The 111473-nt window shown below is 39.5% G+C and overlaps 1 protein-coding gene across 1 annotated transcript; it reads left to right on the forward strand.

The window, feature by feature from the left end:
- Positions 1-49001: 49001 nt before the first annotated feature.
- On the forward strand, positions 49002-108876 carry LOC124880499 (astrocytic phosphoprotein PEA-15). Its single transcript, XM_047385645.1, has 4 exons — positions 49002-49363; positions 103018-103192; positions 103290-103445; positions 104751-108876. The coding sequence occupies exons 2-4, from the start codon at positions 103021-103023 to the stop codon at positions 104813-104815; spliced, it is 393 nt and encodes a 130-aa protein (XP_047241601.1). The 5' UTR covers positions 49002-49363; positions 103018-103020; the 3' UTR covers positions 104816-108876.
- Positions 108877-111473: the final 2597 nt, after the last annotated feature.

A 111473-nucleotide genomic window follows, 5' to 3' on the forward strand; every position in this document is an offset into this window, starting at 1 on the left:
GACTCTATTAGTTTTGTGAAATATGATCCTACATGCTTAAAAGAGCCCAGCTGAGCTATTTTGCCTACCCGAATTGGGTCAAACATGGACTGATCCTGAATAACTACACTAGTTAGGTTTTCTTACCCAAAAGTGGGTTAAAGTGCCCAATGTCTAATGTTAAGACAGAGCTAAAGGCTTGGATTTCCAAACAAGTAATATCTAGGTTAAATTAAATGATCCTGTATCAGTAAAATCCTTGCAACAAAGGGGGCCTTATCTTGAACTGACAAGAGAAAAGGAAACCCTGGACACGGCACTACTGCATCAAACAGATACACAGGACAGACAGCAATACACCTAAGGGCCATTTAGTGTAGTCATTTAACCCAACAGGATGCCAGAGTTATTGTAGAGAACCCACACATGGAAAGCACCACACAGGTGGCACAGGTCCTTCCTGTGAGTGAACAACTGTGTGACTGTCTGGTCCAGAATGAACAGTGAAAAGAAGAAGACAATTCAATTCAATTCAGTTTTATATACATAGCGCTAATTCACAACTCATGTCGTTTCAAGGCACTTCACAACAGTCAGATACATTCATTCCAATTAATCCTAACCATTTAACAGTGCAGTCAGAGTTAGTTATTTATTCAAATTGTATAAAATGTTTTTCTGTCTAGGGAAACCCAGCAGATTGCATCCAGTCAGTGACTTGCAGCATTCACTCCTCCCGGTTGAGACAGTGGACAGTCACGGGCGTTGACTTGCATGGAAGAAAATTTAAATGTTAATGGATGTAACTCCTTTAGTCGTTTCACCTAGAAAGAAAGAACAAATAAACTCTGAAAGAGTCTGAAAGAGAACACATACAGTTAGTTACAGTTAAGCTCAGTCAATCGCCATGTCTAGGAGAGAGAAAGGGTTAAACACTAACAGACAGGGCTATGTGAATCATCGGTAGAGGGTGAGCATTAAGTTGTTGCCAGCAGAAGCTCGGACGATTCCCCTCTCCAGAAAGGTGTCACAGGTAGACACAGAGCCAGGCCGGGTGTAGCTTCTAGGAAGAGAAAAGAGAGAACAAAGTTAAAAGCTGAAATAACAGCAAACAATGCAAAATTGGAGAGTAGTGTGAGAATGTAGCGAAGAGGGTGAAAGTGGTCATTATGTCCTCCAGCAGCATAAGCCTATTGCAGCATAACTACACAGATAGTTTCAGTTCATATTATTTAGTTAAACGGCGCTTATTTACAACAATGTCGTCTCAAGGCACCCCACAAAGGTATTCCATTCACTGATCCTAGACCAGCACAGGTTCTGGATGGAGAGAAGGTCAGTCCTGATGATCCTGTCTGTAGACCTCATTGTTTGTCACATTTATCATATTTAGAGCTTCACACATGATGTTTGAGAAACCCTATTCTCTAAATTAGCTTTTTTATTTTTATTTATTTATTTACTTAACATTTTTTAAATTCTCTCAAGTTTTAATGAAAATGGTATACTAAGTTTTTGTATCTCACTCAATAAATGTGTACATTATACATTTTTTCTCCAGTAGTGAGAGCTAGGAAAAGCCTAAAAGCCTAAAAAATGGTCAAAACAGATTGATAAATATAGAGACAAACATTAAAACTTTCTATCAGATAAAGGCTGTGTTTTAAAAGTTTTAGCTAATCCATCAAATTATTGTTTCTCCTTGTATTTATGAGATGCAGAGCCATTATACTGACAGGCTGACTGAAAGCCTTTGAGCTGTCCTATCAACGCTGTTTTAAACATTTTGAAAAGTGAAGAAAGAGGACAGACGAAGACAGCTGCAGGATTTGTCTCATCAGTGAACATTTTGACAGATTTGACAAGCAGAGCTTTGCCAGTCAGCCTCCATCTGTAGCATATCATTAGTGAGGATGGTTTTATTAGACCTCCGCTCTCATTCCCAGCTTCTTTTTTCTCTGTCTCGAGAAATGTAACAGGTAGCAAGTAACAAGATGCCTTTAGTACCACTCAGCAGTTACCCCACTGAGGTTAACTGCTCCCCCTTCTGGCAGAAGCTCCAACTAACCCCCATGTAGTTCAATTGCATTTCCTTCTTCTGCTCCTTACCTTGCTTTTTAAACTATCAAAAGCAAGTTGAGCAATAATAACATCTTTATGGTTTTCTGGTGTTTACACTGTGTGCTGTTGCTGTGGGAACTGGATGTCGTAGTTTTGTGAGGTTAAAAAAAAGCCCCAAAACACACCCTGACTTGGCCAAAGTTAGCCACCTGAACAAATCTGGATTAATCTACATGCTGCAATGTCTGTGAATGCTTTGGTCACCAGTTTTCTGATTATAATGCCCATGTGATAGCTTGTTTTTACTATTCTCTCCATTTACTTTTGATCAAACAGGGTTTGAAAGAGGATAGGAGATCTACTCCCTGTCCTCCACACCTCATCCCTCATTGCAGAGGGTGAAAGTGCGACATGCAGCGTCTAGACACTAATGAGATCTAAAGGCTCTGTCACAGGGACAAAGAGCTGTGGAAGGTGTTGTGGGAAAGAAAGAAAAATGGTGAAAGAGCCAGGGATTGAATTAAGAAATGATGCTAAAAATGACAGTGAATGAAAAAAAGGCAGACTGAAAAAACTTTCCTTTTCTTCTCTTTTTTTATTTCAATTGTCCTTTTTTACACAATATCCAAGCATTGATGAGTTAAAACATAAGAGAATTAAACATAAACAAAATAAATGATATGTTACACAGAAAGGTGCAGTGTGGAAAAGAGGGGACATCACTCTGACTTGACTGAACAGCAAAACACATCAGTTGTATTGCTTTTGAGTCATCGCTTTAGAAATTTGAAAAATCTAACTGATAATTTTACTAAAAACCCTTTCCTGTAAGTCTCTTGAGGAATGTCTCTATCAGTGTTGCGCACATAAAGACAGAAATCTTTGCTCAATGAATCATTCAGATTGGATGGAAAGCATCTGTGAACAACAGTTTTCAAGTTTTGCCAAAGTTTTTTAATGGGAAATACAGGGGTTGGACAATGAAACTGAAACACCTGTCATTTTAGTGTGGGAGGTTTCATGGCTAAATTGGACCAGCCTGGCAGCCGGTCTTCATTGATTGTACATTGCACCAGTAAGAGCAGAGTGTGAAGGTTCAATTAGCAGGGTAAGAGCACAGTTTTGCTCAAAATATTGAAATGCACACAACATTATGGGTGACATACCAGAGTTCAAAAGAGGACAAATTGTTGGTGCACGTCTTGCTGGCGCATCTGTGACCAAGACAGCAAGTCTTTGTCCAACCCCTGTAGGTCTAGACATCAGTGATGAACATATGCAGGCCACATTGATGTCATAGTAACCTGTGTTTGTATGAACTTCAATTGCTAGAGTAAAGGAAGGCCGCAGCAGTCCCAGGCAGCTAGACACAAAGCCCCCACCCTCTGTGGTGTTTGCGTGTGTGTGGTAATGTGAGGTGTTGTGATGAATGCAGATGTGTATGTCTAAAGTGATTCAAAATTGGGGTTGTGGGCGGGGTGTCCAATGCCCCACTGCTTGTTGACAGTAGTTTCCCCCAACTCAACCTCAAAGCCCTATCTGTCTCCAGTGCATTAAAATTTGAGGGGCCTGATATTGCGTGGGGGTTCACTGCATGTTGCTCCCCCTTGCCCACAAGTCCCACAACCTCCACCATCTCACACCAGTCCAGCAACGGCCAAGGCCAGAGACCCCCCACCCAGAGATCCCCAAAAATATCACTTCCCTCCCCGCAGTGGGACCAGTCTTGGAGGACCAGGAGCTCCCCCACCATATTGCACTTTCAGTGTGGTAGCTTCAAGTTCATAAGCAGTGTTAGTTTTTCTCTGCTAATAGTGTGTTTGCTGTGTGCTGTTGGGAGTATGATTATTGATTGAATAATCTTGATCAATAATTATAATTACCAATCATAATCTGACAAAATCAATTTCTTAACCATAAATCCTCATTTACGAATCGAGACCAGAGATGTTTCTGGTGTTGTAATTGTGGCTCAACGCCTCTGACAATTACAACCGTTAAATACTCCGTAATAGTTAATAACTATTGCTGGAGATGTCACTGTTTAATTGACCGTTTCTTCCGAAACGTGTGGAACTTGAACCTTATTTTGACTGACACATCACTTTTTGCACACAATGAAACACCAAACGCTCTCTCCTTATCTATGTGAATATTTATTAATTTTCACCTACTCAACATGCAAAATTCTACAAACACAGAGGTAACACATCTAAATAAGCAAAATCAACAAACGGTAGTGGGTATGTATTGAGTCAACCAGCAGTTTATGGCACAACAGATGAAGGGAGAGGATATGAAAGGGGGGTGTGGTGATGACTGGTGGGGGTTGGAGTGCAGCTTAGAGTGTCTTTTATGATCTTCTGATCATAAAACTTCCCCCCTAACTCCTGACCACAAAGGATTGATAACTTTTGGCGGCAAGCTAGCACAGTGAGATTGAAGACAAAGGTAAAATGGAGAATTTTACCATGAGGTCGTTTTAACAGTCCAGTCTTGCAACGCACCCGCGTTCAGATAGTAAACACAAACAGCTCTGGGGAACACGGCGGATCCCGATATTACATAACACATCAAAGTTTCAACAAGCAAGGTAACATGCACATATTATTCAGAACACATGAGATCCTAACCAGCGATTCTGATCGCTTCTACAACCTCTGACCCTGCCCAGGCCTTCTAATAAAGAAATTTAAAAAAAGAAATGGGTTTTACTTTTGTCGTCTTCTTCCGAGCGAGGGAATTCGAGCGAGGAAACGTGGGGTTAAGTTAATTGTGCGTCCACAATTAACTTCAGGGGGACGGTCAGTCTTTGTCCTTTGGTCTTCTTGACAAAAAGGAAAAATATGATCTGACCATCAAAGTCGACTTGAAAATGAAACACAGTAGCGGTTCGTCTCTCCGAAGCTCCGTGTCTCCAGTTACGTGTTAACTCACGTCTTCGATCGGCAAAAGTGAAACCTCTGGCCTTCTTATTCCAAAGGCTTCAGTTATGAATGGTTCGTTGTCCAACGAGAGAGAATGAATGAACTCTGCAAAGAGCTCTTCTCTTAAAGTGGTGCGCTTCAATCACCAGATCGGTTTCCAGCAGAAGGCGTGTTTTCAAACATGAGCGCCTCCTATATAGCATCCTGTGACGTCAGACTGGGGACGCCCAGTCACACCAGCCGCAATGCTCAATGGGATATGTAGGAGCGGGCTGTCCCGGGCACAAAATGGCTGATGCCACTGGAGGGGCACAGCGACGTCCAACAACTCGCAGATAATCCAATACTCAGCAAACAAGTGGTCCAACATTCCCCCCTAGGTTCAAAGGGTGAGATGAATTGCAGTCTTTGAAGCTACTGGGACCATTCTGTCCTTTGCTGAGCAATCAGTGATCCGTGGCGAAGCAGAACAAAACAAAATTGTCTCTGTGTTACTCAAAACCTACGACTGGGCAGGATAGAGGTTAGCCTGGGCAGGACTAAACTCTGACTAAACTCATCCCTTTCAACATTGTTCAATGAGACAAATACAGGACAATACATTCATATCATCATTACATTCTTTGGTCATCAGCTTTGGTAATCCTGAGACAAAATGAAACAATAACAGATATTGTACATATATATGTATATATAAGAATAAAAGGAACAAAACAAAATCATGGTTCATAGCTTATTCATCCAACTTCTATTAGGCACTGGACCCTGGCTGTGTCGTTGGCAAAGGCGGTGCTATGAACCGTGGGGGAATGAATGTGAGGGAATCAATCCTGACCTGTAAACGCTTAACTGCCTGTATGCGGTGTGTAATCTAAAACGAATGGTTAAAACAGGTTTAGGCTTAAACCATTGGCTCTTCCGGATGATGATGGGTTTTAATAGGACTCCTGTCTCTAAACTATCTAGATGTGGAAAGAGGGAGAAAAGAATAAACGAATTGCAGTATTTAGGCTATAAGCCAGGTGTGTTTGTGGAGGTTGCAAGGTGTCTGTCGTGGTGGACTTAGGATTTCTCTACTAAGTTCAGCAGAACTAAGTCAATGGGTATCTGTGCCTCGGTGGGACTGTCTACAGATGAACCAACCTCCTTTAACACGATTTTGCATAAAATCTCGGGCAGCATGGGTGTGTCCATTACATCATTCTTAAACACTTTTGTGAGGTCTGCTGTGCATGCAGTGTTATGGAAAATTATCGTGTCAACTTACAGTCTAAGACTGTGTCCTAGAAGGTAGTTATATGTTTAACTGTTTCTGTTGAAGAAAGTTGTTAGTGATTAGTGCATGTTAATGTGAGTTAATGAAACATGCACCTATTTAACTAGTCCTACGCACTGGCCTCTCCTTTCCCGGACATTGAGACAAGCTCTGTTCTAGGGGAGGAGAGTTCGATGTAGGACTTCATCTGGTTCAGCCAAAGAGCAGCAGCTGGGATGATGGTGTCAACCTTTTCTGACAAGCATCCAACCCACTTGATGAAGCTGCATGTCGCAGTTAGGAGAAATTTGTTACCTCCTGTTAATTTTGGAGCTGGTTCGACCCAGTTGGTCTGAAGGTGGAACCAAAGTAAGGTAACCCCCCTTCGCTGAAGCGGAGGTTGACTGGTTGGCTGGGATGGCTGAAACTGGTGGCAGGTTAAACATCCTTTGATGTAGACCTGGGTGTCGTGAGACCTTGGAGGCCAGTGCGCTATCTGCTGGAGGGTGTGTAGTGTGGCTTTATAGCTCCTATGGCACCCTACAGGAGAATAATGGGCGTCGGATAACGTGACCCCCCTTTGGTCTGTTGGAACAATGTCCACAGCATGGGAGAGCTGTTTGATGCCAATCTGCACACTGGCTGTCTTGAGGAGAGGGCGGAGCCCGTCTACTAAAAGGAGTGTGTGGCTGTGTTGTGCCTCAGTTACAAAGGGGTCTTTTTGGCACAAACGGTCATACAGCTCTCTAATGGTTGATGGATGTCCCAGCCAGAATGCTAGTAGCACTTCTGGTATGAACATGGTTTCCAGGTGTACACCTTCCACCACTTTGGGGTTGTAAGTGTCCACACCTGGGTTCTTTAAAGAGCCAAGCAATGCATGACCGCCTCTGGCAGGAGTTTTCTGGATGGCTGGGTGCAGCTGTGTCTCGGAGGTGCACATGACCGGCTCTGATGAGGGCCTGAGAGGTCCTTCGGGCTCCTCTAAGCTGGTGACCTGATTGGTCACAACGAATTGTTCGCTGTGTGCACCCCGTGGGTTTTGCACCTCCGCCTGGACCCAGAGTTGGTCCTGGTGGCAGTCAATGAGTGGGGCCAGCCTGTCCAGCAGGTCCTGGCCACCAAGAAAAAGGTATTTGTTTAATGTGCACCTATAGATGGGGTGCACCAGAGCCATGTCTTCGGGTGTAATGTCCAGCTCCACCCAATTAGTGATGCATGATCGGTTTTGGGTGCAGCTGGTGATACTTACATCACGAAATTCAGCCTGAAGTGGTTTACTGAGGGAGAGCATGGCTCTACTCGCCTCCTCAAACAAGACCGAGAACAACAGGCTGATCTCTGATCCTGTTTTAAAATGGAACCTCAGTTTACCTAAGAACCTTGGAGCAATGATTTGTGGTGTTTCTCCTGGAGAAGTCCCAAGGGGTTCTTGGAGTTTCAAAGGTTTGTCTCCCCGTCCGATCAGGTAGACTCTGATGGCTGTGGAGACTGGGTCCACGCCTAGTCATGCTGACGGGAAGTTTGGGTCTGGTTTAACTAGGTCAGCTTCCTGTTTCAAGGGTTGTGGGGGCATGGTGGCCTGACGCACCGCTTCCGTCACCATCTTACGCAAGGCGTCCTCCATCTCTTTCCCCATAATCCCTTCTGCGTGTCGGTTCCACCCTCTTCCATCAGGTTTACCTTTAGGCTTCACGTGATGGTCAGGTCGTCTGTTCAACCGGAAGTGGTCCGGCAACTTTGACTGTGGTTGGTATTCAGTACCACCCCCCCAGTCCAGCTGACCAAACCTATGTTGTTCCCTGAACCTGTTCTTCGCATAGGTTCTGGTTGAAGGCCTTTCCTGACCTTCTAATGCATGGCTGGTTCTTTCAGTCTGGACCTGTAAAACCCTAGCCTCGCTCTCCGATCCCTTGGTCGGGTGAGCATGTGTTTCCCACGCCATCTGAGCATATTTGCGGATCTCTTGCATGCTCATGGCCTTGGTTCTGCAATACATAGTCACATCGTATCGCACACTTTCATGAAGGTTGTGGAGGAACAGGGATTTAAAAGCATGTTCCACCTCAATGCCTGGCGCATTGCGTCCTTGGAAGTAAACGGCTCTCAAGCGCCGGTAATACTCCCTGGGTGCTTCGCTTTTCTTTTGCTGGATCGTGAAAGCACCAAGTGTGGCTGAGGCCCGGTCCGTGTACACAGAATATTCCTCCCTTAAAGCTTCGCAAAGGGTTGAATAACGGTCTCGGACTGCGGGTGTCAGGCTCTCCATGAAAACATGGACGCTCCTGGACGTTGTCTTCCAGATGAGCTTCAGTTTCTCCCGTGCTGATGGGCAGTACAAATCTAGAAGACAGCGTTCCACTTCCCTAAGGTAATTATCAATGTTTGATTCTGCCTTATTAGGGTCGAAACGCTCTATGTCTTTAGCAAGGGACTCAAGCTGGCGGGTGCGCAATCCCCTCTCAGGGATTGGTCCCGGCCCATCTGAGTCATCATCGGAGAGTTCACTCCGGCTGCACTCAGAGGGTATCGGTGCATCACGCCTCATCCTCGGAGGAGGCAGTGGAGGCTGCTCCCGGTATAACTGTGGGCCCTGTGCTTACCAGACTCGGGTCCTGGGCAGCGGTTGAGGGCGGTAGGAGCTACCTGAATCCCAGGGGCGGCACTCCTGCCGCCATGGCGGAGGTGAGGGATTGTAGAGGACCGTACTGCGAGTCACGTTTGACGGCTGCTCGCATCTGAACCGTGAACTATTTACACCTGCTGGGTCCCCAGCTAGGTACCGTTCACGGCTGCTGATTGCAGTGGGTTGGGGCACCGCACCACTGAACCTATTGTGACTACTTACCCCTGTTCTTACCTCGGTGGACGTCTGGGGAACCCTATGAGCCTGGAAAGGTAATCTCTGGAGAGCAGCTTCTACATCCTCCAGATCTGACCTGCAGGTTCTCTCAGGGTTTCGCAGGTGTGGCCAAAGGTTTCAACCTGTGGGGTGGGTTTCGGTTCGTCCCCCCATTCTTCCAGGGGGGACGGGGTGGCATGGCTACCCTCTATTGTTTCCAATCTATTTCCCACTTCTGTTATTTCCCCTCGAAGGACATCCACCGTCTGCAAAGTATCATTTAGCTCGAACTGCTGTTTAACGTGCTGGTCAACTTCCAACATTAACCTTCGCTGATACAACAGAGTGAGCTGTCCTTACACATCTGAGACCCGTCTGTCCTTCGGTGGGTTTTTAATGACTTGGAGCAACTCCTGAATCCTGGCTTCACATTGCTCAATGCCATAATCATTGAGGCCTTTACGCTCCTCGGGGGACAACAGAATCAATGACCCAATCACCTCTTGTGCCTGCATTCCTATGGGGTCCTCCACCATACACACATCTCCAGCTGCAGTCTGGGATGTTCCCTCCATCTTTGGCCCAAAAAGCACAATGCACGCACACAAACTGTTTATTTATGAACCACCACTAAAGAAATTAGCAGCAATTCAACAGGCTAAGCTATTCAGTGATTAACGATTGCTAAATTAATTAGCTGCACACAAACAGGCTAAGCTATTCAGTGATTAACGATTGCTAAATTAATTAGCTGCACACAAACAGGCTAAGCTGTTCAGTGATTAAGGATTGCTAAACTTAATTAGCTGCACACAACAGGCTAAGCTGTTCAGTGATTAAGGATTGCTAAACTTAATTAGCTGCACCCAACAGGCTAAGCTGTTCAGTGATTAGGGATTGCTAAACTTAATTAGCTGCACACAACAGGCTAAGCTGTTCAGTGATTAAGGATTGCTAAACTTAATTAGCTGCACAAAACAGGCTAAGCTGTTCAGTGATTAAGGATTGCTAAACTTAATTAGCTGCACACAACAGGCTAAGCTGTTCAGTGATTAAGGATTGCTAAACTTAATTAGCTGCACACAACAGGCTAAGCTGTTCAGTGATTAAGGATTGCTAAACTTAATTAACTGCACACAAACAGGCTAAGCTATTCAGCTAGCTGTCTGATTCATACCTGTCTCTTCCAGGTGTATGGGTTTGCTTAAAATGGGCACACAGGTTTGACCGTTCAAACTGTGGCTTACCCAAGTCTATGCTTTAATGGGGTTAATCAAGCAAACATGCAAAAAAAGGGGAAAAAGGGAAATATTTTTTTTTGAAATAACCCAGAAACCAAGTTCAAAATAAAATTTTAAAAATGGGAAAACGAAACTAAACATTCAATGCTGTTCTTAGCTTCAAATAAATGTTAGTGTTCTCTAATATGAATCACCTACCTTCCTGTTAGACAACTAAGTTAGTTTTATGAGTCAGATCAAAACATGCTTCACACACTAAAACCCAGCAAAAATGCTTAAATTTTTTCAAAAGTGGTAATGAATGATCTGTAACTTCAACTTTCAACTTTAAGTTATGCCCTTTTGATCATAGGTGATGGAATAATCTGCCCTAATTGGCTTGTGAAACACTTTAAACATGACTTCTTTTGGCTTGCTTTCATTTGTATCTTTACTTGCTTCTCTTCCATAAAGGCCAGATTTGTAGAGGACATGACTTATAGTCATCCTGTCACTAGATTTCGCCACCTGGGCTGTAGATCTCTGCAGCTCCTCCTAAACTACCATAGGCCTCTTGGCTGGTTCTCTGATGAATGCTCTTGTTGCCCAGCTTGTCAGTTTAGGTGGACGGCTATTGTGAAAAGGATTGTAGCCATGTAATACTTTTTTCCAATTTAAAAAAAAAAAGAACTGAACTGAGCTCCATGAGATGTTGAAAGCTCTAGATGTTGATTTATACCCTACCCTTGTTTTAGCTTTTTCTACAACATTCTCTCTGACCTCTGTCTCCTGTGTTGCTTGGGAAACCGCTGAGGTCTTCAAAGAAGGGCTGTGTTTATACTGAGATTGAATTATACACAGGTATATTATATTTAATAATCAGCTAACTACATTTATTTTAGGGTATTTGAGTAAAGGGCTGAACAGCATGCAGGCCACAATTAAAATTGAAAACCATGTGTTATTTTTCTTGCACTTCTCGGTTATGCACTACATTCCACTGATGTGCCCCATTGTGGCTGTTATGTAAGAAAATGTGAAAAATATTCAAATGACATGAGTACCTTTGTAAAGGACTGTAACAGAAGAGAATATAAAGTTAAACGATATGTTGCAGCTTCTTGTCTATGGTCGGTGTAGAAAAAAATTGGAAATTTTCTTTAATTAGACTATAGGAAGGAGAACATACATTTCAACTAGTAAACATAGCTAAAGTACAGTATTAATCAATTTTGATGCATCATTGTTGGGACCACAAACATGATTAGAACGTGAAAGGCCAGTACAGACTTTCCTGGAACTTTCAAAATACATTGCATTAACCTACTTACAGCACAGCCAGGAAACGGGGTAACTGCGGACTTCCTGTAACGTCGCTGTCCAAATAAAAGCACCGCTCTTGCTACATCCAATCTCTTCCACACCGGTGATCATTGGGACAGGGGAGACACAGCGCGCTAATGTCTCTTTGCTGGCAAACAGACATAAACTCTTCAAACTGGATCCAAGGGTGTCATACGATCATCAATCATATGCATTGAGTTAAGTACGAATGAATCACTGTTTGTGTACACGGTATTCATTCATAAAAAGGGGTAATGAAGGTATAAGCATTTCTTTACTTTCTCTCTCTGAGGCCTGCAGAAGCAAACTCTGTTCCAGAGAATTCCCTGCAGAGACGCTTTCTCTATGAAGCCGAGTGGAGCGGTTTTCCCGGTCTGGAAGGAGGACAACCGAGACCGCATCACCGTGGTTACAGTAACTGTGCAGTTGGTTGGCAGACAGAACGAGCCATCTTTCATCCACAGCTACGGAGGTTAGCCGAAGCTAACCGTTTGTTCACAGTGGATATTTCTTCAAACCTCATCGCCCCGGACAACTCCTCAGCATGGTTCATACGAGGTTAGGGTTTGGGCAGAGTAATAGCGATATTTAGGAAGAAATGATCTGAAGGTTTTCATTTTATGAAGTTTGGTTTTGTTTGTGTTGAACTCAGCTATCTTGGTGCTAGCAGGCTATCTGCAGCACACGTGCTCAGCTTTGTGTTCGGTGTTTGTGTGTTTTTTTAAAGTTAAGACAAACTTTACTTGAAGGGTGATTTTAAACAGAGGATTGATCATAATGTATGTATTTAAACCCTTTTTATTAACGGTATTTTAAAGGAGTGTGTTTGATTCTGGTGCTAAGCTATCAGCTTCTTTTGTTAGCTTTAGCTGCTAACAGCTAATGAAACACCATTAAGCCCCATTTCTCCAGAAAGATTTTGCTCTTTTCCAAAATATTCCCTTAATAATATTTCTTTAAATATTATTTTAATAAATAAAGGCAGCTAATGAGACTGTTGAGAATTAGTCATCCAGAAGGTTGGTTTTATTCAGCAGATCATTCTTAAAACATTATTTTATTAAAATAATATTTTATCTGATCTTGCATTGTGAATGGTTGTCTAAAGGTATGCTGATTATTGCCTAAGTTAGTTCCAAGACTAACTTAACTTAACTTCCAGATTCTTCAAGATAATCCTTAGTTCTCAAACATAAACATTGCATGGTAATGTTTCATCACTCTTTTGGTCATGGTTTTCAATCATCTTTAATCAACTTGTTTATATTGTACATAGCTCATTAGTCTTCCTTATTCTTTAATTCTGCTTGGTAGTTTAGTTGGATTGTTTTAGCATAGTAAAGAGTTTGTTGATTGAAATATGTTTGACTTTGAGTTGACTTACTTTTGTTAATAAATTCTTGCATTTTAAGAAATTGTGTGAATTCATTCCATGTGTGTGCAGAGTTTTGCTGTTCAATAATGTCAGAGCTTGGCTCATCCCTTTTGGTTTTGTCCTATTACCTCTGCCTTACTGGGCTGGTATTCACAGGACAACCCTTAACAGACCGAAATATTATTTGATAAAATATTAAATTATTAATATTAAATATTAAATAATATTTTCAGATTCATAGTCACAACATCATTGATGCATCATTGCATTCATTGTTTTTGCTACCAAGCCACAAACAGAAGTGGATCCGAAAATGTAACATGTTTGGTAAATTGTTTATTTGACTCATTCTTTTTTCAGGTCAGGAGAAGTCAAAACCCTCCCCACACACTCCCACCTCCCACTGGGACCAGTCTGGCCCTGGTTCTCACACCTTCGCTGTCTTACGCCCACGGTCCGTATGCTGTCATAAATGTTGCAAAGTGTCTCAATTCACACAAAGATAACACTGTCACCAGCTCTGACACATGTAAACACACTAGCATGGCAAAAGTTTAAGAAATTCAAAAACAAAACATACAAATACACATATATTCAAATACACAACCAATAAAAACGGACACCTAGAGATTCTGAAAATCTGTTAGTAAAATGGTGGGTTGGCCGCAGGAGAGAAATAATAGCCATTAATTTAGTACTCATGTGCAAGCAAACAAACAAAGAGGGACAAAAAACAAAATTATTAGTTTATTTAACATGCAATTTTATTCTCTTGGCAGTTTGGGCCTTGGTATTTTTAGTAAAGTCTTTGCAGTGGTTCTTTGTGTCAAATCCGCAGGGCTGTGTGCAGGTGAGTACTTGTATTGCTGCTGAGTAAAAACAAGTCTTCATATTTTATCAGCAAAGTGAGGACATTTTCCGGGTCCTCACTTTGTTAATGCTGTTTTTGCTGGTTAGGGGTTAGTTTTAGGACTGACGTGTGAATTGAATTTAGGTTAGGGTAACTGGTAATGTAATGTGGTAGTGTGTGTGTGTGTGTGTGTGTGTGTGTGTGTGTGTGTGTGTGTGTGTGTGTGTTTGTGTGTATGTGCCATACCTCCTCTAATCGCAGGGTGTGACTGACAGATATGTCCTTGTAGCCGGAGCTCGTCAAGGTCTGATCAGGAGTAGCTTAAGGAGGAGCATATTCCCTGAGGCAGATGCCAGATTGTTTAACTGAGTAGTCTGCAGGCCTCCTGCAGTTTGTTGCTCTTGCATTCTTTTATTTTTCAAGCTTACCCCTTGTGGTTCTCTCTTAATGAAAACCTGTTTCCAGGCCACGGTCCATTCCTGGATTGTAGTCTTGATACCTCCTTTTTCTCAGAGTTCGTTGGAGAACTCACCTCAAGATCCCCTCCCTAATCTCCTAACCACTCCCCTGGTTGGTCCCCTGGTGGCTCCCCTGGATTTACCATCTGGACTCATCCACATTCCACCATCAATACGTACCTGCCTGTCCACCCTCCAATGCTCCATAGTCATCTCCACCTCTCCCTGGAAGAAAGAACAAGAATCAATTACCAACCAACAAAGCGCACAATGACCTGCCAATCTCTGCCTCTTTGGGTATTCTCACCTCCTCCGTGGAAACTCCACCATCTCAACAACAGTAAGAGAACCACCTTATCATCTTAATCAAATTTCTAATATTATTTCATTTAATCAACATTTCATTACCTATCCTTGTCCGTACCATCATGAAGTTTCTCTCTGAACCAGGAAGAACCATTCATTTATTCATTCTGTTAATAAACTATGGAAACTTTTCATTGTTGCCCATAGTTGTTGCCTGCAAGAGCATCTAACACAAAAAACAACCTGACACTGACTAAGTCAAACGTCCCAACTTTAGGTAAGAATCTATTCAGACAACGAAAATGAGGACAAGCATGAGAAGAAGTGGAGAACATCCGATGAGAACAACAGCGAAACCACATTAAATAGCCAAGTCACAGGTGAACCTGCCAACTGGCAGTGCAGAAAATAGAAGAATCTGACAATGAGTTTGGGCAACTAACCGGCTTGTAACTTCCGAGGAGGTGATCTGTGAACCAGGTGAGTCTAATCAACAGAATGAGCTGCAGCTGTGAGGGGACATGAACTGAGGAGCTGAGGCAAAATATTTAATGAATACATTAGTTAATACACAGGGAACTAAACAGAAAAGGGTCTGATGAGTCAAAGACTAAAGACTAACCCCCCCCACATGTCCACTTCTAGACCCCCAAAAGTTGTAAAATAAAAAAAGAAACCAGGGCAGGTGGAGGGAGCCTCTTGAGTAAGACAGGAAAAACAAAAAAGGTTCTGATAGTGACCATGAGTAACTGAATTCTGGCAAGTGACCTGGAGGTATCCAGATCCCACAAAAGGAGGTCTGGAGGCAGGGGCTGAAGCATTTGGCAGTGCGTGCGATGCCTTCCAGAAAGAAGGTCTTGGGCTTGAATTCCTGCCTGGGATCTTTCTGCACAGAGTTTGCATGTTCTCCATGTGCATCTATCTATCATTAGCATTAAGCCACTGGTGAAGGTGCACTGCAATGTGCACCAAGCTAAAACAGATCATAGGCTTCAGCCAAGGGAATAGTTTCTTTAGTTGTGATTAATACCAATAAAGCACTAAACTTTTTAAGACAATTTGATGCAAAACAAAACACCATATATTAACTGTTTGGAAAAATATTGCACATCTTACATATTGTTGGTTTCTTTCGCATATCAGATCTTATTTTTTGCTGTAAACAATCGTTTACTGAGGAACCGCCGCTGTGTGTTGCCAAGACATCCGGCTGCAGACATTTTTTTAAAAAAAAAGCACATTATGTTTCACAAAAGCAGTGGTAAAAATCTGAAGTGTCACATCACCCACACTGGCCCACAGCATTTGTATTCACTGGGACTTAGAGAATGCATGCACAAAATGAGAACCACTGATATTTCTGCTCATTTTATGGATGTTTGATGGCAGATGTCCCTGGGCAGAAGAAGTTAATTTTCAGTTGTAGAGTTTCTGTTCAATTCAGTACTCTGAGATCATTTACCCTCTGCAAAGAAATGTCAATATCAAGAGACTCTTTAACAGTTGGTTGGTGACTGGAATATGAGATGTTGCTAGGTAACCAAAACCCTGACAGACCGAGGGATCAAGCTCAGCAGGACCGAACAGTTGGTGTGTGTAGGAAGGGTATACATGCTCTAGTAAGTGTGCATGTTGTGTGAGTGAGTAAGTGTGAGTTTTGTAAATGCTTGAACCAGGAAAGAAATGCTAAAGTTTAAGTCACAGCCTTATGACTTTTGGAATCAGGGTGTTTAAAGTGACATAAAACATAACTTGAGACAAAAAAGCATGAGAAACACACTTATGCAGCACACAACAGTTTTTAATATGCTCAGTTATGTACACAATCATGAAAGAATACATTTTGGAATATTTTTTTTTCAGTTTAAAACCTTTACACAAAAAATATTAAATAACATTTAAAGCCAGTGGTTTAGCATCTTGTAGAACCTTTACTAAGAAGTTCTTACTTTGTTAATCTTGGTGAATATCAGCCTACAGTTGTAAGTTGACATTGTGAGGTTTTAAAACACACTTGAAATTTCTATACCAACAAAACTTTAGCTTTAATAAAGGTGGCATCTCCTCTGTTTATCAGGTATTTTGTGCATTTGGTTAGAAGTGCCTAGGTGCTATTTTCACTCTTAATTAAGATTTGTCCAAATTTGAATAAACCTTACTCCAAAACCTCCCTGAAGTCCAACTTACAACCTGTCATTTTAGTGTGGGAGGTTTCATGGCTAAATTGGACCAGCCTGGTAGCCAGTCTTCACTGACTGCACATTGCACCAGTAAGAGCCGAGTGTGAACGTTCAATTAGCAGGGTAAGAGCACAGTTTTGCTCAAAATATTGAAATGCACACAACATTATGGGTGACATACCAGAGTTCAAAAGAGGACAAATTGTTGGTGCACGTCTTGCTGGCGCATCTGTGACCAAGACAGCAAGTCTTTGTTATGTATGAAGAGCCACGGTATCCCGGGTAATGTCAGCATACCACCAAGAAGGACGAACCACATCCAACAGGATTAACTGTGGACGCAAGAGGAAGCTGTTTGAAAGGGATGTTCGGGTGCTAACCCGGATTGTATCCAAAAAACATAAAACCACGGCGTCCCAAATCACAGCAGAATTACATGTGCACCTCAACTCTCCTGTTTCCACCAGAACTGTCCGTCGGGAGCTCCACAGGATCAATATACACGGCCGGGCTGCTATAGCCAATTCTTTGGTCACTCATACCAATGCCAAACGAGCGCAAATCTTGGGCTGTGGACATTGTGAAACATGTATTGTTCTCTGATGAGTCCACCTTTACTGTTTTCTCCACATCCGGGAGAGTTATGGTGTGGAGAAGCCCCAAAGAAGCGTACCACCCAGACTGTTGCATGCAGTGAAACATGGGAGAGTGAAACATGGGAGTGGATCAGTGATGGTTTGGGCTGCCATATCATGGCATTCCCTTGGCCCAATACTTGGGCTAGATGGGCGCGTCACTGCCAAGGACTACTGAACCATTCTTGAGGACCATGTGCATCCAATGGTTCAAACAGTGTATCCTAAAGGCGTTGCCATGTATCAGGATGACAATGCATCAATACACACAGCAAGACTGGTGAAAGATTGGTTTGATGAACATGAAAGTGATGTTGAACATCTCCCATGGCCTGCACAGTCACCAGATCTAAATATTATTGAGCCACTTTGGGGTGTTTTGGAGGAGCAAGTCAGGAAACATTTTCCTCCTCATTCCCAAGACGAATTGACGCTGTATTGGCTGTAAAAGGAGGCCCTACACCATACTAATAAATTATTGTGGTCTAAAACCAAGTGTTTTAGTTTCATTGTCCAACCCCTGTAGCTGCCACACCAAACCTACCAAAACTGTGAAAATATATATATACCCTTGAAACCTTTGTCTTTCTGAGGCAATGATAGGCTGAGCAGTTTTTTTTCTCACTGGGGTGGATCACCATTTTCAAACATAGACATAATGGACAGTAATCAATAAGTCTGCCGATTTCAAAAACACATCTAAAAGCAAGCCTTCGGCAGTCATTGAAAACTGGAATTGTGCCTCAGGCTTGTCAGGTTAGGATAATTAGGAAATTACTTGTAATTGAGGGTGGCAATATCCTAACCTAGACCTAATCTAATGGACTCTACCCGTGTCTGACAGCAAAGCTGGGAGCACACACACATACACACAGACACAAAAACACAAGTTTGTGAGTCAGTCTTTATTAGGTCATTAGACTGACTTCCATTAATTTGTGTAAACTCAATTGTGCCTAATCTAAACGCAAATCCTTACCCAAACCTAAAGTCAATTCAAGTCATGTAGGTTTCCAGTATTAAAAGATTAGTTCCGATTTCTTTAATTTAGTATTAGCTCCTTTTCCACCGACACCCCCAAGATTTGTTTAACCCGGGTAAACGGAATCCCAGGGAATTTTACAAGTTATATTTCCATCGCAAAGAAAGGCCACGGACCATTTAATTAAATCAGTCTAGTGACGAATGGGGAGGTTATGAAAAACAAACTGCCCCTTCAGTCCAGCAGATGGCATTACTCCTTTAATCTTCAAAAGACTCTTAGCTAATATTGTTTTTAATTGTTTCAACTAATAAAAAATAGATGATGAGCAACTTTAGTGTTATACAGTTGATTAATCCCTTCCATTGTTCCAGTTGTACTGGATCCATAAGCAGGAGCAGTTTAAATCATTCTTTTACATTAATTTTTTACCAACCTGCATCTGGCCAGTGTTGTTGCTTTACAACTGCATGATTCATTTACAGTAACTACTAAACACCCATTAACATACTGATTTTTCTTTTTTATCATCAGGCAAACTCATTTCAGATATCTACTGCATAAACAATGCTTTTAGCAAGAAATGTATTTATTAGAATAAAAAAACAACAGATAATTGGTCCAGAAGCACAGGGAATTGATGGCTTCACTGTCTAATCATAAGCAAATATTTATATAAAGTAGAAGATGTGTGGAGATTGGAATAGAGAATGACACAAGGGTGAAGATGATCACTGAGCTTCTGGGAACCTGCAACCAAACCTGGAACTGTGGTCTCTCCTCTTGCAGATCTGTCTGCATAAAACTGTGAAAAATAAGTAAGGGTTCATACTCCACTAAGTTAGTTTTACATAAAAAGCCAATCGTAGGGACATTTTTATGTACAAGGAAAAGGGAAGGAGCTCATTGAAGGACAATCCATTTAAAAATTTTCTTGCAGAACTGTGGCGAAACAGTTTAAAATTAATGCCTACATTCACTTAAAATGTCTAAAATGTCCAGCGGAAAATATTACATTTTATATTCTGGTACTTGCAGTTTTTCCACCATGTTTCCGCTGTCACAAAAGACAACAGGTAGCAAGAAATCCCAGAGTGCCGGGCCGAGAGTAGTAGGTACATATATTAGAAATTAATCCTAACCATTTGAACAGTGTAGTCAGATTCAGTTATTTATTCAAATTGGATAAAAAGTTTTTCTATCTAAGAAAACTCAGAAGATTGCATCGAGTCAGAGACTTGTAGCAGTCACTCCTCCTGGATGAGCATGTAGCGACAGTGGACAGTCACTGGCGTTGAATTTGAAGCAATTCCTCATACTGAGCATGCATGTAGCAACAGTGGAGAGGAAAACTCCCTTTTAACAGGAAGAAACCTCCAGCAGAACCAGGCTCAGTGTGAGCGGCCATCTGCCACGACTGACTGGGAGTTTGAGAGAACAGAGCAGAGACACAAAAAAACACAGAAGCACTGATCCAGGAGTATCTTCTATGGGAAGGAAATTTAAATGTTGATAGATGTAGCTCCTTTAGTCATTTCATCAAGAAAGAAAGAACAGATAAACTCTGAGCCAGTTTTCAAGGTTAGAGTCTGAAAGAAAGCACCTATAATTAGTTCCAGTAAAAGCTCAGTCAGTAGCTATGTCTAGGAGAGAGACAGGGTTAAACACTGAAAGGCAGGGCCAAGTGGATCATTGGTAGAGGGTGAGCATTAAGTTGTTGCCAGCAGAAGCTTAGACGATGCCCACCTCCAGAAAGGTGTCACAGGTAGACACAGACTCAGGACAGGTGTAGCTTCTAGGAAGAGAAAAGAGAGAGAACATAAAGTTTAAAGCTGAAATAACAGCAAATAATGCTAAATTGGAGAGTAGTGTGAGAATGTAGCGAAGAGAGTGAAAGTGGTCATTATGTCCTCCAGCAGACTAAGCCTATACCAGCATAACTACAGAGATAACTCAGGATAACCTAAGCCACTCTAACTATAAGCTTTATCAAAAAGGAAAGTTTTAAGCCTAGCCTTACAAGTAGACAGGGTGTCTGCCTCACGCACTAAAACTGGGAGCTAGTTCAACAGGAGAGGAGCCTGATAAGAAAAGGACCTGCATCCCATTATACTTCTAGGGTGTATTCACACCTGCCACTTTTGGTCCACTTTAAACGGACCAGAGTTTGTTTCCCCCTTTGGTCCGGACCTTTTGTGCAGGTGTGAATACACTCGGGCGAACCCTGGTCCGGACCAAACAACCGGACTGAGACCCACTGTTTGAGGTGGTCTCGTTTCGCTTCCAAATGGACTCTGGTGCGGTTCGCTTATGGTCTGAATACAAACCGGCCCCGATCCGAACCAACTACAAAAAGCATACGACTCTTTGGACATAAAAAGCCACCGTAGCCGGTAGCAAAAGTGTGTGTTGTAAGGTAATCATACCTAATAAGCTGTGTGTTGCTTAGAAAGGCTACTGGCTTGTTGTGGGACAAGGCACGTAGAGAACGTCGGCGTTCAGCACGCATTCTCCAACGGGGTTCCACAATTATAAATGGAACATCTCAAAATCTGTGTTGAATTAGCTGCTCTTCGCCTTCACAATAATATTGCAGCTGTAATATTCGACACAAAATGCAGAATAGAGGTGCTGCACGTCCACAGCTGTTTTCCTAAATTTCGGGGTCTGTGCTCTGTCCTGCCCCGTCATTTCTGTCCAATGTGTTCCAATGATGGGTGACGATCCCACGTGGCTTTGTTTACAAGTAATAGTTCACTTGCATGAGTACAATGTGGAAACAGACCGCACCAAATGAAAAAAATAAAGTTCGCTATTGACCAAACAAGCGGACCAAAGAACTTTCCTGGTGTGAATACACCCCTAGAGACTCTAGGAACCACCAGTAAACCTTCAGTCTGAGAACCAAGTGCTCTGTTAGGAATATATGGACCAATCAGATCTCTGATGTATGATGGAGCCAGATCATTAAGGGCTTTATATGGGAGGAGGAGAATTTTAAATTCTATTCTGGATTTAACAGGGAGCCAATGAAGGGAAGCTAAAATAGGAGAAATATGACCTCTCTTTTTAATTTTCATCAGAACTCTTGCGGCAGCATTTTGAATCCGCTGAAGGCTTTTAACTGCACTTTGTGGACATCCTAATAGTAACAAATTATAATAGTCCAGCCTTGAAGTAACAAATGCATGGACTAGTTTTTCAGCGTCACTCCTGGACAGGATATTTCTAATTTTAGCAATGTTCCGGAGATGAAAGAAGAAAATCCTAGAAACCTGTTTAATATGGGATTTAAATGACATGTCCTGGTCAAAAATAACACCAAGGTTTTTTACTTTATTATCGGAGGTCAATTTAATGCCATCCAGGTTAAGTGATTGATTAAGCAGTTTCTTTTTTAAAGACTCCGGTCCAAAGATGAAAACTTCTGTCTTGTCTGAATTTAGAAGCAGAAAATTTAAAGTCATCCAAGTTTTTATGTCTTTAAGACATGCTTGTAAACTATCTAACTGGTTGGGCTCATCAGGATTTATGGTTAAGTAAAGCTGAGTATTATCAGCATAACAGTGAAAATTTATTTTATGCTGCCTGATAATTTGACCGATTGGAAGCATATATATATTAAAGAGAATTGGCCCAAGTACTGAATCCTGTGGTACTCCACAATTAACCCTGGAGTTTGAAGATGATTTATCATTTACATGAACAAACTGGAATCTGTCAGACAAATGAGATTTAAACCAGCCTAGCGCTGTTCCCCTGATCCCTACAGCATATTCCAACCTTTCTTAGAGAATATTGTGATCAAATGCAGCACTGAGATCTAACAGGACAAGTACAGACGCAAGTCCATTATCTGTGGCCATAAGAATATCATTAGTGACTTTCAGCAGAGCTGTTTCAGTGCTGTGATGAGCTCTGAAACCTGACTGAAACTCCTCGAACAGGTCATTGTTGTGTAAATTCTCACACATTTGATTAGCAACTATTTTCTCAAGGTCTGTAATTTTTCAAGTTATCTTGATCTAGCGAAAGTTTCTTAAGGAAAAGTTTAATTACAGCTACTTTAAAAGCGTGTGGTACATATCCATTTACTAATGATAGATTAATCATATCTAAAATGGGGCTGGTAATCAGAGGGAACATTTCCTTAAATAATAACATACAAGTTGAAGGTTTAGATGAAGCTAGTATTTTTGATAACTCAGGAAGCTCCACAGGATCAAAACAGTCCAAACACAAATCAGGTTCTACAGTTATTTCCAATGTTGTCTCACTTGCTGAGGATGAAGTAATCATCTTCGGGAGTATGTCAAAGATTTTATTTTTAATAGAATCAATTTTATTTAAGAAGAATCCCATAAAGTCATGACTGCTGAGAGCTAAGGGAATGGATGGCTCAACAGAGGTATGACTCTGCGTAAATTTAGCAACTGTACTAAAGAGAAACCTACAATTATTCTTGTTCTCTTCTATTAATGATGAGAAATAAGCCTTTCAGGCTTGGCAAAGTGTCTTTTTATACAACAGTAGGCTATTTTCCAGATTAAGTAGGAATCCAGGGCTCTACGGTGGCGCAGTTGGTAGCACTGTTGCCTTGCAGCAAGAAGGTCCTGGGTTCAATTCCTGGCCTGGGGTCTTTCTGCATGGAGTTTGCATGTTCTCCCTGTGCATGTGTGGGTTCTCACCGGGTACTCTGGCTTCCTCCCACAGTCCAAAGACATGCCTGTTAGGTTAATTGGTCACTCTAAATTTCCCTTAGGTGTATGAATGAGTTTGTGTGTTGCCCTGCGATGGACTGGCGACCGGTCCAGGGTGTACCCTGCCTCTTGCCCATTGACTGCTGGAGATAGGCACCAGCTCCCTGTGACCCACTATGGAATAAGCGGTAGAAAATGACTGACTGAAGTAGGAATCCTCTAGGTGTGTAGGGCACCATTTTCTCTCCAATTTTCTAACATTGTGCTTTAAAGTATGCAGATCTAAATTAAACCAAGGAGCCAGCCTCCTATGAATAATTACCTTCTTTTTCAAGGGGGCTGCATTGTCTAATGCACCACGCAATGATGAAGTAACACTATGAACAAGAGAATCAATTTGTGAAGGGGAACAAACAAAATTATTGTCCTCCACTGTGTTTTTCTGTGATAATGAGTAAATCAAAAGTGGAACAGATTCTTTAAAGGTTGTTACAGCATTGTCTGATAATGATCTACTATAATGAAATTTTCTTTCAGGTGTGGAGTACTTGGTTAAATTAAACTCAAAGGTTATTAAAAAATGGTCAGACAGGACAGGGTTATGAGGAAATATTGTTATTTCTTTACACTCAATGCCATATGTCAGCAAAAGGTCCAAAGAATGAAGACAAATGTAGGTAGGTACACTAATGTATTGAGCAAAGCCATTTGAGTCTAAGATAGCATTAAAGGCTATATTTATGCTATCATTTTCAGTGTCAACATGAATGTTAAAATTCCCCACTATAATAACCTTATCTGTATTTAACACTAAATCAGATAAAAGGTCTGAAAACTGATCTAAAAATTGAGAGTAAGGGTCTGGTGGATGGTACAAAAGAACAAACAGAAGTGGTTTTAGTGCTTTGCAATTTGGATGAGGAAAACTAATGATTAAATATTCAAAAGAGTTGTAGCTATTGATTGGTCTGGGACTAATCAATAAATCGGACTGAAAGATGGTTACTACTCCTCCTCCTCGCCCAGTATTTCGAATTATGTGAAAATTTTAATAATTAAAGAACTGACTGCACAGATGCCGCTTTGAGGTTTACTTTATTGCTTAAAAACATCTTTAAACTACTTTTTGTGAGAAATGAATTATATAAAAACGATAAATTTGCATACTAATCTCTACTATTGTGCCAGAACCTTTTACCTGAAAAGTTAAATTGCTGGGAGAAATTTATATTAAAACGCACCCTGGCCTTTTAAAAGCCCTGGGCACCACTTTTTCATGGCTTGTAGAAAGCCATGAACAAGGCCTGTATCCCAAGGCTTGTATACCACTGATTAGAACATTTTAATTATGAATTATTCAAAATGGCTAAAGTCTGCAAAACCAAAATAGAGATCAGCACCTGTTGATGGTGAATTTCTAGAAGAATTTAATAGATTTTTACTTTGTTTTGTAATGAGTTAGCATCTGCTATTTTCTGTGTTCATATTGTATATGACCATAAATTGCATTATATATGGTTTGGTGGGAGCTCTTGTCCTCACCCCGCATTAAGCAATTTTTTCAATATTTTTAGGATTTATTTTTCTAAATATGAAAATAAAACCTTGGTAGGCAAGTCGAAATAGTAAGCATGTTCCAAGGTACACTAAATTACAAGATGATGAGAGTCTAGAGAGAACTTCAATTTTTATTTGATTGCATGAGATAAAGGTTGCTAGTGAGACTCAAGTCCCAGACTCCAAGTCTAAGGCCCTGTTAACCTGACAACAATGTATTGAATAAAGTTTTTTTTTGTTATTTCTGTGATTTACCAGGGCTTCCCTTATAAGAAAGATTCAATTTTCCCCCATCTACACAACAACGGAGACTTGGACGTTTTCAAACCATTACACTCTGGAACTTGTTCTCAAATGGTGCCATTTTCTGAGAAAACAGAACTCTTGCTGCGAACATTAGAAACGCATCTAAACTTTTCCATTTTCACCAGAAAACATTGTTGTGTAAACATGACCTAAGTCAAGTCTTCAGTCGTTAGGTCATGAGTGCAACTCCTGTCTGAAATCTTCGCATTGCCCTCCCCTTCTATAACTGTGCAAATAGCTTTCGAGAGCACTCACTTTTCCTTAAGACATAGCCACTAATTGTATCTAATGAAAGAAAACCCACAGAGCATTCCTTATTTTCAAATTATTGTGTGTCTCGCAAAGCTTCTGGTATATTACTTTCTCTGTGTGTAACAATTATAAAAAGCTATTGGTTCATTCAGTCATTACTCATCATGGTGCTACGTGAAATGCAATAAACAGACCATATGAGCAGTCACGACCATCTGCATTGGGACACATTTAGACATCAAGAAGAGGCTAAAGTGTTCTGTCTGGGGGAGCAAACAAAGCCATGAATGAATCACATAACCCAGAGAAAAGCTGGAGCCTGACTCATTAGTTCAAAATCTAAAAAGCTTTAATTATCAGAATAAAGTTCCTGCTTACAGAGAAAACAGGAAGTAACATGAAAGAGGCTTAAAATTTGAATAACATGTGAGGCCAAAATGACAGGCCTTTTTTTGAGCAAAGAGAAGTGCTAATCAGTCTGGTTTTCACTGAGGATTTCAGGGAATTTTGCACTGTTTTAAATAACCTGTTCAATAAATGCTTAATTTCCAGTTTTAGACAGTCAAAAGGTAGATGATCTATATGAAAGTATCTGAACTGACTGGTAAGATTAATAGAGAATAGGGGGCTTATTTTGTTGATGTTCAGGACCTCGATCACCATGTGAAAATATACAGACAATGCCAACAGACAATTCTTTTTGCAGTTTAAACTTTTGTGGGGGTTTGGCTTTGAAAGGTGGTCTAGCTTTGACAAAAAGATTATCATTGCACTGGATGGGATTAGATTCAGCATCCCAGACATTTTTCTTGATCTTTCAAGAATTTAATCTGTTTATCTTTTTGAATTAAACACATAACTCAGCTCCAGTGAAACTGGTGGACACTTATTATTATTATTGATACAGGTGCCAGTCATGCAACTGTCGTGTTTTTTAAGGCCGACTTGACCCACACTCAGAGAAGCGTTTTCTTGATGCTGTTTATTTACCAAATAGGGGTGGGAGAAGACCTCAAACACTGTAAGGGAAACGGGTACCGGTGAGTAACGTGAGAAACTTGATAATCAAATTAATTTTGCAAGGCTTACAACGAGAAGTGGGCGTGATCCGCCAGGGAGAGAGGCTGACGAGTCTGGAAGGCACGGCTGGCTGGGCCCGCTGGAGCTCGGACGGTCTGGAGACGTGGGCCGTAGGAGGGTGGACAGGTGCCGCCTGATTGGGACTGAAAACGCCTGGGGCTGACTGCCAGCTGGGGGCAAGGCTCAAGTCCAAGTTATGATCCTATGGAAAGTCAGTGAAGATCTCCAGTGGGAGCGTGACGTGATCCAAGTAACACCTGGATCAGGGAGAACGAGAGGTTAGTCAAGGCTTTACAAACTTTAGAAGGTTCAAACGTTCTTGGCTTGAGGCTGGCCAGGTAGTTGATACCGTGAAGGCAAAAACACTCAGGCACAGAAGTGCTGGCAGTCTGCCCTCTTATAGTTCCCAGCAGATGAAGTGATGCAGTACACGTGTCACACCCTCGGCCTTCTAGCTCCAGCGGCACCTAGGGGTGGTAACAGGTTAGTAGTAGGCAACGAAAACAACCAGACTCTGACAGCAACATTTAATGCCGAGCATGTGTCAGACTATATTTACCTTTACGAGAATTAGAGAAGATGAGATTTTAGCAAAAACCTTTTTATCAATGTTTTATTTGAATAAAAAAATTGAATTTCTATAATTAATTCTCCCCTTCTCAATCACTAAATAGATGGTTTAATTATCTTAAGTGGGATTACAGCAGTCAAGCCTTTCTTATACTTATTTGCTGACCAGCTTTCTGCATGCTACCACTGGCATTTTGACATCTGTGGTGATGAGCTCTTTGAGGTTGTAAGTCCTCATTGTAACATCTCTAATCATTTGCTATTTGCATATTTTCTATCAGATTTACTTCAACATGTTTATATTATGTCCAGTCAGAAGTAACATGTTGGTAAAATTAAATTATTACTTCAGACCTAAATCTGCCAGGGGTATATTAATTTTGAGCTTAACTGTAAGTGAAGCTATTATTTTGATGTAAAATCTGCATCTTAAATTAAGAAACAACATGAGTTCCTTCAGTGTCAAAAAAGCTTTTCAGTTGCCCTTTTTTGTGTTTTCACAAGCAGAATAAAGTAAAGTTGTTCAATGTACATTTATCCAGTTTAGATTTCATCTAAACGGGGGTCGTTGTCGATCCTTATGTAACCGGGTATTTCCAGCCAGCTCAACATCTTAATTAACTGACTCCTTTAACACAACTAACACAAGAACACCTTCCTTCTATACTTAAACATAACAGTCTCAAACGCCGATCCAGCATGTCTGTCAAGTTTAAAATACTTACATTTTACATCTTATACTAATAGGTAACATTTATTTCGATAGATGAAGATGCAAAAAGTCAGCAACTGAATAACATTTGACAAAACAGGATTCATTTTGGTGAGAAAGATCATAGTGTTTTCATCTTGTGCTACAAGACGTGCTTACACCCCTATGAATGAAGAATGCAATGGGCTCCCCATTATGTGTGATTAAGCATGAGAGTTTGAGAATGCACACAACATCCACAGACAGATTGTTGTGGTATGTTATAGGGATGGGGGTCTATAGGGATCCTGGATGGAGCATGGGGGATGGTGGTGGCAGCAATGAATGTGAGGCACATAATGATAATTTTCATGATATATGATCATCTCAAAAATGCCTAGTCCTCACAACTTTCTGAATAATATAGGTTGAGTTAATAACCCTGTAACGTAATTGCACATAATTTTTTTCTTGTGTTGTAAATTTCCCCTTACTGTACCTTCTCCAATGATCCGTTTGTGTTTTTATATTTTACATCTTTGTACACTCACTGTCCACTTTAGAAATTTGCATTAATGAGCCGTTGGACTGGTGTACCTAATAATGAGCCAATCACATGGCAGCAACTCAATGCATTTAGCCATGTAGACATGGTCAAGACGATCTGCTGCAGTTCAAACCGAGCATCCAAATGGGGAAGTTAGGTGATTTAAGTAACTTTGAACATGCCATGATTGTTGGTGCGAGACGGGCTGGTCTGAGTATTTCAGAAACTGCTGATCTACTGGGATTTTTACGCACTGCCATCTCTAGGGTTTAAAGACAATGGTCTGAAAAAGAGAAAATATCCAGTGAGCGGCAGTTCTGTGGGCACAAATACCTTGTTGATGCCAGAGGTCAGAGGAGAATGGCCAGACTGGTTTGAGCTGATAAAAAGGCAACAGTAACAGTAACAGTAACGGATGGTAGGGTCAGAATTTGGCGCCAACAACATGAAAGCATGGATCCATCCTGCCTTGTATCAACGATTCAGGCTGGTGGTGGTGGTGTAATGGTGTGGGGGATATTATCTTGGCACACTTTGGGCCCCTTAGTAACAATTGAGCATTGTTTCAACGCCACAGCCTACCTGAGTATTGTTGCTGACCATGTCCATCCCTTTATGACCACAGTGTACCCATCTTCTGGTGGTTACTTCCAGCAGGATAACGCATCATGTCATAAAGCACGAATCATCTCAGACTGGTTTCTTGAACATAACAATGAGTTTACTGTACTCAAATAGCCTCCACAGTCACCAGATCTCAATCCAATAGAGCACCTTTGGGATGTGGTGGAACAGGAGATTCGCATCATGGATGAGCAGCCGACAAATCTGCAGCATCTGTATGATGCTATCATGTTAATATGGACCAAACTCTCTGAGGAATGTTTCCAGTACCTTGTTACATCTGAAGGCAAAATGGGATCCAACCCGATACTAGCAAGGTGTACCGAATAAAGTGGCCGGTACACCTGAATTTCAGGATAAATGTAAAAGTAGTTACACTGAGCTGAATACAATTTTTTTATTTTGCATTAAAAACAGAAGGTGTAATCTACAGCAACATTTGCAACAAAGACCTCTCAACACCTCCATTAGTGCTCTTTTCGGACTAAGGTGAGCAATTTAATCACACCATATGCTGTTTATTTCATTATTTCTTAAAAGACTCATTAGAACTTGAATAGAGACTTTGAAAATTGATGAGCTAGGTGTTCCTTTTCAAAAGACATAGCACATCTCAAATGAGGGTAGTGTAACATTTTCTGTACAAACTAAATAGTGGAAAATATTAGGTGTAAAGCGCATTGACAATGTGGCTAGCAATGCATGCCATCTCTCCTAAGTTATCTGTCTCTAAATATGGTTTTACAGACTCCTAGCTGTGATATAAAGGTACCATATGTTAATAATTTTTGTATTCTGCATACTAATGGACATGGTGTTTATAATGTTACTATTTAGCTGCAAATACAAGCACATGACATTAAATAGTCGTTGAGATGGCTGGGTCTGCCATCAGCGGGCAGCATTGAACCGTTTATCATTTATCACTGAGCTGGCTGCGTCTGGGTTTAAAATTATGTCTGATGCCCCAGTCTGCTGTAATGACAGTGATTAAAGCTCTGCTTTTCTTTTCTGTTGCAGAGTCAGGAGGTCATTCAAAGGCACCAGGTAAAAGTCCGGACAGCAGTAAATTATCTGACACAACAAGTGCACATCTAACCAAGCACAACATGTTTACCTGTTACTGCACCATAAAAGTCTCCTTCTAGGGTCCAATAGAATATATTGGTAATATACTTATGGGCATACTGTTTAATAATTCAATTCAGTTTCAATTCAGTTTATTTATATAGCGCCAATTCACAACACATGTCGTCTCAAGGCACTTCACAAAAGTCAGGTACATACATTCCAATTAATCGTAACCATTGAACAGTGCAGTCAGATTCAGTTATTTATTCAAATTGGATAAAAGGTTTTTCAGTCTAAGGAAACCCAGCAGATTGCATCCAATCAGTGACTTGCAGCATTCCCTCCTCCTGGATGAGCATGTAGAGACAGTGGACAGTCACTGGCATTGACTTTGCAGCAATCCCTCATACTGAGCATGCATGTAGTGACAGTGGAGAGGAAAAATTCCCTTTTAACAGAACAGAGCAGAGACACAAAGAGAACAAAGAAGCACTAATCCAGGAGTCCTTTCTATGGGAAGGAAAAGTAAATGTTAATGGATGTAGCTCCTTTAGTCGTTTCATTTAGAAAGAAAGAACAGATAAACTCTGAGCCAATTTTCAAGGTTAGAGTCTGAAAGAGAGCACATAGAGTTTGTTACAGTAAAAGCTCAGTCAATCGCCATGTCTAGGAGAGAGAAAGTGTTAAACACTAAAAGACAGGGCTATGTGGATCATCGGTAGAGAGTGAGGATTAAGTTGTTGCCAGAAGAGGTTTGGACGATTCCCCTCTCCAGAAAGGTGTCACAGGTAGACACAGAGTCAGGCCAGTTGTAGCTTCTAGGAAGAGAAAAGAGAGAGAACAATGTTAACAGCTGAAATAACAACAAATAATGCAAAATTGGAGAATAGTGTGAGAATGTAGCAAAGAATGTGAAAGTGGTCATTATGTCCTCCAGCAGCCTAAGCCTATAGCAGCATAACTACAGAGATAGCATGGGGATAACCTAAGCCACTCTAACTATAAGATTTATCAAAAAGGAAAGTTTTAAGCCTAGCCTTAAAAGTAGACAGGGTGTCTGCCTCACATACTAAAACTGGCAGCTGGTTCCACAGGAGAGGAGCCTGATAAGAAAAGGATCTGCCTCCCATTCTACTTCTAGAGACTCTAGGAACCACCAGTAAACCTGCAGTCTGAGAACAAAGTGCTCTGTTAGGAACATATGGAACAATCAGATCTCTGATGTATGATGGAGCTAGATCATTAAGGGCTTTATATGTGAGGAGGAGAATTTTAAATTCTATTCTGGATTTAACAGGGAGCCAATGAAGGGAACCAAAAATAGGAGAAATATGATCTCTCTTTTTAATTTTCATCAGAAGCAGAATTTTGAATCCGCTGAAGGCTTTTAACTGGATTTTGTGGACATCCTGATAGTAATGAATTACAATACTCCAGCCTTGAACTAACAAATGCATGGACTAGTTTTTCAGCATCACTCCTGGACAGGATATTTCTAATTTTGGCAATGTTCCGGAGATGAAAAAAGGAAATCCTATAAACCTGTTTAATATGGGATTTAAATGACATGTCCTGGTCAAAAATAACACCAAGGTTTTTTACTTTATTATCAGAGGTCAATTTAATGCCATCCAGGTTAAGTGATTGACTAAGCAGTTTCTTTTTTAAAGACTCCGGTCCAAAGATGACAACTTCTGTCTTGTCTGAATTTAGAAGCAGAAAATTTAAAGTCATCCAAGTTTTTGTGTCTACAAGACATGTTTATAGTCTATCTAACTTGTTGGGCTCATCAGGATTTATGGATAAGTAAAGCTGAGTATCATCAGCGTAACATTGAAAATGTATTCTATGCTGCCTGATCATTTGACCGTTTGGAAGCATATATATAGTAAAGAGAATTGGCCCAAGTACTGAATCCTGTGGTACTCCACAATTAACCCTGGAATTTAAAGATGATTTATCGTTTACATGAACAAACTGGAATCTGTCAGACAAATAAGATTTAAACCAGCCTAGCGCGGTTCCCCTGATCCCTACTGCATATTCCAGCCTTTCTAAGAGAATATTGTGATCGACTGTATCAAATGCTGCATTGAGATCTAACAGGACAAGTACAGACACAAGTCCATTATCTGTGGCCATAAGAATATCATTAGTGACTTTCAGCAGAGCTGTTTCAGTGCTATGATGAGCTCTGAAACCTGACTGAAACTCTTCAAACAGGTCATTGCTGTGTAAATGCTCACACATTTGATTAGCAACTATTTTCTCAAGAATTTTAGATAAGAATGGAAGATTGGATATAGGTCTGTAATTTATTAAAGCATCTCAATCAAGCGAAGGTTTCTTAAGCAAAGGTTTAATTACAGCTACCTTAAAACCTTGTGATACATATCCATTTACTAAGGATAAATTAATCATTTCTAAAATGGGGCCGGTAATATAAATGGATTCTTTCACTTTTAACATTTGAAAATTTCAAGTTTAATTTCTGCGAACAATACACTAGCATACAAGGCAAACAGTAAAATATTCACAGATTTGATCATTTTGTAAGTTGATTTGATATTATAAATATATCACAGTAATACAATGTGTTTGTCAGTTTACTATGAGGTCATTAGATTTCTTTAAATTAGTCAAAAAGACTTCTGATACAACATTTTGCCTGTTTTCGATGTTTAGGATAGTGCTAGCCGCTTGGAAATGAGAAAAAGGAGATGTTTGCGGTTTTTTTTCCCTCCCACTCAAAGAGTTTGTAAAAAACTAAATTCAGATTGAATATGGTTTAATTCTTCTACCGAAAATAATTCTTAAATGTTGCGATATCACACCTTATATATATAAGCATTATCTGTGATATCCTATGAGATTTGCATTCAGCCTAAGGTTTCTGGATTTCTGAATTAAATCTGGGGACATTTCCAGCTCAGACAAAAGAAATAATTAAATGTTATCAAGATGAAATGGCAGGTGCATTGTACCGGTACCTACTTTTTCGTCCATGGGGCTTTTATGACGGTGCTGCGGTTGAGTAGCAACTTTTTATTATTGTTTTTTATTATTATCGCCCAGTCATTTACATTTGAAGCGCATGACACTTGCACTCAAGTGCATTGGGTCATTTGACTGAAAGGATTAGGTTAAAGTACAAACTTATGCTACCTAACCAACATATAATTCAAAGAAGACACATGTTTTAACACCAATTTCACTCAACTCTGAGTGAAACAAAAGAAGTGATAATAACAACAACAGTAATAATCATATCATTTCCTTTTCTTCCCCCTCCTTTTCTTTTGTTTCTAGATACCATTAATCAAGTTTTCTGTAACTTACTATAATGTTGGATTTGTAAATTTGTCAAATATATTAATCGTTTTAGAACACTTAAGTTGATCATCCAGGCAATTCCATAAATTAAAAACCTCTGATGGATATACAAGGCTTTTTAACCTTGTTTTGTGGAAAATACCAGTACCTCTGAGATTGTAACTGGATTGTCGAGTCTGGAATATCTCTTGGATACAATAGGGAAGCTTTTGGTTGTGTGCTTTGTACATCACAACTGTTGTGTTTAGGTCAACAAGACAATGTAATTTAAAGGTATTTAATTTAATAAAGAGTTGATTTCAACCCTGTAAGACTCACAAGGAAAAACACATAGGTGGCAATTAGAGAAGTTTTTTACAAATATTTATTTCTTTGGCGCTCGGACCCCGGAGGAAGACACGAATGCTGAGAATGACGTGATCTTGAATTAACAACTTATGAATAGAATTGGAGATGTCTTCCCCTGAGATCTGCACCCACTTCGAATATTATCATTGTATTAAATGGCTGTTATTAGCAGTTATCACTCCCATAATATGGCTCCAGACTGTACCTCCTGTACCTCCTAGTAGGTTAGAAGGTACTTATCTAAAATTCTTATCCTTGATAACAAGCGTTTATAGCCTTACTCGCATCCAAAATCGGAAGCCTTTTTTTGTTTTAACTTTATTTAAAATCTTTATTTACAATCTAGCTACTAAGTGCTGTTCCAATCCACACACTCCTTACCAGATGGTAGTGGTGTTGTGCACTAAATTGCTGTTTGCAAACTGTCCAAAAAAACGTAAGAAGAAGGCGATGAAGAATCAAAATCTAGCTACAACTCACACATTTCCAATCATTAAGGGTGAGTTATTTTGATAAGATTTTTATGTTAGATGTGCTACGTTCAATCGGCTTGTTAGCTTAGTTTGGCTTTTTTCAGTTCATTCCACTATTTAGTCTATAGTCCATTTGTATGATTAGCCTATATAATTCAAACTAAAGACAGCTAACCACATGTTAATATGATCTTTTTGTGTCCATTTAATGTGCAACACATTTAAAAATGTACAAACATTTTTGTTTACCTGCACTGTCGTGTTAAAGTGACTGCTATGCAGGTTGAAGCTAGTGACTTGTGTATTGTATTGCATCAAATCCCACTGGTGGTGGAGTGAAGGCCTGAGGAGGTAGGGAAATCAGGAGGAGCCAGGAAGATGGTGGAGATGGGGAGGAGGAGGGTCGCAGCTCAGCTTGAAAAGCGAGGAAGTCCGTGAGTGAAGATCTTTTAAAGAGGAGACTTGAACGGTGATTAGCTGAAGAGGAAATGCAGACTCGATGCTGATTGGCTGGAGTGGGGACGCATAGTGGAGTCATTAGATGGAGCAGAGGAGGGGAGTCTTCCAGATTGAATTTTCGTCAAAACTCCATTTGTTGGGGCAAGGTATTGTGCATGATTGACCACTCTGATAGCTTTCTTTTGTAATAGGAAAATAAATTGAATGTTTGTTTAATATTTATTCCCCCATATTTCCACACAATAATTAGGGTATGGAAAGATGAAAGAATTATATAAAATATAGGGTGCATTTAGTATTTAAATTATTTATATACAATTTCTAATTGAGCTTATCAATTAGAAATTCCTAAATATTTAGTAGCAAACACCCTTTCAATTACCACCTCACCAATTTTGAGTCGACATTGTTTTACTTTTCTATTACCAAAGACAAAGTATTGTGTTTTTTCAAAATTTTGTAATAATTTATTGACATCAAACAATTTTTTTAGCATTTCAAGTTTAGTTCCCACTGTGAACCAAAAGCGACTCAAGATCTAGCCCAGAGAAATACAGACTGGTGTCATCAGCAAACAGAATACAATGTAAATTTTTTACAGCAACACATATATCAGTAATATACATAATGAACAATTTTGGTCCCAGAACAGAACCCTGTAGAACTAAATCTTACAGATGTGAACAGACTGATGTTCACTGATTGGCCATGGTATGAGGAGAAATCAGAAGGTTCTCGAAGAGGTAGTGCAGGGAAAGTTAGTAAAACTGAAGAGCAACTACAATAATATTAAGCCACAATGACCGGAGCAAGTCAAATCAAAAAATAATTTTACTACAATCGAAAACCATGCGTGAAGGTTGAAAGATAAAAAAGGACAAATCAGCTTTCTGAATTACATACAAATAGGGCGCTGTATTTAAAACCCTACTAAATCAGCTGATCACACATAAAATCAGATGTTCAGATGCACATACATTTCCTCCAAAAACACACAAAACAATATCACAATGAACCACACACCAGATATCATGAGATTTTCATTGATTTCCTATTTTATATTAAGATTGTTATGGAAAATTATAGGGTTTTTATTTAATAGTTTTCAGGTCATGTGAGCAAAAGACTTCAAATCACTGCTTAATCTTGCTACTATACTACACATCTATTTCTATCAATTTATTATTTTCTTTTTTTAAATGAATATATTTATGGGGAAAAAAATCATATATTCCTAACAGGTTTCAATGTGGCTAAATTAAAATAATTAAAGAGAGCTTCCCTCTTTGTCACACTGACCGTTTTTCTGAATCCTTTCATTCCTTTGCAGTTTTACTCATGGAGCGGTCTACTGTGGGATATTTTCATGTGCCAGTTTGTTGCCACCCTAGAAATGTTTTGTAACAGTTTGTAACAACTGATAATTTAAAGTACTGTTCTATATTGTTCTGATTGTCGAGAGGTGGAATGAAAATCTCATAATATCTGGTGTGTCTCATTAGTCTAGGGACATTTTAGCAGTGGTTCTGAGTGTTTGGGTCACCTGAAAGTTAGTAATTTTGCTTTTGTTTTGTTCACCTGTTTTGTCAGTCAGTCATTTTCTACCGCTTATTCCATAGTGGGTCGCGGGGGAGCTGGTGCCTATCTCCAGCAGTCTATGGGCGAGAGGCAGGGTACACCCTGGACAGGTCACCTGTTTTGATTAATTTGTTGATGATCCCACAGCGAACCACTGCGTTCAGCAGCTAGAACACGTAGTCTCGCTATCCGCACTCTCTGCGAAACCACACAGCATGATAGGCCATCCCTGCCTGCAGTGAACCACCAAGAGAAAATGTCTTGCCAAATATCCAATTTAAAACTAACATCTAATTAACTTCACTGAAGGAGTAAAAGTGGACATTTGGAGGGAAGAAGAAGGACTATCCAATCAAGATGGTTTGAGGGTAGAGTTGGACGTCTGACCCCGCCCAATATCCGACCCCTCCCCATCCTGCAGCAGGGACCTTCTCCAATGGAAACCCAACCGATATGTGCCAAGTACAGAGACACAGAGTGGAGGGGAGCCGCACCGCCTAAAAGGGCCAGTGGAAAAGAGGCAAAAGGTAATTACAAGATAATATAAAATTAAAGGTTACCAATCATTTCTAAAACATTTTTTAATCACCTTGTTACGATTTCTCCCACTCTCTAACTCAGGCTGCGGCTAGTCTCTGTGCTCTCGACTTGCATTTTGTTGTTGTGTTTGTTGATGAAAGCCTGCTTTTTTTTTTTGCATTTGGGTCCTCAGCGATAGTATAACAAAACACTTTACAACCCCATTTTTTTCTTTGGAAATCGGGGACGTCTGGTCACCATAACTCCGCTACATGCTAGTTCTTTACATTTATTTGCTTCTTTCCACTTTTACATAGTCAAAACTTTAATACAGTCAAATTTTTTAGAGGTTATTATTCACATATTTTTCCTGCTGGGTTGTTAATGCCGTTTGAAAGGTAAGCCTTGTCACCGTTCCAGTTTAACCCATAATATCTCTATCACAGGACAACCACTCAAGAACTACTTTCTTTCATACTTCAAAGTAAGAGTCTAAAATAGAGATACAGAGTGTCAAGTTTACATACCTGTCTATCCAGGGCTCACAGTAAGAGGCCGAAATTCCTTTGACAAGAAATATTCCTGCATTTTTGGATTTCATGGCATCAAATCGAGTTACACACTCACTAATCTAAATAATGACTCAATGTCCCCTCTCACTGGAGGGCCTTACAGTGTGGAACTCAGAATGTTCCATAGGGCTAGGTAAATTATGCTGGATGTGAGAAATACTTGCAATGCAGACGTCTCTCATTAATGCAGAAATTAGGTTTGCTTTTAGGCATTTAGGCACCCTTGAACAGGTTTCGTCCTAGTTGTTTACATACGGTTTTATAAGTTCTCTGAGCCCATATAATGTAACTATATATGGGTTCTGCTTCGATTTTAAGCAAATTTGTATGTGGTAGAATTATTCTTAGTTCATAAGATACGACTGGATTCAGTTATTTCATATTTCTTCTTGAAGTTGAAAATGTTTTCAGGTCAATCTAAGTGGGAGTGAAAACTTAAGAGACTCCACAAACTATATAAGTTTCAAGACAATAAAAGCATCAGAACACTGAATGTGAGCAAAATGTCTTCAGTGATTCTGTATTTTCATTGTTTTCTTTCCCCTGATTCATCCCTCTCAATAAGCACATTCACTCACACTGACACAGCAATCCTTGTCTGTCGCCCAGCCGGCTGATCATTCTCTTCCTTCACAACATTTTCTGATCTATTTTTCTTCCCATTTCCTCCACCTTTCTCTTACTTGCCTGCTACTTTTTATTTTCTTCCGTCCCTCCTTTCTTTCTCAGCAGTTGAATCCTCGAGTTGTTTTTGCTTGGAGGGACTTCCTATCTGCAGTCCTTTTCATCTCCCCACCAATAAACACTCTAGTCTTGTGACAGAAAACAAGAACTCGCCTATTTTACTCTGCTCTTGGGAAATCAGGAAAGAACAAGGGCAATACTGCATGCACACAAATCTTACACAAAAACACACTTTATAGTATTAAAGTTAGGTGTTTACTAAGTTGTGTTTTTTTTTTTTTTTTTACATTTCTTAGACGTACACAAGTGTTTGTGTGCATGTGAGTGAAAGAGAAAGTCCAGTTTTGAGTTTTCTTGTTTATTCATAAAGGAATAATTTAAAAGGAAACATGTTAAAAGCAACATGAGGTATGTACTTTTTGCTGTACTCCAAAGGATTTAAAATGCTTTATTCTACTCAGTCCAGCACTAAATATTAACAGCCGCTGTTTTTATATTACTGCTGAATGTTCAATCAGAGAGACATTCCGCAGGTTTTATATGAGAAATATGATTTTTTTTTGTTTGGTGAAGTATTTCTGTGTAGATTTCTGTGCAGATCTCTAACTTTGCTCATTGTGCATGGTGTCAAGATTTCTGCGTTAATTTGGCCATACCATTTTACGCCATTCTGATGAAAGACCCATTGATGACCCATTTTCCGGTTTTACACAGAGGCTATCAGATCTTTCTTTTTCTTTAAAATCTTCTGGTATTTTCAAAGTTTATGATGCTACTCATTTAGAAAAAATGTTTGCAGGGCCGCTAGAAGAGAAACAAGCCCACAGCATCACTAATCCTTCATCATATCGGGGTGTGAGGTGCTTTTGTGTGTTGCCAAAAAGCTCAATCTAATTCTCATCTGATCAAAGCACACAGCTTTGGTAGAGTTTAGCGAAATCCATGTTTTTACATTTGTGATGGTAGGGCAGAATTTTCTGACATCGCTACCAACTAGATGTAGACAATGGTTGTTTTGGTAACTTGGTGACCCGAAAATGTCATGCTTTAAGATTTGTATTTATTTATGTCAGATATTTTGGATTATTATCACTTGTATTATTTTTATTTAATATTCTGGTATTTCAAAGAGTTTATGTTTCCAAAACTGTTGAAGAACAAGACCAGATGATACATATTTATTTAGTTTATATGTATAAAAATCCCAAAGTATCACTGCATTAATGTAACCTTATTGCTGTTGTTGGTCTTTTCTGCATTTTCTTGCCCATTTAGCGCATCTCTGAAACATAGATGAAACATTTAAAAGAATCTGAACATTTGAACCTTTTCCTAAGAGCGGCGTGTGTAGTGCCTGTGTGTGTTTGTGGTAAAAGGGGGATTTCACTGTTGCCTCGGGTCAAATGGGTTACAACAAAAGGTTTATTCATGGTCAGAGATTAGATGATCTTCTTTATCACGAGTCAATAAGAGTCACAACTGTTTCACTGATTATGAATAAAACCATTTAAAATACTGATGGTCAGGAGACTTAGCGCTGTGGAAATATCTTGCACTTAAAATTGAAGAAAACAGTGGCTCATTCATCTGACATTGCAGATCTGCAGTCAAAGCTACTGGAGACTTTCATCAGAAGGGTCAAAAAGATACATCTGCTTTGATATACTTGTCCAGCTCTTTTTTATGAATATTCTCTGATAGTTGATGAATCCTTGTTATTCAGTAGCTTTTTGTTGCTTATATATTTCATTAATATTTCCTGGCTTTGACCAGTACTCCTGTTGAATAATTTAACGTGATTGGGTTCTTCAGTGGTTTACCAATATAGACTTTAAACACATATTTTTTTCTCTTCACATGCTCATAATGCAGCTCATAATTCAGTCACAATGTTAACCCCACCAGTAGAGAGCATGTTCTCTGGAATCATTTGAATATAGACATTTCCGTTAAGTATTAGTATGTATATAACAGAGCTTTCACACCAAAGGTTTTGGAAAGCCTTTTATTGTGCCAGAGTCTGGTTTCTGGAGCAGATCAGGCCAGTGTGAACCCAACCCAGACACTGAAAAGGACCAGAGAACCATACCACGGCAGGGTTACAACTACTGATTTCTGCATGATTTATCCGAACCCTGGAGCGGCCTGCTTGTAATGTAAATGTGGGCCGATGTGACGTAAAAGCAGCACATTTGAGTTGAAGAAGAAGAAGAAAAACATAGTAAGAATACAAACCCGAAGACAAACGAGTTTGAAAAATCTTGCGGGGCTACATTGAGTAGTGAAGAGGTGCACTGCTACATTTGAACACCAAAGTAGAAACAGAAACCCTAATGAGACGGAGTTTCTTTTTCTTCCTTTTTTTCTTCTCGATCAGTGCAGTACTGGTTCAATACCGCAACCAAAACAATCCATTGCATGGTGCAACTGAATGATGTTGTTTGGTCTGGTCTAAAATCTCTGTGTGAAAGCAAACCATGCCAACTAAAGGTGTGAACTTTCTCACTATTACCAATACCCGAATGGATTCCTGGACTGGAACAACAGTGTGTGAATGCACAGACAGACCTTCATACTGCAGGTTTCAAGTTTTCAGTCATACCTCACACAAGGCGGCTGGCTCAGTGGGAAGAGTAATCGTCCTCCAATCTGAAAGTTGTATGAACGTGTGCACATTTGTGAGTGCGATTGGGTCAATGTGGCTCTAGCTCTACTGTGAAGAGCATTGAGTGGTCAGTATGACTAGAAAAGTGCTATATACAGGGGTTGGACAATGAAACTGAAACACCTGTCATTTTAGTGTAGGAGGTTTCATGGCTAAATTGGACCAGCCTGGTAGCCAGTCTTCATTGATTGTACATTGCACCAGTAAGAGCCGAGTGTGAACGTTCAATTAGCAGGGTAAGAGCACAGTTTTGCTCAAAATATTGAAATGCACACAACATTATGGGTGACATACCAGAGTTCAAAAGAGGACAAAGTGTTGGTGCACGTCTTGCTGGCGCATCTGTGACCAAGACAGCAAGTCTTTGTGATGTATCAAGAGCCACGGTATCCAGGGTAATGTCAGCATACCACCAAGAAGGACGAACCACATCCAACAGGATTAACTGTGGACACAAGAGGAAGCTGTCTGAAAGGGATGTTCAGGTGCTAACCTGGATTGTATCCAAAAAACATAAAACCCCGGCTGCCCAAATCACGGCAGAATTAAATGTGCACCTCAACTCCTGTTTCCACCAGAACTGTCCATCAGGAGCTCCATAGGGTCAATATACACGGCCAGGCTGCTATAGCCAAACCTTTGGTCACTCATGCCAATGCCAAACGTCGGTTTCAATGGTGCAAGGAGCGCAAATCTTGGGCTGTGGACAATGTGAAACATGTATTGTTCTCTGATGAGTCCACCTTTACTGTTTTCCCCACATCTGGGAGAGTTACGGAGTGGAGAAGCCCCAAAGAAGTGTACCACCCAGACTTGCATGCCCAGAGTGAAACATGGGAGTGGATCAGTGATGGTTTGGGCTGCCATATCATTGCATTCCCTTGGCCCAATACTTGTGCACTGCCAAGGACTACTGAACCATTCTTGAGGACCATGTGCATCCAATGGTTCAAACATTGTATTCTGAAGGCGGTGCCGTGTATCAGGATGACAATGCACCAATACACACAGCAAGACTGGTGAAAGATTGGTTTGATGAACATGAAAGTGAAGTTGAACATCTCCCATGGCCTGCACAGTCACCAGATCTAAATATTATTGAGCCACTTTGGGGTGTTTTGGAGGAGCAAGTCATGAAACGTTTTCCTCCACCAGTATCACGTAGTGACCTGGCCACTATCCTGCAAGAAGAATGGCTTAAAATCCCTCTGACCACTGTGCAGGACTTGTATATGTCATCCCAAGACGAATTGATGCTGTATTGGCCGCAAAAGGAGGCCCTACACCATACTAATAAATTATTGTGGTCTAAAACCAGGTGTTTCAGTTTCATTGTCCAACCCCTGTAGATTCAGTTCATTTTCCTCTGAATTACAGCCTAAATCTCTTTTTGTAAATAAGTATAATCTTGTTTACCCACAAGTGTCTATATTAATGGTTCCATGTGGTGATCTTTATTTCTGAGGGCCAGGAGAAAGAATTAATGATTTAACCACGATTTCAGGGATCAAGACCTAGCCGCATAAATCAGGATGTCTGGTTTTATCAAAGAATGGAGTTTGTGTTGAATGATGTAGAAAAAGAAACAGGAGGAGGGATTTGCCAGGTCGTAGTGCAGTGACATCAGCTTTCAAAAATGTGCAAGTGAGTATGTGTGAAATCCAGCAGATACAAACTGAGGGAGTGCTCACTCTGCTTCTTTTACTGAGAGCCAGAGGAACTGGACAGACATAAAAAAATAGCATATTTGAATAAATAATTTTTAAAATGTCTGGAAGAGAAAATGCAGAGCTTTTGGTTGGCTTAAAAGGCAAATGTTTAACATTTTGTCTTTTCATGATCTTTGCACATAATACAAGCTAATGTTGTAGTGTGCTCCTTAATTCCTCCAGCTTTATTCCGGGGAACAAATATATCCAAATAAGATAATTATATCATATACATCATATATGTCTTTAAGCTACACTCAGCCAACAATGTACCACAGACTATCTGAAAGCAAAGATTCACATAAACAATTTAATAAACATAATAAGAACTACAATGGTTTTTAAACCCAAAAACAGATCATTTGCTATTCTTTAACATAGCTAAAAACAAGGCACATAGAGTACTTCACCATAGTTGAAGTTAAGAACACACTGCAGTCTTGGTCCAACCAAGACTAGGATTACTCCAGCTTCTTCCCACAGTACAAAAACATGACTGTAAGGTTACCTGGTTACTCTAAATAGCCCTTATGTATGACAGCATGTGTGCATTGTTGTTATGTCCTTTGTGTCTCTGTGTTGCCTCGTAATGGTTTGGTGACCTGTCCAGAGTGTACCCCACGTCTCACCGCTGGAGATAGGCACCAGTCCCTCAGCAAGGTTAAGCGGTTATGGACAATAGATGGATAAAGATTATAGGGTAGTGACAAGGTAACGTTTTAATTTTGTTTTTTACCCCTGTTGCCAGATTGCCCTGCTCACTGGTATCATATAAGTTGATGCTGAAGGGAGTCATGGTGGCAGTTAACTTTTAAATGTAGCGCAACACCAAATAACCCAGTTTCAGCATGTATTATCTGGTTATGGTACCTCAGAGAAAACAAAATGTTTGCCTTACACTAGCTTGTAGATGAAACAGGATGTTAAAAACTTGGCTTCAGCTGTGTTTTTCTGTCTTCCTCAGAAACAGTTACTCATGACACTTTTAGAGGATGCTGTGCTACCGCCTTTAGTTTTAAAGAGTTAAGCTGCTTAAACACCAGCAGTTCCTTTTTTACTGGCTAACGGATAATGCCAGCTTAACTAGAATTTATTTCTATAGCTCATAAAACTGAATATGTCTAATGTACAGTTTTGCCTTCCTTGTCCTCTTTCATGGTTTAAAAACTTTCAGATTTATATTCACATATATTCCTCCCACAAAAAAAAAATTACACCCTGCATTTGTGGTAAAAAATGTGACCTCTTGTGAATATGTAAACCCTTTCTAAAATTCTTCATTGGACACACAGAAATTGGAATACTATAAAGTTGTACATTGACTCCAGCTTCCACCACTATAATCGTCTACACTTACTCACTTTACTCAAAAACTAAATTTGACCTCCTAAACTTACCAAGTATTTTTACTGCCAAAACATAACAATGGAATAAGCAAACCTTAAAGCTAAAATGGGAAGTCATAAATTTTAAATAGTTGATGAATAAGTCAATGTGCACAGGCAGTATTTAATACAGTGTTTTTACAGGTTTAACTTAGTAAGTTAGAATATCACTGGAGTTAATTAATTTATTTAAGTAATTCAACTAAAGAAGTATATAGATTCATCACACATAGTGAAAAGAACATACATTGGGTTGTTTAAACCCAGCAGTTTTTAGATTGCCAATATCTTTTTTGAAGGACCAAACTTATTGTTTCAGACACATTGAAGAAATGTTACTATGTTTCTAAACTCCAAACATGCTGTGTCCTGGAATCTGAGTAAATAATTAAGTAAGTCAGTCCGTAAATGAATGAGTAGAGTGATAGGATATACATATACAACCTTTTACATGTCAAAAACCACAAAGCATTTACAGTGAAAATATCATTAACACATTAACATAAAAATACTGTTAGGACCCAGCCATGGAAGAGGACTCCCTGTGATGTAATTCATGGGGAGTTGAAATCACGTCAACTCAGACATGATGGCACATCTGAGTTGCCACTGTTGCCACATCTGAGTTGTCACCGTTGCCATGGTCACCATGGTGGTGATTTGTTACAGCTGGGAGCAGCTGATTAATATCTCAAAAGCTAAAATAATAATAATAATAATAATAAAATATATATAATATAAGAAAAAAAGGTTAAAATAATACTTCAACTACAACCTAAATACTGTATCTGTTGAAAAGGAGGTGCAGTGGATGCAGAGCAGGAGCAAAGAGAAGAGAGAGAAGGAGGAAGTTCAAACCATCTCTTCCATCGATTATGATGGGCAATGTGAGATCGTTGGGAAACAAGTTGGATGAACTCCAAGCCCTACAATGGACCTAGCCAGAGTATCAGGAATGCGGTATTATGTGTTTTACTGAGACATGGCTGCAGGGTCATATCCCCGACTCGAGCATCTCTCTGCCAGGCTTTCTGACCATACAAGCAGACAGAGATTTAAAGAGGAGTGGCAATCGCAAAGGAGGTGGACTGGCAGTGCTTGTGAACAACAGTAGGTGTAATCCAGGACATGTTACTGTGAAGTGTCATCTCTGCAGTCCAGATATTGTTAGCAGTAAGTTTCCATCCATATTATTTACCCAGAGAGTTCACCAGTGTTATTTTGGCAACAGAATACGTTCCACCTTTAGCTGTTGCCCACACTGCATGTGATGCCATCATTTATGTTGTTGCTAAGCTACAGACACAACAACCCAAAGCATTTGTAGCTTTCAACATTTCAACAGTTTGTCAGCTGCTCTACCAGAGAAAATAAAAAGTTAGATTTGTTTAATGCAAATGTCAAGGACTCGTACATCCCTAAAGCAAGACCTCCTCTAGATAAATCCGATCACAATCTTGTTTTTCGTCTGCCCTAGAGTCCTGAAGGCCTGTGCAGAGCAGCTCTGTGGGATTCTGCAGCACCTCTTCAACCTTCAGCATGGGCCAGAAAAAGATTCCAGTGTTGTGGAAGACTTCCTGTCTTGTTCCGGTAACAAAGAAAACTCACCCATCAGTCCTCAATGACTATAGACCTGTTGCCCTGACATCCCACATCATGAAGGTCCTATAGAAATTCCTGTTGCCCCACCTGAGTAACCAAACAATAAACTATCAGTCCCCCTTCACTTTGCTTATTGCTATGGAGTTGGAGTTGAAGATGCCATCATACACCTGCTTCAACAAACCCACTGTCATCTGGACATGCCAGCAGCACTGTGAGGATCATGTTTTTTCGATTTCTCCAGTGCATTTAACACAATTCAACCTGACTGGTTTGTCAGAGACTCCAGAAGACTCAGGTGGAGGCCTCAACAATCTCTTGGATCAAAGACTATCTGACAAACAGACCACAGTTTGTGAGACTGAAGGGTTGTGTGTCTAACCAGGTAGTCAGCAGCACAGGGGATCCACAGGGGACTGTACTCTCACCATTCCTTTTCACTCTGTACACCTCAGACTTCCAGTACAAGATAGACTCCTGTCATCTGCAGAAATACTCAGATGATTCTGCAGTCATAGGGTGGAGCAGACCGTACTTCTTGAGGATGCTTAGGTGTTTGCAGCAAGATGGTGCATACCTTCTATAAATCTGTTGTGGAGAGTGTGATCTCTTCAGCCGTCATCTGCTGGGGTAGCAGCATCAGAGCCAGGGACTTAAAAAAGCTCAACAAGCTGATAAACAAGCTGTGTTCTGGGGACTCCTCTGGAATCTCTGGAGATCATTGTGCAAACAAGGATTCTTCAAAAAATGAAGAACATTATGGAGAACCCTGAACATCCTCTTCATGATACTGTTGTACATTGACAGAGAGTCTTCTGTCAGAGGCTTCTTCAAATCTGCTGTAAGACAGACCGCTACAGGAGATCCTTCCTGCATATTATGAGCTACAAGAACATTTAATATCCCTTTAAGATGAATCAAATATTTCTTAATTTGAATTTGAATTAAATTCAGTCTGCACAAAATCACCTTGTTCCAACATGGCGGTCTGTTCCATGTGGATCTTGAGCGAGAGCCGGACAGGAGAGGCACCGCCTGTGAATGTCTCCTTGCGGGCAAGAAAGCATAACTCTTTAACTTGAATCCAAAGTGACTATGATCAAATACCCGCTGATCAAGTGCATCAAAGTTAAGTATGATCAGCTGCTTAGATAATCCAGCATTCATACAAAAATGATTAAGTACAAGCATTGCTTGACTTTTCTTTCTGAGGCCTACAGAAGCAAGCTGTGTTCCAGAGAATTCCCAGCAGAGACCCTGTCTCTAATGAAAGCAGTTTTCCCCACGGCCTGGAGGAAAGGGATTGGGACCACAGTTCGGCTGTACGCAGACTGGAGGCAGAGCCCCCCACAGCTACGGAGAGTAACTGCAACGCAGCTCTGTTAATGCCCATAATGCCCATAATGGACATCTTTTCTTCAGAGCGCTTCACGTAAGAGGTAGTGTTTAGGCAGAGATAAAACCAGTTTAGGATAAAATAATCAGAATAATTTTTATTTCATGATGTTTGGTTTTTGTTTATGTTGAGAAAACTCAGCTACTCAAGTGCTAGGAGATTATCTGCTCAGCCAATGTGAACATGACAGCATTTATGCTAGTTTTTTGCTCTGTGTTGTGTTTTAAAGTTAACAACTTTATTTAAAGGGTGGTTTTAAACACAGATCGGCCATAACACACCGTCAACGCTCAAGCAGTTTAATCCTTTTATTAATGATTTTAAGGAGACATGTTTGGTTTTAAGGAGTGGTAAGAAGCTATAAGATACCTTTGTTAGCTCCATCTGCTAACGGTTAAGGCAGGCATCTGACTCAGGTGATGGCTAGATAATTTATCCAAAGAGGTTGTTGGTTTCCATTCAAAATAATATTTCCTTAAATATTATTATTTAATTTTAATTATCCAGAAGGTTGTTTTTTTCAGCAAATAATTTTTTTAAGTATTATCTATTAAAATATTGTTAAATAATATTTTATCTGTTCTTGTATTGTGATTGGTGGTTTGAAGGTATACCTATTATCATTCCAAGTTAGTTCTAAGACTAACTTAACCTCATTTCCAGATTCCTCAAGATTATCCATTGGATGGATTGTTCTAGTAAAAAGTTGAATTGAAATATGTTTGACTTTGAGTTGACTAATTTTTGTTAATAAATTCTTGTATTTTAAGAAATTGTGTGAATTTATTTAATGTCTGTGCAGAGTTCTGCTGTTCAGTAATGCCAGAGCTCGTTTCACCCCTTTAACTATTGTCCTAATACCACCGCCTTATTGGGCTGGTATTCACAGGACAACACTAAACAGACCAAATTATTATTGTTTTATTAAATAATATAATCAAAATAATAATTACAATGGTACATAAGATGAAAAGGAAGGACGTAAAGGTAAAGATAAAAACTCCATACACAGAAACAGCATTATCACACAGGACAAATCTAGCCAATCTGACTAAATGAGACTTCAGCGACTTCTCAAAGGACACAACCTGGGGGCCTACCACTCAAAAATATTTTACTTGCCTTGTCTTAAATTGTATTTGCAGAACCACTAACAGCCTTTGACCAGAAGATCTCAGACTATGAGAAGGGATTTGGAGTTCTAAAAGGTTAGAGATATATGATGGTTGTTGAACACACTGGGCTCTAAAATTAAGGACTAAAATTTTAATCAGCTCTAAATTGTTAAGTGAATAAAACAGGAGTAATGTGCTGTCTCTTTTATACGTAACTTAAAAGCCTTGCAGCATTTTGTATCGACTGGAGACAAGATCCTTCCTTTTGAAAAGTGTTATTACAATAATCAAGATGAGATTAAATAGAAGCATGAAAAGTAATTCCTAATTCAGCTTCTGACACAAGATTTCGAAGTTTGGAAATATTTCTTAGCTGAAAAAGCAGTTTCTGATTAATTGTTTAGAATGATGTTCGAAGGACATTGGAGAATCAAAAATAAAACCAAGGTTTGAGAGGTTTGTTGGACAGAAGAGGCTAATAGGTAAAGTTGTTGCTTAATTTCACCTATTTGGCTCTCAGGGGCAGTAATTATGGTTTAACCAGAATTAATCTCAAGCCACTGTTTGATATTGGTAGAGCTTTTTTTTTTTTTTTATCAAGGAGGACAACTTTAAATATCCAGGTGTCTTAAAAGAAATGTGGAGCTGAAAATCATCAGCACAGAAATGATAAGCCACATCAGAAAGCTGCCAGGTTATCTGGTCTAGGGGGCATACATATATACAAAAAGGAAGAGAAGAGGTCCCTGGGCTGAACCTTGTGATACCCCACATGACAAACTCTTAAGAGTCCAATATGATCTACTAAATGCTCTGCCAGAAAGATACTTGTGAAACCACTGTAAAGCCACACCTGATAAACCAACTACATCCCTGAGCCTGTTAATCAAAATACTACCAGAAACAGTCAAATAAAGTTCAAATAAACAGTTTCTGCAAAGTGGCGATTACGGAAACCAGAATAAAATTTATATTTTTCTTTTAAAGAAACACTGCCCTACTTTCTTAGGAACTTAAAAAAAAAAGGGATCTTAGAGATAGGCCTGTTGTTCTGCTGCAATGGATCAAAGCTGTACTCTTTTTAAAATTAGCTCAACAATGGCATTGAAAGAGTTTGGAACGGCCCCCAAATTTTATTAATCGTGCATCTTATTATCGTTTCGTACCTTTTCTTATTTAGGTACCTTAAAAAAATCTGAATAAATATTTCCATTGATTAAGTGATAAACGCCTCAGAGTGAAACGTTGTTAGCAATAAACGATCTCTGGACGAATCAGACAGCGTGCTTAGCCGTGACCGACCAGAGAGAGAGAGAGAGAGAGAGAGAGAGAGAGAGAGAGAGAGGAAAAGGCGTTTCCACGTTTCAGCAGCCGGACCCAGAGCAGCGGACTTCAGCTCACACAGACTCTCAGCGAGATCACGACCGAACCCGAACCTAACATTCCTCCGTTATCATCCACAAGCTCTGACTGACAGCTGACCTGACCCGTGTCCCACTCACGTCAGCGACACCCCCAGACTAAAACAGACCCTGATCCATCACCCGAAGTCGCAAAAGTGAACAAGCCGAGACAGACGAGGTGGGCTTTATTCCCTCCTCGCACCACGTCTGTTCTCTCTGAGGCCGAAGCCAACAGATTCCGAGGAAATAATCTTCCCGCTGATCCCCACATCTCTGCCGTCTGTAGCTGACTCATTTTGCTGCGCCCGGGGTAAGTACATCTCGGTTCCGCTTCTATTCCCGTCGGGGTTTTTACTTTAAGCGCCAGTTCCCTGGAGCGTCCTTCATTCATTTGTCTGAGTTGGAAGTCGATCCGGCTCCTTCATTCATAGATATGGTCCATCTCTCTGCTTGCATGCCGTTGCATATCTATGGGAAAGAGTACTTCACAGCCAGCCGGGTAAATCTAGTTTTCAGCGTGTTTCTACCAAATATAATAAGCGTGTTGTACTGTGTATGTTAAGGACATTTCCCTTCTTCAGTATAAAGTTGATTTTTACAATTGCGTGGCAAATTGACCCCCCCTTCCCCCGCACCACCATTCCCAAAGGGACTTTCAATCCTTCAGCAGTTAAAGTAATTGCATTTGGATTATTGAGGCTGCCAGTTCACATGTATCCAATGTCCTTTCTTTGCCCAGCGTCCCCATGGTACTATTATACTGACTCTCTCCAGCTGTATCATTCATGTTCTGCAGCTGAACCACAACAGGTTACAATATTACATAACTGTGGCTTCGAAGGGCTGGTTTATCTGATATGTTGGTGTGCAATTCTCTGGATATCCTCAGTTTTTTTTGGACCAGAGTTTCTGAAGGATTCTTACTGTATGTGTGACTAACGATAAACTTCTGGTGGCTGGCTATTTGAGCAAGACCGGATGGGAATGGATTTTATTTATTTTTATGAATGAATGGGAGTGTATGGCCTGGTGGGGTTACAGGAGTCATTTTCCTGAGCTGAAGCCTTGGACTATATGTGCTTGTTTTCCTGTATTGTCCGAACATACATTGTCAGAACTAGGCATGGGTTCGTAGGATGTTGTCATGGTATGCTAATCTAGAGTAAAAATATCACTATGGTTTACACAAAAATGTGTCATTTTTTTCGTCATTGCTTTTGTTTAAAACCAAAAAGCCACGATTTATCCTAAAGCTCACTTAATATGACATTTAAATTATTATATTGATATATATTTATATATTACTATACAGGTATAATTATTACAGTTTAACTTATTGCAGCCAATAATATCTATTTCTTGTTCTGCTGTTTAGAGAATCAGTTGTGCGTGTGATACGCTTTTGTTAGCAGGTCTTTTAGTCAGGCTACCTGCTCAGGTACCTGGCCTGCAGTAAGCTGCTTAACAGAGATGCAGCTTTAAAACAGAGTAATAGTATAAAAGTTCACCATAGTGCCCGAATCCAGAATTTCAGGACTGAAAAGACAGTTGCAGTCTGTGGTTCATTTGAAACAGGCTGATAGCATATTGCTGCCACCACCATGCTTAGTAGTTGGCACAAGGTTTCTAGGTTTCAATGTCTCACCTTGACCCTTCAAAATGTACTTCTTGTCATTGTGTCAAATAGATCTTAAATCGTTGTCCCGTCTGATCTTAGGCCCGTTCATGTGGGAGGTTGCAAACTTCATTTGAGTACCATCTTACTTCATAGTGATATGGTCTTCGGTTACTACTCCTCTTGCTAAAATCTTGCTAAAAAACTTTCCCATGTCTGGTTGACAGTTAGTGGACCAAAGCCTTCTCCTCTAAATTTAGTCACCCACCTGACCGAGACTTTGCAGACCATAAACATATCTACAGCTCAGACATTTCCCTTTTATAAAAACAGAACCTAATCATTTCCCCATATAAGAAGTTACTGATTTAGAGAAAATGACATTAATTACCTTGACAATGAGGACTGCTGATAAATGTTTGTGTAAGTCCTATTTCACTATCCTTTTAATGTTTTCGTTCCGAGAGTCTTTGTTAGGGAAGCTTTTTCAACTTTGCTTAAAGGTCATCTTTAAGGATAATGCTGGGTTATAGGTTGAACAGACCAAGGCACTATGCTTTTAAAAATACATTTACCATGTGTGTGAGCCTTGACTCAGCTTTTTTGGAGCTTGTCTCCTCTCTGTGATATTCATCGACCAGTCTTCTTAAACAGGGGGGAGGAGAGGGAGAAAAATCTGGGCAGCACAGCAGAACTTTGCTTCCTCTCTGGGGTTCACTTCCTCTGTGTGTTTGTCTATGTGTGTGTGTGTGTGTGTGGTTTCAGATGTCCCCCTTCCACCGCCGCGGTCGCCGGGGGAATGTTTGTGGTTGACTGTTTGCAGGCTTTGAGTCAAACACAGATTTCGGGAAGATCAGTGTTAAACTAGTGGAGCTTGAAACAGTCAAAACAAAAGAGGAAATGCGTCGGTCTTTTTTTTTTTTTGCCTTGGACTTGACAACTGCCCGGTCTGCAAGCTGTTTGTTCTGACACATTTCAACCAACCAAAAACAGGCAAAACCCGAGACTCAAGATAACTTCACCATAACCACAAGAGGAGAAAAAACACTGTTGCCATGCTTTCTTGTGTTAGAATGTGTTATTTTTACTGGTAAAGGAAAGACATTGCTCACAGTAAGCTGAACCCTATTTAGTCACTGCATTTTACCAAAGCAGAAACACCAGAGATGATTAAAGGTCAATTCTTGAACCACATGATATGCAGAATTGAAAGTTAGGTTATTAAAATAAAACTACTTACAATTTTTTTGCAGTCCAATGTAAAAATACTGTCTTATTTCCTCTCGCAGGTCAGGGCATAATTGTCATTACCACCACCAAGTAATACCACCTTCAGATGGCAGCAGTTTTGGTTACTATAGGAATGAAGGAAAAAAGCTTCAGATTCTTTGAACTAAAAGTAAAAGATAAAATATTAAGGTCAAAACACGAATACGTTGCCAAATATAATCACTCCAGGCTACCAGCTGTGTAGTCTGGACCCACTATACGTCCCTGTTCCCCAGCTTTTAAGTTGCTTTTTTCCAACATTTTGCATCAAAAAATCCACTTTTAGGAACTGCAGTGGTTGGGGCATTTGCATTGTTAGTTTTTAGCCATGAGAGAGGAACTTGATAAAACCAAGTCAGAACCAAAGAGGCCTGAAGTATTTTTCTCTGTCCCCGTCCTCTGATTTACATTTTAAGGTGTCAGGAGAACTCGGATCTCTGGAGAAGCCTTTACAACACCACGGGATCAGTGAAAATCTATCCTAGCCATCGAGGGCTTTGCGTTAAACAGCTCGGACATTTGATATTTAATTAAACCTAGTCTCGGCTAGATAATTACGGTCACATGATCAATGAATATCCACAGTTGTTTGAAACCAGGGAAAACAACTGGTATCTACAGTCACGACCATACAATTACAATTATTGCTCTTAAGAAAAAAACAAAAACCAACAACAACAAAGAACAACTGACAGAATATTAAAAAAGCTACTTTAGGAGACCAGTTGCATTAAGTAGTGCAGTTTTAACACTAAACAGAACAGACTCGCTGCATTTCTTCATATTTTTAAATATCATGTTTCTCATTAGGTCTTTGGTTGTAGTCCATCTGCTTCTGGATGTTGGATTAAACATGGCTCTGTGAGATATTCAGACCTTGGGAAATTTGTTCATTATTGTTCTCTATCGACCCTCTGAGGCCTTCATTGAACAGCTGTTAAACAGCATTAAGGGTAATGTACACACAAGTGGACACTATTGAATGATTTCTCAAGAAAAGTGTTTGCACTAGATTTTGTTAGGGGTTTCAGAGTAAAGGGAGCAACAATCTTTACATTTTTGTCACAAAAAAAAATCATAATTATGTACCTAGCTTTAGTAATAAAACTAGTAAACTACCCTGAAGATTGTGTTTCCAATGTGACAAAATGTGCAAAAGTTCAAGGGGTAAGAATACATGGCACTGTACAGATAAAGAGATCAGTAACTGAAGCTCAGGGTAAAGAACAGCTTTATGGGTCTAATGTCCCAGTCATTTGGGTCACTGGAAGTGATACCGCCTGCAGGACTGAGTTTTGTGGGCAAGAGTGAAAACCAGCTCGCCACCCTGCTGAAATAAAAACATCTACAGCAGACATAATTTATTGTGTTAAACATATCCAGAACACTGCACCTTCTGTTTTTGGGCAAACAGGAAGTGATACCTACTTTGTTACATCACAGCTTGCTTGCAGTTTTTAAGTACCTGACAGATTTGATGTTATTCACTTGCACTGTACAACAAAAATCTAAATTTATCATTTGTGCGAGGAAAACTACAGATTTACTTTCATTCAGTGTGTTTCTGAAACATGTGCAGGGATTTATTGTAAACTGCCACTGGCATAGAGGTTAAGCCTTCCCCTCTTATGCTTCTGCAGATTTAGTCCCTCCAGCAACTGTTGATGATCTCTCATCATCTGCATGTTTCTGTTTCTTCTGCTCTAGTAGAGCTGCAATTTGTCAGCACGAATGTGAAAAGCTGTGTTCTGCATTGTTATGTACCAATTTAGGATATTTCTTGTTCTTGTTTTTTTATAGACTGTGTAAGGAGTAAACGCACAGTGATGGCTTATGAGTACAGCTGTGGAAGCGTTCCATAAGCCCATTCTGTCTGTTTTTCACAGTGGCAAGAATAGTGGATAAAATAACCCAAACGTGCAGACTGGCTGAACATCAAAAACAGCAATAGCAACTGATGTGAACACAAGCATGGAAGCATTCAGAAGTGCTCACACACACACACATGATTGCATGATTTGGTTTAGACACTCCTCTTTTCCCCCGGTGGGCATTATCTGCTCTGCAGCTTGCCTCTGAATGAAACGCCTCAGTGGGCCTGATTGGATTTGATAAGACCTGATTCAACTGAGGCAGGAGAGAAACGACGCAAATACACGCTTGCATTGTGTGGGTGCGTGTCTTTTTTAGATGTTACAGGATATTATCTGGGGTCAGCTCAAGGTGTTAGACACCTGCCTGTCTTTCACACACAGATATGCTGAAATAAATGTTCATCTTTAAGCTCATAATAGCTCCCTGCTTCCATATGTGTTCAATTCGTGTCTCAGCATGCACTAAATGCCTCGAATCAGCATTGCAATGTTTAAATAAAGCTATAGGCTAGTAAAAAAAACAAACCAAAAAAACATGGTTGTCCTTATTATGCAGTTGTCGCCCCCCGCTCAGCTAAAGCGCTGGCATTCCTCTTAGTGCTGTTGATCTAATGGATTTCACATCTGCTTCAGATTTTTTTCCTGCTGACCTGCATGTTGCTCTCCATTCGCTTAACTACATGGAGGTATTAATATCAACAGGAAAACAGTCATCAGGAAGCCTCATCCTCTGTTCTTAATAGGCTGGTAGCAAAACACAATGACTTCCACTGCGTAGAAGTCATCTATCATGTCCTGCTTCCCCTGCGCCCATCCATAGGAGGTGCCTTTGCATACCAGTTTTGAGATCAGAATTGTGGACAGTGAAAAGCATTGCTATGGTGGAGAAAAGGAAGAATAAATTAACATTTTAAAATGTTGCTGTAATTATCTGTCTATTAGTAAAAACAGTTGTAGATATGGAGCTAACAGCATAGCATTTTTTACCGAGCTCACAATGAGATGGTGACATCATGGCAAAACAAACATACTTTGCAGAACACTGTGGAATCCACACCCTTGACCCCAATACTCCCCAGCTATTCAGAATGGTAGCCCATTAAAAGGGACAAATGCTTCAAAGGTGTGACAAGACTTGGTGTTCTAGTGAAATCATTCAATTACCATACATTTGTACCTGCATAACATGTATTTTTAATATGCAAAATAGCAAATCACATGAAAGCAGCTTTAACTTTTGCAGTTGTTCAGTTTTTGGTTTATAAGAGTGTGTACATACTTGACATAGTTAGATTTTAAGGAAAACGATACAATTGTGACCTGCTTTCTGTTAACCTATGATGCCTTTATGTGATGAGTTAGGTCTCTACGCCAGTGCAACACGGAAACCAGTTTTTTATTCTTCTGGCCACATGTATTTGGCCCTGTAGCCATGAAGCTTTGTACTTTGAAGTCACACATGTCCAGATGTTCTTCTAACATTTTTTTGTTCTTTTTTCTCAATTTCATTGTACTTGTGACAATGACAATAACGGATATTCTGGGTGCAAATTCTGACCCTTATCAACAACTTTTACAAAGCCCTCTAGGGTGACATTTTTTAGCAGTTCAGCAATTTACACTTTTTGCAAATTTCTTTGGATCAGGTTCTTCAACATTCTAGATGTTTCAGTGGTTCAACTGACATCAACACCATGCTGAATTTCACAAAGTATATGCACAAAAATGTGTTTGCGTGTGTTTGAGACAGCAAACGTTTTGGCCAGTTTTTGTCTTTGCAACAGATGACAAGCCTGCATTTGGCACAGTGGAGAATGTTGCAGTGCCCATGGGGTTGAATCTTTGTGTGTGTGTGTGAACAGTGAGGATTGTAAATGAAGGTTGGGGTGTGGGTGGAAAGCATGGCTTTGGAACAGTTGGACTGATGAGCAATGAGTGCTCTGATGAGTTGATTCAGAGCTGTGGCTGCTTATTTATGGTGCTCTGAATTGGACATGTTCGGCACCAAATGTTATCATGCTTTCACCAACAGTATTTGTTTTCTGCTCTACACAGCTGTCTCAGCTAGGAGCATCCATCCATGCCAACACAGAACATTTGTTTTCTAAAATAATGTGTTAAAGTCCATATGTTCATGTTGACTTAAGGGTACGGTTTGGAAACCAGAAATGGAATGAAACACCTCTGCATCCAATCACACACTCAGAGCTTCTCTGCTTCAATTCAAACTTGTTTTACCTTGTTTATATAACCCTCTGGGGACCCGAGTACCCACATAGCATACAAGATACGGCAGCTTGCGCTAATGTATTGTATCACACAAAGACCTGCCTGGAAGCTTCTATGAGCCTTACACCAAGGTTTTTAGAGGAATCAAACATCGGGTGGGCAGCAAGCAGTACCTCCAGCCACATCCGTTCTTGTCGTTTTCTTACATACAGTCTGATTCCACCTTTTAGAGGATCCTGACATCAATGGGTTATGTCATATTCTGTGAAAGCATCAAAAGACAGTCAATCATTAGGTGCACAGAGCCTCTTTCCTCTACATGCAATAAAGTAAACAGATTTCTGCCCTTTAGAAGTCAGAGTCAGATGTAGTCAGTCACACTCAACAGTTTTAATTTAAATCGCTAATTATCTTGTTTTCGGGTTGTGGGAGGAAACATCCATGGGGAAAATATGTAAACTTACCTGAGAGAATCCATAGATGAGGCTGAAACCATTAAAATGTTGTCATTTTGTGACAACAGTTATATACCTCTAAATATGAAGCTTTACAAGTAAAATTTGCATTTTTTATACAGACCCGTAAACTCATAAAACATCATGCTTGTAGGTATTATTTTTTGGCATCACATCAGTAAATTTATTTACATAATACTATAGACATAGTATAGAAAATTATCCTAAATCATAGGTTTTCAGTGCAGGCAGAAAAAGTCCCCAAAGCAGCTTTTTGAAGTATTAAAACTGCAAAAGTACTAAACTGCAAAGGGATGAAATGACAAGCATTAAAAATGCCTTAGTTGGTTAGAACAAACAGACAAAAAATAGAAGAAAACTGTAAACACAAAGTCCCCACAAAAAGGGATTGGTATTTCGAGGATATCTGCCTAACTCATATAACACAAAGAAATAGAAAGCAATGAAGAAACCAAGGCCAACACACATTTTTCAATGAAAGCCCCCAACCAATGGGACATAGCAAGGTGGGAAAAAGGAGAGGTGCGTTTGCGGTATTTGAATTGTAACCTCTTTTTCACTCCAGGAAAGTTCATGGATTTAAAAAGAATATGTCTGCCATTCACAATGGTAAGGTCTCCAGGTAGGGCTGCAGACATAACAATGGACACACAGGGATGCAGTAACCCATAAACAGTAACCTATAACTACAATTATTACATCACTATGGTACATAATGAACAGCGCTGATATAGTTGTAAGGATTACTTTTTGAGTTAACACTGAAAGTGTCAACTCGTCTATACCCGCTTGTCCATGTAGCGTTGCGGACCAGGGGGCTGCTGCCTCTCTCCAGCTGTCATTGGGCGAGAGGTGGGGTACACCCCGGACATGTCGCCAGTCCATCACAAAGGGTACACAGAGACACACAGGACAAACACAGACGCACACACACACGCACGCACACATTTATCTAAGGCCCATTTACAATAACAAATTACCTTACAAGTATATTTTGGGGTTGTGGGAGGAAGCTGGAGTACTCGGAGAGAACCGACACATGTACATGGAGAACATGCAAACTCGATGCAGAAAGTCTGAAACCAGGACCTTCTTGCTGCAAGGCAACAGTGCTATCAACTGCACCACCATGCAGCCCTGAAAGTGAACGGAATTATGACAATAAACAAATAAAAATGTTACCAAGAAGGCCCCTACAGTTTTTGCAAGTGATTTCTTTTGCAAATCCTAAATTGAATGAGCTCATAACAGATCTTTGTTTACATTAATGTGGACACCAACGTGATAGCATATCAATTTACTTGTCTTACACTTCCATACGTTTTAAACTGTAGTTCAATTTTTGTTTTTTTCACGGAAATCACAGGTGCTCCTGATGTGACCCCACGATGGATCAATAGTTTGACTAATAACTAAACAGAAAGTGTCACTCTGTTTCTAAACAGAAGTGGCATTTCTCTGTTTATTTTTGGTTTTTTTTTACATTTTAAATGTCCTTACAGCAGTTAATATTTGAACAGACTACCAGACTATTGCGTGCACTATATTACTGCTAAAACCCATTCAGTTATCACAGCCATGCATCAGTGCTGTAAATGAATTCCAGCAATTGTGGTGATGAAATTTGCTTTTTACCCATGCTGAAGAGAGACAGAGCATAGAGATTTGCTGGTTGTTAAGGCAGGTTTGGTTACCAAGAAACTAATTAGAAATGTGTCAAATTGTTGCTGCTAGTACTTACCAGAGCTACCATGATACATTGGGGATGATAAAGTGAAAATAACTCTAATATGCAATAAGGTTTTGTTTTGCTTTGCATATTTATCTCCACTGTGATGATTATCTGTCTCTTGGTTAGGGTTAGGATTTAGGTCTTCATCAAATCCTTGTTAATCGACAAGTAGCAAGCACATTAGACCACAGATGTCAGTTTGCCAATGGGAGCACTCTTTAAACTGAGTTATTTCCACGGCAACATCAAGGACCACACATTTTGTGTGGCAGGGAATTCATCTAAAGTTGGGTTATTACAGAAATCCATATCGGGAGGCCGTGAAATGCAGGTAAAGCGTGGTCGTTACCTGATGCAGGATGATGGACTGAGTTTCATTTCCTATAAACAGCACCTACCTTCCTCCCCAGTGCCGGCACGCTCAATCCACTAATGGAGCAACAGGGAGGACTGAGCGACGGGAAGAGAGACTGAGGGTAATAAAGGAGGACAGGAGGAGACGGGTGGGGGTGCAGAATAATTTGAAGGTTTGTGAGTCCTGCCTGGAGTCTAACACAGACTGAACAAGTTGTTTAATCTCTAATGGACTGGCGGAGACTCTGTGAATGTGTGTGTGTGTGTGTTCCTGTCTTGGCATCACAATGAGAACTATTTTCCCGATTTCACCATCAAATTGAAAACCGTTTGTACCAAAGTGAGGACATTTTGCTGGTCCTCACGAACTATTTTGCTAACGGTTAGGTTTATGACTAAGGTGTGAATTTACTTTAGGTTAAGGTTAGGGTTAGGCATGCACTGGTAATGGTTAAGTTTAGGGTTATTGTCAGGGTTCGGGCATAGAAAGGGTTGAAAATGACTGAAAATCAATGGAACTCAATGAGAGTCAACGCATGGTCCTCACTACATACAGCAAAACAAGAGTGTGTGTGTGTGTCTGTGTGTGTGTTGTGGGGCTGTTCCCTACGGTCCCTGATCGTTTGACGCCACGTCACCGTTAGTGGAATAGAAGGCTGCCGTCAAAGATTACCGCTCGACTGTCTGCACTCCTGTGTGTGTGCGCCTTTCCCTCTCCCCATTCAGCTCTGATGATGGTTCGAACCAATGATGACTCATAGTATACAACCCCCCACCACCCAACCCCACCTCCAACCTGCTCTCCTTCCTCACCACACTCCTTTCCGTCCTGTTTTTGTCGCCTCCTCTTCCTCTTTTCATTGTTCCCCTCCCTCCTCTTTCAGAGGCTCAGAGCAGCAGCTGTCTTGGGCCAGTTACTGGAGATTCAAACTCGGAGTGTGCATGTACTAACTGCCCATATCTTTTAGATTTTTATTAGCCACAGACAAATAGGTGGTTCTTATCGTACAATTAAAAAACGTGTTTGCAATGTTAGTCTTCAATTTATTCTGGCTCAACAGAAACAAGTAATTAAACAAATGAAAACAAAATGTCTATGATCACATGCGGTGCCTCTTAAAGAACCTCTTTAACTTTTTCACATTGTTTAACAGTACACAATCAAAAAATTATAAAAAATAAATAAATAAATAAATAAAAAAATATATATATATATATATATATATACTGTGTATAATTGGAATTTAATGGGATAGACCAACACAAAGTAGCACATCATTGTGAAGTGCAATGAGAAATAAAGTAAGAGCCTGAACAGGGCGGCACTCATTTGTGTTCACCCCCCCTCCCCCTTTGTTCTGAAAGCCCAAAATGAAAAACAATGAAACCAGTTGATCTATAAAGGCCTCAGGTCTGTTAAGGAACATTAGTGAACAAACAGCATTATGAAGACCAAGGAACACAGCAGACAGACCAGGGAGAATGTTATGGAGAAGTTAAGCCAGGGTTAGGTTATGAAACAGTATCCCAAGTTTTGGACGTCTCACAGAGTTCTGTTCAATCCATCATCAGGAAATGGAAGTGGAAGTGAAAAGTGGAGTGAAAGAACTGCAAACCTGCAGAGACATGGCTACGCAACTAAAACTGACAAGTCGGGTAAAGACAGCATTAATCCGAGAAGCAGTCATAAAGGTGCCTGGTAACGCTGGAGGAGCAGATAAGATCCACAGCTCTGGTGGGAGAATAGAAAACTATTTATCATGCACTCCACATAAATGGCCTTTATGGAAGAATGGCAGGAAGAAGCGCACTGCTAAAAGGCACCCATAGGAAGTCCTGTTTATGCTTTGCCACAAACCAAGATTTGGTCGTACGTTTGATGAAGGTATATACAGGGCAATCCTGGAAGAAAACCTGTTAGAGGCTGAGGAGGTCAAAGTTCACCTTCAAGTAGGAAAGCAACACTAAAAATAGTGCCAAAGCTGCCTTGGAATTGCTTAGATCAAAGCATACTAATGTCTTAGAAAGGACCAGTAAAAGTACAGTCCCAGGTCATGGAGAGAATCTGTAGTAATTGATGTTCACAAATGCTGCCCATCCAGTCTGCCTGAGCTCGAGCTACCCGGCAAAGAAGAATGGGCCGAGTCTCTTAATCTGCACCATATATCCATCCTTTCCTTCCACTTCACAATTTTGTGCTGGTTTGTTTTGGTTAATGACATGAAATCCCAATAAAATACAAATTCAAGTTTAAAGAGTATAAATACTTTACTGAGACACTGTAAGACATAATTTAAGAAGAATACTGGCTGAGTTAAGACTTGAAATTCAAAAGTGTGATCAAAGTATAAGTTTAGATAGTAAAACTAACTAGAGCCCTAGTTTGTTGACTTTGCAGCAATGCAATCTGCTTATCAATGGAATGTTGTTGACCTACAAAACAGAAAACTCTGTGTACAAATGCAAATTATGCATCTGCCTTTTAAATTTGGACTGAAAAATAAGCAGTAAATAATTATGATAATTATTTTATGTTTAAAAGCAATTTAAAGCCATGTGTCAGTTTTGTTGGGCTTCACAAATATTCAATAATGATGGTATGTCACATAAAATTAAGAGAACACATTGAAGTTTGTGGTTGTAACGTGACTACATTTTAAAGACTATGAATGCTTTTGACAGTACTCACAAGGTGCTTTTTTAAGGAGATACTAAAATCTACCAGAAAAATATTGATCAGCCTTTCATCGTTTCTTTAAAATTAAATTCAAAAGTAAAAATCTGAGCTCTTAGTTTTTGAAAACGGTGTCCTTGCATCCATGAAATAGTTTTTAATTTCACTTTTCAAACAAAAAAATAGGTTTGAGTGTTGGTTTAATAGATACCACCGATTCATATTACTTCCCTTCACCCTAGTCCCCTTTGAACAGCAGCTGTATAATTTCTCATTTATATTTTACCTTTAGAAACTAATTTAGGAAAGAAGAAAATTAGAAACAAATTTCACAGAGTTGAACACCATGAGTCTTTGAATGTCACATTATAGAGAGCATCCTTTTGTAGTTTTCGTTTTTTTAATTTGAGCAACTTTTTCTGCATACATTTATGTTTCATAAACTCAAGTTTCAGTTAAACACAAAGAAAGAAAGATACTTATATGCCATCTAATTTCTTTAAAGAAATTAAAACCTTAAATGCAGTCTTACTTTAAAGGGAATGATTTCCACCTAGATTTTATGTCAAAAATGTCATGATTTGGAACATTTAATTGATTAAAGAGCAGTTTAAAAATAGCTTTTTTAAAATTTTGATCACTCTTGGGACATTTACATGATAGATGTACAGGGAAGGATTTCAATGATGATCTATTTTTGTATAAACATATATATACATTTTCGGAACTACAAGAGGCCACCACAACATGAGCACCACAACTGGACACGTTTCGATAACAACTGAACAATGTTACGACATGTTTTACTTGTTTGGAGCGCAGACTAAGCACCATCTGTCACCCTTCTGTAAGGGTCAAGTTTATTTATATAGCGCTTTTCAGCAACAAGGCACTCAAACAGCTGTACATGAGGAAAAACATTACAATGATACAGAAAATCAAACACAGAAAAACAAATCGAATGACACTAATAATCCTTGGGAGTAATAATAATTAATAATCCTCCCGGGTTTACTGGTAGAAATTGGTTCCCAGCCACACTTAATAATAAAGCATCTTATGCTCAAAGAAGATGATAATCAGAATCAGAATCAGAAAAGCTTTATTGCCAAGTACGTTTTTGGACATACAAGGAATTTGTTTTGGCGTAGTCAGTGCAATACAATACAAATTAAAAAGTATAAACATATCTACAATATAATATAAATATATGTGCACAGTTTTAAGTGAGTGAGAGTAAGTATAGAGCAGTATAAGATGCAAGAGCAATACAACAGTGCAGATGATCATTGTGCAAGTATGGCAGTGCAAGTAAAGCAGGAGTCCAAGCTGAGCGTTAATGTAACGCACAGAGTTACAGTGTTACAAGTGAAAGGGGGAGTGTCAGTGTGGTTTCCGGGCTTTGTTAACAAGGCTGGTGGCAGATGGGAAAAAACTGTTCTTGTGGCGTGAGGTTTTGGTCCGGATGGACCGCAGCCTCCTGCCAGAGGGGAGAGTTTCAAAGAGTCTGTGACCGGGGTGGGAGGGATCAGCCAGAATCTTCCCTGCCCGCTTCAGGGTCCTGGAGGTGTACAGTTCCTGGAGCGACAGCATACTGCAGCCAATCACTTTCTCAGCAGACCGAATGACATGCTGCAGCCTGCCCTTATCCTTGGCTGTAGCAGCGGCGTACCAGATGGTGATGGAGGAGGTGAGGATGGACTCAATGATGGCTGTGTAGAAGTGCACCATCATAGTCTTTGGCAGGTTGAATTTCTTCAGCTGCCGCAGGAAGAACATCCTCTGCTGGGCTTTCTTGATGAGGGAGCTGATGTTTGGCTCCCACTTGAGATCCTGGGAGATGATGGTTCCCAGGAAGCGGAAAGATTCCCCAGTGTCAATTGTGGAGTCACAGAGGGTGATGGGGGCAGGTGGGGCTGGGTTCTGCCTGAAGTCCACAACCATCTCCACTGTCTTTAGAGCGTTGAGCTCAAGGTTGTTCTGGCTGCACCAGTCCAACAGATGGTCCACCTCCTATCTGTACGCGGATTCGTCACCATCAGAGATGAGTCCGATCAGGGTGGTGTCGTCCGCAAACTTCAGAAGCTTGACAGACTGGTGACTGGAGGTGCAGCTGTTGGTGTACAGGGAGAAGAGCATAGGAGAGAGAACACAGCCTTGGGGGGGAACCGGTGCTGATGGTCAGGGAGTCAGAGACGTGCTTCCCCAGCCTCACGCGCTGCTTCCTGTCAGACAGGAAGTCAGTGATCCACCTGCAGGTGGAGTCGGGCACACTCAGCTGGGAGAGCTTCTCCTGTAGCAGAACTGGGACGATGGTGTTGAAGGCAGAGCTGAAATCCACAAACAGGATCCTGGCATAGGTTCCTGTGGAGTCCAGGTGCCGGAGGATGAAGTGAAGGGCTAGGTTGACTGCATCATCTACAGACGTAATATTGATAGTCTCATCATTCCACTGAATTCTAACTAGGGAAGCTGAGTCACTGGTACAAAACAGCTTTAATCCACATTTTCAGGTGCTAATAATATATTGCTTTTACTGGTACTGAAGTTGAACTAAGTAATAACAGTCCATTGTAGTCTAATTAAGAAAGCTAGGTCATTGGTGTAAGAGCAGCTATAGTCCAAATTACTAATAATGTTTGGTTTTCGCTGGTAATCCTTCTGATAAAACAAAAAATCTATGAAAAAGTAATGAAATCACGCAATTAGGTGCAGGGCTAAGCAACACACAAGAAGAAACGATTTTGCAAGAGTGCGGTGGAATCCTGGGGGTGCGAATATATAATTGTGAGTGTGTATGCAAGAATTAGACTGTCAACACAGATAGAGCGCCATTGTCCTTGAGGAGAGAGATGGAAGTTTTCTCAATCGGCCGCAAAGTCTTATCTGGGTCACAGCTGTTCGGGGGTGCTGATAAAGAGTGCCATGTTTACATGAAATCCAGGAGATATTCTGTCGATAGCCACTTAGCAGAAGTTGCCAAGGCCACGTTGGGGCACCGGATTTAGAAAAACAATAAATGTTGTGGTTCAAGCAGTTGTGTGGATTTCCAACCACTTTAACAGTTTTTACTGTTATCTCTCAAGTGTGAATCCAAATTCCAAATTTCTGGAACTTCTGAATTTCTGGAGCAAACAACCTTCTCCATGATTAAATCCTTTCAACTCTGAGTCCAAAAGCCACTTCCAGGCTACGATTCTGTTCAAGAACCATATCCAGCTTGCGGCTTAGCTCTCTTAACAATTCAGTCTGAGCTTTGCTCTCTCTGCAGATTCCATATAGCATCGCAGGCATCTTTGGGAGGCTTTGAACAGCTGCCCACATTTTGCTACTCACCCGATAAGTCAGGTAACCACCGGCTCCAAAAAGCAGGAATCCTGTTATCAAAAATCCAAATATATGAACCTCTTGTGCGTCCTCAACCGACATTGTAGTCAAGCACACAATCTTCCACTGTTGCCAGGAATCCATTATGTATCCAGAAAAGAACGTCCCATCTGCACAAGAGGGTTCTCCTTTACCCTGACTTCCCGTGGAAAATTTTTTATCAATTGCATTGAGAGGTCAGCTGACCAAATCCATAATTTGCAAGTTTGGAAGATATGTAATCAGAATCAGAAAAGCTTTATTGCCAAGTACGTTTTTGGACATACAAGGAATTTGTTTTGGCGTAGTCGGTGCAATACAGTACAAATTAAACAGTATAAACAAATAAAGTGAGGCTCTGAGAAAAACACAGAAAAAAGCAGATGCAGAAGCAGGCAAGAGGGAGGGAGAGAAAACGCGTGCGTCCTCCACCGAGAGCAGAGAAAGAAGCAGTTTTACGTGTGCCATTACTCTTTTTCAGCTAACATTGTTTTAAAAGTATTCTGGGCATGTTTGTTGTGCTGTGAAGGCTCTACTATACTAGCTCAACTAATTTTGCAGCTAATATTCGCTTGCATATTTAGTTGTTGTTTATTCTAATGTCTTGCTTAAATATGTATAAAAATGACAATAAATAAACGGTATAGACAACATTGTATACTTTTTTCAGCAGCAGGAATCATTCTTGTAACTCTGTTTTTAAAGAAAGCAGTTAGGTCATGTTGCACATTCTAGTTTTAAATTACACTGTTTTATTTTTACTCAAGGGTATCATCATATCTGTGGGAATTTCATACTCCCAAACAACATTACATTAAAGATTCTTTGTTTCTGTTTAAAGGTGTGGCTCAAAGCTCTTGTTAGAATATCAGTGGTTGTATCCTGTGTTTGTGAAATAGATAACCAGCAGATACAGTTCAAACGTGAAGATGTTTAGGTATTGTTCATCCACAAAAGAAAGTCTTGGCCCCTTTGCCTTTCTTCTTGCAGATATGGAAAGTACAACAAAGGCAGCTTTTCCTCCTCCCTGTTCTGTGCTGCTTCCAACTCCTCCGCCTCCTCTACTAACTCCTTCTTGTCTCACAGCAGAGCTGCATGGTTACAGTCGCCACTCTTTTTCATTGTGAGCCTTTCGTTGGGATCTGTGTTCAACGAGTTCATTTTTGCTGTTTTTCTGTGCACATCCCTGCACGTGTGAGTGTGCATCACATGGTGGGGCTCATATTTGTGTACAGCTTAAGTTATGTGTGGGGTGTGTTTTCTGTGCATCTCTGCAATCTGTCATGTGGAATGTTACAGTCATGGATGCATGGCCTATTTCCGTCTGTGTGTGTGTGTGTGTGTTCTGCCCTCTGTTTAAAGCGAGGTTATGGCATCCTGATCCTGTTCCTCTTCCTCGCTGCCTCTCCATCTGGAGCTGATCCAGCCTCAGTGAACTCCGCTTTACAGTGGGATACAGTTCCATTATCACTGTAGAGACCGTGGGCATCCAGACTGAGGCTTGTTGTGTTATTGTGTCTATGTGTGTACATCCTTATGTCAAGGCTGTTTAACGTAATAAGCTGGCATGTATTGTTTTTATTAGCAATTTTCCTATTTATTTAGTTTTTTGGTTTATTTGCAAATAATTCTATAAACATAATTATTCTGCTGGGTCCCAGGCTTCTCCCATAAAGACAGCTGACTAAAAATAACAAACTAGCTTAAACACTACTGATTAAAAATGACAACATTCTATATAAAGTGCTAAAATGGAATGAACGCTTTTCTAAACGTTTAATGTACATGAATGGAGCCACAAGAAACATGACATGAAAAACCAGTCATATCGGAGAGGAAGCAACATGTTATGTGAGTCTTAACATGATGAAATTATGCAGATTTTGCAGATCATCAGTTCTTGTCAAGTACCTGGGTCACTTTTGATACACTCCTGTTCTGATTAGTGTAGGTATACTGAGCTCAATGGTGTGGAATCCTCAGTGTTCTGTTGCACCATGACTGGGTATGTTACTTCTCCGTGATGTCAATGTCTCTTTTTTTTTCCCCAAATTGAAGGATCATCTGACCATCTAGGATTGTAAATTCAGTGCTCCATGAGTCCCTGCAATTGGTCAGATAATCCTTTGCCGAATTATTCAAACAGTAAGCGATTCGAGCATCTGCCAAGCTCAGCATTGCTGTAATATTGAGTCTCAGTGGTGTTGATTCTGTAGCATCGGTCTGTATATGTTGGATTCGATGGCAAATGTGGCATTTTTTTGTCATGCCCAAAAATCCTGTGGTAGCATTCTTATGTGATGATCAAACTACATTTTCTGCTGCACTGTCAAATGTATTGAAAGCAATCTGGGAGCATTATTTACCTATATCATTGTGTCTTCCTATGCTATTGAAAGGAAAGGAATGTACGTTATGGTGACGGGTGTATTAACTTATAACTTAGCCTCTTCCACATGAAATAACTGTTAAAAATTAAAGAAGTGAAATTATGGAAGCCCCATGTAGCTGTATGCCTCAGGTCAGACATTTAAAAAAAAAACTTAAATAAAGCCACACCTATTTTAGAGGAAGTGTTGTCTGTACTTTGTAGTGGTTTCAGTCAAACATTGAGTAATAATTGTGAAGTAAATATGCTCATTACTTGTTTTCTACCATGTTGTTCTTCATAAAGGGTTGTTGAAAGCTTGATGTTAGCTAGTTAATAAGCCGTTGTATCTGCCTCTGTAATTTGCCAGCCGGCTTAAAAATGAGCAAATTATGTTGTTAGAAATGGGTTTTTAGGTACGATAAACGTGTTTAGGTCCATTTGCATCTCAACCCTGACAACGACAGCTGCTGTAAAGATGCTGATGCTCAGCCGGAATGAACCCGGGACAGCAGGCTGACACCCGTGCTAACACGACGCATATGCCTTAGGCTCATCAATACTACCTGCCAACAGCAGGACAGAAACACACATTTTAAGGAAGGCAGAATGTTCACACGTCGATGTTAGTGTGGAGCCAGTGAGAACGCGGGTTTGTGCAGGTGGCGGCCAGGTACAGATGTGCGCCTGACAATGACAACACGGATGGGGGGTATGAAGATGATAAGGTGTTGGATGGGATAAATAGTCTCTTGATGCTGCTATAGCACATTTCAAATTGTGCTCATGGAATGAGGCAGAGGAACAGAACAGGATTTTGCCCTTGTTATCGATTGTGAAGGTATTTTTTGTTCAAAGAAAGAAGCGAGCACACCCTGTGTTATCAAAAGCAAAGCGGGTCTCTTATCACCATTGCTTTGCATGTGCATATAAGTGATTTTAACCCTCTTTGTGCGTGTGTGGCTTGGCTCCGTGTTCGTCTCTTTGTCTTTGTTTGCATATTGCTTAGGGTAGAAGAGGAAGTACAGAGTACACACGGTGGAGGTGCTGCTGTTGTTTTTTTCAGAGCATAAGAAGCCATGTTACTGTGAAGGCTTCTGTCTCCTCGGTCAGCTACACACCGATTATTTCCTGCTGTAGAAAAGGTCAACACATTCGTTATAAGAGGCAGTGATCCTGTTTGGCTTTTATTTCAAAGGTTTCAAAAGATAGCTCGAAGCCTTATTTAGTAGGTGAGATGCTACTACTGCATACCTCTCAAAAGCATCCATTTAAAGAACAGAGTTGAGAATTTAGTCATTGTGCTTTTATGGTCATACCATACACTAAATCTGATGTTTGTTTCTTTTGATTCATCTAAAACATAAAAATAAACGATTTCAAATTATTTTTCTACAAGATTTGTCAACCTCCGACAGACTATAGCAGAATGCTACCTACATCACTGGTTTGAAAATCAGTTTTCTCTTAACTTAGACTAGTAGATATTCAGTCTCAGGAATCAGAGAGAGGAATAAATGCAATGTGTGAGATTACGTGAGCAACACAATGGGGGGGGGGGGGGGGGTAACAAAAGATGGAGTGAATGAGAGGGAAGGATGAGAAGGTGTTTTAGATGTTTGTGGCAGAGGAAGGAAGCGCTGAAAATGAAATAGGTTGTTGAGAAGAGGCATTAAAAATGGCGAAGATGTGAAAAGAGAAAATGATGCGGTGTGCTTTTATTTTTATTTATCCTTGTCTTTCCTATAGGATGATGTCATCTGAACACATCAAAAATATGTCAAAAACCTAAGCTTTCCCCTTAGTATATCAAACTAATCAGCACTTAAAATAATTTATTTAGCTATGTTGCTTTCAGTGAAAACGGGAAACTTCTAACTTCAGGAAAAATGTTAGAATATTGGAGTTTCTTGTTTGTGCGCCCAAACTATAAGGTAATGTGTACTTTTGCTCAAAGGGAGCTCACAATAGGGCCACACCTCAGGGTTGTTGTGGTATGTGTCTCAGTACTGACTCGGCAAAGGCTGTTTATTTCCCCAACAGACATGCTAATTTTTGTAGGTTGAGGATTAATATTGAGAATTTCCTTATTTAAAAAAAAAAAAAAAGACATGGAATTAAACAAAAATAACACATTGTTATGTGGGGACATCAAATTAATGCAAGTTGTCAATTTTTCTAATTATTTTAATCGGTCAGAATTTCACCCGATGCCTCAACGTTATCTTTTAAATTCCCACAGTATGTTTAAATAAATCAAAGAATATCCCCCTCTTTGATATGGAAGGGAAAATTGACATGTAGAGCACCATCAAAGGTGGTGTACATGCCAAAGCTGAGGTGTCACTTTAAAGCTGAAAGACCAATCAAGACGAACCAATCAGTACATCAATCAGATTAAATTAGTATATTATTATATATCTTTCAATTGTTGGTGTTACTGTACATTGATGCACTTATTTATTTTATAATTTACAGATTCAGCTGAAGACCAGTTATTGAGCTAAAAATGAGCTACACTTTTGTGATCTCTCATATTGAACCCAGTGAGATGTTGAACTTTATAATTAGGCTCCTGCTTCCTGGACATGATTTAGTTGGTCTTCACCTGTTTCCTCTTCAGTGGATGAATTCGTGCTGTGAACTTTGACCCCCTGGTGAAATGAGCTGGTGTTGGAGTGGCATGCTCTCTTACGTGGATCTCATCTTCTCATTAGGAAGATGTTGTAAATGTGCCTCAAACCCAGGTTGCAGCTCACTGTGGGTGAGACAATGCTCTGCATTAGTTAAAGACCTCAGTACCGTTTCATTGCTTTTTAACCCTATGTCTTCGCTTCCAGCTTTTCCTTTCTAACGTCTAACACTCCTCTTCTCGCACGCATGCACACACACACAGAGCCCGGCGTGTCATCAGATGATCTTTAGAAATCAGCCCGATTTTTCTGATTACAGGGCCACCCATCAAAGCGTCTGACAGCGTGTCCCTGCAGGCTCGCTGTGTCCCAACGTTTGCAGCTTTTAATTAGATTTACTGCATGACTACCTGACCACCTGTTTCTTTGGCTCTCTTTCTGATTAAGAACAACGCATTATAGCAGCACAATTCTCAGTGACATTTATTCGTATTGGGATATTATTTTTGTGGCTCAATGACAAAAAAATCTTAATAAAATGAACATTTAAAATGCATGGAAATTATCAGTAGAAACTTTCCTCTTGAAGCAATGTTATGTTTAAGGTAAGTGTGACAACAAAAACACCTATTTCTCTTAATATGTGACACACTCCAATTTGTTTTCATTATATAGATTATTCTGCTGTTGTTTTTTTCCCCTCCTGTTTAAATAATTAAATAAAATTTGCCATAAGGAATCTGCTGTATTTCTACTGTATTTAGACTTGGGGTTGTAACGCTATGATTTTTTTCTGTCTGACAGTTCTAATATGCCTAAGAGAAAAACAAGCATCAAATTTAGAACGTGGTAGTTGTTAATTACACATCTAAATAGAATAAAAGGAAAAAAAAAAGTGACTGAATGTGGTCTGGAGTCATGACCAAGAGAAAAAAAATAAAACAATTTTCTCCATGTGGTCCATAGGGGTGTAACAATGTTACCCTACTGAAACACCACAAACACATTAAGTCTAATCTCTGTTTACTTGCTATTAGGAGGTGACTTCATCCGATAAAGTAACTCTAAGCTATTATGGGCCCCATATATAATGGTGGGTGCTTTAATTTTAACACCATGTTTGCGACTTTTTTTTTCAAAGTCAGAAAGGCAGTATTTCCCTGTTGTGCAGACAACCGACTAATTAATACCGCTCATCGGAACGACATGCAATGCTCCTTTACAAAAGCACCAGGTAAGCCTTCAGGACTTTTAACTTCTATGTGCAGTGCTTTTTATTAGGATTACCACTGACTGGACATAAGAAAAACACCATTTCTAAATAAACTAGTAAAACCTAGACTAGACTATTCTGGGGCCAGTTGCATATTTTCTGAAACAAATGCAGAAATTTGTGAAATCTTCTCCCTTTTTGTGAAAACAGCAACAATTGGGATTTATAGTTTTTTCCATAAATATTGCTAAAAACCTGTCTTGTCTTGAACCCACTATCATGTATTTTCCCATCTTGCGTGTCGTCCCATTTTAAGGGATGTGCAGACTCTTCGTCTCTGTGTTTCCTTGTGATGGACTGGTGACCTCTTCAGGGTTTACACTGTATCTACAGCTGGAGTTAGGCAGCCGCTCCCCTTCTATCCCTGGCCTGGATTAAGGAGGTATAAAAAATAGATGGAAGTAGGTGAGTTTAAAGTTGGTAACAACAGCAGCTCAGAGTTGAACTAAGCCAGTAATTGCCTTTAGCTGACAGTGAGGCGCTAGTGTTATAAGGTCTTGACACGTATGTTAGCACAAATTAGTATAATTTTCTAAACTGAGTTTGTGTATTTTAGGAACAAGCTGTAAATACCACCGCTGTTCCGGTGGACAACGCGCTGTTTGTTTACGTTAGCAGGCATTGGTAAAATGATCAAGTAAAGTCACGATGAAGTCTCTAAGCATAAAGATACAACAGAAAGTGATTTTCTCAGATAAATTCCTCCAGCTCGTTTCACCTCATATAACAACCATAATCACTACCACCCCACTCCCCCGCAGTCAACGGTATTAAGATCCTGGTCACTACTGGTTTATTAAGAATAAAGCCACTATGTGGCCATGGGCACCAGTGAGCTCTCCTGCTCCTGCTACACTGCCCCCTGTTGGCAACCTTAGGGGAGACTTGTTGGCTACTTCTGTTTTCTGTCATATATTTGTACATTTTACTTCCAAACCTGTGCGCTAACTACTTAGCTTTTTTCAAAATCTTATTCCTTTGTCTAACATACACACAATATTGAAAGACGTTCATAGTGGTGAAATAAGACCTTTAATAAGATTGATGGGTAGCATTCCTTTAGTTTCCACACCAGCTTTTCACACAGGTACACATTTTTAATCCAAAAATGGCATTTTCTTTAAGAAACGGTAATATGCAGCTCAAAACTCCCATAACTATATTACTCTTGATTGAAACTGAAAGACACAGATGTCACAATGTACGTTCAAACTAGGCCTGGGTGATGAACGACAAATTTACCGATAACGAAATTTATGACAATAACCAACATCATTTTACTCACATCGGTATTTTCGGTATTTAAAAAAAAAATTAAGACAAGTAGTTTTTTTTCTTTATGCTCGTGTCCCTTTAAGACGCTGTGCTATGTGTACAGTCTGTAGTCACATGACTCCACCCTATCCAGTCTGTGAGGAGACGTGAAAGAGACAGAGAGGTTAAAATAATGGATGAGATTTCAAATGTAGAAGCGGCGGCTGCAGTAGAGCTGGTCAAGGAGGAAGAGAAGCAGCTCATTCCGAAAAAAAAAAATGCACCATCAATTGCTTGGCAACATTTTGGGTTCAGCAAGCACAATATTGAACAAAAAAATGTCAAGTGTAAACTGTGCCAAAAGGCTGTGGCGACAAGCCGAAGCAATACATCCAACCTGCAGTACAGCCACCTGGTCTAATGGGAAGAATATATTAGTCTGACTGTACATCACATCAGCGACAAATGGAAACTGTACACCAGAGTGCTGGAGTCGGCATACTTTCCAGCCGATCATACCAGGGAGATGGTCGGACAATGTTGTCTCCATGGAATATCAAGGAAGAGATTGATTTTAGGCCATATCGCTCAGCCCTAATTCAAACATGGTTTCACATTTTCTCCGTGGTCCCATCTAATGCCATAAGTTAATCCCATCTACATGGATGCTTTAAAAGCCTGCAGCATCCTCTTGATTAAAGCTGTAAGATAAAGAAGAAGTAAAGAGAGGTGAGGAACAGAGACAATGTTGACCCAACTTTTAAAAGACAGTCAGTCTCATTTCTAACCTTTTTTCCCATTTCGCTGAGGACTTTTACCAAAATTGACATGTAATTCGCGATCTCTCGCCTAAGTACAGAGGCATGAAGAAATTAAAAATGTTCAAGTTCTAATTTTATCTCCACACACCCCACTCCTTCCCTCCTCAACCTCTCTCCTCCCAGAGGCGCCGAGATATTTTTATCCTCCATAAAGCTGAAACGCTAATGAAGCATCGACAACACAAATACATTTCCATGATTTTTCCGCATCTGGCTTCTCCTGCTGTGGTTGTGGCACACCAAAGCCTCCATGTTGGCTATAAACTGTCCTGCTACATGAGTGAAGTTTACTCTCAGTCCTGTCTTTACATCAGAGCAGTAATTGTATTACTGTAAAATATCCTTTAATCGTTTATTAGGTGTTAAAACCTTGAGAGCCAGTGATGTGGAAGGATCCCGTGTACTTCCAGTCTTTTAGCTTGTTTTGACAGCATTATGAAAAACCCACATCTCCTTCCACAGCAGTCCGACAGTTACTCCAGGCAGCGCTGGAGATGCATTAGTTTGTGAGGGAAGTGATGAAAGCTTTTGTCACTTTATGAAACGAGATGTATTAAAATAAAGGGTTTAACATTTTTTATTTTTACTTTAAAGTTCAGAGATGCTGCATTCAGAAAAAAAAAACTTCCAAACTCATGTGATTTTCTCCTTTGACTGTCTCTAACAGATGTACTTCTGTTCTGTATGATACAACGGCATGTCATCAACCCTTATGCTTTGCAATGGTGGTCCGACCACATGGCTACCACATTCCTAGGATGTCCTGGCAACACTTGCTCCCCTTTCTTCTAGAATACTCTCAGCGTTGTGATTTGGAAATGTGATAATTCTCCTGTTGGTCATTTCAAGCTTCCCTTCTCCATGCTTTGTTCTTTATTTCCAGTCTGTTTTTTTCCCAAGGTTCATATGTATAGTCTGATGACTGCAGAAATATCTATCAGAAATCCATCATGAACTTTGTATATTCAGTGTGTATTTGGTGTGGCGACTTTTAATTTGCCGTGGCGGTGCACCACGATCAATTACGTGTAGCGGAAACCCTGAACTGCTCCACCACAACACCCCTCACATGATAACAGGGATTTATAAAAGTTTATTGTTTTAGCCTTTTATTCACACAAAAATGTTACATTGGGAGCACCAAAATGATCTCTTAAAGACCCGTTTTAAAGTGAAAATATCCTAGTGTAGATAACCAATGTGCAACATTTTAATAGTGTTGATGCCATGACCTCATCTTCCTTTTTTTGTTTCCATTGAATTTTCAATGCTTTTGTGTGAATGAAGAAATTTTCAGAAACCGTTTGCTAAAAAGGCCCCGCCCACTCAGACTGTTTCTCACTTTTTGAATTTTGGTGAAATCAGAACAGTTGGTAGATGTGAAACTACTTTAAAGCCAAAAAGACCTTGATTGACTGTGGGCTGTGCTGCATTATGAGGTTTGTAGCTGAGCGGGATCTTAGCCGCCTGGAAACAAGATTAGGATGGATTAGAGAATTAGACCTAACAGTTGTTAACCTTCTTTAGGCTGACCGGTGTCACAGTTGGGTCACTAAGTCATGAGGCTTGTTCTAAATAAATAAAGCTTTAATAAGAGGAAGAACTATGGCAGACGTATATACGATATATGTATTTTGCCCCTGAAATCATGAAGAAAAACAGTTTTATCTCTTTAATCTGTAAGTTTGTTTGATTCCTGCATGTCTGCACAACATCTGGACTCTCCCTCTCTGCTTCTGGCTTTAGTCTTCAAGACCATCTGGGGTTTCATAATTCCAACAGCATTTTTTAAAGGATTTAGATTAATGAGAATGCAGCTTTGCAGCTGACAGGGATAACTAGCTCTGCTTTCTGCCTTTTCAGCTATTTGCCCCTGCAAATATGACCTGCAAATATGCCGCTGGTCATATTCCTATACCCTATAGACATTTCATGAAAGGCCAACTGAGACTTGAGCTCACACCATTGGTAAAATGCAGTCAATTTAACACACTTTAGACAAGAAAATGTAGAAATTCAAGCATGCTTACCTTGTGAACGTTTGAATTATGCACAGCTGCATGTCAAAAAATCAGATTAGCTTTGGAAACTTCAACAAATTCAGTTTTACACTGAAACTCATGTATTATATAGATTGATTAAACATTGTTAAATTGTTTCAGAAAAGAAAATGAAGACTTAATTTGGCATGGAGGCGACAAGTCTGGGGGTTTGCTGAGGTGTTTAGAAAGCCCAGTATGCTTTATAGTAGATAACTAAGATGGCTCATGGATGGTTAGTCTATTTCAGCCATATATGTCTACAGAAATATTTCTTCAGTCTCTTTATATTGCAGCAATTCACTGCAAGCTTCATCTCAGGGCACTTTACAAGACAAGAGAGTCTGATTTGTATCCAGTTACATGAAATCAGATTTAGTCAAAAATCAACTCTGATCAATCCCGTTGATCCAATCATTTGGTCAGCTTTAGACCCAGTAACATACAGTCAAATTCAGTCGTGATTACAATACGATACAGTCCAATTCAATTTATCACTCAATGCTAACTGGTAAAAAGTGATCTATCGAAAGAAGGCCCAGGTTATTGCATAGAGGCGTTGACTTTATAGCAACCCCTCTTCCTCAGCCAGTATATCAACAACAGTGGAAAGGAATCAATCCCAGAGAAACATGTAATATGACAGATAATCTCTTTTTTAGTCGTCATCAGCAGAAAAAAATACTCTACAGCATAAACCAAACATATCCATTAAGGTGCACCGATGGCAGTTTTCTGGCCGATCACCGATTACCGTTCTTTAAAAAGCCTGACCTGCAGATTCCGATTTTGGCCGATACTAATTTACTTTATAACTGGCACTGTCAGGTGTCATAAGGTCACATCTTCCATGTTCCGGTCTTTTGTTGTCAACAGTGGGGAAACTATAGTGAACCGCGCATGTGCAGACCTGACCTGGTGGGCGGGTCTATCAGTCAGCCCCCTCTCATGGCAGAACAAAAGGGGAAAGTGGCTGATTTTCAGACCTTTGCGGATGTAGATAAGATCGGTTTCACATGTAAGTATCGGCTGATCACCCAAAATTTTAAAAATCGGGTTTTGTATGTGTATGTTTGTAAAGTGAAGCTGATCTCCGCTGGGTCTAGATTTCCAGTTGCAGAGATGTTTCAGATCTTCTGAACATGAGCTGTTTTTATTTTGTTCTGTTAGAACTTTGGCTGCTCATGTGTTTTATTTTTTTTTTTAACCTCAGCATTTGATTAATAAAACAGTAGCAGCCCAAGTGGATTAGGTTGCTGGGCTGATTACAGTCTTTGTGTTTGCAATTAGTCTGTGTAATTAGTTGTGTAATGTCATGAGAATGGGAATGAAAACAGCAAGGTGGAGTTTAATTGATAACATCCATTGTCTGATAGAAAGAACCAAACCTCAATTTAGGTGATCCTCACTGTGATCAAGCAGAGGGGAGTCAGATCAGAACATGCTGAGAGATTTCCAAAGGGAATTTATTGCTCCAGTTGTATGTGTTTGTTGCTTCACAAACTAAATAAAGCAAAGCATCGCTACACAAATGTCTTGGTGTATGCAATAAATTGTGTCCTAATGGAACAGGATTTATATTGGACCTAGGTGGACTTTCCTGCTATCTAAATAAATGAAATTAGACTGAAACTGAATTACTGAGTAAACAGAAAATCCTTTGCTCTGTATGATGTATTGCTATCCATTCTACCCAACAAGAAAAACAAATAAACAAATTATTTGCATGAGCCCCAAACTGACAGACACCAGCAGGCCAATATGTCATACAGTACTTTCAGATAGTATTTTTAAACTACTAAAGGTACTCAATGGGCAAGATTAATAAGTTTGACCCATTTAGTTTGGGTCTGTTTGGTAGGTAATTAAGATTTTAAACCTCTTGAGAGAACTTTCTACGTGGTGCACTGTAATAATACTGTATGATCACTACACAGAAGTAAAGAATGCAAGCAAAATTTAAAAACAAAAACTTTAAAACAAAATGTAATTACTCCTACCACTTAGGTAGTAGTAGTTCATCCTGTAACTGGTGAGGTGCGAACCCCCGCTCTGATAATCTCAGTCGTTGTGTCCATTGGGGAGACACTTTACCGGCCTTGCCTGCTGATGGCGGTCAGAGGGCTCTGTGGCGCCCGTGTATGGCAGCCAGTGAACTTTCTTATTGTATGGAATGCAATGTTTTTTTTGTCTGTACTTTTAGTAAAGTAACACCGGGAATCTAGCATGCTGATATTAGGGGGTACATTTGGGTAGCCAGCCAAAAGGTCCAACTCCAGTCATGAAACAGCATTACCTTAATAGGAGTGATGGGTGGCACTACTTTACTTTCCACACGATTATGCTCTTATTTATTTATTTTTCCAAACAACAAAATTTGTCAATTTTGTGAGAAAAAATGTGATAGCCTTATTTCAGCCAGCTGACCTGGAGTGTTCTGCAACAAGTGGAGGAGGGTCAGGGATACATAACTCTTTGCTCCACACAGCTAGAAAAGAACTCATGTCACCCCACCAAGTCTTTTCTGGTATGCTATTATAAGGCCTTTAACCTGTAAGAATGGTATGTTGGAATATTTAGCAGATTTAAAACTTTTTTGCCTTGACTTTAACTTTAAAGTGTCCGTTGTCATGTTAAGTTTATTGCATCCTCCATTTTTTTTTTTTTTTTTAGTTTGAGCAAACGGGCAGAAGTGTGGAAAGGAGTGTGTCTCCAGTTTGAAGCTACGACTAAGTTTTACTAATTTTCCTCTCCTTTTTGCTTCATTCTCACATCGCCTCTGCTGTCTTTGTTTCCATCTCCATCTCTGTCTTTTATCTCATTCTGTCTGCCTCCATTGCTTGGCTGTTTGGTTTTTCCCTCAGTCTTAAACCTGCGGCCAGGAAGTGTGTCCATGGTAACGTCAGGAAGTAAAGCTTTGGTTTGTTTTAGCTTCGGCTCGGCCTCTGCGTTAAAAAAACCCCAAAAGAAACAATGGAAAGTTCTGACTGAATGTTTTCTTTTTCAGTGAAACACTCAGATATTTCAACCTGCCACGTTTCTAACAGCCCGAATGTTTCTTTCTGTTAATTTTAGAGCCACTGGAGAAAACTCCAGTGGCTTTGATGCTATTTGTATACCATTACCATATACCTTACTCATTGACTACAAGTTATCAACACTGGTTGATAACTTTTAGCGATGTTTGCTACATGCACCAGTGCTAAGTTAATGAGTTATGCTAATAAATTACAGTTTTTACAAAATGAGTGCAGTTCCTCAAATCTGAACAGCAAATATCTATTCATTTTCACCTGACAGAGAACATAGATTCATCTGCTGGGTTTTCTTTTTTCATTGATCTTTAACCTCTAGCGTTTCCAAAGCTTGAGCCAAAAAATAAGGAGTATCTGTATGCCGGACACATCCACACAGTGCTCACAGTGTTGGTGTGTGAGTGCCTGTTGTGTTGGCGTGCAGCTTGGAAGGATTGATTGTTGGCCCTGCCTACACAAACTCCTCGGCAATGCTGTTTTCCTTTAGCTCCGGGGAAAATAAGAGGGTGCTAAAATACAAATGTGGATGTAAACACAGAAATGTACCCATGCAACTGCAAGTCGATGTATAAAGAGACTGTTAAGCATTAAACATCTAGATTTAAAAGGGTCTTGGGTTTAAATTTTCTATATATTGGCGCATCCATGCTTGTGAATGCATGAGCACATGCAACAGTAAATCAGCTCTTGAGCTGATAGATTAGGAAACGATGAAAACAAAATCTGATTTCATATTGGCAGCTGCAGGATTGAAGGATCAGTTTATAAATAAATTCAAGCAGCCATTTACGGTGATATTTTGGGGTCATTCAAAGGGAAAAGGTTCGGAGCAAACAGAGGTATAGACCTCTCACCAGCTAAACCAATAAATCCAAAATGTGGCAGGAAACAGGAAAATGTGCAAGCCATACATTACCAGATATTTCTTCTTTGGTAATTTATGGTGACATTACATTAACTTCCAACCTCTTTTCTCATGATTTTACAACCAAAATTGTGGTAAATGAGCCTTACTGTTCGTTCAGAGAGAAGATTTACAGTACCAGCACCCCAGTAACTTTGTCTTGCCCTCTTCAGTAATCTTTAATCAGCTTCTGATCATTCATTATGGCTGAATTTGGGTCTATTTGAAGCTGTGATTGACCTACATTATTAACCAGAAGACATTATTTGAAGAATGTGTTCTCATTGTGTATCCCATCAATGTTAAACCTAGTTAGGGATTTTATAACCTCCATTGGTCCAAACATTAGGACTTGCCATTACCAGAGGAGTATTTACATACATATCTGAAGTTCCCTGTATCAAGTCCATTTACTCTTCATAGTTCCCAAATTAAAGGAAAACAAGGAGATTAGACTGTTGTTTTTAATTTTGGATTACACATAAAGTGTTGTCCATAAAGATGGAATGATTTATTTTTCATACACATTTCTCTTATTGTTGTGGTTTAATTTGTTCTGTGAAATCTTTTTGAAGATATTGATCAATACAGTTGCATTTGTTCTGAAAGAAAATCACATTGTCACAATCATTTTATGAGAAGAGATAAAAAAATGTTTTATTCTAACTTTATGGACAGCAGTGTATTTGCCATGTTAAGAACGAAAAAATATTTTTTAGCAAATGACATTCTTCCTACTCACTGTTGCCAAGATGGTTAAGGCTAGCTCAAGATATGGCTAACCTTAAATTGCAAATATAGCAATCTAGTAAATACCAGTATGAAGAACAGTTTGGGCTTAACAGAGGAAAAACTGTTGGAGGGCTAATCTAAAAGTTGGATGTCATAATTTTGTTGTGGTAACGTGGAATAATAATAAATTCAACTTAAACCACATTTTCAAACATACTAGCAGAGTTTCCTGGTTTCTCCTGGGGTGCTAGCTATCATGACCCTCAATCTGGGTGCATGGCGTAGCATTAGAGCATGTGACCCATACACAGAGGCTTCAGTCCTCAACGCAGCTGGCCCGGGTTCGAGTTCCGACCCCGGTGACCTGTGCTGCATGTCTTTCCCCTCTCTTCACCCCACTTCCTTTCATTAAATAAGATGACAATGTTTTAAAGCAACAATTGGCACATTTCACCCAATCAAATAGCCTTGACTGATTAACCTGCTAATGTCAGCTTGTTTGTGCTTGGTTGCTCTAAAAAAAACAAAAAACATAATGGCAAAAGGTTTAATATTCTGAGCAGTAGGCCCTAGTATACTACTATTACTACTACATAAAGTGTGTTTCTGTTTAAGTTTTTTTTAGATCAAAATAATTAATACATTTTATAGTTTAGTAATAGTAACATAACTATAATTGTGATAATAATACTTATTTTAACAGCAGGTTAAAAAAAAATAACTGTTGCTTTTCTGCCATAAATAAAAGCAGTTAGGTAGTCTTTCGCAAACGAATGCCAGTGAATTTTAACTTGAGACTAATTGCCATTACTTATTTATAATGTCATATGCCAGCTTGTGCTGGAAATATTATGTTGCTTGATCCTATGAGCTATAACTCTGAGTTACGTTTAAGAGTTTCATAGTTTTGGCTCATTTGTTTGCTGCTATTTATGTTTTGTCCTCGTTTCATGGCTTTTCTTCCAAGGCTGCTTTGCTTCTTCGTGTTCTATTTATGCTACAAAGTAATACGAGCAAATAGCAAACTTCAAAACTGTCTATGAGTAAAGAAGCAAAACAGACATTTGTGAGACAATTTTTACTGATTGTTGAAATGAAGCTCTGAGACAGTGTCCAGTCTAATAAAGAAGATGGGTTAAACATTTTTAAACCGGTGGATAATTTAAAAAGCCCAAAAAGTTTGAATGAAACGCTCTATTTATATACATGGCAAATCTTCTTTTCTCTTTAGCGGAAAATGGGCCAGTGGCCTATATTCTCTGGTGCTTCGCTGCTTCTCCTCAGATTAGCGCTTCCTCCTTCCCTCTGTTTTTCTCCTTCACTTTCTCCTGCACTCTCGCTCTGGGCTTTTGAACTGATAAGTGCTGGCAGCCCTTGCTGCCTCATTGGACACAAGGCCCTCTTTAAGGAAAAAGGACGTTTTTCTCTTCTTTTCTGTTTCCCTCACCCTCTCATGCTGTTATCCAGTGGTCAATCTCACTATTTCTGCTCTTCCTCTCCACTTCAACGTCCCTTATTTCGCCAACCGGGTCGTGGGTGTAAACGCCGAGGGTTGCAGTGAGTTAATCCTTGGCTAAAGTGCAGAGAATGTCGCCCTGGGCATGCAAAAACAATCAGGACATCTCAGGAAGACACACACAGAGAGATGGATAGAAAAAGGATGTGGAGGAAAAAAACGAGCCGGCAAAGTATTTCAATGAGAGAAAAAACAGAAGCGGTGGTGTTTATCGGGTGTTCTGATCTATATAGGGTGCATGAGCAGTTTTCTCAGCTAGAGAGACATCAGAGTAAGATTAATGGTCAGGAATCAATTCAAATGTTTCTGTCGGTAACATGATCCTGTGATGACACTTCCAAGCCTGTCCTGTTTCTGTGCACGATGGCACATAGCAAAAACTGGTCATATTTGTGATTAAAAACGGCAGTGACTGAAAATATGATGTGGACATGGGGGATGGAGGGAATAATCTCTAGGCTTTGTGTTTGACCTTTCAATGACGGGAAAATGTTTAAATTTGTGGTGTGCGTGAACTGTCGTACCAGATGGCATCGCTCTCATGAGCCCTGGAATACAACATCTTGAACACGCAGCAGAAATGTCATCGGCAGGAGTGAAATTTCCTTTTTCCTGAACAAGATTTCTGCTTTGATCAAGAAACAGTCGTACCAAGAGCTTCAATATTACCTGAGTAGCGAAATGTTTCTGCAGTTAATTAAAGGTAGTACAGAATTTTTGAAGTGAGGTTGTGGTAAAACATTATAGGTATATCTTCACCGCAGTAGATTTCTCTTTAGATGTCTTCATTTAGCATAAATCCAAACCAGGCTCATTCTCAAAACCGTAGTGGTTTATGTAAATGCTATTTTATAAACACAGAAACTGTCATCATGCTTGCTTTGGGGGGTCATTTAGAAAAGTTGATTAGTTTAATTGGAAATGAAGGTAGGAAGTGCTCTGCCACCAATGATTCTGCTTTTTATCTGCATATTTCTGGGTTTATCCACAAGGCCTTTCCTCTTATGCTTGCACTTTTTTTTTCTGGTCTCATCAGTTTTTTTTTTTAACCTTTCAAGAGTTTCTAAACATTTTGACAATTGATCTACCTAAAGATGATTTGAGAGCCTAGATGTTATTCCACATAATTCTGTTATATATGGCTGCTAAGATATTAACTGCTTATAACCATCTGTTTAAAATATGTTAATATTGTCTCTGCTAACGACTGTATAGCTTATCTGGTATGTTTTTGGTGTATTTAGCTGTAGTTTTAGTTTGAGACAAAGGTTTTAAAAGGACTGCAAGACCTCTAGAAACTGAACAATAGCCAAAACAAACCCAGGAGGAGAGTCAAAATGAAGCTTTCTCCCATCTCCCATAGTTAAAACAAGAAAAGAGGCACAGCTGCATGCTAACAGCTTGGTGTCCTGTAACTCAGAGGGATGCCACTATGTGGCTTCTTTGGACAATGCAGTTAAACATCAATGTGCAGCAAAGGCTAGTTAGGCCCCACAGTGACTGGACTGCACATCCTCTACTTTAGCTCCTCCTGTCTGCAGGAGGTATGGGTTTGTTGTTTGATATTTTACAGGAAACCTGCAGAGAGGCAGACGGGCTCAGTATAGGCCTGAACACTGATCAATGTCTGAATGCTAGCTGGGTCAGTCAGGTTTGAAGTGGTTTACATGTAGATAGTAGAGGCTGTACAGCATAGGATTTTCATTATGTGATGAGACATTACTTGTAACCCTGTGAGGCATGTAAGCAGGAGTTGTTTCAAGGCCTGCGCACATGGTATACACATAGTTGTTAAATGAACAGCATAGCAGCAGAGGGGTCAGGAAGTCCTTTTACTTTAATACAAATGGCTCTGAATTTCCCCCATCTTTTAGTGTCCAGTCATAGTTTTAGACAAAGTGCCATAAGGAAATATGTTTTTAATAAAAGGGATATTGCTGACAACAGCATAGGTCAGTGAAGTAAGTCCTTACTTTTTAAGTACGTGTGTTTGGCTTCGCGTGGCATGAGCAAATATCAGCTGTTCCATGTTATTATGGTACAAGTTTAAGACTGAAATGTGAAAGCATTTTACTGAATTAAAAATTCTTTATTCATCCGAAAGGAAGTTTTTTTATTGTTGTAACTCATATTATCCAAGTTTCTTCATGGTTGTTGCAGATGGTTACGGCTGTGGCCAGGAAGGATCTCCTGTAGAAGCCAGTATCAGGACACTTTCTGCATCATAATCTAATGATTTTTATTAATCTTAAAAATTATAAAATAATTCTTGTTTATTTGTTGCATTGACTTTTAAAGAATGTCAGCTATATATATTTTGAAGATCAAGACTGATCTCCAAATTTAATAGTAGGTATTGAGAGCAAATCTAGAATCAGAATAAGCTAAAACAACAAAGAATCTGTTTTTTTTAAACAAACAGATGAAAAATAACTACAGAATAAACATTGGTTAAATGTAAATGTAGCAGCTGTTCTACAGTAAACAGTGTTATTGAGCAGAAATCTGTTTTTTATTTTTGCCTTTTCAGTAAAAATACATAGGAGTTGGGCATTTATGCTAGCTAGCTAATATGTGAAGTTAGCTGCAGAAGAAACAAGCCTGTTGTGGTCTGGTTATCTTCCCAGCAGAAATGCTAACAACCAGTGCTTTTAGCTGGGTTTCAAACATTATGGGTACAATAACTTGCTAAAGTATTCATACATTTTGAATTTTTTGAAGATTTTTCATGTTGCAGTGACAAACATTTTCGGTTTGGCTATGAATCATAATAAGTGCCAAAGGCAATAACTAACAAAGTTTGTAATTTTAATCAAAATTACCAAGTCGATGCACTACCTGATTATCAGGCAGTAATAGCCAAACAGCTCTCAGCCTCTGTCAGTTATTGTTTTATGAATATTATAAAATAATAGATGAAGGAGTGAATTTGTGCACTGGTGGTCTCTAACAATAAGCCCTACACACATATACAGAATAAACACAAACAACAACTTTCTAAAACTCAGAAACCGGTGTTGCTTTTTGGTCATCAAAATAACAGATTTGTTAGAAAAATGGGGAAGATGAATCAAAGTGGTATGTTTTAAAGTGGCAAGGCCTGAATAATAAAAACAATTACATCAAGTCATTATGTAATGGTTGGAATAAAAAGCTGGGCTGTTTTAGAAGAACCACCGCCATACTTAGAGGACTTATTCGATGCAGTTCATGGGTGTTGTGAAGATAGTGTGGGTGGGACTCCTACTCTGCCTCTCTGATCATCAGAATAAAATAGAGAAACGAACAGAGTGGACAAGAGACGATGTGAGGTTCTCAAAGGTCAGGATAAATCAAATGAGCAAACTAACTGCTCTGTGTTGAGTAAAACGTGAAGGAATAACACAGAGCATGACTGGATGGTGAGAGGACCTGGGATCCCTACAAGTCTTTACTTTAGTTACTGTGGTTTTGTTCCGGACTGTTAGAATGTATTGGTCTCACACTGATACCCTGGTCTTTAGAGCAGGTATTGGTATGTTTAGTAGGGTCGCCAGGGGTCAAATTCTGTTGGAAAATAAAATCAACGTCTAGATAAATCTTGTCACAGAGGGAAGTATAAAGTGTTCTAAAACTTCCTGGTAGATAGCCATGCCAACGATGGACTTGATTAGATACAGTGGATTGGATCAACACCCGCAGATTACATGTTTACCAGATGGAAACGTCAGGACTTTTAACCACTGAGCAACAGTTCAGTCTTTTTCTTCTTAGTCCAGTTGAGACATTTTTTATGTCTCTTTTTCAGGAGGGGATTTGCCCAAAAAAGGGCCTGATATAGGCCACATGTCCTGGATATATGTGTGTGATCGCTCTTGAAGCTCTGACTTCAGCTGGAGCTGCAGCCTTGTCAATCTCATCCATACTCTTGAATGTGGTTTGCTTCATAATCATCTCAGGGCTGTGGTTATCCCTGTGTCTTGTACACCTTTTTTGTACCACACTTTAATTCCTTTCACTCAACTTTTTCGAAGTTTCGAAAATAAAAGCATGAAATGTTTCACTCTGTATTTCATTAATCTTTATCTTGTACAAGTTTTACCTTTTGATTGAAATACTAAAATAAATTATTTTTTGGATATTCCAATTTATTGAAATGTACATGTATTAGTTATCAGAGCATAAATCCACTGCACTCAAAAACATAATAGTCTACAATTAATAGTGGTCAAACTTGTCCTGATGCCCAATACATTTATAAAATATTTGTGTTTAATATGGAGTTGCATGAAAGAAAGCACCAGACGTTTTGTAAATAGAAATAAATGATTTGCCCCAATTTTTCAAAGCCCTGTTTTTCTTGCAATGTAAATTTCAGCATCTGAGCCTGAGAAGAATGAGAGAGAACCAACAGCTGAAGTAGACAAAGAGACAGCATGTGAACGAGAAAGCATAGAATGGAGATCAATAGAACCAGAGAGCTGCCGATCAAAACCCAGAGACACTGTTCGTATGTTTTGTATAGAAAACAGTAAAGACGAGAGTCTGTGTCTCTTTCCCGATCTCTGTCTGAAATCTTTCGTGGTGCTTTCCTGGTGGTTTGGTTGCTATGGTGAAAATCTAAAGGCTCCACAATGAAGTCCGGTGCAGTTGGCCAGAGCGTTCTCTGTGTTTGTGTGTGCGTGTGAGAACAAGAGTGTGTGTGTTTTTCATCTTTTTATCTCTTTGTGGGAGCTAATCTGGTGATCATATGATTGTTACATTGTGACATCTTCAAAATGCCTCTTTGTCCTCTCGTGTATTTGTGTTTGTACAGTTTTCTGTTGCATTTAAAAAAAATAGCTTGGTGTGGGCTTGGAGATGGTTTTAATTCAAAATTGGTTATTTTTTTAAAGCAAATAGATGAATCGGAAAAAGGTTATAACCTTTGACCTCAAAAGAATTCTGTACACTTTTCTTTCACAACATTAGTCATCTTAGTGTAGAAGCTTTTACTCTGAAAGAAATGTAGAAGGTACGAGGTGAAGTAAATAATGAGAATATGGTTGATGGGGGGGTATCCTTTGCCCTGTCGCTAGGTAACAGTCTCGAGGCCCAAAGGCAAAGCCAGGCCTGGTCTCCATGGCAACATCATTGGTGTGGAGACTGAATAGAGTTTTCATGGATGTTGAGTGAACTGTGTAGTGTTTCACATACTTGTATATTTCACTACAAACAGGCAGGCGAATAGTCAGCTATAAGATAAACTTTTAAACTGATTAGATGTGTTAGTGAGCGAGCTCCCGTCTGAGCTTCCAGACTGAGGATGTCTACCTCCGCTGATCATATGATCCACTAATTATCTTTATGATCCATTCACATTCCGCCTTTTGTGTTTAATTAAAATAATTTTTTCCCTTGTATCTGATTTTCCATTTCCAAAACTCATCAGATTTGACGTCAACAGCGCAAAGAAAAGAGACCATAAGTTGGCAAACCAAGGGAAGACAGTTTGTGAGTAAAAGAAGAACAGAGTGTGTGGATGGGCAATGATCGCATGTTGGACGGCAGCAGACCATTAAAGGTGGTTTAGTCAATTTACTCACAGAGGGGAAGAGAGCTGCCTCACTCCAGTGGACGTAAAGTCATTTAAGCCCTTATGTACAGAAAGGAGAGCACGGGTGCATTTTTTTAGTTAAGAAAAAAACACATTTGCAACGTAAATCACTTTTACCTTCACTTTCCTAGTAACTTAAAACAGAAATTTGAGGCAAATCGCACAGTGACATCAGCGGTATCCCCATGCATGGTTAATATTAATATTTCAGCTAAGACTTTGGCTTGTAACACCGAACTCCTTGTGCAAACGCTCTAAGTTCTGGCCCCTGGCGTTCCTTTTCAATCCGTTCTGCTTCTAATAAAACTATTCTGAAGTCCAGTTATCACACAACAGGGCATCCTAATGTGTGTTTCACTTTAGAATTAGATTCGTCCTGTAGGAACGAGCTGGTAGGATGAGGTAAAGGCCCACACTACATTTATAAAAAAAAAAAAAAAAAACACCACCTGCCTCCTAAAGTACAACAAAAACCTTTGGATAACTTGTTTTTTGTCATTTTGTTTTTGAACCCTCATGCTAACAGTCTTGCTGGTATCAAATTGTAGATTTCTCTGGATTTTCTAAATATAATAAAATTGGACAGTAAATATTTATTTTCTGCTCTTGTTTCATACAAACACACAGCAGAATTTTGCCTTTGCTTCTAATTTAAATGTTTAATAACTGCTCAGGACCGAAAAGACTAGCAGAAATATTTTTTGAACATTGTTCTTGCATCTTGTTCTGAGAAAGGAAAACAACTAAAATTGGTATTGGCAGGTCTTTACAAAAGCCAAAGGTCAGAAATTGGCCACAAATGTTTAACCGTCATGTAACGGTGACCCTTTGCAAATATTAGACCTGAATTTCTTTCCAGCCCTTTGACAATATTCCAGAAAGCAGATAAACTTCCAACAGCCACATTGGAAAAGTTGAGATTCCATTTGATGAGATGGGACAGGAGATGGTGAAATGATTGCATACTGATTTGTGTTCTTGGTCTGTCTCTTTTGCTGCTACTGGGTTGCCGTTATCCCACTAAGGGACAGAAAATACTCCATTTTTAATTTTCCTTTTCATTTGTTCCTTTTTGGGCACTAAGCTACCTCCATACCTGTAGAACAATTTATGAACGTTTAGAGACTGAATAAGCTGCCAAAGCTGTTTAACTTTGTAATCGTAATTTCACTGACAGTCCCACCCCTCTCTCGCACACACTTGCACGCGCACACACACACACACAAACGCAGGCAGCACTGACAGCGCAGCAAGCAAGCAGACAAAAGCATGTTTGTGTTCATGGGAATTTAAAGCACAGTGGGTCTCTATGTATGGAAGCAGTGTCAGGCCCGTCCCAGAGTGACCGGGGAGGATGGTGGGGGTGTAGTTTGAGGGGATTTCACAGACTCTTTTCCTTCAAGCAAGACTCGACAATCATTTAAAATGCACATTGATCCTTTTTTGTTTTTACATTGTGCTCATGAATGCGCTACAATTTCAAATAAAATCATTTACCAGTGGGAGCAAGCATGTTTTTCTTAGTATCTACTTGTATGTGTTGAGCAATTTATCAGATATATCAGTCTGTCTATGTTTCGACTTTTAAAAAGAAGTTTGTCAGTTTTCAAATGTTTTTTTATTGCTTAGTATAAAATTTTCTCATGCAAGATATATCATGGTTCATAGCTTAGTCGTCCAATTTCCATTAGGCACTGGAACCTGCCTGTATGGAACACATCCTTTTCCTTACAAGCTGTTGTCAGGCAACAGTATGCCACATCCAATTATGGAACCTTTATTGTGACAAAATTGAGTTCTCAGGAAAAAACATAAAAACATTTAAGATCACGAAATTATATCGTGTAATATGATATAATGATGGCAGAGATGGCATCATTATATCCCCTCGGCATCAAAAATGTGCGCTCAATGTTCAAAGTGCAGTGCTTCACCCAAGCAAGTCACTGCTGTTGCAGACCTTGATTCTTATGCCAGAGAGTTCTAGAGAGTAGGACTATAATGGAAGAAAGTGCTTGTAAAGTGAAATTATGTCAATTTCTGCTGTTTGCTTGTAACTGCAAAGCTCAGCATTAGACTACAAACATAACTGCATTTCTTAATCTAATAGCATCCACACCTATATGGCCTACTGGTCTGATGTATGACTGATTCAAATGGTTTACACTGGCGGCAAGAGGATCAGAAGAAGAGGGAGGGGTAAAATCTGAAGAGGGAGACCGATCAAAAACTACTTTCTGTTGCTTCATTCAGGGCTCGTCACTGTGGATCACCTGCCTCCATCTCACCGCACCCCTACTGTTGTCCTCTGCCCAGGCTTCGTGTCTAGAATAGGCATGGGCCACATACTACGATATAGGCATTAAGGTTTTAAAAGGTTTCAGAACCACTCAAGTGTTTCATTATACATTTTCTACTGCTCAAAGTGCTTTTATGAAATGTCAGATTCCAAATTCCATAGTGTTGAAGTTTAGGTCATTATTCTATAATTTTGCTGAAAGCCAAGCACAGTTTCTTCAAAGGTGAATCATTAAAAAGAGAACAAAAACAAAAAGGTGCCAGATGCCCCCAATGTTTTCAACCTTTTTGGAATTTTTCTGACACTTGTAGTGTTCTATATCAGCTCTCCTGAGTTCTACTTCATTCCGTCTGAGGTCTACCATCCCTGATTAATTTTTCAAACCTCACGTGTGCCGGCTTGATTTGCGATTTATGAGCGGCCAAAGGCCACTCACTGAGCTACCATTTAAGTTAAAATACCTATTTTGATTTTAGTACAGATTGGGACTGAGTAACCTTTAAAGCTTTTTTATGAATTAGGGATGAACGATATATCAGCATTAGCGTTGTTAATAGCTGAAGTCAGTGTTTTTTGTTTTTTTTTAACATATAGGCATCAGTCACGTAAGTAAAACTTGGCTGGTAAGAACAACTGATGTTTACTTACATGTTCGCAGCTGTTTGCGTATAAGTTCCGGGGGGAGGGAGGAGAGTTGGTTGGCCATGTGGTATGTGTTTGAGCATGTGACAGTGATGCAGCACAGGATTGTGGGGGGTTTAAATGAAGCAGAGAAGCAATGTCAGTGTTCACTTTGTGGAAAGGGAAGGGAAATATGTATAGTACACATAATATTGGCAAATATCAATTATTGGTCATAACACAGTGTCAATATTGGATATTGATATCGGCCGAGATTTTAATATTGATGTATCCCTTGTAAGAATATATTAAATATTAATTTTACCTGACAGAAGTTGGCAATTCTGCACATATTCTCCGTTAAAAAATTGTCTTTTTTTCTTAACCATGTTATGTAGGAAAGTTGTGATAAAATTATGATCCTAATTATATTGTACATAATTTCTGATATATGTTTCCCAATTTGTTAATTCCTGTGCTACTTCTGTTTTCTAAATTCAGAACTGTGTAAATGTGTACGATTCTAAACATATAGTGAGAGTCCTTGAAGCATTAAAGAAAACTGCAATATGTCAAGCAACTTTCTGGCCAGACGGGAAAGTAATGAAGTTACATATTTGAAACTATGGTAATGTTGAAATAAAACCGTGATAAACTAGTGGTGAACACTAGAAAAGAACAACTTGGTGAAACAGGAAGCGCAAGTCCTCTTGTATTTTCTTTTATTTTTAAGTATCACAAGCCTTTTTAATTCTTGGCATAGAAAGAGCAAATGCATCATGGTGTGTGTGCATTGTCAAGGAGGCAGGAAGATGAAAACACTAGGTGTAGCCACTGCGTTGTTGTTCTTTTTTCTCCCCCTATCCTCTTTAAAAGTACACAAAAGCAGTGGCAGTCCATTGTGGTGCAAAGCGGGGAGCATTCGCGGTGACCTGAGCTGAGGAGAGGCCTAAGGACCAAAACACACCCACAGATTCATTGTTTCTGTCAGCCCTCCTCTGCAATCGCAATAATTCACGAGCATGTATCACGAGCATGAGTAGACACAAAGGGACGCAAGCCCCTGTTGTATTGAGGTGAATGACACCAGCCTGTCCCAAGCAGAGCCCGAGCACGCTGCTCAAGTTCCAGGAGATGAATGTAGCATTCAAAGCAATGACAACACAAACATATACGCTATACACACACACAGTGTAAAACAGCACTGTCATCACTGTGCTCTCACCCAGAGACTGATATCGTGGATCAGCCAAACCAAACTGGTGCCACCACCAGATCTCACCCTAAATCAGACACGTTATCCACCATATCTTCTCTGCTGGTTATTTTCACACACATTGCTCCTCGATAGTTTAGCAAACATTAGCAGCTTATTCATTAAGGAATTTAGAATACTCATGTTTTAATAAATAAAAAGGGCCACAGGTGGCCATGTGGTGGCGGCGACAGGGAGCAGCAGCTCTGTTTTATATAGGTCACACCACTCGTCACGCATCTTCTGGGCTTTCTGTACACTTTATCTATCTATGATGAGACTGAGTGGATCAGAGACAGACAGAGCTGCGTGCCAGTGCCCAAGATGCACTGCACAGTGAAGCTGTTGCTCGCCAGCTGCATGGATGCCAGAAAACAAAGGGGTGGGTTGGGGGGGTTTGGTTGGATTTGAGTTGGGGCTGCTGTTTTTGACATGTGACATGCAAAATCTGTTTAAAGGACAAAGCATATGGGAAATTAGCAGAAGGGATTGGTTCTGCTGTAAGATCATTCTTATACAAGCATAAATGCAGCTGTTCTGTTCTGACCTTAGGCATTTCCACAGAACTAATCTGCCGCCTCATTAAGCCCACCAAGGGCTGGAGGACTCAGTTCCTGAAGCAGCCGTGTGTTATGCTGTTTTGTGTCTTTTTTTGTTGTTGAGACAGTTTACCAGCTCCTTGCCATCAGTACCAGTTGCGCGTGACAACAGGATAATGGGCATGAGTGTGGGATTCTTATGGTGTGATTGCTTGGAGTAAAAACATAATGGTTTTTTGATCTAATTTAATGTATCTAAAATGAAAAACAAACAGTTATTCCAAACAATGGTATTAATATTCTGGTTTATTATCTATAATTGCAGTTAAAATTTAATTTGTTCCATCTATTGTTATATTGTGTTTTTCATAGTTATTGAGGACAAAATGTTATATTTTATTTTACTCTTTCTAGAGGTAAAAGGGGATTTAAACAAACTTATATTTGCTAGTTAGTCTGGCCATCTACTGTTGTAGCTGCCACTCATAGCTTAAAAACAGTAGTTTTAAAACAGCGGGTTAACTTAAAAAAAGTGAAGGCTGGTGCAGCCTTAGTTTCCACACTTTGCCTCTTCATGTTTTACAGGAATATTTCCGAGGTGACTGGATTTGTCTTTATTTTAAATACAGGAAATCATAGGATAATTATTTTAGCTAGCTAGATGGCACTGCCAAGCAGCAAGTGGAAGAGGGGCAGCCTTGCAGTATCCTATGCTACGTTGTTGTAAATATGAATCTGAGAATATTATTTAATATTTAATATTAATATTTTAATATTAATATTTTATCAAATAATATTTCGGTCTGTTAAGGATTGTCCTGTGAATACCAGCCCTATTAAGGCGATGGTATTAGGACAGAATAGAAAGGTGTGAGACGAGCTCTGGCATTATTGAACAGCATAAACTCTGCACATATATGGAATGAATTCACACAATTTCTTAAAATACAAGAATTTATTAACAAAAATAAGTCAACTCAAAGTCAAACATATTTAAATCAACAAACTCTTTACTATGCTAAAACAATCCAACTAAACTACCAAGCAGAATTAAAAAATAATCAAGACTAATGGGCTATGTACAATATACACAAGTTGATTAAAGATGATTGGAAATCATGACCAAAAAGAGTGATGCAACATTACCATGTAATGTTTATGTTTGAGAACCAAGGATTATCTTGAAGAATCTGGAAATGAGGTTAAGGTAGTCTTGGAACCAACTTAGACAATAATCAGCAAACGTTTAGACAACCATTCACAATGCAAGATTAGGTAAAATATTATTTTAGTAAAATAATGTTTTAAATAATGATCTGCCGAATAAAACCAACCTCCCGGATGACTAATTCTCAACGGTGTCTAATTAACTGCCTTTATTTATTGAAATAATATTTGAAGAAATATTATTGAGTAATTTGGAAAAGAGCCAAATCTTTCTGGAGAAATGGGGCTTAATGGTGTTTACTTAGTTATCAACTCTAGTAAATGATGTTCAGTGACTATTATCCACTACCTTGAAAACCAACAACCTTTCTGTTGACTAGCCTATATGCTAGCACACACGTGTTCTCACCGTTAGCAGTTAAGCTAGCAAGAAGCGGATAGCTTAGCACCAGAATCAACACATACCTTTAAAATACCAGGGTTAATAAAAGGGTTAAAATGCATAAGCGTGGACGGCGCGTTATGAGCGATCTTCTGTTTAAAATCACCCTTTAAATAAAGCTTATCTTAACTTTACAACATACAAAGAACACAGAACCGGCACGTGCCGTAGCTAGCCTACTAGCACTAAAGATAGCCAGGTTCCACAAAACAAAACTTCATAACATGAAAACGTTTAGATCATTTCATCCTGAACCTATCTGTTAATCTGCCCAAACTTAACCTCTGACCATGTTGAGGGAATGTTGCCCAAGGGCGAAGTTTGAAGAAGGTATCCGGTCAACAAGCCGTTGGCTGGGTAGCTAACCTCTGCGTTCGCTCTGTGAACAAAAGAGTTAGCTCCGGAGAGCTGGCGGCTTGGCCTGTCCGCTGCCCAGCTGTTCGTTACCTGTAACACGGTTGTGCAGGCCATAGTAACTTCCTTCAGACTGGGCTTGTAGAAACAGCTTCTCCACCGGGGTCTCTCCTCGACACAAGTTTGCTTCTGTGGGGCCTCGAAGAGAAAATGTAAGCAACTCTTACACCTTAATTTCCCCGTTCATGAATGAAAATACCGGATACACAGACAGTATTTCATTCTACTTAACTTTGCATATGATCGATGATCGTATGGCTTTGGATCCAGTTGAATTTATGTCTTTCTGCCAGCAAAAGACATTCGCGCGCTGGGCCTCTCCTGAACCGTCCTCCTCGAAGGCTGTGTGGAAAGAGAGCAATATGTGGGAAGGGCGGGGGTCTTATACGGGCAGTGGCATCACTGGGATGTCCTCTGCTACCCCCCTTCCCCCTTCAGAGTTGTGATTTTATTTGGGTAATGGCGCCACAGGAAGTCCGCAGTTATCCCCTTTTCTGGGTGTGCCGGAAGAAGGTTAATGCACTTTATTTTGAAAAGTTCCAGGAATGTCCGTACCAGAGTTTTAGTTGAAATCCATGGCTGTGGTCCCAACAACGTATAGCTGGAGAAAACTCTGATAATTTTCTTCTGCGTTTCAATAAAAAAAACTTTGTGACAGAAAATGCTGTTGGTTTTTAAGCTTTAACTTTATAAAACCTTGGTTTACCCTGATACAGTCCAGTGATTAGTCACAACATAAGCTGACCCAGTTTGCCACCTCCTATAGCTCCTTGCTAGCATAGGTTGAAAGGGGGGTGTGGATATGGTCTGGGATTTGCAGTGTGTGATAACTTTAAGTAAAATATAACAGTATTTACACAAAACATGTACACAAAAAAAATATAACAGTATTTACACAAAACTACAATAATTGCTTTTATTTGAAACAGAAAAGCAACATTTACTAATACTGCAGTTTAAATATAACAACGTACTGACTGTCATAGCTATATTGTCTGTATAGTAGGCTATTTTGGATTTAAAGGCAGAACATACACGGGTTGGACAATTAAACTGAAACACCTGTCATTTTAGTGTGGGAGGTTTCATGGCTAAATTGGACCAGCCTGGTAGCCAGTCTTTATTGATTGCACATTCCACCAGTAAGAGCAGAGTGTGAAGGTTCAATTAGCAGGGTAAGAGCACAGTTTTGCTCAAAATATTGAAATGCACACATCATTATGGGTGACATACCAGAGTTCAAAAGAGGACAAATTGTTGGTGCATGTCTTGCTGGCGCATCTGTGACCAAGACAGCAAGTCTTTGTGATGTATCAAGAGCCACGGTATCCAGGGTAATGTCAGCATACCACCAAGAAGAACAAACCACATCCAACAGGATTAACTGTGGACGCAAGATCAGGCTGTCTGAAAGGGATGTTCGGGTGCTAACCCGGATTGTATCCAAAAAAACATAAAACCACGGCTGCCCAAATCATGGCGGAGTTAAATGTGCACCTCAACTCTTCTATTTCCACCTGAACTGTCCATCTGGAGCTCCACAGGGTCAATATACACGGCCCGGCTGCTATAGCCAAACCTTTGGTCAATCATGCCAATGCCAAACGTCGTTTTCAATTGTGCAAGGAGCGCAAATCTTGGGCTGTGGACAATGTGAAACATGTATTGTTCTCTGATAAGTCCACCTTTACTGTTTTCCCCACATCTGGGAGAGTTACGGTGTGGAGAAGCCCCAAAGAAGCGTACCACCCAGACTGTTGTATGCCCAGAGTGAATCATAGGGGTGGATCATTGATGGTTTGAGCTGCCATATCATGGCATTCCCTTGGCCCAATACTTGTGCCAAGGACTAGCGAACCATTTTTGAGGACCATGTGCATCCAATGGTTCAAACATTGTATCCAGAAGGCAGTGCACCAATACACACAGCAAGACTGGTGAAAGATTGGTTTGATGAACATGAAAGTGAAGTTGAACATCTCCCATGGCCTGCACAGTCACCAGATCTAAATATTATTGAGCCACTTTGAGGTGTTTTGGAGGAGCGAGTCAGGAAATGTTTTCTTCCACCAGTATCACGTAGTGACCTGGCCACTATCCTGCAAGAAGAATGGCTTAAAATCCCTCTGACCACTGTGCAGGACTTGTATATGTCATTCCCAAGACAAATTGACACTGTATTGGCCGCAAAAGGAGGCCCTACAGCATACTAATAAATTATTGTGCTCTAAAACCAGGTGTTTCAGTTTCATTGTCCTACCCCTGTAGTTGGGCGTACTGTGAGCAGCACAGACTCTGCGCACACTGTCTGTGGACGTTTTTTAGGTTTCATTGTCGAGCGTACCAATTTTTTTTATTTCTGGTGACAAAATCCTATATTTCTCACACTTTCTACCGTAACGTCAAAGCTAATTTGCTGTGTAGCTCTGAAAAAACAAAAAGAGTAGAAGGTGATGTTGAAGGCCATTAAACCAGACTAGGGACAAAAAACAGGAATACACCTGTCAGTGCGGCGCAAAGATTGGCCTTGACGCTGCGCGTACCAACAACCGGCTGTTCGGAGCAGTGTGTCATATATAAAGCAGTCCGATGAGGAGACTTTTTTCCGCAGAGCACCATGTACGCGGTCGTAAGAATAGGCTCTTTCCACGTCAACTTCCGTATTCAAGGATATGCGGCGGGGTTACTTCCAGTCTGTTGAAAATTGCTTTTTATACAAGGTGCTTGCAGGGCTTGCCCAAGCTGACGATTAACGTTCGCATTCGTAAAAAAATAACTTTTGGACAATAAGCTTATGATCAAACATGAACTGTAAGTCTGTGTCTGTTGCATTTATGGGTAGCCTTGTTCTTTATTGAGTGAATTAAACAGAGGTGGGTTGAGTAATCAAAACTGTACTCAAGTGAAAATTCTCCTACAAGTACTTTTGTTTTTCAAAGTAAATGCAACTAGTTACTGCCCACATCTGTTCACATTTCAGTCAAACTGTTAATCTGTGTTGTCTAGCTAGTTTGCAGTGTATTAGCTTACCTTGCATAGAATCGAATGTCATCATCAGACCCTGCGAATCATTTTAATCCAAATGTAGATTGAATTTTAAGTTCCTCGATCTGTTTCTTTAAATCTTCTATTTCCTCTTTTAACTTACAGTTTTCATTTACTGCCGTGTCGAGGCCAGTGGGTTCTAGTACAGAGCAATAGTCATGGTCCAAAGTAGGACTGAAGTCCGCAGGCTGCTCTTCTGCTGGGTTATCTGGCTCAGGTCTCCTCACTTGGTCCCTGACACCCGGTATTGGAGGCTGTATAGAGTAATCGTTCCATTCGTTCTCCCTCCAGCAGTTTTAGGCTGGATGATCTGATCTGGAGTGGTGCAGACTGCAGACCTTGCTGTGTGGTGTTACACTGAATCTGTCGCAACAAATACTCATTAACCACCGTCTTGTTAATTCAGCATCGTTTGGAAAGCTGTGCAAACTTAAAAGTCCATTATATTTTGAAGATGCCGTGCACTTAGGGACACAGCAGTGTTCATGACATTGTTTTACTTGGTTTTGAAACACGAGTTTGTCTTTCTTTGCAGTCAGTTCCTCAAAGCAGAAGAAAGTAAGGTGCATTTCGCTCATGCGGATGTGACATCACCATCATACAGGCAAAGAGCCTATTGAGCTTTGCGTGGACATGTCCAGCGAAAGTCCGCTTTGAGACTGCGGAGACAAGTATGCGCAACTAGGTTTTGCCCATTAGATTTTAATATAAAAACTAAAGCAAAATCAAGAATCAGCACAGCTAAGCTTAGTAGTTTTTTGATGCTAGTAGCTTGCTAATTGTAGTTTTAAAACACTGTTACATTAATAAGATGAATGGTACTCCTTAAGTAGTTCTTTGCACCAGGTGGCCGACAATAAGAAGCAACATGTGGGGGAGAAGCAATTCTACTATATGCTATGTACAAAAATAACACTCCACTTTCTTTATCACTTTCTCTGGTATCAAAAAATATATATACTTAAAACCATAGGAATCAATGGAAAATTCTACAAGTTCTGAAGGCTCATGCTTAATCCAAAGGCTAACTTTAACCTTTCATGGTACTGTGTTGCCCTTAGGCAATAAACCCATTCTTGGCCTGTCACACCTCTGTATTGCTTCACTTTAATTAAGTGCAGTTTTATTCAAAGTATGGTAGCAGTAACAGTGTTTTACTTTGCCACATGAGTTTCAGGAAGCATTATTCAAACCCATTTTTTGTAGAATATTTCAATGAGGTTTTGCGATTTTACTCCCCAAGAGGAGTCTGAAAACATTTTTCCCAAATCTATTTAATGCAAATTTAATGCAATTTATTTTTTAATAAATTAGCATCATACCCTTGTTGCCCTTGAGCTTAGCTTGAGCTATTATGGCATCACTATGACAGCAATGAAATAATCTATAAAATATATTAACATTATGTGTATTTAGTATATTTTAAGACATAAAAACACAACACATTTTTTTTCTTACTGACATTACGAAGCGTACCATAGAGGGCTGAAGTTAGAGGAGAAACAATTATTGCAAAAAGAGCCAAGAAGGCAAGAGACACAGGAGTACAAAAGGCCAAACACTCCAACATAGATTAAAGAAATCCATGTTAGGATTTTGTAATTTGTCTGATCAGTGCCTCGTTATCTCTGTCTTCCCCTGACTTATGAACTGAAAGTTTCTTGTTGAGCTGTTTTTATGGAGCAAGTCTTCTCACCCCAGTGAAAACAAAAACAAGGAGGCCCACAAGAGGAGCTGAGAAGGGACTTACACATCTACATAATCATTTATTTACGTCTGTTTCATTCAAGTCAAATAGGATGCCATAGTTAAAATGTATTAGTTTAATACTGCTGACGGGAAGTGGTAGGATACAGGAACTTGTCTGGCAGATTATAAAGCTTCCTATCACTGTATACAATGTTTAATTGCCAGACATCTCCCTCTTTAGACTCCCTTGACTTTTCTCTCCTCTACGTCTTACTCGTTTCCTTCGCTTGCATTTTACATTTAAATCATTCAGTTGTGGCCTATATAAAGTGGACCTAAAGTGCTTTGGTCTGAATTCCTTGTAGTTGTAGCTCCACAGGCCCCTGTTTTACTCCTGTTCTGAGGTACGCACCACCTAGAACCTCCATCCTGAGAGCAACCTGTTTTGGTGCCTTCTCATTAAATGCTACTGAGGCACATCACACCCCACCCCCCTCCAGGTCCCAGAGCGTTCCACTCCACCCCGTTCAGCCATTTTTGTAGTTTGATAACAGAAATACAATTATCTTGTCATGCAGAAACTTTTTATTCCTAAATTGATTAAAAGATGTCAACAACAGAAGACTTGTCCATCCAGCCTTACATGTCTGAGCCTGAGTCTGACCCAGAGTGAGAGGAGAATGAAGACGACAAACCTGCAAAAACACGCCTTCAAATGAATCCATCGCAATGGTGTGTTATCAATGTATTTACACCATCCATCCATACCAAATAACTACATGAAGGAGCGTAGTTTACAGTTCAAATAGGTTCTGGTGCTGGGGGATGGTGTAATGAATTGTATGAATTAATAACTCATTAACCAAACATTTAGACTTATTCACTTGCAGCTACGGCATACATGAGCTTGGACTACAAAATCGCAGCAAGAAATAAAAATGCCAATTTGCGAAATTGCTAGCCAGAAGTCCATGACCTTGTTTGGGTCTTCTGCAGCAAATACTGTGACGTGTTAGTTCAAAAAACATAATAAGGAGTAGAGAAAACTGAACAGATTGAAAAATATGACCCAAACACAATACAAGGATATCTACGCAGCACCTGGAGAGACTACATTCAACTTTTCTGCACTCCTACAGGCTCCAAGTATACAACAAAATGCATTTAGGGGCTAAAAAAGTGGATTTTGCCCGATATGTCCCTTTAAAGGTCCCATCCATCAGGTTGTTGTCAGAATTTTGGAACAACGTGGTATTTTTTCACTTACTTAATGATTCCTGTTTCTGCCATTACAATGTGGATTTGCTGCTGTGTTTAAGATTATTGTCCAGTTGAGTGATCCAATTTTGTCCATCAGATGGCCTTACCTTTCATTCTACAATACTTTGGCCCACAGTCCATGATCGATTCAGTGACTGCAAGGTATCCAAGTCCTGTCGATGTAAAACATGCCTAAATGTTCACCCCTCTAACACCATACCTTGCAGTTGGCATGAGATGTTTGTGCTGAAATGTTTGGTATTAGCAAAACATCTCAACTTTGGTCTCATCTGTCCAAAAGATGTTGTTTCTAAAGTCCCATTCAGATGCCAATTAAGTCATGTTCTCCTTGTAACCCTCCCAAACAAGCCAAACTTGTTCAGGGTTTTTTTAAAACTATGCTGACTAGAACTTTAAATTCAAATGCATTAACTAAGACCTAAAGATGGTAAATGGATTGAACTTGTATAGCGCTTTTCCAATCATACTGACCACTCAAAGCGCTTTACACTAGAGCCACATTCTCACAAACACTCATACTGAACGCACATCGGTAGGCAATCTGAGGTTAAGTACCTTGCCCAGGGACACATCAACACATGGTAGGAGGAAGCTAGAATCGAACCCACAACTTTCAAATTAAAATACGACTACTCTTCCCACTGAGCCACAGTCTGAGATCAAATCACTGTAGTTTCTCTGAGCTTTGCACAGTGAGATTCTGGGAAGAATTTTTTTTGATTTTCACTCCTTGCAAGTTTGGCCGCTCTCTTGAATGTTTTTCACTTCCGAATGTTATTTCTCACTGTAGAAAGATAGACTTGAAATTGGAAATAGTCATACATCCCTTCCCAGATTGCAGGGAGCATCAATTGCTTTTCCAAGGTTATTGTTGATTCTTTTTATTCTTGGCATTGGCACATAACAAAAAAGTGCATGCTCTAGACCAGGAACTTAATAAAACTACTACTTTCATAGAAGTGATGTCACTTGCTGGTCCATTAATCAAGTGTATTTAATTAGCAGATCCTTGCAGCTACATTCCTTCTTAAGTCTTAAGCTGTTTGTAAAAAATTGTTTCTAGTTGAAGTTGAAGTCAACGAGTAAACTGACAGGATTGACAAAGATTGATCCGGACTTTGACTTTGTTTTGTGTCTGACCAGCAAAATTGAGTATTTTATTGACCCCAAGGGAGACATTTTAAGCCTCTTAACATTTTACAGGAACAATACAATCACAGAAATCACAGAGATCCAAGAGATTTTTAGAGAAGAGATTTTTACTTCGGGTTTGCTCAGATTTGCTCCAACAGTCATGTAAATAGCTTGATCCCGATATGTTAATGAACTGGATGTGAGCTGCACTCATAACTGACCAAGCCTGTCTTTGCTTCTTGGTGTTTTCTTTTCTTCTTCGAAAGAAACTAACGATAATAGAAAAAAAAACAGTCTTTGTGAGGATAACCTCTCTTCTTTAATATTTACAAGAGTCTTTGGTTTTCTGACTATCTTGAACCGCAGCTTCTATTCCAGGACCAAATCTTCGAAGCTGGACTTGGGATTGATGATAATTAAAATGAGTCAAAATGCCTTGAGATGTTAATGTTAAATCCTTTTTTTTAAGGCTAACACAAAGCAACATGGGGATCTGTTAGATTTGAAGTTATGAATTCTAGGGCAGAGGGTCTCATTTTAGTGTTTTGATTAATCAATCGATTTGATCAATGAAAAATGGAAGGTGAAGTTGTTGATCATGCACATTAACACATCTGGTAATCAAAGAGTCGGTTAGAGGTTGTATTATGAAATCGATATTTGTTGACGGCTCTTCTAAGAAAAATGAAAGGGTGGTGTTTCAAACATATTTCACTCTATGTGGACACAACACAAAAAAAACTTCTGTGTAATTACAGAACACTGTTTGCATCTGTAGAATACCTTACTGACTGTCTTTTTGATGTGGCTTGTCTTCTTATTGTTGTCTTATTGTTGTCGGTGTTGACAGTCTAATTCTTGCAAACACACTCAGACTTACATTCGCACCCTCAAGATTCCACCGTACCCTTGCTGAATCTTTTCTTATGTGTGTGTTGCTTACCCCTGCTGAGGTTTTTTTGTACTGTTTCAGACTCTATTCTTAGCAGAATAGAGTCTGAAATATGATTCTTTTCCCCTTCTATCTTACTTTACCTAAATGTGTGATTTCATTACTTTTCATAGATTTTACCATCGAAAACCAAACATTAATAGTAACTTGGACTTTAGCTGCTCTTACACCAATGACCCAGCTTTCTTAATTAGATTACTTAGTTCAACTTCAGCACCAGTAAAAGCAATATATCATTAGCACCTGAAAATGTGGATTAAAGCTGTTTTGTACCAGTGACTCAGCTTCACTAGTTAGAATTCAGTGGAATGATGAGACTTCTTAGCACAAGATGCTTTCCACTACATAGAGGACTTAATGATATAATTACCTCTTTAGAAAGATTGGTTTAGAACCAGCTCTTACCAGTAAAACCCAAAGGATTATTAATGTTATCTGCATCATTGTAATATTGACCAGAGATTTTTAGATTTCTCAGAAGGATTCATAGATTTTTAGATTTCTTAGCATTTGATTTGTTTTTCTGTGTTCTTTGTGATTGTATTGTAATGTACAGCGCTTTGAGTGTCTCGTTACTGAAAAGCGCTATATAAATAAACTTACCTTACCTTACCTTACCTTATTTTCACATTCAGTGATTATAGTTCAGAAATCCGGTCTGTCCATAGGAGGGAGACAGAGTACAGCAAACGTTTCTTCAAAGCTTGAGATGATGTGAGGAAAAATATGTTTTTCTCTTATTTTCTCTTGTCGGTTTAGATTACAATGTATTAAAATTTCACTTGCTAGGATCAGGAAATTGGACACATTTTCAAAAAGAAACTTCACATTGTTGTCAATATTGCCTTTATGTGTTCTTTTTTTTTATGTTCAAAGATCTGATTATTTATTATGTATTTGGACAATTCAGAGTTTAAAAGCTGTGAAGTAAACTCTTTGGAAAAGGAATCAATCCTTTTTGGGTTTCAGGCAATGAAGCACAAGGAAAATGTAGAAACTCACCAGTTTTAATTGATAGTTTAAGTACAAGCCCATAACACTAAAGCCTTACTTTGCTGTTGAGTAAAATCGATCTGCCCCCTGGGTCTTTCTTAATTAAAGTTCCAAACTTTGTTTTACTCTGGTTGGTCCCTTGGATCGATCTTTTCTTTCAGCGCCATTTTTAAGTAAAAATTGAGAAAACTCACAAAAAGAGAGGCCATTTGTGTTTGGGTTTTTCAGTCCCATTTTAATAGTACACTATTGCCATTTTTAAAGACTATTGTTCTCTGTGGAGTCTGGGACATAGGTGGGCTGAGGTGCAGCTTATCTCTTTTAACGTTAACCTTTTTAATCTGCCTAACAGTCTCTTTTTTTTTCTCTTCTCTTATACTTTGACTTTGAGCAGACCATGGCGGAGTACAGCTCTTTGCTCAGTGACCTGTCTGAAAACATAACCAACGAGGATTTGGAGCAGCTCAAGTCGGCCTGCAAGGAGGACATCCCCGAGGACCAGAGCAACAACATCACCTCTTCCAAGCAGTGGTTCAGCTACTTGGAGAAAAACGATAAGCTTGCCCAAGGTAAAAAAGCTTAAATTTCAGAGTTTTTATGGCATGTGCCTTGTTTTGGTGGTTTGGCTTCAACCCTTTTAGGTTAAACTGAACCCTTCTCATGCAGATAACCTGTCTTACATTGAGCACATCTTCGAGATCTCTCGACGGCCGGACCTGCTGACCAGGGTGATAGAGTACCGCACCACTGTGCTGAAGATCTCTGAGGATGACGAGATCGACACCAAACTAACACGCATCCCCTCTGCCAAGAAATATAAAGGTAGCACATTCTGTAAGCGTGGATTCAACAATCATACCAGATTTATGCGTTCACAATGTCAGAAACAAGTTAGACGTTTCTGTGACTGGTTTCTTGAAAATTATCCTGTTTTTGATTTTATGCCTCCTTTTATCCTTTGTCCTTCTGCATGGAAACCGCAAATTGATTTCCGCAAAGCACTTTGAAGGGCATCTTGGTTCCTAAAATACACACAGAGGAGAGACAGCCAGGGAGGCTTATGGATGAGAATCTGTGGCATAAGTCTGTTTGACATCTCTACACCTTAAGGCGTTGTGGCAAAATAATCCTGACTTGCAAATTAGATTTAAAGTCAATGTGTAAAGTAAAGCAATTAGAGTAAAATGCTCCGATGTCAAAATTAATGAAATACAGAGACCGGCTGTAACAGACCGATGCTAGATGCTGCAGCTGTGTCAGAAATATCTAATTGGCATATATTAGAAACGATGGCTTTCTAGCATAGATATAATTAATTTAAGCATCTGTTACCCTTACCTCTTCTGCTTGTATCTCTGTCCAAAGATGCAACAAATAGAGTTGAGGATTTTCAAATGGGAAGACAAAAAACAGCAATCTTCAAAATGAGACCAGGGTCTGCCCTCTACTGGCTAAACAAAGCAATCCCAGGAAAAGATCTGTGGTTGTTGTTCCGAAGAGACTGCTATAATAGTTTTTTTTTTGGTCTTTTATAAATTCATTGATTACTCATCCACATCTCCAAAATAAAATTATTAAAACACTGCAGATGATTATTATTTGGACACTTACTGGCAAACTCAAAAGCACATCAGGATAATAAAAAATAAATAAATGTGGAATTAAAAAATGGTGGTAAATTCAAAGAAGTGTAGTTGGTGTTCTTCTGATGGCAACGACACAGCTGTCTGAGGTTGTTTCTGTAAATACTTCCAAATAGTTGTTTCTTATTGAAAGTTCTCCCCTTCAGATGACATACACAGCTGACTGGCTGCTCACATCCGAGATGTCAGAATTTAACAACAGGAACAGCATGATGGGACATTTTAGAGATCTTTCTAGATGTGACTTTTAAAAACCATGTAATACCTTAAAAACATAAACTGGTCTTTTACTACGAGGTCTGAAGTCAAAGGGGCTTTAGCTATCTGAGAGTCCACTACTATTATTTCACTAAATGTATATGAAGTAGTAACTGTATCGTGTACAAAAAAGAGAAGGATGCAAGGAAATGTGTGATATTGTATTTTCATTGAAAACTTTATTTTTCTGTCTCTCTCTCTCCAACACTCATTTGGAAAAACAAAGACATCATCCGCCAGCCATCTGAAGATGAAATCATCAAGTTGGCACCTCCTCCTAAAAAAGCGTGAGGTCAATACCCAGAGTCCTAATCTTTGCACCTTGATTTCTCCTCTCAAATCGACCAATCCACCATTTTTCATCAAACCTATTACCTACTCCCACCTCAACCTTCCCCACACCACCTCCAAACATACATATAGACGCATATAAACCTGCACCCCCTATCATCCTTGCACCACCACCTCCTTAGGGACCACACTCCACTACACGGAACCATGCAGGACGGCGCCTACAACGTTGACCAACCAGATCGTAGCGACGCAGCCTCCTCACCAGCTGAGGGGCGATGGGAAGCCGCAGTAAAAAAAAAAAAAAAAAGCCCCTCAAGATAAAATTTGGAGATGGACCAACGTAGTATGTGTGTGAGGAAAAAACTAAAGTCTATCCTGGATGCTGAGTGGGTCAGTTCTGAATGAAGTTTGTTTTGTGATGTTGTGTGTTCATGTCATTTAAAGTTTGTTAAATGTTAAACAAAAACTACGTCCACCCACGATGAAGCAGAAATTACAGACCTGGCTTCTGAGCAAAATAAAATTAAATGGATATATTTTCTTTCAGAAATTTAGCAAAAGCCTACAAATTAAATTTCGGGGTATATGTGCAGTGATACTTACCTGCAACTATATTTTGTCTTTGCTAAAGATAATTTCTCTAAAATTAATTGTGCAACATTGCCAAAATCATTATAACTACATTTCCAGAAAACATGAAATTAATATTTGAGCAGTAATATTACTAGGTGCTTTAGATCAGTGTTCTTCAACCCTGGTCCTCAAGGCACACTGCCCTGCGTGTTTTAGATGTTTCTCTGCTTTAACACACCCGATTCAGAAGATTACACTTCAGCAAAAGTATGTTAATCAGCCATCAGTTGTGCTGAACCAGGGAAACATCCAAAATATGCCCAGCCCATGTAGACCGGGTCCTTCGAAGGATCCAGCCCCTGATTTGGGACATACCAATTATCTTACACATTGTCTTTGTTCTTTTCTGTGAAGGTGCTCATGTTAGCTTGTAGCTAGCTGCATAAATATTTGCGGATTTTGTGATAAGGAAAGGAGAAGTCAAGATGCCAAACTCACATCTGTCAATTAGCCAAGAATTAGTGCAAGCGCTAAATTTGAACAAAGAGCGGGTCATTTTGTGTCCCTGTGGCTATACAATAAGCTTAGCTAAGCTATCTCCTGCAAGCTGTCGCTACAACAGAGCATTGGCAAATGTGTTCCAGCAGGTCTCAACAAATCTAACTAAGCCTTATAAAGTCATTATGCTCATCAAGTTACTTGAAGCTGACGTCAAATTTAATCAACCAAACAGTCTTTGTTCCTCCAAGACTCTCTATGAGCATTCGTTTTACAGAGAGCAAAAAACATGTCTAATATTTTACTGAGACATATTTAAAATAGACGATATATGCCTTTAGCTCATAGTCACTACAAGAGATATTTAGAGAAGATATTTAGCTATTTAATTATTTCTTCACAATGGACGATCCCTTTTTGTAGGAAACATTTCATTATTGGGACCAGTCAGAGCGAATGTTCTTTGTAGAGGTGGGTTAGAGATGTAAATACATAATATATTAAATGAACAAATATTAAAAGTAGCATAATTATCCACTTTATGCTCTCTTGGGCAAACTCTAGCTCTAGCAAGAACTACTGTACATTCAGTTAGCATGGCTAAGAGTTTCAATAAAATCTTTGCTAATCCAAAACTATAATATCTCTTTGTAAAAAGATGGAGGTTGAACTACACTATCCATACGTATATTTTATTTTACGAGAGTTGGACATCATATGTTGACTTTTCACTTGTTTTAAGCCTCTCCGTTGCCATTGTATTTGTTGCTCAGAAAATAACTTATCAGTGTATATTGAAAGTCCACTCGAGGATTCTGAAAGGAAAAAAGAAAGTTTTATATGATCATTCAAATTCTTTACCAAACCGTACATGTTGCGATAACGATCCCTAATGCACACAACGGCTCATTATCAGACTATGCCATTTCCACCATGCACCGACACAGAAATGCTAGCAGACTGTTGAATCTAATTTTTAATGACCACTCTTCTGAACACTGTGTATCTTTTCTCCCCACGACGAAGCCTTAGCAGTTTGCATTTACCCCCAAATTTTTTCACAACTGTGATCGATTAGGCGTGTGAAAAGCAGAGATAGGTGTCAGCACACGCGTTAAGTCAATCAAAGCCGCTCTCACTTTTAAAGAGAGTGATGCAACTTTTCTTTTGAGATTTGCTAAGGACTTCAGTGTTGGTGAGTACAGAATGTCTGTGGTCTATTTCTGCACCCGTCTTTGTTGTCCTCAAAGCTGTGGGATTTAAAACTGAGGCATCAAGATCTTTCAGTTGTATGACTAGTTATTTACCCGAGCACTGACCTTTCTGCTTGTATTCCTTTGCCTCTATGCTTCAGTTCAACCCTAGTGCCAATGACCGAGACTTTTAATTTGGATCACAGTTTGTTTGATCTGTTTTGTTTTACTTTATATAGCTTGACTTGTATTGTATTGCTGGACATATTTGTATCCTATGCATTAATGTCTGTAAGAAAAATCTGCACAAACTGCAATTTTATAGAATGGAAATCTTTGTTTGTCCTTTTGAAATGACCACAGTTTGTTTATGATAAATTAGCATGATCTCTTTGCAGAGTAGAACTGGGTACTGTGCACACCATTAGAAAAAGGGGTGGAGAGGGGGCTGGAAACTGGGGTGAAAACCTTTTTAGGCCAAATATTTTTTGTACTGAATATATTACTTTTCCTGCATTTGTTTCATTGTTTTAGGTTTTGCCACAACATTAACATTTTTGCATTTTATTAACTCACTATTGATTATTTGAAACAATAATTAGTTGTTTTTTTTGTCTGTAATATTAAATATCAAATGTTGGTTTAACAGTATTAAATTGAGAATGTTGAGTATGACACATGATTTTTAAGTTTCTTTAGCAAGTTGTCATCTCATATCCATAAATAACCACATCATATCCATGCTTAGCAATTGCGTGTCAGCCTATTTGTCTTGGTATTTTGGATGTATTGAGAAGAAAAATAATAACAAAAATCCCCAAATCTCTCCTACAATTTAATTCACTTGCATTTTATTTTCTGATAATTTTAAATTACATCCTATTTTCATTTATGTTTTAATCCCTATTAAAGCAAGGCGACGCTAACCAAAATAACCTTGTGTGATGTGTTGGCAAAAATTATTAACATCAATTAACCACCTTTCAAGGCAACAATTTTTTTTTCTCCCCAGTTTCCAGGCTGGTCCTTGCCAGACTAAATGAATTGGTGGCAGCTCTTCTTTAAATTCAGACTGGGTAAATTCATCTCACAGGGAGGCGATTGTATGTCTCCTATGACCTGTGCGTAATGGTTATTCCCACTGTTACAATGCACCTGCCTTGGCTAAATGTTGGACTGCTATTTAACAGTGTTGTCGAAGAAGTTTGCTAGTTGTACAAACCAATACGGAGATTTTTCTTTGCAGATCTTTGCATGTGTTTCCACTATTTTACAAAATATCACTATAGGAGGTTAAGGGCCAATGATTATACATTTTCTTTCATTTGAAGTAGGTTTTCAATACCAGCTTATGAATTTAAAAGTGTGAGATTTTTTTCCACTTCTCCCAGACAGAATTCCAATTAGCAGGGAGTTAATAGGAACTGTTTAATAGTAACTGATGGTATCTTGATGAACACTTTGGTTTGGTTTGAAACTGTCTGCATCAAAATGTGGCTATGAGGCGTTTATTTTTTTCCTCAAAGCTTATTTACACCAAGTTCTTGCTTCTTAAAGTCAGCTCCCATGAATATCGTAGTCCTTCTGACTTAACACGGAGCAGATCACGTTTTTGACGTAGCTTAGCTTTTTTTCTGTGTAGCCATTGGCACATAATATCAACATATCAGCCACAGATGATGTCAAATTTGGATTTCCATGTACAAAGTACATATCAGCTCGGTAAATGCTGCGAAAGTATAAACCTGTTGCATTTATGGTGAATACGTAATTAAAACCAATGTGTGAGGCGAATATGCTTTGGACATATTTAGCATGTGATGCAGTTGACTAAAATTAATTCCAATATTTTCCCTTAAAGATGAGACTGTTTTCTTTTTTTTCTTTACATTTTACTTTGCTGTAAATATGTATTTTGGATATATGTCACGGTGTTTGTTTTTAAATTGATTAATTTATTTAATGCCTATATATTGTTGTTTTTATATGTCTTGATTTTGTTTTACTAACTGGAAACATGTCAAGGAGTTGAAAACCGTGTATACCTTGTATTATTCCTATTATTTTCTTCATTTATGATTTGCTGTTTCAGCTTTGGAAGGTAAAAAAAAAGAAATAGCCTAAGTGGTATTCATTTATTTGTATTTTCTAATATGTAACTTTATGTTTAACTGTGTTGTATTTTGATGAAATGTGTCGTGGTCACTGCTTGTATAACAATTTTTTATGCAGAGAGTTTCCAAATCATGACAAAAATATGAAAGACGTGGCAAAAGTTATTACTCTGGCCACTGCGAGCACATCAGCTCTTAAAACGGGGATGAAGTCTTAAAATGTTTAAACTGGGAATGTAAAACATCACTACAGAAGTCCTGGGACTTCTGTAGTGAAGTCCCAGGATAAAAATATTTAGCTGGACATGAGTATAATGAACTTTAATTGAATTAAACTCAAGGCTAAATGTGCTGGCTAACTTTATATTATTTTCCAGCTAACTAGCTTGCTAAAGTTGGTGATTGGACAATGTAAGTTAAACCTTTTCTGAACTAAAAAACAAAGACTTAAAGACGACAAAAATCACTCATGCCAACAAGTTTCTTCTTTTCATTAACTTTTTTCTATTACTTTACAGATTACTGGTTCATTTATTAACAGTTTTTTCTCACAATGGGCTGTTTTAGGGCTTTCATTTGATAGGTTGTTTTATGGTTCAAGTTAAATATTAGTGACTAGTTAAAAGGCGTGCGTTTTTTGCAATAAAGAGGAGGTAGCGAAATAAGTAGTGCAAGTAGCTAGGAGTTGTGGCAGAAAATATGAGGTGTAAGCTGAGCAAAATTCAAAGGTTCTTAACTAGGGAAGCATCAAAAGATGCGTGTTTGCAGTTGGCACTGTTTAAGCGAATGTGGAGCATTACAAGTGTTTATGCAGAGAATTATGAATATCAGTTCTGCCATTCCAGGAAGCTGTTTTCCACAGCAACGCTACCTATATATTTGTTTTTTTCAACCCACTATCACTGTAATGAGTTCAGGCTGAAGCATTGCTGCTTTTAACCACATTGTACTTTACAGTCTGCAAAGCTGCACAGCAAAATGCAGTGTTTTTTGTTGTAAACAGGATAACGTTTCTATTCCATGCACAGAAAAGCAGTTTTTTTTTTTCATCATGGGTTGCGATTTAATCGTGTTGCAATCAGCTGTGATGAACAGACTTAAAACGTATGGTAGTATATGCTTGACATTTAGCAAATGTCATGGGGTTTCTGGTAAAGAATCTTGGTTTACGATAAGTGATTGTGGCTGAATCAGAGATTTCCTGAGAGCTGTGTGTGTGTCATGTGATAGATATAGTAGGCTATTTGGAAGTGATGTATTTTAAGTGCTTTTCATTTTAACTTGGCTGGTGTCATCTGCACTGTGGGTGGAGGTTGGATTTAAGGCTGAAAACATTCCTGTGGTGGGATTAAGGGCTTGATGGCAAGCTTAATATTTTGAATTGTAAGTTTGACGCTTTTGGGACAGGACCAGTATTACAGCATTACTTATGCAGATAATCATTGTACTCCTGGGAATACAGGGGGGGGGAAGAAAAACAAGGTTTTAGGGTAGAGAGAGCTTTTTTGAGTCTCTCTAATCTCATTCAGTCTGCTGATTTCTCTCATTTGCTGCTTGTCTGTTTCTTTGTAAATTGTATAGCTCTCAAATGGTGTAGCAAGTGACAGGAGTGCTTCTTAGACAGTCCATCCTATCCACTATGTTATTTAGGACCTAACACTCCTAAATAAATCTTCTCATGTAGGTGTGCTGCTGTTAAATATTGTACACGATTGATTTGGTTTAAGACAAGTGACCCGGTTCTTTCCCAGTGTTATAACACAGATGTACTTGTCTTACACAGGAAGGAGAATCGTTACTGCATTAATTATACGTTCACGTTTAGCTTACATAAATAACTGTGTTAGGCGCCATAGGCTCAATGCTGTTACAAATTGTAAGATTTTCTTATCATGGGGGCAAGAAGTACGTCAGGATAGTTTTGCAGTGATTGTAACAGATTATAACAGATAAAAATAAACATGTGGCTTTTTGTCATGATTTATGAGACTGAACTGAAATTACGCCATTTTGTCATTGTGCTAAAATGAATATAAATATATATTAAAATATATTTGCTAACCAAAGTTGTGTTGCCTTGATGTGTTATTGTAAATGTAGTTGAAATGACACAGGATGTTAAGATAACATGGGTTAATTCAAGGGCACCTAATTACCAGATGAAACGCACAAGCATGAGAGCAGTGAAGTGGCATAGTTGGTGGGAGATTTGTGGGACGAAACAAAAGTTCAACTTTCTTCGGTTTCCATTTTGTAAACTTCACTGGTCCCTCGAGT

The sequence above is a fragment of the Girardinichthys multiradiatus genome, chromosome 14 (assembly GCF_021462225.1).
Source record: "Girardinichthys multiradiatus isolate DD_20200921_A chromosome 14, DD_fGirMul_XY1, whole genome shotgun sequence".
Lineage (NCBI taxonomy): Eukaryota > Metazoa > Chordata > Actinopteri > Cyprinodontiformes > Goodeidae > Girardinichthys > Girardinichthys multiradiatus.

What these genes read in the sequence shown, in the direction of transcription:
- LOC124880499 (XM_047385645.1), top strand. Translation starts at nt 103,021, where the DNA reads ATGGCGGAGTACAGCTCTTTGCTCAGTGACCTGTCTGAAAACATAACC. An exon ending in AAACGATAAGCTTGCCCAAG is followed by an intron (nt 103,193 to 103,289) that starts GTAAAAAAGCTT and finishes CTTCTCATGCAG; the next exon opens with ATAACCTGTCTTACATTGAG. An exon ending in CTCTGCCAAGAAATATAAAG is followed by an intron (nt 103,446 to 104,750) that starts GTAGCACATTCT and finishes GGAAAAACAAAG; the next exon opens with ACATCATCCGCCAGCCATCT.